Genomic DNA, 144,179 nt, shown 5'->3' on the forward strand with positions numbered 1-144,179 from the left:
GAGATCGGACTGTCTTCTGAGTGGTTTTTCCACCACATTTCTTGGTACCGTGACCCGGATTGCTGCAGCAGGATCCAAACCCATATCTCCGGCTGGGAACCAGACAACTTCTCCTGGTCAAAACTAAGAGGTAAGGGACCTTTATTCTAAATCCCTATATGGCACAACCATAGATGATCCCATTCACTGTGAGTCTACATGTAATTAATTTTATGGTGACAACCATACACTGTACAGAATGTACAGGTGTTGTTGTGTCAAAGATGGTTGCTTTCTGTGACTGTTTCCTTAGATATCATAGCATCACCTTGCTTTGGTCTTTAGCTTCCCATGCGCTACTTACTTGTTGAATATATTGAATAAATAAATTGCTTTGTGAATGGATGGGAGAATAAGGTAACAACATTTGAAAGCCATGCATATGCTTTAGGGTTGATAGACTTTTGAACAGAATACATGCTAGCCTAAACCGTTAGTTCAGTCCAGCTTTCTAAATTACTTGCCGACCACTTTTCTCATTGAGCTGGAACATACTCATGCACATTTGTTTGTTTTTAGCCCAAGTATGTGACTAGTGTGTGGCAAGCGGAGACATGAGCATTCAACCAATTGCCTCCTCGTCGCTCCCCTCTCTCTCTACATGTAAGTGATGTTAACCATGTTGACTTTGTGGATACGGGAGACAAGCTATTGGAGCCTCTGTGCATTCCATCTCCCTCAGGCACTATTCCATGTGTGTCTACCTAGACCCGGAACCACCCTCACACACAAAAGTGTAGCTCATTTCAATACTAATGCAACATTATGGGTATTTGAAAGCGTTAGCTACATTTATTATGAGTCAGCTAACCTCAGAAGCAAGTGGTTAATCCGTTTGGTCCCCACAGAGTCGAGGCACAGAGAGAGGTCACGGAGATAGTGTTTAAATAGACTCGTCTTCGCACCATTATTAAAATAATGTCCACAGGGGCTGTAGGATTGTATGGTTCAGTTTTTTTATTTGAATTTATTTTATTCATTTTTAGCTGCATGTGTAGCAAGGGAGACTAACAAGAATAATGTGGCCTAATATGGTATAACTATGCTACCTTTTCAGATGAGGCAAGGTCTTCTAATGAATTGAAATGTGTTATTTTCAGCATGGGATTCTCTTTTGCATACAAGCTAAATGGCTTGGACTTAAAAGCACAATGGGTAGTTCACTTTACCATTTGGCTGTGCAATGAATATACAATTAATGCAGCATAAAGACGCGTACACGCACACACCAAGCACGCACACAGACACACACACACACACACACACACACACACACACACACACACACACACACATAGTTTACTACAAGCTAGATAACACAACATGTTGGTCACCACTCTACCAACTATGTCAAGTGGTCCCCGAATGGCTCCGTGAAATAAGACAATGAGCCCCACCTAGATACTGCCGACATGGCTTGGACTGAATCAAAACAATTATAAGGTTACCCGTGTCTCATATGATTTACATCACAGTCATTGAAAAGCTGTTTGATTTCAGATTGTTGACATTACTGTTTTGATATGCCATGTAGTCTAGTCTACACCATCATGACACCACAGCTAAAGTAAGTCTGCAGTGCAGAGATGGCATACAGTTGAATGACTGTAGTTATGACAGAAAACTAGGGGCAACTAGTTAACCTTCAACTCAAATCCGTCAGTGTCATAAAATACAATGACAATAACCATATACAACACATACATATCAACTGTCATTATATGTCTATGGTGTCATATCAGTTCAGTCATAACCCAAGATGCTACCCGTCAATAGATAGAACGACTGTCGTATGACAGAACTAGGGACAACTAGTTAAAGTTGATCTTAAATACGTGTCATAAAACACAATGACAATAACCTTATAAGACATAACCACTATCATTCTATCTCTATATGGTGCCATGTCTGTTGAGTCATAATGCAAGACGCTACCTTTCATAGTATGAAATAGTATGAGTATGTCATCTTACATAAGTGGTAATGAATGGACATGACATGTACGACAGCTCTTTGGTCAAGTTAAGGACATGTTTATGTAATTTCTATTTTGCCAGATGGTGACGTGTGAGCCATCACTCAAGAGAACGTGTTTACACTGCTCCAGAGTCCAATGGCGTCGGGCTTTACACCACTCCAGCCAACACTTGGTATTGCGCATGGTGATCTTAGGCTTGTGTGCGGCTGCTCGGCCATGGAAACCAATTTCATGAAGCTCCCGACGAACAGTTCTTGTGCAGACGTTGCTTCCAGAAGCAGTTTGGAACTCGATAGTGAGTGTTACAGCACTCGGCGGTCCCGTTTGTGAGCTTGTGTGGCCTACCACTTTGCGGCTGAGCCTTTGTTGCTCCTAGACGTTTCCACTTCGCATAACAACACTTACAGTTGACCGGGGCAGCTCTCGCAGGGCAGAAATTTGATGAACTGACTTGTTGGAAAGGTGGCATCCTATGACGGTGCCACGTTGAAAGACACTGAGCTCTTCAGTGTGGGCCATTCTACTGCCAATGTTTGTCTATGGAGATTGCATGGCTGTGTGCTCGATTTTATACACCTGTCAATAACGGGTGTGGCTGAAATAGCAGAATCCACTCATTTGAAGGTGTGTCCATATACTTTTGGATAGTGTATATCCATCCATGAGTCATATGTTTCAAAATGATGGGGTATATAATTGAAATGACTGCAAATCTTCACGACTGTGGCTTTAAATCTAAATCTGTTTCAGCCCACCAGCCATAGACCCTGTCAGATATACACCCTCTTATACCCTTTAGAGAGGACAGGGATATAACCAGAGAAATACATGTGATGAGGACACAGCACACATAGGGTGATACTGCATAAAAAGTAGGCTCATGACAGGGCTTCCCCATGCATCAAAGGAATTTGTGGAAACCAGAGCATAGAAAAAGGAGTTAACATAGACTGTATGGCGATTCCACTAAGCATCAACATCAACGCAGCTACTGTAGTATGCCAATTGATGGTACCTTAATGATACCCATAGTGTGCAGTAAGAGAGTGTGTGAAGCAAGACTGACACCTAGAGGCGTTGGGGGATATTTTTAATTTTTAAAAACATTTTAGTCATTTTAGCAGACGCTCTTATCCAGAGCAACTTACAGTTAGTGAGTGCATACATTTTTTCATACTTGCCCCCCGTGGGAAACGAATCCACAACCCTGGTGTTGCAAGCGCCATGCTCTACCAACTGAGCTACACGGGGTTCATAAAGAACTACAATCTCTTTATTCCTGTGTAGAAGAAGGACAGACACGTAAAAATACCATTCCACAAAGCATCTCAGAGTAGGAGTGCTGATCTAGGAACAGGTTTTCCCTCTTATTCATTATGATTAAGGCAAAACTGATCCTAGATCAGCACTCCCACTCTCTGACACTTTATAAATACGGGACAACATAAAAAATGTTGCCTGTTGTCCAGGGTACATATTCATAAAGCATCTCAGAGTAGGAGCGCTGATCTAAGATCAGGTCTTCCCACTTATTCATTATGATTTAAAAGGAAAAACTTATCCTAGATCAGCACTCCTACTCTGAGAGGCTTTATGAATATGGGACAATCTACGATATTACCTATTACCCAGGCATGTTAGCACCGTTTCCGTTGATCACACATGGATGCATCCTAATACGTAGCTTGTTGTCATGGGCTGTTTGTCACAAGTTATGGTCATCATGTTATGGTTAGAGTATATGTGTAGAGGTCGGCTATTGTGAGCAAATGCTTTGACAGAGCTTGAGTCATCTTGATCCAGTATCACTTAATCCATCAGACACCGTGGAGCCCAGATGCCAAGTCAGGCATTGATCAAAGGGGTTGCCAAGACAAACAAACACATCAAAAGAGATGAGTGCATACTCTGACTGCTTATCTATCAATTGCATTCTTCCTTGTACACTATATGACCAAAAGTATGTGGACACCTGCTCGTCGAACATCTCATTCCAAAATCATGGGCATTAATATTGAGTTGTCCCCCCTTTTCTGCTATAACAGCCTCCACTCTTCTAGAAAGGCTTCCCACTAGATGTTGGAACACTGCTGCGGGGACATGCTTCCATTCAGCCACAAGAGCCTTAGTGAGGTCGGGCACTGATGTTGGGTGATTAGGCCTGGCTCGCAGTCGGAGTTCCAATTCATCCCAAAGGTGTTCGATGGGGTTGAGGTCAGGGCTCTGTGCAAGCCAGTCAAGTTCTTCCACACCAATCTCGACAAACCATATGGACCTCGCTTTGTGCACGGGTGCATTGTCATGCTGAAACAGGAAAGGACCTTCCCCAAACTGTTGCCACAAAGTTGGAAGCACAGAATCGTCTAGAATGTCATTGTATGCTCTAGCATTAAGGTTTCCCTTCACTGGAACTAAGGGGCCTAGCCCGAACCATGAAAAACAGCCCTAGACCATTATTCCTCCTCCATCAAACTTTAAAGTTAGCACTATGCATTTGGGCAGGTAGAGTTCTACTGGCATCCGCCAAACCCAGATTTGTCAGTTGGACTGCCAGATGGTGAAGCGTGATTCGTCACTCCAGAGAACGCTATTCCACTGCTTCAGAGTATAATGGTGGCAAGCTTTACACTACTTCAGCCGACGCTTGGCATTGTGCACGGTGATCTTAGGCTTGTGTGCGGCTGCTCGGCCATGGAAACCCATTTCATGAAGCTCCCGACAAACAATTATTGTGCTGACATTGCTTCCAGAGGCAGTTTTGAACTCAGTAGTGTTACAACCGAGGACATACGATTTTTATGCGCTACGCGCTTCAGCACTCGGTGGTCCCGTTCTGTGAGATTGTGTGGCCTACCACTGTTCCTCCTAGACGTTTCCACTTCACAATAACAGCACTTACAGTTGACCAGGGCAGCTCTAGCAGACTTGTTGGAGAGGTGGCATCCTGAAAGTCACTGAGCTCTTCAGTAAGGCCATTCTATTGCCAATGTTTGTCTATGAAGATTGCATGGCTGTGTGCTCGATTTTATACACCTGTCAGCAACGGGTGTCGCAGAAATAGCCAAATCCACTAATTTGAAGGGGTATCCACATACTTTTGTATATATAGTGTATGTTGCTTTGCCCAAATAATAGTAATCAATCATCACTATGAAAGGCATTAGAGTATTGCTATGAACTAATGAGCAATCAGTTGTGATGGGTGTGACCTTTTGTAGGAACAGAAACCATCATCGAACTCTAACATCAAATACTATTGGTACATGTGGCATACCAATCAACTCATCAACCAATTCAGTGGCCTTGTGGTTAGTGTCTGCCCTAACATTGGAAGGTTAGGGTTTTGATCCCCGGTCAAGTTATGCAATGCCTGTCTGCTTGGCACTCAGAATTAGTGTCCTGTCCATAGGCAGGTGGCCATTTATTGAGATGACTCCAGTACGAAGACAGCTCTGCAGAGTGGTCACTAGCTGCCACAGTCATAAAATCTGAATTTAAACCTAACCTTAACCACACTGCTAACCCTAATGCCTAACCCTAACCTTAAATTAAGACCAAAAGGCCCATTTTAGTTTTCATGGATTTTTACGATATAGACAATTTTTACTTGGCAGCTGGCCCATTTATCAGAAACCGCTCACTTCTGCCTCCAGGGCAAGACTCATGACAAATGTCAACCTGCGTCCATAGGGTGTACATGTACTTGTTGACCAAGATGCCTCACACTATAGAAACAGGCTCCGTCAAGGCTTACTTTACTTACATGTGGCATAAGGATCAAAGAGGCAGACGAGCCAGGTGGCCTTTAAAATTGTCATCCTTTATTGTCTCTCTCATCTTCTTTACAATGATGACTGTTCTGGACAATATGCAATGCAACTATTGAGATAGATGTGGAATTAGATACATTACCTAAATGTTTTCTCGTATTTGTCTGGACAAAAACACACATGGAACAGAAACTCTTTATGATATGACCTCCTAATCTCAGTTACATATACACTGTCTTATCAGATCAGCCACACATTTCGATGTATGCACATATTCAAAAGGTTAGCATACAATAAGCACTAACTAATAACTAAAGTATCACTTTGAAAGCAGACATTTCCTGCCCTATCAGTACAGAGAAAAATGGAGAGCTTTAACTACATACTGATGACAGTTTAACCACATACTGTATTACCACAAAATTAATTTTTTATCACTCAACTTAACTTGAATGATGAAGCTTGAGGGGTTTTCTGGAGGTTGCCAACTGCATTCCTATCCACCTCCCAGACACTCCTATGCACCTCCCAGACACTCATATGCACCTCCCAGACACTCATATGCACCTCCCAGACACTCCTATGCACCACCCAGACACTCCTATGCACCTCCAAGACACTCCTATGCACCTCCAAGACACTATCCAAAATGGATGAGGACAGAAGGGCTGTGTCTGTGTGTGTGCATCCTGGTGAAAGGAGAGGATAGGTGAATAGGGCATGCCCTCTTGGTCCTAGAGGGTGTTGAGGGGCTTGTGCATTCCTCAGTGGATCAGGAGCCGCCGTTCCCTGCTTAAAGACAACAGAGAAAAACACAGTTGGTCAGGACAGAGGAGCAAAGCTGAAAATGTAATGTGGAGACCTGCACCACCTATTGAAATGTACCATTTGGTAGGTAAATCAAGTGACAAATGAGGTTCTAAGGTGGTTAGGGTTTTATTTTATTTTATTTATTTCACCTTTATTTAGCCAGGTAAGCCAGTTGAGAACAAGTTCTCATTTACAACTGCGACCTGGCCAAGATAAAGCAAAGCAGTGCGATAAAAACAACACAGAGTTACATATGGGGTAAAAAACATAAAGTCAAAAATACAACAGAAAATCTATATACAGTGTGTGCAAATGTAGCAAGTTATGGAGGTAAGGCAATAAATAGGCTGTAGTGCAAAATAATTACAATAGTATTAACACTGGAATGCTAGATGTGCAAGAGATTATGTGCAAATAGAGATACTGGGGGTGCAAAAGAGCAAAATAAATAACAATATAGGGATGAGGTAGTTGGGTGGGCTAATTTCAGATGGGCTGTGTACAGGTGCAGTGATCGGTAAGGTGCTCTGACAACTGATGCTTAAAGTTAGTGAGGGAGATAAGAGTCTCCAGCTTCAGAGATTTTTGCAATTCGTTCCAGTCATTGGCAGCAGAGAACTGGAAGGAATGGCGGCCAAAGGAGGTGTTGGCTTTGGGAATGACCAGTGAGATATACCTGCTGGAGCGCAGACTACGGGTGGGTGCTGCTATGGTGACCAATGAGCTAAGATAAGGCGGGGATTTGCCTAGCAGTGATTTATAGATGGCCTGGAGCCAGTGGGTTTGACGACGAACATGTAGTGAGGACCAGCCAACATAGGGGTGTTTAACATGTCTTCGTATTAATAAAACAACAATAACTACAACATTTTAATTTTAGTAGCAGAGAAGGAAGAATACTTTTTTTTACACTTGAGTTGTGATATTGCTGTCACCTTTTGACCAGCAGTGTAATGTTGTCAGTCCTATTAACACCGTTATTGCTCCAACCACAGCCAACAACTGGGGAAGATGCTGGAGATGGTAGCCCCTCTTCCCCACTATATAAACATTTTGAATACCAGTATATCATTAGCCTGGTCCCAGAACTGTTAGTGCTATCATGCCAACTTGTCATGTTTGGCTTGGCAATGGAGTTGGCAAGATATACAGTATGTGGCCAGGCTAATATATCACACTTCAGTAGAATTCGTAAGCGTAACTTTATTTGTAAAGTGCTTGCCAAATATTGATCATGGTACCCTACACAATAATATGGCGAAGTTACACATGGCAAGGCGCTATGTGGTGTGCAGTACATTGAGTTTGAGTTTGTTTTGGCCACTATGGACGCAAAGTACACTGTAAGCTACCCATCTACAGGCACATGATAATGTTAGGAAGTCACATTTAGGGTCTGAGTTGGCTTGTTATTGGGAGCATTCTAGTCATCTTTATTGCAGCCGTGCTGTGCATCACAGAATATTGCTTATGGCTCCTGGGTACGCTAAACACTGATGCAGATCTAGCAATCTGTGCAGCGCAAGTGCAATAAAGACAACCTGGAACGTGACCACAGAGTCATGCAACGTGTTTGAGGTGATCAATTTGAGCAAGGCGAGGTGTATAATGGCTAATCTTAATCACATAATGAGTAGTTATTTGGGATGCAAAATAATTTGTAAATCACTTATTCCACGCAGTCCGACTGTAATAAAGACAACCTGGAACATGTCCACAGCCATATTTCCACTGGCAAGTAACAATAATGTTGAGTAGCAGTCAAGGGTTCTCTACCACACTCTAATCTGTGCAGTGCAACTGCAATAAAGACGACCTGGAACATGCCCAGTCATGTTTACACTGGGCAGGTAACAGAGATGTTTAGCAGTTGCGGGGGGTGGTTGAACAGGCTGGCCAGTTGCGGGGGGTGGTTGAACAGGCTGGCCATTCAGTGTCCAGTGGATCCTCCCTTCAGGATACCCCTCCCTGGCCTCACAGTGGTACGTTTCATGAGGAGAGCTTCCTTCACTAATGGGTCACTATAGATGTGTGCTGTAGTTTGCTGGAATGGACACGGGGGGGATGTTTCCAGGTCATTTAGCTCAGTTGGTAGAGCATGGCGCTTGCAACGCCAGGGTTGTGGGTTTGATTCCCACAGGGGGCCAGTATGAAAAATGTATGCACTCACTAACTGTAAGTCGCTCTGGATAAGAGCGTCTGCTAAATGACTAAAATGTAAATGTAAAATTTAGAACTTGTGTTTTGAGTTGTAAATTGGTGGACACGAGTAAAATCTCCTCAAATATGGTACATTTCCTCAAATGTCATACTGTAGAGCCCTCTTTTCATGCAGTGATGAGGGAATGAATTGATGATTGAACATTCAAATGAACAATGACAAATTAAACAAAGCAGAATCTCATTTTAACTAGAGAAATTACTAATTATTATTCAGCCAAAATCTCTCATGTATGACATTTCAAAAAGCTATTGAAAACCACTCAGACAGAAGGGAACGGCACCGGCATCACTCACCGACGATGGTAAGAATCACATTAGCGTAAATGAGTGTAGCGTTGGAAGTCTTGTAGTAATGTGTGTAAGTTCCTTCGTCTGTGACAGAGACATTGGAGATGAGCAGGGAGCAGTTCCCAACCTCTAAGTTCAGGAAGAGCTGAGTTGTGCTCCGATAGCGAGGGTCCGACACAGTGTTGTCATTGCCGTTAACAGTTTTGTCATCGATGTAGTAGTTGACAACTGTGTGGTCGCTCCTCTGCCAGACTAGGGTGGGTTGCTCACTGGGAGTGCAGGAGTAGGGGAGTAGGACCTCTTGTCCAGTAAGAGCAGTCACAGAATCCGTTGAATACCCATTTTACATTTTAGTCATTTAGCAGAAGCTCTTCTCCAGGCACTTTGCATTCGGGCAGGTAGTGTTCTCATGGCATCCGCCAAACCCAGATTCGTCCGTCGGCCTGCCATATGGTGAAGCGTGATTCATCACTCCAGAGAATGCGTTTCCACTGCTCCAGAGTCAAATTGCGTCATGAAGCTCCCTGACGAACAGTTATTGTGTTGAAGTTGCTTCCCAGAGGCAGTTTGGAACTCGGTAGTGAGTGTTGCAACAAGTTCACAGCACTAGCCGGTCCCGTTCTGTGAGCTTGTGTGGCCTACCACCTCGTGGCAGAGCCGTTAGTTGCTCCTAGACGTTTCCACTTCACAATAACAGCCCTTACAGTTGACCGGGGAAGCTCTAGCAGGGCAGACATTTGACGAACTGACTTGTTGGAAAGATGGCATCCTATGACGGTGCCACGTTGAAAGTCACTGAGCTCTTCAGTACAGGCCATTCTACTGCCAATATCTGTCTATGGAGATTGCATGGCTGTGTGCTCAATTTTTTACACCTGTCAGCAACGGGAGTGCCTGAAATAGCCGAAACCACTAATTTGAAGGGGTGTCCACATACTTTTGTATAGTGTATCAGGATTCTTTATGTATTACGATTCGATACTGCGATTTTATTGCGATTCGATATTCCAAACATATTGCTCACTATATTTCTGCTGCAACGGGTCATGGAGATAAAAGTGCTGAAAACACGTTGGCTCACCATTTAAAAAGAAGATGGAGAACAAGATTTAGCTCAGGTACAATCGGCAACAACAGTATTTGGTGGTGTGGCTGTGGTGACGTGACAAAATGGCGAATTGAACACACAGCGGTGCAAGTGACCCTCAAGATAAAAACGTAATTATCAATATCAGTAAGTTAGACTAAATATTAGCACTTCATATACTCGTGGGTAATAACATTCAATCTGGATAATAGCACAAAACAAATCATAAGGCTAGAGGAATTTATCGACAAATATTACAACAACAAGCAACACTCAAACATGACGGAGGATAAACGAGGAGAATCAATCTCCAAGAGAAAACGCAACTCCTTGCGGATACAGATGATTTATGCTTTTCACCACTGGGACTGGTAAGAGTGGAAAGCGATCTGTTGAAGTCGATAAATGACAAACTGGGCATACTAGAGTTGGTCAGTAATGATGTAAAGGAGTTGAAGGCGAGTCTTGAAATGAGTGACGAAAAAGCTGCGATAATGGAGAAAGATACAAAAAAGCTAAAAGGGGACAGTCACTAAGATAGAAACGGACATTAAGGAACTTAAAAAGGAGAACAACTTTCTGAGAGAAGCCTTACTAGACATACAGACTAGATCGATGAGAGAAAATCTAGTACTTACGGGTATCCAAGAAAAAGAAAGAGAGGTTCCAGAAAAAAATTGTGAAGGACAGTGCTTCAAATCCCACTTGAGGTAAAAGACTTGCTGGCACAAAAATAGGCATGAATGATCAGTTCCCGAGGGAGATTGCAGAACGGCGCAAAGTTCTGTACCCAATCTTCAAGGAAAATAGATTAAAAGGGAAGCGTGTTGCTCTCATAGTCGATAAACTGTATATTGACAACCAAATGTTCACAGACACAAAGACTACTCCATGGCTATTCTGAAAGTTCTAATAGAGGAGTCGAATAATGGAACACCCAATATTAGCCATGGTAGGGATTGTAATAATAAAACACATTTATAGTATTTTATAAAGGGATAAGACGGAATTACAAAAGAAACGATAACAAAGCGAAATAATACATCTTCAAATATAACTAATTAGAACACAAATACTCAATCAACATAGTGGAGATAAAAACATAGCAAACAGAAGACATAGAAGGTACAGTATGTGGGTATGTGTGTGTCACGAGTGTCAGTGTAATGCGGTGGATCGAAGTCAGGCGCAGGACACAGAACTCGAAGAAACGTACTTTACTGAGAAAAGTAAAGAATACAACACAGAATACCTCCACACAGGGAGGAACTAACCCGCTCACCAATGACACACGAAATGAAAAACAACCACGCACAAAACACATTGGGAGCCACTGGGTTAAATAGGGAAGGAGTGATCACATAATGGGCAACAGGTGTGTAACAATAGACAACAGGTGCAACATAGAAACATAGAACATAGATCGGCAGCAGCTAGTATTCCGGTGACGACGAACGCCGAAGCCTGCCCGAGCAAGGAGGAGGGGCAGCCTCGGCAGAATCCTTGACAGTGTGGATGTATTGTGATGGAAGGTGTGGTGTGCGTTTTTGTGTTTGGAAAAGTGTGGCGTTGAGTGAGAAAGGACATTTTTGCATATCCCAGAACCAACGTGTGTCTCTGAGCAGGGGTTGTGAGAGAGGGCTTTCAATTTTCTGCAGATGAGGGATATAAATTTTTTAATGAAGTATACATCTAATAAATTTTTTTAATTGTCCTATCATGATAGAACGGTCCCCAAACCCTATATCCTAGACACCCACCTGAGCGACCCATACACCAAAGAGAAGTCCCCATCTGTTTTATGGCCCTGCTGTAAGTTGCCTATATGCAGCCAAAACAGAAAGATAAATGCGATCAGAGACCTACTAGAGCAGCACCGCCCCCTCAAGATTCTGAGCCTGCCTGGCTGGGTTGGTACTACAAAGCCAGAGCCCCCTGATGGGAGAGCATAATATACAAGGAAATTCTCAAAGCTGCTAATGAGAACCTTGACGACTTTGTACCTAGCCGATGGGGATTCCGTTTGGGTACCCCCCACCCAGGTAGTGGCAGTGCTGGCAACACTGGCTGCAGTAACCCATGGGGATGGGGTCACACTCGGACCATCAGAGAGGGGCATATTATTGTGGCCCTGATGGCACAAAATAATCAAAGTTCTGACTGCATGGAGATGCTTGGGAAAAATGGTTACAACGGGGGACCAGAGTGTTTGTGTCTCAGGGGAAGAGGGTGGATCTGATCTTCATCAACTAGGACTTGACATAGGTTATCAAATCTCAAATTGTTGTCAAGTTTTGCTCAATCTTGCATGCTTTCTCAAACAGCTGTAACTGTATATGCATTCGTAAATCAGGTCCTTTCTTGAGTTGGGCTCTGGGATGGATGTAACAACCGTTGAGCATCTGAGCTTATGGTTGATTGTGGAGGAAAGGGGTTGAGTGTGTTAGAGTATGTGCGTGTGTGTGTATCCCACATCTGTTGCAAGGGGGTAAGGATGTTAGGGAGAATATAGGATGAACCACAATAATTGTTTGCTAAAATAATAATTCCTTAACAAAAATATAATGTAATACAATGGCAATCCGGGTTACAGGTAACAATCTTTCGCATGAACTTCCGACATTATTACGCATATTAATTGATAATGATGGAAATTAAGATATGCAAGATATTTGAATAGATAAATATATACAGCAGGGGAAAAAAGTATTTAGTCAGCCACCAATTGTGCAGTTCTCCCACTTTAAAAAGATGAGAGAGGCCTGTAATTTTCATCATAGGTACACGTCAACTATGACAGACAAATTGAGAAAAAAAAATCCTGAAAATCACATTGTAGGATTTTTAATGAATTTATTTGCAAATTATAGTGGAAAATAAGTATTTGGTCAATAACAAAAGTTTCTCAATACTTTGTTATATACCCTTTGTTGGCAATGACACAGGTCAAACGTTTTCTGTAAGTCTTCATTTTGTCTGTCATAGTCGACGTGTACCTATGATGAAAATTACAGGCCTCTCTCATCTTTTTAAGTGGGAGAACTTGCACAATTGGTCGCTGACTAAATACTTTTTTTCCCCACTGTATATATATATATACAGTGAGTGAAAAAAGTATTTGATCCCCTGCTGATTTTGTACGTTTGCCCACTGACAAAGACATGATCAGTCTATCATTTTAATGGTAGGTTTATTTGAACAGTGAGAGACAGAATAACAACAAAAAAATCCAGAATGTGTTATAAATTTATTTGCATTTTAATGAGGGAAATAAGTATTTGACCCCTCTGCAAAACATGACTTAGTGCTTAGTGGCAAAACCCTTGTTGGCAATCACAGAGGTCAGACGTTTCTTGTAGTTGGCCACCAGGTTTGCACACATCTCAGGAGGGATTTTGTTCCACTCTCCAAGTCATTAAGGTTTCGAGGCTGACGTTTGGCAACTCGAACCTTCAGCTCCCTCCACAGATTTCCTATGGGATTAAGGTCTGGAGACTGGCTAGGCCACCCAGGACCTTAATGTGCTTCTTCTTGAGCCACTCCTTTGTTGCCTTGGCCGTGTGTTTTTGGGTCATTGTCATGCTGGAATACCCATCCACGACCCATTTTCAATGCCCTGGCTGAGGGAAGGAGGTTCTCACCCAAGATTTGATGGTACATGGCCCTGTCCATCGTCCCTTTGATGCGGTGAAGTTGTCCTGTCCCCTTAGCAGAAAAACACCCCAAAGCATAATGTTTCCACCTCCATGTTTGGACGGTGGGGATGGTGTTCTTGGGGTCATAGGCAGCATTCCTCCTCCTCCAAACACGGCGAGTTGAGTTGATGCCAAAGAGCTCAATTTTGGTCTCATCTGACTACAACACTTTCACCCAGTTCTCCTCTGAATCATTCAGATGTTCATTGGCAAACTTCAGACGGCCCTGTATATGTGCTTTCTTGAGCTGGGGGACCTTTCGGCCCCTGCAGGATTTCAGTCCTTCACGGCGTAGTGTGTTACTAATTGTTTTCTTGGTGACTATGGTCCCAGCTGCCTTGAGATCATTGACTAGATCCTCCCGTGTAGTTCTGGGCTGATTCCTCACCATTCTCATGATCATTGCAACTCCATGATGTCACGCCCTGGCTCTGGGGACTCTAGTATGTTGAGCCAGGGTGTGAGTTTTCATTTGTTTATGTTCTAGTTGTTGTATATCTATGTTGGCCAGGGTGGCTCCCAATCAGAGACGGCTGTAGCTCGTTGTCTCTGATTGGGAGTCATACTTAGGTAGCCGTTAGGCATTCATTATTTGTGGTTTCTTGTTCCGTGTTGGTTTGTTTATGTAACCAGGGACGTCACGTTTTCGTTTTGTTGTTTTGATCGTGTGATCATTCTAATAAATAAAATGTTCGCATTCAACGCTGCGCCTTGGTCCTCCTCTATGAATGACGATCGTGACACATGAGGTGAGATCTTGCATGGAGCCCCAGGCAGAGGGAGATTGACAGTTCTTTTGTGTTTCTTCCATTTGCGAATAATCTCCAAGCTGCTTGGCGATGGTCTTGTAGCCCATTCCAGCCTTGTGTAGGTCTACAATCTTGTCCCTGACATCCTTGGAGAGCTCTTTGGTCTTGGCCATGGTGGAGAGTTTGGAATCTGATTGATTGATTGCTTCTGTGGACAGGTGTCTTTTATACAGGTAACAAACTGAGATTAGGAGCACTCCCTTTAAGAGTGTGCTCCTAATCTCAGCTCGTTACCTGTATAAAAGACACCTGGGAGCCAGAAATCTTTCTAATTGAGAGGGGGTCAAATTCTTGTCTCCCTCATTAAAATGCAAATCAATTTATAACATTTTTGACATGCGTTTTTCTGGATTATTTTGTTGTTATTCTGTCTCTTACTGTTCAAATAAACCTACCATTAAAATTATAGACTGATCATTTCTTTGTCAGTGGGCAAACGTACAAAATCAGCAGGGGATCAAATACTTTTTTCCCTCACTGGCGGTTGACATGCTTCTGTTTTGTGGGTGGCACTGTGTGCAGTTTTCGAAGGATGGGTCCTGGCCTCTCGGGGGACCTAGGGATCCGGGGGGACGGGGGTAGTATGCCGATCATTGGGATGACAACCCAACTTGGGATGGGGAGGGGCTTTAGCGGGGGGAATAGTGGAGAACAATTGGTGGGTTACTTAGTAGCAATGCAAATATCCTGGTACAGCTACAGTTGAAGTCGGAAGTTTACATACACTTAGGTTGGAGTCATTAAAACTCGTTTTTCAACCACTCCACAAATGTCTTGTTAACAAACTATAGTTTTGGCAAGTCGGTTAGGACATCTACTTTGTGCATGACACAAGTAATTTTTCCAAGAATTGTTTACAGACAGATTATTTCACTTATAATTCACTGTATCACAATTCCAGTGGGTCAGATGTTTACATGCACTAAGTTGACTGTGCCTTTAAACAGCTTGGAAAATTCCAGAAAATTATGTCATGGCTCTAGAAGCTTCTGATAGGCTAATTGACATCATTTGAGTTAATTGGAGGTGTACCTGTGGATGTATTTCAAGGCCTACCTTCAAACTCAGTGCCTCTTTGCTTGACATCATGGGAAAATCAAAAGAAATCAGCCAAGACCTCAGAAAAAAATTGTAGTCCTCCACAAGTCTGGTTCATCCTTGGGAGCAATTTCCAAACGCCTGAAGGTACCACGTTCATCTGTACAAACAATAGTGCGCAAGTATAAACACCATGGGAACACACAGCCGTCATATCGCTCAGGAAGGAGACGCGTTCTGTCTCCTAGAGATGAACGCATACCTTGGTGCGAAAAGTGCAAATCAATCCCAGAACAACAGCAAAGGACCTTGTGAAGATGCTGGAGGAAACTATAGTTTGTTAACAAGACATTTGTGGAGTGGTTGAAAAACGAGTTTTAATGACTCCAACCTAAGTGTATGTAAACTTCCGACTTCAACTGTATATGGAGGCTTAAATATCCTGACCTAGTGAGATATATATGGCGGAGACTCAATCAAGCTAGTCGTCTTTACTTCTTTCTTATGTTATTCTCGTTGGCAACAAAGGTTTAAAAAGTGTTGATAGGGGACAGAATGCGGTTGGATCATCATATAATTAGCATATACATTACTCTTACTGAATTTCCACGTGGGCGAGGATATTGGAAATTTAATCAAAGCCTATTGGATGATAATTTGTTTTTAACCAGGACAGAGGAATTTATAACTGATTTTTTCCGACATAACATAGGTACAGCAAATATTGTATTGGACACTTTTAAATGTGCATTTAGAAGCCATGCAATTCAGTACTCATCTCGAAAACAAAAGCAATTTAGGTCAAAAGAGTCCATACTAACAAAGGAAATAGAAGGTCTAACAGAACAGATAGATAGCAATAAAAACTCTAACATAGAGGCTCAGAATAAATTAGAGAAATGGAGAAACTTATTCAAGAAAGATCAAGTGTAATATATTATAAAAATAAAGTAAACTGGATGGAATATGGGGAAAAATGCACCAAATTTATTTTTTAATCTTCAACATAGAAATGCTACCAAAATGAATTTAATGAAACTGGTTACAAATGACGGAGTCACCCATGATTCACCACATTTGATTTTAAATCCACAACTTCATTCCCTCCACAGCCTCATAGAGGATCTAGATACATTTTCTAACCTCTCTGGATTACAACCAAATTATGATAAATGTACTATATTACGTATTGGATCACAAAAAAATTAAAATGTTACATTACCATGTAGTTTACCAATAAAATGGTCTAATGGTGATGTGGATATACTCGAAATACATATCCCAAATGAAATAAATGATCTCACTCCAATACATTTTAATAGAAAGTTAGCAAAAATAGATAAGATCTTGCTACCATGGAAAGGTAAATGCCTGTCTATTTGTAAATACCTGTAAATACCTGTCTATTATTACATATTACAGCATTAGACCTATGACTAAAAGCTTCAGTCATACAAAAGTTATACTTACATCCCAACTGGTTCTGTAGAAAATTTGTAAGATTGTCTCACCCCATGGTCAAGAATGGCCTTTTTCCCTTTATTCAGATTACAACCTCTCACTTTCAGTTATTTGAAAAGGAAATCGGTTGCAGTTTCAATTGAATCCTCCAGAAACAACAGAACAAATAATGCAACAAATATTGTGGTTAAACTCATATATACTAATTGATGAAAACCATTATTGTTTAAAAAAATTGTTTTTAAAGGTATAATCTTCGTAAATGATATCATAGGTAGGACTGGTGGCGTTATGTAGCACATGCAGCTAACAAAAACATATGGAAATGACTGCTCTACCCAAAATTACAACCAAATAATTGCAGCATTACCGCAAAAATGGAATAGGAAAGTGGAAGGGGGAAGAAGTAAGGAACTTGGCTGCCCTGCATTAAAGAACATAATTGATTAAAGAAAATTGTGATAAATAAAAAAGCATACGTTTCATTTTAGGACCAAAGGATTGACAGCCGTCCCATATAGATAATATTTGGGAATAGGTTTTTGACGTACCGATGGCATAGTGTTTATGAATTTTAAAATGTAAATTATTATACACAATTCTTGCTTCCAATAGAATGTCATTTATATGGGGGATACAATCTTCCCAGCTCTGCAGATTTTGCTGCGAAGAGACAGAATCATTAGCTCATTTGTTTTGGTACTGTCCATTTGTAGCTTGTTTTTGGTCACAGGTCCAGGAATGGCTGAAGGATTGCAATATTTACCTGGAGCTAACCCTGCAGATAGCACTATTGGGTGATCTGAAAAGTCATAGTCAATCGGTCAATAATATAATAATACTTTTAGCAAAAAAAAATATTTTCAATTTACAATCTGTAGAAACAATGAGAATAGAAGGGTTCAGAACGTTTGTGAAACATCACAGTACAGTTGAAAAATATATGGCAAATAGAAATCCAATATGGATGGTGTTAAGAGATAGATGGGAGGTGTTGAATGGAGCTGAAGGATGGTCCTCTGTAGCTCAGCTGGTAGAGCACGGCGCTTGTAACGCCAAGGTAGTGGGTTCGATCCCCGGGACCACCCATACACAAAAATGTATGCACGCATGACTGTAAGTCGCTTTGGATAAAAGCGTCTGCTAAATGGCATATTATTATTATTATTATAACAACTAACAACAACTAATAACAACAAGATAACTAATGTAAAGCATACTGTGTCCATAATAAGTATATAGATTATTGGTTGAGAGCTTTTGTGAAAGAGCGCAGTTAGAAAGACATGGCATATAGAAGCAAACCGGATGGACATCATGAAAATGATCGGAGAGTTTGAGGGTAGAGGAAGTTCAGGCGTAAAAACAAACAAAATAGAATTATTGTAAAATTGACAGTGTCCATAAAATGTATATACCGTATAAGCTGGAAGTAGAGGCCTAAGCGTTGTTGTTCACTAGTTTACTCCAATTAGGGAAGGGGTCATGGGGTTGGAAAGTAATAAAGGAAAATATATATTTTTTAAGGATATGTGTATATATATGTATGTATATGTATGAATGTGTATATGTATCTTTGGAGGGAGCTGAATGTCCGTATTGCCCAGCGACAGCCCCGAAACCTGAAGGATCTGGAGAAGGTCTGTAGGGAGGAGTGGGCCAAAATCCCTGCTGCAGTGTGTGCAAACCTGGTCAAGACCTACAGGAAACATATGATCTCTGTAATTGCAAACAAAGGTTTCTGTACCAAATATTAAGTTCTGCTTTTCTGATGTATCAAATACTTATGTCATGCAATAAAATGCAAATTAATTACTTAAAAATCATACAATGTGATTTTCTGGATTTTTGTTTTAGATTCCGTCTCTCACAGTTGAAGTGTACCTATGATAAAAATTACAGACCTCTACATGCTTTGTAAGTAGGAAAACCTGCAAAATCGGCAGTGTATCAAAGACTTGTTCTCCCCACTGTATATGTATATATATATATATATGCGAGAGAGAAAAAACATATGGGGGATTGGATGTGATGCAGACAATTACATTGATGGAAGTTACAATCTATCTGCAATATTAAAGCTGATCTACCCCCAAACAAAAATAAATAAATTAAAAAAGCAAAAAAGAAACAATAGTATCGCAATTTCCCCCATCACTTCCTCAGATAAGGCTTTTTTGCCTGTCTGTAAGGGTACACTACAGCTTTTTAAGTACCGCCTCAAAACCTCATTGTTAGATAGTGGCTAGTGTCTGTGTTACATAACATGTCAAGAAGACATCTTCATATTTTGGCACCACATATAATGTGCTTTATGCAAACACATGTTTACTAGGTTCATATTTCACACTCTTGTGGCTGTGTCAGGGTTTCCCTTCTTCTTCTCCAGAGTCTGTCTGTGTCTAGTTAATGAAATTCTACCCAGGCCGAACCTTCAACGTTTGATAGACTGTATGCCTACTTTGTATTACCAATGGTATTGTAGCGAATGGTGGGGCAGGGAAGTGAAGCTAGGTTGCTGGTATGAGTAAGGCAAACACCCAACTCATCTTACCAATAGGGTTAACTCACTTTGTGGGAATTGCAACGTAGCTCATTTAGCGAGGATCGTTACACTGCCCCTCTGAATGGGAAGGCCCGTGCTCGACTACTCAGACCCCTCACACGTCCGGGCCTTGAGTTCGATGGCCTCACAACCGCCATCCTACTTCTGACACCAATGTAGTTAGCAGGGGAAGGGAAGCAAACCCGGGTCGCGAACACTTGGTGGGATGACTTGGTGGGAATTGTAATGTGGCTCATATAGCAAAGTATGATTAATTGTATTATGTTAATCTGAATTTGAGACCACATCTAGGATGGCTTCTGGGGTTTATTGAAAGAAAGGTTGGAAAATGTTGGAAAATACATATCTGGAATTATCACCCTATGATCCATCTCAATCACTATTTTCCCCAAAAAAATTAATGTCTGTATGGCAGAATATAGTAACAGACTTATCAGTGGGGCACACAGAGGCCAACATGCCAACTACTGTCCACAGCAAAATAATGGAGATAATGAAGACAATAATTAAAACAAACAAATATAATACCGGTATACATACAAGTTTTTGTATAATGACATTGTTAATGTACTTTTAGCCTGCAATCTGCCAGTATAATGCTTTAACTGGCTATATTGAGCCTGTTTTACAACGCTATACGTCATACATAATCAACTGTTTTAAATGAAACACAATGTGTCAATGTAGAGGTGCAACTTTTTATGACAACATTAATTGAATCAAGAAGTTGTTAAAGATTGACTACATAAATGGTGTTATTATTGATTTAATAATTCATAAATAATTTACCTCCTCATGACATTGAACAGAAGTAAATGCAGAAACATACCTGTTAGTTAACATATTTTGCCCAGAACAAAATGCAGTTCTTATATCAGTGTCTGATGAGGATGAAAGTGAAGGTATTAAAAGTATCCCTCAACTTTTATGCAGACAGTCATCTGACTTACCTGGAAAATAATGGATATCACTGCCCTCGTGTGGTCATAGTGTTCACCCCTCTCATTCGCTGCCGTAGGTACAGACAACTACTCTCCAAGACATGTATTCGTTGCGTGCCATGAGTGACTGACATATTTGTCTACCAATAGTAATACGTCATGGAAATGTTATCGTCCAATCCAGGCAGAGCATGTACCAAAAGAACCGGAATCTACGTAACAAATAGCAGGCAGAACAGTTGCTTTTTCTTGTCATTGCATACACTGAAAAACACAGTAAATGCAACTTGCAAGTGCAGACATCAGGAAGCTGAGCAAAACTAGGTTCGTCTTAAGGTTGGTGTCCTTAAAAAAATTACGTTACATTCGGTTTTGTGGAGACTTCTCTTTGGGACTTCTTGATGATAAAATTAGCTTGCTATACAGTAGCTAGCTACCACGGTCACGTGTCAGTTAACCCATTTCTAGACGCTTTTATTTTTTAATTTTATTTCACCTTTATTTAACCAGGTAAGCCAGTTGAGAACAAGTTCTCATTTACAACTGCGACCTTGCCAAGATAAAGCAAAGCAGTGCGATAAAAAACAACAACACAGAGTTACATATGGGGTAAAACAAAACATAAAGTCAAAAATACAACAGAAAATATATATACAGTGTGTGCAAATGTAGCAAGTTATGGAGGTAAGGCAATAAATAGGCCATAGTGCAAAATAATTACAAGTAGTATTAACACTAGAATGATAGATGTGCAAGAGATAATGTGCAAATAGAGATACTGGGGTGCAAATGAGCAAAATAAATAACAATATGGGGATGAGGTAGTTGGGTGGGCTAATTTCAGATAGGCTGTGTACAGGTGCAGTGATCGATGAGGTGCTCTGACAACTGATGCTTAAAGTTAGTGAGGGACATAAGAGTCTCCAGCTTCAGAGATTTTTGCAATTCGTTCCAGTCATTGGCAGCAGAGAACTGGAAGGAATGGCTGCCAAAGGAGGTGTTGGCTTTGGGGATGACCAGTGAGATATACCTGCTGGGGCGCATACTAAGGATGGGTGTTGCTATGGTGACCAATGAGCTAAGATAAGGCAGGGATTTGCCTAGCAGTGATTTATAGATGGCCTGGAGCCAGTGGGTTTGGCGACGAATATGTAGTGAGGACCAGCCAACAAGAGCGTACAGGTCACAGTGGTGGGTAGTATATGGGGCTTTGGTGACAAAACGGATGGCACTGTGATAGACTACATCCAATTTGCTGAGTAGAGTGTTGGAGGCTATTTTGTAAATGACATCGCCGAAGTCAAGGATCGGTAGGATAGTCAGTTTTACGAGGGCATGTTTGGCAGCATGAGTGAAGGAGGCTTTGTTGCGAAATAGGAAGCCGATTCTAGATTTAACTTGGGATTGGAGATGCTTCATGTGATTCTGGAAGGAGAGTTTACAGTCTAACCAGACACCTAGGTATTTGTAGTTGTCCACATACTCTAGGTCAGACCCGTCAGAGTAGTGATTCTAGTCGGGTGGGCGGGTGCCAGCAGCGTTCGATTGAAGAGCATGCATTTAGTTTTACTAGTGTTTAAGAGCAGTTGGAGGCTACTGAAGGAGTGTTGTATGGCATTGACGCTCGTTTGGAGGTTTGTTAACACAGTGTCCAAAGAAGGGCCAGATGTATACAAAATGGTGTCGTCTGCGTAGAGGTGGATCTGAGAGTCACCAGCAGCAAGAGCGACATCATTGATATACACGGAGAAAAGAGTCAGCCCAAGAATTGAACCCTGTGGTACCCCCATAGAGACTGCCATAGGTCCAGACAACAGGCCCTCCGATTTGACACATTGAACTCTATCTGAGAAGTAGTTGGTGAACCAGGCGAGGCAGTCATTTGAGAAACCAAGGCTATTTAGTCTGCCAATAAGAATGCGGTGGTTGACAGAGTCGAAAGCCTTGGCCAGGTCGATGAAGACTTCTGCACAGTACTGTCTATAATCGATCGTGGTTATAATATCGTTTAGGACCTTGAGCGTGGCTGAGGTGCACCCATGACCAGCTCGGAAACCGGATTGCATAGCGGAGAAGGTACGTTGGGATTCGAAATGGTCGGTGATCTGTTTGTTAACGGCTTCAAAAACGTTCGAAAGGCAGGGCAGGATGGATATAGGTCTGTAACAGTTTGGATCTAGAGTGTCACCCCCTTTGAAGAGGGGGATGACCGCGGCAGCTTTCCAATCTCTGGGGATCTCAGATGTTACGAAAGAGAGGTTGAACAGGCTAGTAATAGAGGTTGCGACAATTTCTAGCCCAGATGATTTGTAGGGGTCCAGATTTTGCAGCTCTTTCAGAACATCAGCTGTCTGAATTTGTGTGAAGGAGAAGCGGTGGGGGCATGGACAAGTTGCAGCGGAGGGTGCAGAGCTGGTGGCCGGGGCAGTGGTAGCCAGGTGGAAAGCATGGCCAGCCGTAGCAAAATGCTTGTTGAAATTCTCGATTATTGTAGATTTATCGGTGGTGATTGTGTTTCCTAGCCTCAGTGCAGTGGACAGCTGGGAGGAGGTGCTCTTATTCTCCATGGACTTTACAGTGTCCCAAAACTTTTGGAGTTAGTGCTACAGGATGCACATTTCTGTTTGAAAAAGCTAGCCTTTGCTTTCCTAACTGCTTGTGTATATTGGTTCCTAACTTCCCTGAAAAGTTGCATATCGCGGGGGCTATTCGATGCTAATGCAGTACGCCACAGGATGTTTTTGTGCTGGTCAAGGACAGTCAAGTCTGAGGAGAACCAGGGGCTATATCTGTTCTTAGTTCTGTATTTTTTGAATGGGGCATGCTTATTTAAGATTGAGAGGAAATTACTTTTAAAGAACAACCAGGCATCCTCTACTGATGGAATGAGATCGATATCCATCCAGGATACCTGGGCCAGGTGAATTAGGAAGGCCTGCTTGCTAAAAATTTTTAGGGAGCGTTTGACAGTGATGAGGGGTGGTCGTTTGACCGCGGACCCGTTACGGACGCAGGCAATAAGGCAGTGATCGCTGAGATCCTGGTTGAAGACAGCGGAGGTGTATTTAGAGGGTAAGTTAGTCAGGATGATATCTATGAGGGTGCCCATGTTTACAGATTTAGGGTTGTACCTGGTAGGTTCGTTGATAGTTTGTGTGAGATTGAGGGCATCTAGTTTGGATTGTAGGATGGCCAGGGTGTTAACTAGCTTTAGCGCCTAATTGACAACATAGTCAAGGGATAGGTTAAATAATTGTTCCATTTTATGACACAAGTATCAAACTTGGTACTCTAACACTAGATACCTTAAGGAACATTAGCTAAAGATTGGAGCCAGTCTGGGAAGCCTGTCATTCAACCAGGGCGGCCATCTTAATAAAATGGCTGCCATCCAGATTTCCTGTTAGAAAATAGGGTAAAATCATTCCAAACAATATAAAAATGACTTTGTAATGTTATTTACCCATTAAATAAACCCGACAGGTAGACAATAATTCTGATCATAAAGTACTCTTAAGACCTTAATAGGGGGTCATATTGAGGGTCATTTGATCATATTCCAGCAGCTATGTAAAAAACAGTGGTGGTCAGTGCTGTTTATGATGGAGGACAATTTATTTATTTATTTTTATGAGCATGGCCTTATTTCTATTACAGCATGTTGGATGACTGTCATTCATATTCCATTCACCCAGTTCAATATAACATTGAAAGGTTTAGGCTACTACATGATACTCAAATTTTCCCTATACCCATCATGAGGTTGCTACAACCTAGCCTATGAATGAAAGTTTACAACGTAGGTGCACACAGGTCGAGATAAAAATTTGAGGTGACAGACAGTTACACATGGACAGACAGTGACACATTCAATACCACCTTGCATACTCTTGCCTGCATCAAGCTTATCTAGGGTGTAATAATTAGTCCAACAGTTGCAAACAATAGTTTCTATTGGACAAATTCAGGTATTTTTATCCCTGTTTTGTTTGCTTCCGTTTAAGAAACGATTTTCAACAGAATCGGCTGAATGAATACACCCCTGATCACGCATAAACAGAGTTCACTTTCAGAGCAGCCACGTTGTATTCATTCTAGCCTCTATGCACTCTCCTCCTCTCACCTTTTCCCTTCGTTTGTGGACTTCAATGAACAACACATCAGCTGTATGTGACCAGGTGATAAAAAGCGTTCCAAACCATGTCATAACTGCTACACACAGCCGACATCGTTGCCCCATCTTAGCTAAAGTAACGTCTAATCAACATAGCTAATATAACTAATGCGTTAGGAAACCGCTACAATCAGTGTAGTACGTTACAGTGTAAGCAGTTAGTCAGGCGGGCCCGGTGGTAATAAATTAATAAAATCAAAAGCTTACCTTGACTTGGAAGAGTTCCAGTGTTGTGTTGGATAGTCATAGCCAGCTAGCTAACATAGCATCCCTCTGTTTGAGCCGGGTGTTTGAGTAACTAAACTAGCCAGCTGCATTTGCTAGCTAAGTAAGTGAAACTGAAAGTTTAAAAAAATGACAATCTCTCTCTCTTGCTTCTCCATCATTTTTGAAGAAATTAATTTGTTGAACACTGTTCAACTGTTTTCTTTCTCTCTCTTTGAATCAACTACTCACCACATTTTATGCACTGCTAGATAGCTGCAGCTTATGCTTTCAGTACTAGAACCAAGAGCCTCCTAGGTTTTGTATTGGAAGTCAATGTACCAAGAGGAGGACGGAAGCTGGCTGTCCTCTGGCTACACCATGGTGCTACCCTACAGAGTACTGTTTTATTTTTTTTAGTCCTTTTTGTAGACGCTCTTATCCAGAGCGACTTACAGTTAGTGAGTGCATACATTATTTTTAATACTAGCCCCCGTGGGAATCGAAACCCACAACCCTGGCGTTGCAAACACCATGCTCTACCAACTGAGCTACATCCCTGCCGGCCATTCCCTCCCCTACCCTGGACGACGGGCCAATTGTGCCCGCCCATGGGTCTCCCCGGTCGCGGCCGGCGGATCATGTTTTTTTTTTTGTTGATGTTTGAAAATACGACCAAAAATGTGCCCCAAATGCTGTCCAAATCACAGATTTTTGGGGGAATATTTTGATCCCTCAATTAAGAGGATACATTTTCAGCATGCTCCTAATGATTTTAAAATATTGTGTGATATCTGTGGATTAGAATGATATATAACAAAACAGTGCTTGTATAATAAGTAATGGTAGCCTTAAAGGCTCTGCATGGTCAATCCGACATCTGCAGTGGCCGTACAGCATTCACTGATAAGCCAAAGGCTGCACCGTTTTCCCACCTGCATCTCCATCCCGAATCTCCCCATCTGTATGCTAGCTATACTACCATTTTATACGAATAGGAGTTAGCGTTTAGCATAACTTTTTCTAAACCTGAAAGGACAACTTCTAAATGCTATGAAGCGAAAACAGCCAAATATATCCAAATAAGATTTTAGTAACCACATTGTGGGCCTGTTACAATACATCAATCATGATGGATTTCACAAATATCCACTTTGTTAGATCAGATTTTTTGAATGTGCGTCAATCCAGCATCCTACTATCCCCCACGGTCTGCATTCCATTGACCTTTTTACCGCATCTATCCCCATTAACTCCCCAATCTCTTTCCAGCAGTTCAAACTCATTTTCGTGTCTTTGAAATCCTACACGAGGTATCATAAAGATGTTTTTTATTTGTGAACTTGTTCTGATAGCCTTTCGTTAAAGTTCTCCATGTTTGTTGTCAAGGAAGTGGGTTTGTGTTTATACAGGATGTACCGCCCCACCTACCGTCAACCAATCATGTCATTGCAGAGCTATACGACGCTATGCGGAGCCCTTCGTTGTTACAAAATTTGGGCGGTGCACATAATCAGCTTACGGAGCTCAATTTGGCCTCCGCAAGCCTCTAGAGGCTCCACAATTGCGTCACACCCTCTGTACGGAGCCTCTGGACCACAAATCCGGATCAAGCATAAATTGGCTTTTAGTATCGTGTTCCATACCTCCCATTCAAAAAGGTAGTGTTCTATTGGAATGGCTTCATGTCCATTTTCAACATTTTAAGTACAGGGAAGTAAGTACAGGGAAGGTTTCTTGTCACATTTGTTGAAATTGACAAAGTACAGAATATCATATTTTATATCATTGTAATTAGTAGACTTTAAGGAACACCCATTTGACCATTTTAAGTGTTTAAATATAAAACACTGAAAATTAGGATGAAAGTATGTTCAAGAATCAGCCATTTGGGTAGATTTTGGGGCACTTTCTCACCACTTTTCTACAAAATATTTTAAAGGATACATATACTGTATGGCATCCTTGGGCCATTTGATGTTGTTCTCCAGACCCCCTCAAACAGTTTAAGCCATCATTGGGCTGTATGGACCAGTTATTTATGGAGATATGGACATGTGAATCCTGTACAATATGACTCTGGAGCTGGTTGGTGGTCATTTTAGAAAACTGAGTATAATCAGGGGCGTAGTGCTACTGGAGCAATGAATCTCACAAGATCACTTAATGAAGGATTAATTAGTACTCTGCATAACAGCCTGAATATAATAGCATACTATAACGTTATGTAAGACCAAAAACACCACGTAATGTCTTGAGATTTGAGGATGATTGTGCTGAATGGTCACGTTTTTCTCATGATGCAGCCAAAACTAAACAGCGCACACCATATGATAAATGTGCTCTGATGGAAATAATAAAGGTAGGCTAATCTGTAGCTTGTTAATATCATCTGCTCTGAAATCCACTCAGAGTATTTACTGTGTGACATTGGGATCAACATTTCTAAATGGTTTGAAACAAAAATAAAAAGGATTTTCATTCAGTTCCACATGTGTACTTGAGGAATGTATGCAAATTGGCCCATAACTCCAACTTTACAACAACATAGGCCTAGGACTACACATCCTTTTATGCAGGGTTCATAAAGTCATTGGCAAGTCAAATTCAAGGACTTTCAGGGACTTTTTCAAGCACTTCATTGTAATTTCCAAGGACCTCAATGTTATACAATTGTATAATTTATATAATTGTACATATAGGGCCTAATATAGAACCCCCCTCCCCAGAAAGCATGCAAAAGTGTTTTTAAAAGAGTAGGCCATTACCACTTGAAGAATAATGCATTTTCTAGGCCTTGCCAATGCATTGATATTCAAATTGTTATTACATTCTAAAATATGTGAGGATAATGTGGACATTGCCTGACTAAATACACTGACCAAAAATAAATACACTAAACACAACATGCAACAATTTCAGTTACAGTTCATATAAGGAAATCAGTAAATTCAAATAAATTCATTAGGCCCTAATCTATGGATTACACATGACTAGTCATCTAGCAGACACTTATCCAGAGCGTACATTTCATACTTTTTATTTCCATCAGTTAAGCATCTGTTGGTCACAGATACTGTACCTTTAAGAAAATGTAGGGGCGTGTATCAGAAAACCAGTCACTATCTGGTAGGGTTGAATGGCGGGAACCTGGTTACCTGGATTTACCACCCAAAACCACTCCCTTTTCCCAGATAAATCACTGCGAGAAACCGGTAAATTATAATAAATTATTTATATAAACAGCATGTTGTGAAATGGAACTGTTAAATTATATGAGATGTCTAAATCTGGCTTCTCTATGTTCATTTGCATGATGAATCATCAACGCTCAGGGTGGGGACAGACAGCCCATTTCAGTATGGAGCGCAGTTCACAATGCATGTAAACCTATCATCTCATCATGGTAACTTTTTTTCTTGTGACAGGTAGGCTTGCATTTGCTGCAGCATAGTCTATGCTACAGTAATATAAAGACCGAATGCGATGGTCTAAGGCACTTCATCGCAGTGCTAGCTGTGCCACTAGAGATCCTGGTTCAAGTCCAGGCTCTGTCGCAGCCGGCCGCGACCTGGAGACCCATGGGGCGGCGCACAATTGGCCCAGCGCCGTTTTGGGTAGGGGAGGGTTTGGCCTGCAGGGATGTTCTTGTCCCATCGCACACTATTGACTCCTGTGGCGGGCCGGGAGCAGTGCACGCTGACTCGGTCGCCAGGTGTACGGTGTTTCCTCCGGCACATTGGTGCGGCTGGCTTCCGGGTTAAGCGGGCAATGTGTCAAGAAGCAGTGCGGCTCGGTTGGGTTGTGTTTCGGAGGACGCACGACTCTCGACCTTCACCTCTCCCGTGTCCTTACGGGAGTTGCAGCGATGGGACAAGACTGTAACTACCAATTGAATACCATGAAATTGGGGAGAAAAAGTGGGGTAAAATACCAACAAAAAAATGACCGAATGTGCATCTAATTTACCCATCTCCATCTGGCTTTCGGGGTCACCTTATTATTTTTTTATTGTACAGATTAGTTTTTTTGTAATTGCAGTTTTAAAACAGCCTATCACTTGAATATCGTTGCTTTAAATCAGTGCACGTGCGAGCACTCTCTCACAGTCTTTCTCTCTCCATCAACTCCATTCAAATTGCATCCAAAATAGATAGTCCTGTTCTAGATTGATATATAGCACTATATATACAGTGCATTCGGAAAGTAATCAGACCCATTCTCTTTTTCCACATTTTGTTACGTTGCAGCCTTATTCTAAAATTAATCAATAATGACAAAGCAAAAACTAGTTTTTAGAAATGTTTGCTAATTTTTAATTTTTAAAAACTGAAATATCACATTTACATACAGTTGAAGTCGGAAGTTTACATACACCTTAGCCAAATACATTTAAACTCAGTTTTTCACAATCCCTGACATTTAATCCTAGTAAGAATTCTCTGTCGTAGGTCAGTTAAGATCCCCACTTTATTTTAAGAATGTGAAATGTCAGAATAATAGTAGAGAGTGATTTATTTAAGCTTTTATTTCTTTCATCACATTCCCAGTGGGTCAGAAGTTTACATACACTCAATTAGTATTTGGTAGCATTGCCTTTAAATTGTTTAACTTGGGTCAAACATTTCGGGGTAGCCTTCACAATCTTCCCACAATAAGTTGGGTGAATTTTGGCCCATTCCTCCTGACAGAGCTGGTGTAACTGAGTCAGGTTTGTAGGCCTCCTTGCTCGCACACGCTTTTTTCAGTTCTGCCCACATATTTTCTATAGGATTGAGGTCAGGGCTTTGTGATGGCCACCCCAATACCTTGACTTTGTTGTCCTTAAGCCATTTTGCCACAGCTTTGAAAGTATGCTTGGGGTCCATTTGGAAGACCCATTTGCGACCAAACTTTAACTTCCTGACTGATGTCTTGAGATGTTGCTTCAATATATCCACATCATTTTCCTTACTCATGATGCCATCTATTTTGTGAAGTGCACCAGTCCCCCACAGCATGATGCTGCCACCCCCGTGCTTCACGGTTGGGATGGTGTTCTTCGGCTTGCAAGAGTCCCCTTTTCCCTCCAAACATAACGATGGTCATTATGGCCAAAAAGTTCTATTTTTGTTTCATCAGACCAGAGTACATTTCTCCAAAATTACGATCTTTGTCCCCATGCAGTTGCAAACCGTAGTCTGGCTCTTTTATGGCGATTTTGGAGCAGTGGCTTCTTCCTTGCTGAGTGGCCTTTCAGGTTATGTCGATATAGGACCTGTTTACTGTGGATATAGATACTTTTGTACCCGTTTCCTCCAGCATCTTCACAAGGTCCTTGCTGTTGTTCTGGGATTGATATGCACTTTTACACCAAAGGTACGTTTCATCTCTAGGAGACAGAACGCGTCTCCTTCCTGAGTGGTATGGCGGCTGCGTGGTCCCATGGTGTTTATACTTGCGTACTATTGTTTGTACAGATGAACGTGGTACCTTCAGGCGTTTGGAAATTGCTCCCAAGGATGAACCATACTTGTGGAGGTCTACACTGTTTTTCTGAGGTCTTGGCTGATTTCTTTTGATTTTCCCATGATGTCAAGCAAAGAGGCACTGAGTTTTGAAGGTAGGCCTTGAAATACATCCACAGGTACACCTCCAGTTGACTCAAATGATGTCAATTAGCCTATCAGAACCTTATAAAGCCATGACATCATTTTCTGGAATTTTCCAAGCTGTTTAAAGGCACAGTCAACTTAGTGTATGTAAACTTCTGACCAACTGGAATTGTGATACAGTGAATTATAAGTGAAATAATCTGTCTGTAAATAATAATAATAATAATATGCCATTTAGCAGACGCTTTAATCCAAAGCGATTTACAGTAAACAATTGTTGGAAAAATTACTTGTGTCACGCACAAAGTAAAAGTCCTATCCGACTTGCCAAAGCTATAGTTTGTTAACAAGAAATTTGTGGAGTGGTTGAAAAATGAGTTTTAATGACTCCAACCTAAGTGTATGTAAACCTCCGACTTCAACTGTAAGTATTCAGACCTTTTGCTCAGTACTTTGTTGAAGCACCTTTGGCAGCGATTACAGCATTGAGTCTTCTTGGGTATGACGCTACAATACCGTGAAATGCTTACTTACAAGCCCTTAACCAACAATGCAGTTTTAAGAAAATAGAGTGAAGAAAATATTTACTAAATAAAGTTTAGAAAATTACACAATAAAATAACAATAACGAGGCTATATACAGGGGGTAGGGGTACCGAGTCAATGTGCGGGGATGCAGGTTAGTTGAGGTAATTGAGATAATTTGTATATGTAGGTAGGGGTAAAGTGACTATGCGTAGATAATAAACAGTGAGTAGCAGCAGTGTAACAACAAACGGGGGAAGGGTGTCAGTGTAAATAGTCCGGTTGGCCATTTGATTAATTGTTCAGCAGTCTTATGGCTTGGGGGTAGAAGTTGTTAAGGAGTCTACATGTTTCAAGCAGACGAACATAGTCCCTGTGCTCAAGAACGCAAAGTAACTCTGCCTAAATGACTACTGCCCGTAGCACTCACGTCTGTAGCCATGAAGTGCTTTGAAAGGCTGGTCATGGCTCATCAACACCATTATCCCAGAAACCCTAGACCCACTCCAATTTGTATACCGCCTCAACAGATCCACAGATGATGCAATCTCTATTGCACTCCACACTGCCCCTTCCCACCTGGACAAGAGAGAACACCTACGTGAGAATGCTATTCATTGACTACAGCACAGCGTTCAACACCATAGTGCCCTCAAAGCTCATCACTAAGCTAAGGGACCCTGGGACTAAACACCTCCCTCTGCAACTGAATCATGGACTTCCTGACGGCCCGCCCCCAGGTGGTAAGGGGTCGGTAACAACACATCTGCCACACTGATCCTCAACACGGGGCCCTCAGGTGCGTGCTCAGTCCCCTCCCTGTACTCACTGTTCACCCATGACTGCATGGCCCAGGCACAACACCATCATTAAGTTTGCCCGACGACACAACAGTGGTAAGCCTGATCACCGACAATGATGAGACAGGGAGGAGGTCAGAGACCTGGCCGTGTGGTGCCAGGATGACAACCTCTCCCTCAATGTGATCAAGACAAAGGAGATGATTGTGGACTACAGGAAAAAAAAAGAGGACTGAGCACGCCCCCATTCTCATCAATGGGGCTGTAGTGGAACAGGTGGAGAGCTTCAAGTTCCTTGGTGTCCACATCACCAACGAACTATCATGGTCCAAACACACCAAGACAGTCGTGAAGAAGGCACGACAAAGCCTATTCCCCTCAGGAGACTGAAAAGATTTGGCATGGGTCCTCAGATCCTCAAAAAGTTATACAGCTGCACCATCGAGAGCATCCTGACTGGTTGCATCACCGCCTGGTATGGCAACTGCTCGGCCTCCGACCTCAAGGCACTACAGAGGGTAGTGCGTACGGCCCAGTACATCACTGGGGCCAAGCTTCCTGCCATCCAGGACCTCTATAACAGGCGGTGTCAGAGGAAGGCCCTAAAAATCTGTCAAAGACTCCAGCCACCCTAGTCATAGACTGTTCTCTCTGCTACCGCACGGCAAGCGGTACCGAGCGCCAAGTGTAGGTCCAAAAGGCTTCTTAACAGCTTCTACCCCCAAGCCATAAGACTCCTGAACAGCTAATCATGGCTACCCGGACTATTTGCACTGCCCCCCACCCCATCCTTTTTACGCTGCTGCTACTCTGTTAAGTATTTATGCATAGTCACTTTAACTCTACCCACATGTACATATTACCTCAACTACCTCAACTAGTCAGGTGCCCCCGCACATTGACTCTGCAACGGTACCCCCTGTATATATAGCCTCCCTACTGTCACTTTATTTTACTGTATATATAGCCTCCCTACTGTCACTTTATTTGACTTCTGCTCTTTTTTTCTCAACACTTTTTTTGTTGTTGTTTTATTCTTACTTTTTTTGTTTAAAATAAATGCACTGTTGGTTAAGGGCTGTAAGTAAGCATTTCACTGTAATGTCTGCACCTGTTGTATTCGGCGCATGTGACCAATAAAATTTGATTTGATTTGATGTTATTTTTATTTTTTACTTATCTATTTTTTTCTTAACTCTATTTTCTTAAAACTGCATTGTTGGTTAAGTGCTTGTAAGTAAGCATTTCACTGTGATTTGATTTGAAGCAGGCTTCCCCAACAAATATTATAATAATTGATCTTTCATCTCTCTGTGTTTCATAAACGTTTTACTTAATTCTTCGTACTGGCCAATGATTATAACAGCGATTCTGATCCAACCATAAATTCATACATTGTGCCCCTGATCTGAGAGAATGGAAGTTTAACATGTAGTATATTAATGTTTACTAGGTGGCCTGGCGCATCGTTGCCCATGAAAGGAAGTTAGGCTAGCGAGCAAGCATTATAGCCAGGTAGCCTAGGACAACAAAAACAAAAACTGTGTACTGTATGACAGAGTCATAGACCGTTTAGGCATCATGAAAGAGGAGGATGGCATTGGCATAGGGTGAGTCAACATGTTTTTTCTACTTGCATGCACACACACGCACACACACACACACACACAAACAAACAAACTTACACACACAGAAATCAGTACCATGGACAGCCACACCATTTTTAGCTTAAGTTGATTGGACAAAATCGTTTTTGGTGTCTTTTAGTTGTCACTATTAGACTAAGCATAGGTGATTAGATGATGTTGAAGTTGAAATGATGATGCGCAGAATATCAGATCTCAACAACGATTGGAGAAGTGTTTAACATCACCAGTAGGCTTAGGCTACCACATCCTTATGATATATATATTTTCATAAGTGCAACGTGAATGCAAGAGACGGGTTGTAATATTGTGACTTTAATTGAATTTGTTGATAAAATGTGGGACATGATTGTTTCGTTGCGGGACAAAGGGTCAAAATGCGTGACTGTCCCGCACAATCCAGGTCATGTGGTCACCCTAACCGCTACTGGCACACACAAGCTTGTTGCTCTGGTCTAACGTTAACCCAACTCTCAAAAGTTCAAAGTCATTTAAAGTTCCTTCATAGAAGCCGCTCCTCCGTAGGTATATTTCGGTGGACCTAATCAGAGATATTAGAGAAAGGAAGAGATAGGAATCCCATTTTGCAATGAATGGAGGAATGTATAACGCCTTACCCAGCAGACTGTCTACCAATTGCGTTCAATTTCATAAGCGCAACGTGATTGCAAGAGACAGGTTTTAATATTGTGACTAAAATAAGGGACAAATTAACATCATGTTGTCATGCGGCGTCACGCAGTTGCTAAGCTAATCGTCACACCATCCCTTCTCAAAGTCGGGGTATGAGTCGAGAAACCTACCTATTTTCCTCGAAAGTACGTAATGTCGCTATTCCAAAGCTATACGATATTACAGAGAACAGGTTAATTATCTCACATCTCTGAAAGGTTTTGTAATGTTGTACTTTTTGTTGACGAAATTCATACTAATGTTGGGTTTTTGAGCTAGCACCCAATTGACTCCCATTCACTCCTTGAAGGAGAGCTCTACTTGTCCTAGAATCTCCCAGAATGCAACGCAGGGCCATCTTCCTCTACCACTCTCTTCACTGCTTCAGCATACAACACTTTCTGTACTACTCTGACCCTGGCAACCTCAACCTGCCTTTCTCTCACCGGACACCTCCGATCTCCAGCCCCATGGGCACCCCCACAGCTAACACGCACAACTTTCTCCACCGATACTACACATTACTTCCTCTCATGCCCTCCTGCACACTTCTCACATCTAGGAATCTCCATCCTACACACTGCTGCAACATGACCATAAGCTTGGCACCTAAAACACTGTAGTATTTTCGGAACAAAATCTCTCACGGGATAACTGACACATCCTAACTTGACCTTGTCAGGCAAAGACTCTGTATCAAAACTCAGCAGGACAATGTCTTCTCCATTTCACCACGCTCTCCACCGGGTCTGCGTCACACCAAACGGCGGGTATCACAGACACCAGGAATCTTCACTTTCAGCTGATCCTCCTCAATACTTAATGCCACCCCCGTTATCATTCCTTTCAACGGCGCCCCGCTCCGGAGAACAAAGCAAGTCACAGTTCTTGTCCGTTGTCACGTGGTCCGGAGCGCCCGCTTCCTCTGGTGTTAGATTAATTTGGATTTTAAGAATAATGACTAAAGAATTTCACCCCAAACACAGTATAAATGTTAGAATTATCATGTAGTGTCAACCCACTAACAGAAGGGGCGTTACTAACCATTCAAGGGGGAAGGCGGGAACTGTTTAAGAAAGGTGGGAGGAGCATAGTGCCTTTGTTTGTCAAGGGGTATAAAAACAGTATGTTTGTGTTTTTGGTGAGAGCTCTCCTTAAATAAAATTTACTGATAATTACTTGTGGATTGTGGACCTTGAATCATTGATGATTAAAACCAGAGCTTTACAACCTCTGGTAATGATTCAAGCTTAGGTCGAATTAGAGATAGAAATTCACGTGACAGATTGGTCCTTCGAGCCGGATTTTAATACATCTTTATCATTCTAGAGACACCGAAATCCGTGCACGGGCGGGTGATAGCATCCGTTACAGAGTCCTGGCCTTCCACGTTAAGGTTAATAAACAGGCCGGTGATTACTCTTTATGAACGATAAAGACGTTAACAAGTTTGAAAAAGCATTTTAATCCAGACTGCAAGGAAAAGGTCAGTGATTTTTATTCATGGATTTTGGTAAAATGAGTTGAACTTAGTTACCAAAGTCAAAGAAGGTAATAATTATTACGACAGGGAGGGTCCGCAATTGATCCTAGAGGTAAATAGCTATTACAAAAAAAAACTAGTCCGAAATGACATGGTAGTGAATTGCAATCACAAATGTAAACTAAGTTAATATTGTCATTGTACGAATTGCAATGTTCAGTATAAACAGGGAAATAATTATCATCGTATGAGAGGGATGTGTCGGGAGTTCATATATGCGACTGGGCATTTGCTAGAACTGTGCAAACAAGTTTGACGGATGATAAGGTCGTATGTGTGTGAGACTTAATCCTCGGAGACGTGATCATTATTTCAGGGGTGGAGGGAAAAAATAAGTCAGCGTGAGGAAAATTGGGTAACTTACTCTTTTTCCTGAAACCGAGTTTTAAATAGAAACTCTGGGTTAGGGGTTAAATAATTTTAAAGGGTTAATTACAAAAGCAAGAGGCGCACTAAGAGATTGGCCCTACGGAAATAATTCGGGAGTGAATTATTTTAAAAAACAAAAAGGGGGGGAGGGATTTCTTATTGTTCCACGATGGGAAAGACATCTTCTAAACAAGTCCGAGAATTAACGGGAGATGAAAGAAATATGTTTTAGGGATCCATTTGGGAGAAGAGGTATGAATTTATTGGCCATCTCGAAGTAAAAAAGTTAGTAGGCAGATGCATATAAAATTAGATGAAAAAACAGCGAGCGGAGGGGCTAGAGACAGCGAGGGTATGGCTTTTTGAAGCGCGAAGGAGAGAGAAAGGGATATACAGAAAAATGAAGTTTCAGGACCTCCCCCACAGCAAAGAGCAGAGAGGTTATATCCAGAGTTGGTAGAGCAAGCTTGGAAAGAAAGCCCAGATGACATGTGTAAAAGAAGATTAGGGGTGATCCCGTCCTTCCCCCACCTATGACGGCCAAGCCGGGAATGTTGGGAAGGGCGGGAAGACGGGGGGCAGAGTAAAGAGGCCAGTGAAGAGAAACAAAGAGGGGGAAGTTTTACAACAGGAGGTAGTCAGGTTAAGAATAGAATTGGCTAAAAACACCACAAAGCGATTATTTGAGAGGTACCTATAAAATCCAATGATGTGGTCCTCTGTAGCTCAGCTGGTAGAGCACGGCGCTTGTAACGCCAAGGTAGTGGGTTCGATCCCCGGGACCACCCATAATAAAAAATTTATGCACGCATGACTGTAAGTCGCTTTGGATGGAAGCGTCTGCTAAATGACATATTATTATGCGTGTGTATGAGCTTTCGCACTCAAACGTAGACGTACGTTATGAGTGGGAAAGTGGAGAATATTTGCGTTTTTGGTCAGTTGGCAGACGCTCTAATCCGGAGCGACTTGAAGAGCCAATAGAGGTTTGCATGGAACTATTCTGTCGTGTTGGGCATTTGAATGGCAGAAGATGAAATATGTGTGTATGAGGAAATTGAACGGCGGGTATAAATGATAACCGGATACTACTTAGTATTTGGTTGGTTAAATGCTAAATAAAAGATTTGAGGCGTGGTTATGGGGTAACTAGGAAGACTAACAGAGTAAGAAAAGGAACAGACGAGAGCAGAGTATTTAATGGCCACTAGGGGAAATAGCTGGGATCGGTAGAACTCCAGGATAGAAGAGGAGAGAGATTTACTAGGGGGTGGATCAAATAATTGATAATGGATCATTTGAATGAGATCACATGTAGCAGATTTAGAGTAATCAATTAAATAATCATTGTATACTCGAGGAATTTTGAGGGATTTTATGAAGGTAGGCATATTTAGGTCATAAGAGGGAGCTACCAAATTAAGTTGAGCCTAACTATCTTTGATTGTTATTTTTCAATTGGGTTTTTCAAATAAAATAAAAACACACCCAACATGATGTTTATAAAGGGTTGTTATGTTGAATTTAGGGAATTTTCAACAGTTCATAGGTGGTGTTTACTATGCTGTGGGATGGAACGGTTTATTGGGTGATATTTGAAACTAAATTCATGGAATAAGCTGCAGTAATCAGAAGAATGTACAATCTAAGGCGAGACAACTATTGCCTAGATCATTGATTTAGCAATAGGGTCAGGTAGATAAGAAAAATAAGAAAACAATTAGATGAAGAATGATGAGCTTTTTGGTAAGGATGGACTTCTGTAAAGCTAAGGTCGTCATTATGTACTGCATACGGGTAAATCAAGTGATCTTATCTATGGGAAGGCAATAGCAGCCCATGGTAAAATCATTTGGAACTCTGAGGAGGAAGAACAGGTTATGTTGTTGCTCTCTTCCCAAACAGTCTTAGCTTTTAATAAATATATCAGGGATGTTACCCAAATGGTAGAGAGTAAATGCGAGGATATGACATTGGTAGTGATTTAAAGATGATGAAGTTTTTGGTGGGCTATTAGAGATAACTGGGTTAATCATGAACATAGAGATTTTTATTCTTTGTTGCTAGACAGAAGACTTAAGTGACTTAAAAAATAGACTTGTCATGTCCAACAATCAGTCTTCAGGTCAAGTCCGGAGAGCCGGGAGTAGAACAGAGGTTGAACTAAACATAAGTGTTTTTACAAGATAAGAGATTGTTTGATTGGATTACTAATTGATTCTGAACTGAATGAAAAGTCGAATTTAGCCGCCATAAAGACAAAGGAAGTGGGAGGAGCAATAAAGAAGCAAAAAGAATATCAAAAATGAAAGGCATGGCAATTGGTTGATAAATAACCTAAGGGAATGTTTAGGAAGGTGGAAAAAAATTGACACATAAGCAGAACTATGTGTCAAGAGGGGGAAGAGGCTAATTGTATTAGATAATATACGAAGGAGAGGACAAAATACTTTAAAAAAAAACATTTTTTAGATAGTCTAAAAAGAGAATGCAGTCAGAAATTGTTACATTAATCTGAACATGTGTGAAGATAGTTTATTAACCACACCCGTATGTCAGAGGTTTTGTGCCCCCACAGGTGAACTAAAGGAGAAGGTGACCCACTATCTAACCAGGTGACTGGTGAGCATCCAGTCACTAGAAGGAAAACTGGAAGCAGGCCTGTTGGGAAGGGCCCTATCAGGTTATGTTGGTAACCACCTTGGCCATTAGAATAGCAGAGAGAGGAACCTGGGTCCATGTTACCCACTGCAAGAAGGTAGGACCACATACAAGCACCGCTTAGCACACGCAGAGTTGACTGAGCAGAACTGCGCCACAGGGTGCGGGGTCATCTCTGTCAACGAAGATCTTCCTACCCAGACCTATCATCACTGTAGTGTGTTCCTAGGGTGTGAGTATGGGGTGGTACCGAGCAGAAGGACTCAAGACAGGAGAGGGTGTTTTTTGGGAATATGGGTGACCCTGAGCTGCATCATAGTCTCGGCAATAGTCGTGGTAGGTTAAAATCCACCACCACCTCGCACCAATTACGCTATGGCCTTACCATTATTAAGAAATAAAGGGAAAGCGACCCGACATACTGACCATCAAGGGCGAGTGATCTACAAAATAGGAGTCAGAGAAGGGTGGGGAGTAAGATTCAAAATTATGATTAGGGATCTTATCAGAGCGGATAAGCAAGCAACATGGGATTATAAGATCCCGTTGTATTTATGTTCAGCCCCCTCAGCGGATTGTTCCTGGGCTCAGGTATTTAGACATACTGGGGGAAGGAGATATGAGACGGGGGGCTGGACGTCCAGATGGAGGATAAGAAGGTATATCGACATCCCCACGGAGATGGTAGTAACAATAGTAAAGGTCACTAAAGAGGACATGAAAAGAACTTACTGGGCTTGCGCGGACGTATACGGACGGGATACTTGTCTAAGATTATATTTGATGGAGTCAAAAGATATAGAGGAGCAGGTACTGGCATTAATCCATTAATGACAATAGACCGAGTAAATCAGTCAAGGGATGACGGAGTCAATTTGACTAACCCGTCCACTATGAAAGATTTTCTCCTCCAGGAATGGAACAATGGGGAAGTGGAGGGGGTCCCTGATGAGAATCTCTGGTCAAAGTGGATGAAATACACCGCTAGGGCCTTGGGGAGACCAATTGTTATGCATGCTCCATTGGGCGACCAATGTTGACCGCCCCCAATGCCAAAGGCAATGTTTCCCTGTGTATTAGACCTGGGGTCCAATCAAAAAGAGCCAAATTGCACAGGGATTGGGCTGGCAAAATTGACATACTCGGCCAGCCCACCTAGATTCACTTTAACTCCTGGCGAATACCAGTGTTACAGACATAGAAATGGCACCCGTAACTTGGGTGATTTTGATGGCTGTAAGGAGATAATTAATGTGACTGATTTAGATAAGGAAGGAAGAAAAAAAATTAGGAACCTAACCATCCCTCTGACTGATGTGTGGTGGGCATGCACAAAAAAAGGGAGTATTCGGCAGACATTACCAGAGGGATGGGTGGGTACTTGTGCACCAGTGTTGTTGGTCCAACCTGTAAGAATTGGTCATCAAAGACCAGTGACAGGAAGAATAATTAGGAGAAAAATAAATAAGTCAGGAAGGAAATAGCCCAATTTGGATAGATGGTATAGGCATCCCCAGGGGTGTTCCAGACAAATACAAAGCTATAAATCAAATATGGGAGAGTTTTACTACAACATTTTTCTGGTGGGGGACAAACAAAAATATGGATTGGATAAATTATATCTATTACAACCAACAACGATTTATTGACAAGACTAGAGATGCAGTAAAGGGGATCTCTGAGCGATTATCCGCCATCCCGCTCATAACTTAGTAGAGGTTGGTTCTAGATCAGGCAGAAAGGGCCGGTGTCTATAGAAAGATAAGCCATTGTTGCATATTTATCCCTAACAACATCACACTGGATGGGACAGTCACCAGAGCTCTTACAGAATTAACTGCACTGAGTGAAGGATGAACTGAACTCAGAAGTTAGTACATTGTGGATAGGGTGGTTTGATGAAATATTTGGTAAATGGAAAACCCTAGCAGCCACCATCTTAGGAGCGATCAGTGTTTGTATGGGTATTCTTGTATTATGTGGTTGTTGTCTTGTTCCCTGTGTCCGAGGATTGGTGAGTCAGGCGTTGGTGAAATGCAGTATCTAAACAATGATGAGAGATGGACTGACTCGGACTCTGACCAGGGGAATGTGAAAAACAATCCTCCAGGCTTGGTGGATGACGAGGATTTGGACCCTGAAAGACCGCAATTGGATGAAATGTTTATTAGTTCTGATGTGATCTCTGAGATTAATCATGCTTGTAAAATACATTTATCCTGAATGTGGGAATATTTAGTCAAAGGGTGGATTGTTAGATTAATTTGGATTTTAAGAATAATGACTAAAGAATTTCACCCCCAAACACAGTATAAATGTTAGAATTATCATGTAGTGTCAACCCACTAACAGAAGGGGCGTTACTAACCATTCAAGGGGGAAGGCGGGAACTGTTTAAGAAAGGTGGGAGGAGCATAGTGCCTTTGTTTGTCAAGGGGTATAAAAACAGTATGTTTGTGTTTTTGGTGAGAGCTCTCCTTAAATAAAATTTACTGATAATTACTTGTGGATTGTGGACCTTGAATCATTGATGATTAAAACCAGAGCTTTACAACCTCTGGTAATGATTCAAGCTTAGGTCGAATTAGAGATAGAAATTCACGTGACATCTGGACGGAAGAAACACAATAAATCATCACGGGTCCACTTTGCGTTACTTTCACCGACTCAACAGTCCCCAACCTCTTCTCCACCCAACTTGACACCACATATGGGTCAGCCAGAATGATCCATTCTCTCCACAAATCTCACTCCCACTGGGCCAGTATCATCCTTTTCATCATTGGGACAAGGCTCGAACTCGGCGATCCTCACCGCAGGTACTTCATCCTCACTCTTGTCAGGTTCCATCTCTGAACTACTGGAGCATGTATCCCTCTTTTTGCACTTGACGCCAACCTTCCTCACCACACCGCTTCCCTCTCGGTGGTCATCACTGCACCTGCCACCACATGTAATTCATCCTCACTATTGTCACGTTCCATTTCCTTCTGTAGCTCTTCCAAACATTCTGTGTGATCCTCCATTCCATATTCACTCAAAACATATTCCACTTTTCTACTTTCTTTCTTGTCCGCCATCTTCTCCTTCATCAGATCTTCCAGAAGTCTTGTGCAATCCCCCACTCCATATTTATTCATAATATGTTCAACTTTCCTTCATTTTTTTGTTGTCTGCCATCTTCCGCTTCCGTTCCGCTTTCCCCCTTTGACTGCCGTATCTCTGGCCTATTTCAGATAATGCATGTCATAACAAGATGCCCAGCGCTTCAAGCCAAACCTTCTCCTCCACCCTTTCTCGCACTCTCCCCACCCGCAAAATTTCAGTCACATTTCGCGCCCTACACTTGTCTGTCCAATGCATGTAAACAACTATAGCTGGAACGCTCCATAGCAAGCTGCTTTATCCACACTGATTGGTGAAGTAATTTAATGTGGTGTTAAATGTATATATATATTTTTAAAAAAGATTTCAGAAGTTTAAAATGTAACAGAAAGGAACGATATAAACCGTTACTTTTTTGGGTTCGAACCGGTTCGGAACCTTATTTTGCTGTTTGGATTGCACCTGTGTTGTCACTGAAAAATACTGTCGGCTGCAAATGTATTAAAAACGGTTAAAACAGTGTACAGTAAGTGTATATTTTGCATTTGTGAAATTATTTTGATGTGATATGAAAGTAAAGGGCTTTATGTTTCTAGAGAATCGATTCACGTTTAGATGGAGTATTTGGCTGTTTTGGCTGCCAGAGACAATTTGCCTTTAAACAGAACATGTACTGTAAGGTCCTTGGACTATAAGGAGGAATGTGAGGCTTCTTTAGTCTATTATTGGGATACTTCAGTATTCCCCAAATGTAGATTCGTATCAAAAGGCTCCATGTGCGATTCTCACAGACCTAGCATAACTACACAACTCATAACAGTGATTCTGATAAGTCTATATTGGTCAAGCATATCAATATGCAATGCAGTCTAAAAAATAAATATGATCATCATACATGTTGTTTTTCAGCAGGTGTGGCTTGTAAAGATGGAGGGAGTGCATCCTCGTGAGGAGAAGCAGACTGAAACTGCTTGCTGTGCATCCCAATGTCCCAAAGATGAAGAGGAGAGGCAGGGACAAGGGGCTATGTTATGGTCTACCCAGGAGGCAGTGGAGAGGCAGACCATGCAGATAGGATTGTCCGCCTGTGGGGCAACGGCCGTAGTGGACGTCCTACAGGCCCTCGGCATCGTCGTGGCACCCGAGAAGGCTGACCGGTGTGTGCGGACGTGCCTGAGGAGGAACGAGGCGCCGCTGCCCGACTACCTGTTCTCCCGGAGCGAGGCCGGTACTGACCGTTGACCACTTACTGTACATTCTATTTAGCTAACAACCGTGCACTGTTTTCACAATAATCACCTGACCACATCCGCAAACTCTAACCTAATAACCACAATTTATGACAAGAGTCCTTGGCTCCAACCCTAATTTGACTTAACACAACAGCCAACCACAACACTCACCCAGCAGTCTACTCTGACCACAACCGACCACCCTTAGAACTTCCTCACTATACCACCATTTCTCTGACTGGACCACAAGCCCTCAACCATAACCACCAAATGCTCTGTCAACTGTGTTTGTGTGTATGTGTGCATGCTTGTGTTTCTGTATTTATTTTCCACTGTTGTATATCTGTGATACACCCTCCTTTCTGTCTCTTCCCCTCTCCCAGGCGCCACACACTCACAGCTGATAGCTGGGGCGGAGCAGGCCAGTGGTGGGCGCGTGCTGGGTTGCCACTTCCCCCTCCACCCTCGCCGGCGGGTGAGGCTGGTACCCTGGCTGGTACGGTGGATCCAGAGAGGGGGCAGTGCCCGTGGCCACCATGAACATGCAACTGGCAGTGCCCGAGGGAGAGGAGGTTCCCGACGCATGGCACCACCAACTCATCTTTGGGGTCGGACCCAACACTGTCTATATGACCAACCCCCTGGATGTGGGTAAGTTGTGTGTGTGTGTGTGAGAGAGAGTATAGTCTGTTTGTGACTTCATGCATTCTATGTCCCAGTGAGTGAGCAGGAGGTGCATCAGCGACTCTGCAGTGAATCTGTGTTGCTGATACGTCGAGAGGATGTGCTGCTGAGATTGACAGCTGACGCCCCTCTGTCTAGCCTATCAGACGACCAGTCTGACCCACGCTGGAAAGCCCTGGATGTGGAGGGTGAGAGAGAGATTTCACCACTCTTTGTTACTCTGGTCATGTTCCCCTGTTCAGATGTTGCATGCATCAACCAATGGTTGTGTGCCACGTCATCGACTGTGTCATCAACTGACAGATTGCTATAACATATGATGTGGTTTGCTGATACGTAAAATAGCTATCCAGGCTTTTTAAGATCTGGCATGCATCAGTAATGCCTCGGCAGAGGAAGGCGCCCTCTGTCTGTCTGTCTCTCTCTCTCTGTCTCTCACTCTTTGTCTCAGAAGAACACATACAAACAATTTATTTCTGCCAAAGCAGGATGTCAATGACGAGTGTGTGTGTGTGTGTGTGTGCGTGCGTATGTGCGCACACCTGTTCGTTTGTGTGGGTGTGGTCCTTTACTCCCTTAGGTCAAGTGAGGCAGATGATTCGTGAGGAAGACCATGATGATGAAGATCAGTTTAGGATGAGCCACGTCGTGATCCTCGCATGCGTACAGTTCAGGTGTGACGTTCTTCGCCCTCAGAGACTCAGACCTAGGGCAGGAGCTTCTCCACACCCCCTGAACTCCCTTTGCTTTGAAATGGCTGGACAGTGGACACATCATTATCAAAGATCTTGCTGTGATTGGACAATACATCTTTGACCTTCCCACTTTTGTTGCATGTATTCGGTGAGGGGAAACATTCAGAACATGGTGATAGAAATTTCATTAATAGGGCTGACATTGTTCCTTATTCTACAGGTAAGAGATGCTTGTCTGTTCTACATAATATATTTATATCAGAACATCCCACAGCGTTGTACCCTGCTGAACTTGTCCCAGGTGTATTCAGTGAGGTGAAACGCTGAAAAACAGCTAGAAACGATAGAATTGATAGAGCTGACTCAATTCCCTATTCAGACACAACTCATAACAGTGATACTGATCGAGTTGAAGTCGGAAGTTTACATACACCTTAGCCAAATACATTTAAACTCAGTTTTTCACAATTCCTGATATTTAATCCTAGTAAAAATTCCCTGTCTTAGGTCAGTTAGGATCACCACTTTATTTTAAGAATGTGAAATGTCAGAATAATAGTAGAGAGAATGATTTATTTCAGCTTTTATTTATTTCATCACATTCCCAGTGGGTCAGAAGTTTACATACACTCAATTAGTATTTGGTAGCATTGCCTTTAAATTGTTTAACTTCGGTCAAACGTTTCAGGTAGTCTTCCACAAGCTTCCCACAATAAGTTGGGTGAATTTTGGCCCATTCCTCCTGACAGAGCTGGTGTAACCGAGTCAGGTTTGTAGGCCTCCTTGCTCGCACACGCTTTTTCAGTTCTGCCCACACATTTTCTATAGGATTGAGGTCAGGGCTTTGTGATGACCACTCCAATACCTTGACTTTGTTGTCCATAAGCCATTTTGCCACAACTATGGAAGAATGCTTGGGGTCATTGTCCATTTGGAAGACCCATTTGCGACCAAGCTTTAACTTCCTGACTGATGTCTTGAGATGTTGCTTCAAAATATCCACATAATTTTCCTTCCTCATGATGCCATCTTTTTTGTGAAGTGCACCAGTCCCTCCTGCAGCAAAGCACCCCCACAGCATGATGCTGCTATCCCCGTGCTTCACGGTTGGGATGGTGTTCTTCGGCTTGCAAGGCCCCCCTTTTTCCTCCAAACATAACGATGGTCATTATGGCCAAACAGTTCTATTTTTGTTTCAGCAGACCAGAGGACATTTCTCCAAAAAGTACGATCTTTGTCCCCATGTGCAGTTGCAAACCGTAGTCTGGCTTTTTTATGGCAGTTTTGGAGCAGTGGCTTCTTCCTCGCTGAGCAGCCTTTCAGGTTATGTCGATATAGGACTCGTTTACTGTGGATATAGATACTTTTGTACCTGTTTCCTCCAGCATCTTCTCAAGGTCCTTTGCTGTTGTTCTGTGATTGATTTGCACTTTTCGCACCAAGGTACGTTCATCTCAGAATGCGACAGAATGCGTTTGAAGGTAGGCCTAGAAATACATCCACAGGTACACCTCCAAATTTGTGGAGGTCTACAATTTTTTTCTGAGGTCTTGGCTGATTTCTTTGATTTTCCCATGATGTCAAGCAAAGAGGCACTGAGTTTGAAGGGTAGGCCTTGAAATACATCCACAGGTACACCTCCAATTGACTCAAATGATGTCAATTAGCCTATCAGAAGCTTCTAAAGCCATGAGATCATTTTCTGGAACTTTCCAAGCTGTTTAAAGGCACAGTCAACTTAGTGCATGTAAACTTCTGACCCACTGGAATTGTGATACAGTGAATTATAAGTGAAATAATCTGTTTGTAAACAATTGTTGGAAAAATTACTTGTGTCATGCACAAAGTAGATGTCCTAACCGACTTGCCAAAACTATAATTTGTTAACAAGAAATTTGTGGAGTGGTTGAAAAACAAGTTTTAATGACTCCAACCTAAGTGTATGTAAACTTCCGACTTCAACTGTATGTCTATCTATAATATTGGACAGTCATATCTGTTGTACACAATACATTTTTATCTGAACGTTCAGTAACGTTACTCCCACCTGAACGAGTCCCTGCTGCTGCACAGGTAGGATATCCGTTCCTGACAGTAATACCTTGTTTGAACATTTTCTGTGTCGTATTCACTGACATCAAACGGAAGAAAATGAACCGAAACAGGGAATGACTCCCTGAACTTACCCAATAAGAAACACTCATTTTCCTTTTCCATTGCATATCGTTTTGCTACAGTTTTACTAATGAATACGACCGTGGTCTTATGTGTGTGACGTTAGAGTAGCCTACTTGATGTATGCCCCTGCACCAGTGGAGGCTACTGAGGGGAGAACGGCTCATAATGGCTGAACGGCCGCGAATGGAATAACATCAAACACATGGAAACCATGTCTTTGATGTATTTGATAGCATTCCGCTCCAGCCATTACCATGAGCCCGTTCTCCCCAAGTAAGGTGCCACCAACCGCCTGTGCCCTGCACATTGAAATGGTGCACGGTTTGAAACCCTGTCCCCTAATGCGCCGTCTCTGGCCTGTCTGTGCAATACCAGATGAGCTAAATCATGTGGCACTGGAATGTAAATGTGATTTTGTGCTCATCTACTCAGATACAGATTAGGAATATGTCTGAGTGTGCTCAATATTTTTGGCTACCACTTATTTGGCCGGTTTCCCAGACACAGATTAAGCCTGGTCCTCGACTAAGAATGATGTTCAATGGATATTCTCCATTGACAGTACCAGTTGAGTCCAGGACTAGGCTTGATCGGTGTCCAGGAAACCAACCAAATATGAAACAATGTTCAAATCAATCAACGTGTATCTGTTGTCGTTCCAGGTTGTGATGTTTGTCATGTTAACTCCCTTTTATTTGTAAGCTATAAAAATAAATAAAGAGAGTCGCACACTCTATATATATAAACTCTCAGTAATTTCTTGGGTACACCAACATTTTGGCATCATTGTGCTTTCGTCGGGGTAATGTCATGAATGCTTGAACCAGGTTATGTAGACAAACAGTGCAATTAGTGTAACCAATGACAATAGTGAGGGGTGTGTCATAATTATTAGGTTGATTAGAATGAATTGAGTGAAACTTAAATATAGTGCATTCGGAAAGTATTCAGACCCCTTCCCTGTTACAGCCTTATTCTAAAATGTATTAAATATTTTTTTCCCTCATCAAGCAACACACAATACCCCATCATGACAAAACTAAAACAGGTTTTTATACATTTTTGCAAATTAATATAAAAAAATATATATATCTCCTTATTTACATAAGTATTCAAACCCTTTGCTATGAGACTCGAAATTGAGCTCAGGTGCATCTTGATTCCATTGATCATCCTTGAGCTGTTTCTACAACTGGATTGGATTCCACCTGTAGTAAATTCAATTGGACATGATTTGGAAAGGCACACATCTGTCTATATAAGGTCTCACAGTTGACAGTGGATGTTGGAGCAAAAACCAAACCATGAGGTCGAAGGAATTGTCCGTAGAGCTCCAAGACATGATTGTATCGAGTCAGATCTGGGGAAGGGTAGCAAAAAAATTCTGCAGCATTGAAGGTCCCCAAGAACACAGTGGCCTCCATCATTCTTAAATGGAAGAAGTTTGGAACCACCCAAGACTCTTCCTAGAGCTGGCAGCCCGGCCAAACTGAGCAATCGGGGGAGAAGGGCCTTGGTCAGGGAGGTGACCAAGAACCCAATGGTCACTGACAGAGCTCCAGAGTTCCTCTGTGGAGATGGGAGAACCTTCCAGAAGGACAACCATCTCTGCAGCACTCTACCAATCAGGCCTTTATGGTAGAGTGGCCAGACGGAAGCCACTCCTCAGTAAAAGGCACATGACAGCCTGCTTGGAGTTTGCCACAAGGCACCTAAAGGACTCTCAGACCATGAGAAACAAGATTCTCTGGTCTGATGAAACCAAGATTGAACTCTTTGGCCTGAATGCCAAGCGTCATGTCTGGAGGAAACCAGATACCATCCCTACGGTTGTGGCAGCATCATGCTGTGAGGATGTTTTTTCAGCGACAGGGACTGGGAGACTAGTCAGGATCGAGGAAGATGAACGGAAACAAAGTACAGAGAGATCCTTGATGAAAACCTGCTCCAAGCGCTCAGGACCTCAGACTGGGCGAAGGTTCACCTTCAAACAGGATAACAACCCTAAGCACACAACCAAGACAACGCAGGAGTGGCTCGGGACAAGTCCTTGAGTGGCCCAGCCAGAGCCGGACCGATCAAACCTAAAAATAGCTGTGCAGCGTGCTCCTCATCCAACCTGACAGAGCTTCAGAGGATCTGCAGAGAAGAATGGAGAAACACCCCAAATACAGGTGTGCCAAGCTTGTAGCGTCATACCCAAGAAGATTCGAGGCTGTATTACGCTGTCAAAGGTGCTTCAACAAAGTACTGAGTAAAGGGTCTGAATACTTATGTAAATTAGATATTTCCGTATTTCTAAAAACCTGTTTTTGCTTAATCATTATGGGGTAATGTGTGTAGATTGATAAGGAAAAAAAACAATTTAATCCATTTTAGAATGAGGCTGTAACGTAACAAAATGTGGAAAAGTCAAAGCGGTCTGAATACTTTCCGAATGCACTGTATATATTTAATTGTTTCCAATTTCATTTATTTTTAGTTACATGTAATCTTTTGGTTCAACCATAATGCATAATAAGCATCAACAGGCGGAACATATTGGGTGTACGCTGATTAGCTGTAGAAATAATACATTCATTTATAAGACAAAATGTATATAACAAATTATAATTCATAAGGGCCTGAGATCAAAGTCAATATTCAGACCACTAGGGGTCAATGTTTTTAGATGATATCCAGTAGGGCCCTCCCTCTGTAGTAGTAGGATCTCGATGTTTCCTCCTCTCCTTGGTAGAGGAACATGCTCAATGCCTGTGTATTTGATGGAAGAGATAGGATGGTTGGCTTCAACAAAGTGAGCTGCTACTGGATAGTCAGTGTTCTTACACCTGATTGAGCTGCGGTGTTCAGCTATGCGCTGTTTTACGTGTCTTTTTGTTTGTCCCTACGTAGGCTTTCTCACATGAACAGGTGAGATAGATTACTCCTTCATTTTTTCAGATGAAGCATAAGTTGGCTTTTTACAATGCTGTGGGCTCCATATAGCGCTGCATTGGCATGATTGGTTGACAGTAGGTGAGGGCCAGAGGTCCTGTATAAACACACATTCACTTCCTTGACAACTTCCTTCATAACAGGTCTTGTGCTGCTCCACTAAGAGCAAGATATATGAATGCCCTGACTTCTGCAGAGGCCGTATCATCGAAAATGCTGCACGGCCAATGCAGAAGTCGGATTGACCACACAGCGCCTTTAAGAGTTGAATACCCCTGCTCTTCAGGTTAAAAATATAGAACAAGATTTGGCCTAAAACACAACTCCCATGATTCTCTGAATGAAAAAAACGACTACAGGCTAAGGAAGTTAACACATGTTTAACAGAAACAAAACTTGATATGCACATGATAAACTCTATTTTAAGACCTTTTACTAGACACTACCTAAATAAATGCCCTATAGAAGTTACATTTATCCATTATTTGACCCGCGTTTAAAAGCTAAACAAACACGGTTGCGTATCATTTTGGGTCCACGTGGTTTGAGAGTTGATATGCTGCATTCAAGTGCTAGTTGGAACTAGGAAAATAGGAAATGTCCGACTTGTTACTGGTTGAACGCGGCACGTGTATAACTACAAGCAGAAGCAGGTCGGAAATTTACGAATTGCTAGTTTCGACTAGCACTTTAACGCTGAAATACTTCCTGTGCAAATAGGGCAGTCTCCCCGAGCTGTGGTCAAGGAAATTACATCTGGACGTGGGCTCTGTCATCAAAAATACTAACCAGGCACTGCAAAAGATACATGTGAGTTTGGCTTTAATAGACTTCAACTAAGTTGTTTTCATGAGAACTTCCATTGTTGCACGTGTGGTCACTGAGTCAGTTTTACCATCGTGATGCGATGCTAACTACAACTTGGAATCATGGGGAAGTTGGCTACCTAGGTAAAATACAAGAACACGGCTAATTTCGAAAGAGGATGATTTTTGTTACTATTTTTGCATCTGGCTGCTAATATATAGATACGTCAATGAACTTAATAATAATATGCCATTTAGCAGACGCTTTTATCCAAAGCGACTTACAGTCATGTGTGCATAAATTTTTACGTATCGGTGGTCCCGGGGATCGAACCCACTCTCTTGGCGTTACAAGCGCCATGCTCTACCAATTGAGCTACAGAGGACCACAATTTGTTAGCAAACGATGACAGTGAGTGTGGCTGAACTCAAAAGCTGTAACTAGTTGGCTACAGTTGTAGCTAGCTAACTATGTAGTTTAACTTTGCTTGTGGAGCCATTTCACCCACATTTGTTACATTGTAACCAGTGGGATCATTATTATTTTGTTGTCTTATCCAGAGCGACTTACACTTAGTGAGTGCATACATTTTTCATACTGCCATCACTGGTCAGCAAACTTAGTAACAAAATTGCTCGTTGCCACCCTGTGTTTTTAGGACTGATTGCATCAATTGTGCTGATAAAAAAGCGATTGCCTGCGGACATATTTGTACATTTGAGCAAATTATCTCTTCAAAAGTTCTGTCCTCTGTAAATTAATAGTCCCATTGCCTCGTGAGTCACATGAGTGAGTGATTCCAATCAAAGGGAACGAGTCGACTAATTGGAAACCACGCGCATCGTGCTACTCACATTATCTATTGCGTTGTATGGAAAATCACATTTGATAGTCTGCTGATGTAACCTAGATACGGTACATACTCCTCAGGAATTGTATCAGTAGGCTTATAGGGCATTCCAGGGGGGGTCATGGCTAGAAAGGATCCAGCTTTTGTCAAATTAACGTAAACATTTGTTTTTAACCAAATTATCCTGACCGGCTACGTTAATTATCCTAGCCTGCTGCTTAAGTTCTCCTAACCTGCCATGAAAAGTAAAATCTGATGTTAATTTGACAACTGATCCCTTCGAACCATGACCATCCAGGGGCGCATTCAACAGGATTGAACATTCAGATAGAAATAGGCAGTGGCGGCTCCTGAAAAAATTCTCAGGAGGGGCAATTTTTCTGATGATTTAGGTGACCTACACACATTTAAAAAAAGATATGTCCAGCAACAACATGAAGACAGGGGCAGCATATAAGTCAATACCAGAAGCATTTATTGACTGATCTCAAAAGTGTTGGCTTACCAGGGTTGGTGGAGCCCTCAGTTTCATCTTTGCCTCGCAGCTAACTCAAACACTCCGCAAAACTTCACACACTGGATTAGCCGGCTGAGGATGTGGCGGTTCTTGCTAATGTCGTAGTAAATATATTTGTTATAGTGAATATGGAATATGATATGTTGAGTAAAATGTTGTGCTAAGATCTATTTAGGTCAGGAGCTGGTTATAAGTTCTGTTCCTATCCAATAACAATGGACAAAAGGGTCCTATCTTGTCAGCCTTGTCAGCAGGTGGCCAAGGACAACACCCACGCCATAGGCCTCTCAGTTCTTCCAACTCACGAGTTCTTGCTCTGAGGACACACACACACACAAACACACACACACACACACACACACATCATCACTGTTAAACACACACACACACACACACATCATCACTGTTAAACACACACACACACACACACATCATCACTGTTAAACACACACACACACACACACACACACAAAAATCCCCTCTCTTAGGCTGAACATTTGAAGACAGAGAACCCGACTCAGAGCCAATGCAACAGTGACAGTAGCCTGCAGGGGACCTCGCCCAACTCATCAGGACCAATCAGAAGATCAGAACTACTAGATTGAACCTACCTTCATTTATTGCATAAAATGTCTGACACACAATGTTTGGGCTCTCTTCAGATAATAATAATAATAATAATAATAATAATAATAATAATATGCCATTTAGCAGACGCTTTTATCCAAAGCGACTTACAGTCATGCGTGCATACATTTTTTGTGTATGGGTGGTCCCGGGATCGAACCCACTACCTTGGCGTGTACAAGCACCATGCTCTACCAGCTGAGCTACAGAAAGTGGATACTCATGGATGCGCATTGCAATTGTAAAATGTCAACACAATTGGAGACACCACGTCATTTTTGGAGACATGTTATTGACAGTAAACTATTGTAGATGCGACTGCTAACTAACTAAAACATTTTAGCTGGCTAGCTAATCATCTTAGCTAAATGTGGGGCAAACAATTCAGTTATTTACCGTTAATTTGAGGGATTGGGGTGAAAGAAATCGAGTTACATGGTGATACTTCTACGATATACTGTATTGACAATATCGCAATATTTTAGCGCTAGTTGGCTGTACCTGCACCAAAACACCATTATTGTTCCTTCATAGCTTGTTCTCAATCTTTTCACATTGGGAGCCAATTTGTTTTCAGCACTTTTATTTCCATGACTGATCAAAACTCGATTCTCATGGCTTTCTGATCCCTCTGCAACAGACATATGGTGCGCAATAAAATCACAGTATCGAATCGCATACGTGATAGAATCATGAGACTCGCGAATGCTGATGCATATATCTTATCGTGAGGTTCCTGGCAATTCCCAGCCCAAGTTCATTTGCCACAACAAATCTCTTCGCTAGCAAACGCGATGTCTTCTCCAAAACGGCAATGTGTCTCCAGCAATGTTTACTTTTTTGACGTTCTATGGCATCTCCACTTTCCAAGCATATATGACCACATGTAATATTTTGGTAAGTGATGCAAATAGTGAACTATGTAGGGCCAGGATGTAAAATATATGTAGCTGCAGCAATTTCTCTTATCTGATATGGTAAGTAATGGGGGGCTTAATTTATAGCTCCCCAAGAGTTTGATGAACGGGTCCGTGAACGCGATTCCAGATATATTTACCTCTGAATAAACTGCCTTTATTACACCATATCCACATCCAGTAAACTTGTGATTATCAACACTAACCTCATCGTTGTGGCGTGGACAGCTAGCCTGTATCCTCGGTCATCCAGTTGAGTGAGTGGCAATGTCTTTTTTCGTTTCGTACCAATTTTTGGAAAATCCTCGGGTGTAGGACTTTCCGACTTTAGTAGAAACCTGTTGAATTATTAAATTTGGTCTGGGAGGTCCTAATTGTTTCGTTGCCAATTTATCTTCATTTGTTCGCCGACAAAAAGGAACTTCTTTCAAACAATCCACTCTTTTCTCAGTTACGTTCATGGTTACGTAACGTATGATGGCAGCGTAAGTGCAAGCCCACAGACACCCATTGAGATTGTATTGAAGGCTCTGAAATTTGAAAAAAATAGATTTTACATGGGAGTCTATGACAGAAGTTCTGGGCGATTTTCAATCTGACTGAAATCGCCCCAAAAGGGGGTGGAGCCATTTGAAGCACGACTTTAGCCTGATTCGACATTTAGTGGCAGTGTGGCACTGTGGCAGATCAGACGTATAGATTACAACACTGATAACTACTGTTGCCGTGATATAATTGATTAGAAAAAAAATCCCTTCCTTTTCCCGTTTGGCAGTGCGTCGCCCATATCGCCCTATTGAACAGGCCGTCCCTGGAAATAGGCGTAGAGTAGATCAAACATGCCTCTATACATTTACGTCATTTAGCAGACGCTCTTATCCAGAGCGACTTACAAATTGGATGTAGAATAAGAAATCACATAGGCTCTATTCATGGCATTTCTATCTGCAACGTTCGATAAAGTTTGGCAACTGGGTAAAATGGGAGATAGGACTGGTTTAAACTCTGACCCCTTGGTTTGTTTGTGTTGTGGGGAGTATTGATTGGGGCAAAGGCATACCCATCACTTCTTCAACCCAAATATAAGCCATCTACAACAGTGATAGCGAACTTTGATGCGGGTGGGGGCCACAAAAAATATGAACTCATAATCAGGGGCACAGTTGCTTGAGGGTCTGCATACCTACATCCCTCCTACCTACCCCCCCAGCCGTTAATTGGACCATGATAACAAGTTGAGATATGTTAGCGGCCAGCTAATTTAGCAATCCCTAATTGACTATCAGTGATTGATGTTAGAAGAAAAACTGCTGATCCATAACCAAATGTTGAAATTGCACCTTGTGTATTCTACTACTCTAACTCGCAACAGTAAGTTGAGACCCCGACATAGTTCCCAATTTTGGAAATTGATCCGAGGCCCTAGGGCTGCCCACTGCCCATCCCTTATGTACAACGTCTTTCTGAGGCAAATTAAACGCATACAGTATTCAAGGGGTTGTACAATTTTAGTCCCCCCAACCTATTTCTACTGTCATTAACACACTGCTACATCATGTGTCGCTTAAAATGTTTTTTACGCAAAGGAAGCATCGTCTTTAATGGGTCCCTACACAGAATGGGCTCTTGGACAATGACAACTAATTGGAGACAGTTTTTTATGGGTGGCAGTGTCCCTACCAATGTGACATATGAATAGGTGATTTAAGTGCTAGGCCCCAGCAAAGGTCACCAATCTTTCACAGCAGCCTGATGATGAGGCCTTGGGAAGGTCCTCATTTTCTGACTCCCTGCACCATAGGTCAATTTTCACATGCAATTAAATGGCTTCCTTTATGGATTATAAATTAAAGTAATTTGAGAAACTGTTTTATTTACTGTCGCGGTTAGTGCCCAGAGACTAACCTGGATTGAATTCAGAAGGGTGCAATGTTCTGAAGGTTGCAGATAGAAATGTATTTTATTGAGCTGACACGTTTCTTTTATTCTACATGACAGAGAAGTATTTCTGTTCTACAGAATATATTTATATCTGAAAGTTCCATGATGTTGTGTCTTACTGAGCACTACCCTGGTTCGGTGATTCGATCATTTGTGTATGTTGTGTGATTGCTTCTTCCTTCTACTTGTAATTCAGTTGCCATGGCAGAGCGGGTGCTGGTGATTGGCAGTGGTGGGCGGGAACACACCCTGGCGTGGAAGCTGGCACAGTCGCCACACATCCAGCAGGTCCTGGTGGCACGAAACGCTGGCACCACCAACTGTGGAAAGATCTCCAACTCTGGTGAGAAGTTGGAGATCGCATTTCATGATCATACAATTCCTGGTCATGTCAGGTGATAAAAAAAAAAAAAAAAACTCTTAGCCACTCCGTTGCATCTGAAATTTGTGTGCGTCTTTCTCCCCCCCCCCTCTGCACAGAGGTGTCTGTGAGTAACCACTCTATTCTGGCTCAGTTCTGTAAGGAGCATAGCGTGGGGCTGGTGGTGGTAGGGCCTGAGGTGCCTCTGGCAGCAGGTGAGTGGCACACATCCTTATCTTCCCCATTTCATATTCAGCCATCTGAAACAGTACAGGTACAATGGAAATGCCAAGTTGGCCAGGCCGTCATTGTAAATAAGAATTTGTTCTTAATTGACTCACCTGGATAAATAAAGGTGTAAAAAATATATATAATTATCACTGCACTGCAAATATAATGCTTTTCCTTTCCTCCCATTTTTCTCTGGTCCCTCCCTCCTCTTTCCCATCCCCATTCATCCGCTCGCTGTCTCCATCTCATCTGCCCCCTCTTAGGCATGGTAGATGACCTGCAAGCGGCGGGGGTCCCGTGTTTCGGCCCCTCAGCGAAGGCTGCCCAGCTGGAGGCCAGTAAGAGTTTCTCCAAGGCCTTTATGGACCGTCACGGCATCCCCACAGCCCGCTGGTGCTCCTTCACCGACCCCCAGGAGGCCTGCAGCTACATCCGCACGTCAGTACCGGGGTGGGGGTGTTGGAGAGATATGAGTTCATTAGGGCACACCATAGGAAAATGATTTGCAACGGAAAACAGTGTTCAGGTAGTCTGTCCCCAGTTTGAGTCTGCTCGCTGTGTGTCATCTCAACAATGTGTCATTTGTGAGATGAATTTCTACCCATCTCCTGAATTGAAATAGAATTGACCCTGCCTTTGCGGCTCTCTGACCTTTAACTACTGACCCCTGTGTTGACACCAGGGCCAGTTTTCCTGCTCTGGTGGTGAAGGCCAGTGGCCTGGCTGCAGGGAAGGGTGTCATTGTTGCCAAGGACCAGGAGGAGGCCTGCCAGGCTGTGCTGGACATAATGAAGGTATAGTTTCAAAGTGACCCAAAGTCAGTTTTGCATTTCCCACCCTAATAGTTCATGCTAGGATTCGGAGAGGGTATGCTGTATCTGTGGGCACTCACAGATAGTGGATCAGAAAGGGTTGCATTGGAATAAGCAATATGGCACATATCTATCTATAGTCTTTCAAAGGGTACCTAGGGCAGTGGTTCCAAACCTTTTTTAAATTTTGCTCTGCCGTGGTCATAATTTTTTTGTTGTTGATCCTATTGAACAATGAACAAGCTTTGTCTGTTTAAATTAATGGAGTGGCTGCAGTTACGGATTTTCTGAAACCCGACTTGCTGTTGCTAAAAATAGGGAGATTTCTGCACATGCGGGATCCACTAGCCTACCTCCTTTCATCTGCTGTTCAGTCACTCTGTGACTCCGCTGCCGCTTGTATGCAAAATAGTTTGAATAAACGTAGTTGTCTGTTGTGACAGTAGCCTAGGCTATTGCAAACATAAGCACGACACAAACGGGTTGTCTAGCTATTTCATGTTGTTTTTTCAGGAGGGGAGTTACATGCAGCTATTTAGGCAATCTATATGTAGCCTACACAGCATATCAAACAAGCAAGACACAGACAGGCATTCAATAGCAATTTAATGTTCTTTTTTTCATCATTGCAAACATTGGCTAAACAGGAGGCAGACTGCTGGCTATATGGCAGCATAACTATAAAGATTACATCACACAACAGTAATTGTTTTTGCTTAATGCAATGTGTGGACTGCATCTTGCTTGTGCTACGGCAATAGGCATTACAGACAGACAGAAGGTTGTATCCTTCATACATACAGAATTTTTGGAATGTTCTTTCAAATTGCAGCTGTTCAAAAATGAGGCAGAGAGAGTCTACATCATCAAATTGGTTGAGGGTTCAGAAGAGGGTGAGTAAAGAGCAAAATGTGAGTGTGTGTAAAATAACACATGGACAGAACATGATTCAGATCCTTAGATTTGAGAAAGACGTTTCCAGAGGGGCGGGGGTCAAAACTGTATTCGTAGCCCCGGCCTTAAATTATACTGAACAAAAATATAAACGCAACATGCAACAATTTCAAAGGTTTTACTGAGTTACAGTTCATATAAGGAAATCTGAAATTCATTAGGTCCTAATCTATAGATCACATGACTGGGCAGGGGTGCAGCCATGGGTGGGCCTTGGAGCCAGGCCCAGCCAATCAGAATGCTTTTCTTTTCCCCCACAAAAGGGCTTTATTACAGACAGAAATACTCCTCAGCACCCACCTCCCCTCAGACGATCCGCAGGTGAAGTAGCCGGATGTGGAGGTCCTGGGCTTGGCGTGGTTACAAGTGGTCTGCACTATTGAGGCCGGTTGGACGATACTGCTAAATTCTCTAAAACGACGTTGGAGGAAGTTTTATGGTAGAGAAATGAACATTCAATTCTCTGGCAACAGCTCTGGTGGACTTTCCTGCAGTCAGCATGCCAATTGCACGGTCCGTCAACTTGAGACGTTTGTGGCATTGTGTTGTGTGACAAAACGGCACATTTTAAAGTGGCCTTTTATTGTCCCCAGCACAAGGTGCATCTGTGTAATGATCATGCTGTTTTAATCAGCTTCTTGATATGCCACACCTGTCAGGTGGATGGATTATAGTGGCAAATGAGAAATGTTCACTAACAGTGATGTAAACAAATTTGTACAAAACATTTTAAAGAAATATGATTTTTGTGCGTCTGGAAAATGTCTCATCAAACATGGGACCAACACTTTACATGTTGCTTTTATATTTTTGCTCAGTGTAACATGGACATGTTACATTGTGCCACACAAGAATATAACATGACATTTGAAATGCTTAATTCTTGTAAAACAATTTTTTTTAGAATGTAGTGTTTATGTAGCTTACTGAGCTACGGCTGCTTCAGACGTCACGTGGCTTAGACTTTGTATTGTTTTCAGTTGCACACTGTAAATGTAGCTTACAGTTCTGAGGACGCACAAAGTTATTGCTTTATTTTCAAGCTATTTTTCTCCCTCGTGGGCTATGGGTTGTGCATTTAGCCCTCCAGTCAGCCCTGACAACGGTATGCTTTTCCCCCCAACTTCAAATAGTGATTAGGCTACAGGCGTGCACCTACGGAGGGTCCACAAGACCTGACACGTATCAATGCATCACCAGAAAACCTTTTTATTTTATTTTTACCAAATCAGTTCTATGATGGCAAACATCAGTCTTGGTTCACCGTTGCTGTTAGCCTACCTTTAGCCAAAAGCTACCCCCTGAAGGAAAAAAAACTGCACACTGTCTGCTATTGTGGCATTTTGCGTCATTATGATTGGTCAAAAGAGTAGAACATTTTTGAAATATATTTTTTGGGGACTATCCGGATATCCCCCCCCCCTCCCCCCCTCAAAAAAATCATGATATTAGAATAGTGAAATAATTTCAAATGCCAATCCCTAGCTACTACCAGTCTCTTTCCGCTTTCTGGTTGGCTTATTTCTCCTCCTCTCTGAGCTCCTGTACTGACAGAATACCACAGTCTATTCTTCTCTTTTGATTGTCACCAAAATGGTATCTGTGGGCTTGGCCTTGAATGTTGCTCTTTTGGGAGAGATGTATCACTTATGCACACTCGCTAGACTAAATACACTACCATTCAACATTTTGGGGGTCACTTGGAAATGTCCTTGTTTTTGAAAGAAAATCAATTTTTTTGTCCATTAAAATAACATCAAATTGATCAGAAATTCAGTGTAGACATTGTTAATGTTGTAAATGGCTATTGTAGCTGGAAACGGCTGATTTTTTATTGAATATCTACATAGGCGTACAGAGGCCCATTATCAGCAACCATCAGTCCTGTGTTCCAATGGGACATTGTGTTTGCTCATCCAAGAAAAAGCCATATCTCAGACTGCCCATCTTAATCTTTTATTTTATTGCCCAGTCTGAGATATGGCTTTTTCTTTGCAACTCTGCCTAGAAGGTCAGCATCCCAGAGTCACCTCTTCACTGTTGATGTTGAGACTGGTGTTTTGCGGGTACTATTTATTGAAGCTGCCAGTTGAGGACCTGTGAGGAGTCTGTTTCTCAGACTAGACACTAATGTATTTGTCCTCTTGCTCAGTTGTGCACCGGGGCCTCCCACTCCTCTTTCTAGTCTGGTTAGAGCCAGTTTGCGCTGTTCTGTGAAGGGAGTAGTACACAGCGTTGTACGAGATCTTCAGTTTCTTGGCAATTTCTCGCATGGAATAGCCTTCATTTCTCAGAACAAGAATAGATTGACGAGTTTCAGAAAGTTATTTGTTTCTGGCCATTTTGAGCCTTTAATCAAACCCACAATTGCTGATGCTCCAGATACTCAACTAGTCTCAAGAAGGCCAGTTTTATTGCTTCTTTAATCAGCACAACAGTTTTCAGCTGTGCTAGCAAGAAAGGGTTTTCTAATGATCAATTAGCCTTTTTAAAATGATAAACTTGGATTAGCAAACACTGTGCCATTGGAACACGGGACTGATGGTTGCTGATAATGGGCCCATGTAGATATTCCATAAAGAAATCTGCCGTTTCCAGCTACAATAGCCAATTACAACATTAACAATGTCTACACTGTATTTGTGATCAATTTGATGTTATTTTAATGGACCTTTTTTTTTTTTTTCCTTTCAAAAACAAGGTAATTTCTAAGTGACCCCAAACTTTTGAACTGTAGTGTAATATACAGACACACACACAGTTGAAGTCGGAAGTTTACATACACCATAGCCAAATACATTTAAACTCAGTTTTTCACAATTCCTGACATTTAATCCTAGTAAAATTCCCTGTCTTAGGTCAGTTAGGATCACCAGAGGTGGGACAAAGTCATTATGCAAGTCACAAGTAAGTCTCAAGTCTTTGCCCTCAGAGTCCCAAAGTCAAGTCGGAGTCAAAGATGAGGCAAGTCCCAAATCCCAGTCAAAATTGAAAGCCATCAAGTCTCAGAAGTCGAGTCCAAAGTCCTACATTTTAGTTTCGAGTCATTTCAAGTCCTCTTAGCAAGCCTTTGCAAGTCAGCTAAGTCCTCGTAGCAAGTCTTCTCGAGTCATAAAGACAAGTCCAAGTCAAGTCCACCCAGTCACATTGATGTGTTAAAGTCCAAGTCGGAGTTTTGCAAGTCTTTGTACATTTTGAGTACTTGAGTCTGAAGTCATCAAATTCATGACTCGAGTCTGACTCGAGTCCAAGTCACATGACTCGATCCACACCTCTGAGGATCACCACTTTATTTTAAGAATGTGAAATGTCAGAATAGTAGTAGAGAGATGATTTATTTCAGCTTTTATTTATTTTATCCAATTCCCAGTGGGTCAGAAGTTGACATACACTCAATTAGTATTTGGTAGCATTGCCTTTAAATTGTTTAACTTGGGTCAAACGTTTCGGGTAGCCTTCCACAAGCTTCCCACAATAAGTTGGATGAATTTTGGCCCATTCCTCCTGACAGAGCTGGTGTAACTGAGTCAGGTTTGTAGGCCTCCTTGCGCGCACATGCTTTTTCAGTTCTGCCCACAAAGTTTCTATAGGAGTGAGGTCAGGGCTTTGTGATTGCCACTCTGTCCTTAAGCCATTTTGCCACAACTTTAGAAGTATGCTTGGGGTCATTGTCCATTTGGAAGACCCATTTGCGACCAAGCTTTAACTTCCTGACTGATGTCTGGAGATGTTGCTTCAATATATCCACATAATTTTCCTTCCTCATGATGCCATCTATTTTGTGAAGTGCACCAGTCCCTCCTGCAGCAAAGCATCCCCACAGCATGATGCTGCCACCCCCGTGCTTCACGGTTGGGATGGTGTTCTTCGGCTTGCAAGCAACCCCCTTTTTCCTCCAAACATAATGATGGTCATTATGGCCAAAAAATTTAGTTTAATCAGACCAGACGACAATTCTCCAAAAAGTACGATATTTTTCCCCATGTGCAGTTGCAGACCCTAGTCTGGCTTTTTAATGGCGGTTTTGGAGCAGTGGCTTCTTCCTTGCTGAGCGGCCTTTCAGGTTATATCGATATAGGACTCATTTTACTGTGGATGTATATACTTTTGTTCCTGTTTCCTCCAGCATCTTCACAAGGTCCTTTGCTGTTGTTCTGGGATTGATTAGCACTTTTCGCACCAAAGTACGTTAATCTCAAGGAGACCAAACGCGTCTCCTTCCTGAGCAGTATGACGGCTGCGCGGTCCCATGGTGTTTATACTTGCGTACTATTGTTTGTACAGATGAATGTGGTACATTCAGGCGTTTGGAAATTGCTCCCAAGGATTAACCAGACTTTTGGAGGTCTACAATTATTTTACTTGGCTGATTTTATTTTGATTTTCCCATGATGTCAAGCAAAGAGGCACTGCATTTGAAGGTAGGCCTTGAAATACATCCACAGGTACACCTCCAATTGACTCAAATTATGTCAATTGGCCTATCAGAAGCTTTTAAAGCCATGACATCATTTTCTGGAATTTTCCAAGCTGTTTAAAGGCACAGTCAACTTAGTGTATGTAAACTTCTGACCCATTGGAATTGTGATACAGTGAAAAAATCTGTCTGTAAACAATTGTTGGAAAAATTACTTGTCATGCACAAAGTAGATGTCCTAACCGACTTGCCAAAACTATAGTTTGTTAACAAGAAATTTGTGGAGTGGTTGAAAAACGAGTTTTAATGACTCCAACCTAAGTGTATGTAAACTTCCGACTTCAACTGTATATACACTCAGCAAAAAAGTTGACGTCCTCTCACTGTCAACTGCGTTTATTTTCAGCAAACTTAACGTGTAAATATTTGTATGAACATAAGAATCAACAACTGAGACACAAACTGAACAAGTTCCACAGACGTGATTAACAGAAATTGAATAATGTGTCCCTGAACAAAGGGGGAGTCAGTATCTGTTGTGGCCACCAGCTGCATGAAGTACTGCAGTGCATAACCTCCTCATGGACTGCACCAGATTTGCCAGTTCTTGCTGTGAGATGTTACCCCACTCTTCCACCAAGGCACCTGCAAGTTCCCGGACATTTCTAGGGGGAATGGCCCTAGCCCTCACCCTCCGATCCAACAGGTCCCAGACGTGCTCAATGGGATTGAAATCCGGGCTCTTCGCTGGCCATGGCAGAACACTGACATTCACGCACAGAACGAGAAGTATGGCTGGTGGCATTGACATGCTGGAGGGTCATGTCATGATGAGCCTGCAGGAAGGGTACCACAAGAGGGAGGAGGATGTCTTCCCTGTAACGCACAGCGTTGAGATTGCCTGCAGTGACGACAAGCTCAGTCCGACGAAGCTGTGACACACCGCCCCAGACCATGACAGACCCTCCACCTCCAAATCGATCCCGCTCCAGAGTACAGGCCTCGGTGTAACGCTCATTCCTTCGACGATAAACGAAGGAACAACAGTTTTCACCCCTGGTGAGACAAAACCGCGACTCGTCAGTGAAGAGCACTTTTTGCCAGTCCTGTCTGGTCCAGCGACGGTGGGTTTGTGCCCATAGGCGACGTTGTTGCCGGTGATGTCTGGTGAGGACCTGCCTTAGAACAGGCCTACAAGCCCTCAGTCCAGCCTCTCTCAGCCTATTGCCGACAGTCTGAGCACTGATGGAGGGATTGTGCGTTCCTGGTGTAACTCGGGCAGTTGTTGTTGTTGCCATCCTGTACCTGTCCCGCATGTGTGATGTTCGGATGTACCGATCCTGTGCAGGTGTTGTTACACGTGGTCTGCCACTGCGAGGACAATCAGCTGCCCGTCCTGTCTCCCTGTGGCGCTGTCTTAGGCGTCTCACAGTACGGACATTGCAATTTATTGCCCTGGCCACATCTGCAGTCCTCATGCCTCCTTGCGCATGCCTAAGGCACGTTCACACAAATGAGCAGGGACCCTGGGCATCTTTCTTTTGGTGTTTTTCAGAGTCAGTAGAAAGGCTTCTTTAGTGTCCTAAGTTTTCATAACTGTGACCTTAATTGCCTACCATCTGTAAGCTGTTAGTATCTTAACGACCATTCCACAGGTGCATATTCATTAATTGTTTATGGTTCATTGAACAAGCATGTGTTTAAACCCTAAACAGTGTTTAAACCCTTTACAAGAAGATCTGTGAAGTTATTTTGATTTTTACGAATTATCTTTGAAAGACAGGGTCCTGAAAAAGGGACGTTTCCTTTTTAGCTGAGTTTATATACACACACTCAATCTCACACACACTACATTGACACTCCCACACAACCAACACATGTTGACACCGCGCACACTTTTACACTCATTTGTTGCTGCTACTCTGTTTTTTTATTTTACTCTTATTTCCTATCCAGATGCCTAGTCACTTTACCCTGACTTCATGTACATATCTACTTCAAATACCTCGTGCCTCTGCACATTTGATCTGATACTGGTTCTCCCGGATGTATATATATATATATATATACATGGGCGGCTTGTTCAATAGGGCGATATGGGCGACGCACTGCCAAACGGGAAAAGGAAGGGATTTTTTTTTCTAATCAATTATATCACGGCAACAGCAGTTATCAGTGTTCACGTCTGATCTGCCAGCCACTAAATGTCAAATCAGGCTAAAGTCGTGCTTCAAATGGCCCGCCCGTTTTTTTGGGCGATTTCAGTCAGGTTGAAAATCGCCCAGAAGTCTCTCATAGCCTGTCATGTAAAATCTATTTTTTCACATTTCAAAGCTTTCAATACATTCTCTATGGGTGTCTGTGGGCATGCACTCGCGCTCGTCATACGTGACGTAGCGTTGAACGTAACTAAGACAATGGCGGCTAGCAGCGTCTATGTTCGACCTGCAGTGTGGCGTTATTTTATGTTTTTAATTTGTAGACTTAGTTTACAAACATTCTGCAAACATTCTGCTTTGGACTGATCTTCGGTTTTGGACTGATCTTGTTGATCGTGTACATACCCGCTACGAACGGACTAAATAATGAAACGCTGCAGGCAGCTGTAATCCCAATACAGCTGGGAGACTTGGCTGGATGACAGAGTCCCGGACAGAGAAGTGGAGCCGGCCGGCTTCACCCTGGTCAGAGCGGACCGCGATCCTGGTAAGAGAGCGACTCTGTACCCCGACATTGAACTGCTTTCTGTGTCATTGAACCTTACTATTGTTGATAAAACAAGTTTACTGGAGAACCGGAGACCAAGTAGAGACTTTTGGACAAGGTGGATAATTGTATAATATAAGGCAGTTTATTCAGAGGTAAAGATATCTGGAATCGCGTGCACGGACCCGTTCGTCAAACTTCGTGGGAGTTTATCAGAAGAGCCCCTAAACATTGTGTGCTGACATTTTATACAATAAAATGAAGTAGGTTGAATCTAGTAGTTCTGATCTTCTGATTGGTCCTGATGAGTTGGGCGAGGTCACCTCCAGGCTAGTGTCACTGTTGCATTGGCTCTGAGTCGGGTTCTCTGTCTTCAGATGTTCAGCCTAAGAGAAGAGGATTTGTGTGTGTGTGTGTGTGTGTTTGTTATCAGTGTGTGTGTGTGTGTGTGTGTGTGTGTGTGTTTGTTATCAGTGATGAGTGTGTGTGTGTGTGTGTTAATCAGTGATGATTTGTGTGTGGGTGTGGGTGTGGGTGTGTGTGTGTGTGTCTCAGGGCAAGAACTCGTGAGTTGGAAGAACTGAGAGACCTATGGCGTGGGTGTTATCCTTAGCCACCTGCTGACAAGGCTGACAAGATAGGACTCTTGTTCATTGTATTGAATACAAAGGCCCAACACAAAATGGGTCATGCACAAGATTTTAGTCAGACCAAGCTATAACATTATATATTTACTACGACAGTACATTCAACCAAAAGCTAATATAACAAAGGCATCAGAGATTATTTATAATCTGTCACAGAAACTGGAATCCATCTCCCCAGATCAGTCAATAAATGCTTCTGGTATTGACTTATATGCTGCCCCTGTCTTCATGTTGTTGCTGGACATATCTTTTTTAAAATGTGTGTAGGTCACCTAAATCATCAGAAAAATTGCCCCTCCTGAGAATTTTTCAGAAGCCGCCACTATATGTGTATATATATATATATATATATATATATATATATATATATATATATATATATATATATATATATATTTGATTTCTCTTGTGTTACCATTTTAATTTTTTACTCTGCATAGTTGGGAAGGGCTCGTTGCAAGCATTTCTACACCAGTTGTATTCGGCGCGTGTGACAAATAACAGTTTGATTTGATCTCTCGTTTTGACTCTACAAATCCAGCTCCCATTTTAAAAGCGAAGGTGTGCGTGCCTGTGTTGTGTGTGTTGCAGGACAAGGCATTCGGCTCTGCCGGGAGACTGTGGTGGTGGAGGAACTTCTGGAGGGAGAGGAAGTGTCTGTGAGTGTCTGGTCCTCTTTCTTTTTCTTACATAGTGGGCAAAAAAATTTGTCACGCAAAATAGCACAGATCTGTGCAAAGAATACATTGGATAATGTGCTTTTCCTATTTACATTTACATTTAAGTCATTTAGCAGACGCTCTTATCCAGAGCGACTTAAAATGTTATGGTTATTTTGCTCACTACCTGACAATTCAATATGCGGTTCCATTATTGGCATTTACTAACTACTTGCTCTTTCTCTTCCTCTCTTCTCCCGTGTAGTGTCTGTGTTTCAGTGATGGCTGCACTGTGTCCCCCATGCCCCCGGCCCAGGACCACAAACGCCTGCAGGACGGGGACCTGGGCCCCAACACGGGCGGCATGGGGGCCTACTGCCCCACCCCGCAGGTACACACGCCCACACACACACTCTTGACAACCACCAACCGTTGTCTCACATTGCTCAGAATGTGTAGGACTTGTATGTAGTCTCTCTCTGTGCACAACCTGCTATTGCTTGTCCACCTGTTTGTCCTCACTGTCTGTGTCCAGGTGTCTCAGGAGCTGTTGCAGAAGATCAGAGAGACTGTCCTCCAGAAGACTGTGGATGGCATGAAGGAGGAGGGTGCCCCCTATGTGGGTAAGTAATGAACTGCATGCAGCACACTGGTTATTGTGTGGAGTGGAAATGAAAGGGGAGCAAATTGGGTCCCTCTTTCTGTCGTTTATTTGTGTCTGACTTGCTCGTTTACCTGTCGTCATCCTTTTTCAGGTGTGCTGTACGCTGGGCTGATGTTGACCAAGCAGGGGCCCAAGGTCCTGGAGTTCAACTGTCGCCGCGACCCAGAGTGTCAGGTTTGTCAACTGTGTGTGTGTGAGCATGTGTTATTGGTATGTCTCTGCTCTATTTTATCATCATAGAGCTTATAAGGCAAGTTTTGCAATTGCACTCCACTAATGGGTAAGGTTAAGATTAATGGAGGATGAACTGGTCCTGGATCTGTGCCTATTAGGACAATTCCGATCTTGCCTGAATCATGTTCAGTTGGGCAAACCTTACCAAAACATTTTGCAGTGTGAAAATGGACATTCCAGTATTATATCCCCACTGAATCAAAAGATTTTCTTCGCACTGAACGTGACCCTGTTCTAGGTGCTGATGCCCTTGCTGAAGAGTGACCTGTACGAGGTGCTCCAGAGCACCCTGCAGGGGAAGTTAGCATCCAGCACCACTGTGTGGCACCAGGACAGCTCTGCAGTCACTGTGGTCATGGCCAGCCCCGGCTACCCGGCTCCTATAAGAAAGGTGTTGCAATCACAGGTAGGTACGCTTCTGTTCACGCTCTACTTGCCTGGGGTGTATTCATTAGTCAAACACCGTAGCTAAATGTTTTGCAACTAAAATAAGTTTCCATTGGACAAATTCGGTAGGTCCCTCCACATTTCATTCCGTTTGCCTCAGTGTTCTTTCGTTTGATTCCTAGTGAATATTCCCATGTTTGGAACAGATCTGCTGTCAGTCGTAACCGACACTGAACAACCGATCTATCAACTAATTACATAACATTAACCAGGTCTCCATCCAACCTTTTTATGTGAGTAAAGTACATGTTGGATAAAAAATGTCATGAGAGGCCTGATGGAAACAACACATTTGTTGGTAAACTTTCCAAATGTGTAGCGTATTTTGTTTTGCCAACAAGGTGGGATATTTTTGTGTCGGTAAAATTAATTATACGAGAAATGGTGGTGGAAACGCTTTTATGCGCAAATATCGATATAATAACCATCATATCGAAGTAAACTTTGTGATATGGTGTGTGTGTGGTCATCCCACTACGACTCGGAAAGCATGCAGTTTTTGTTAGGCCAGTGGATCCCAAACTGGGGTGCGAGAACTCAGTCCGGCTTTAAACTTACTCTTGAAAGTTGTAATAGTAGAATGCACAAGGTGCAATTTGGAAATTGGGTAATGCATCATCAGTTCCTCTTGTCATGTTAGTCATTGTATACCTTAGAGCTATTTATAACTTGTAAGAAATGTACAGATCAACTAGCCCATGTCAGCTAATGTATTTTTATTATGTTTATTTAGCCCAGAGATCTTGTTGTAATGCTGGAAGGGGGGCCCAGTGAAAAAGTTTAGAAACCCCTGTAATGGCTACAGATGAAATAAGTTATGAACTTCACAGGGTGACATGATAATTGATGCTTGGCTGCTGTTTGGCCCAAAAAAAATTTGGGGTCCACAATAATCTCTTGTAGGTTATACTGTATCTGCGGGCCGTTCTATAAAGAGCGCACGTGCCAAGACCAGAGTGGGCACACTCGCGATATAACGCCATTTATTTTGTGACAAAACCATCAATAGAGTTGAAAATGCAATGGAAACCCATTAAACTTGTATGTTTTATTCAGTACATGGGAATATAACCGTATACGTTTTTTTAATGTGCAGTACATCACGCACAGGTCCTCTGTAGCTCAATTGGTAGAGCATGGCGGTTGTAACGCCAGGGTAGTGGGTTTGATCCCGGGTAAACCCATACGTAAAAATGTATGCACACATGACTGTAAGTCGCTTTGGATAAAAGCGTCTGCTAAATGGCTTATTATTATTACCTGCAACAAGTCAATTTGATGGAAATGCATCTCTGGTGGGAAAATGTGCGTTTTGTTTTTATGCAGATTTTAGAATATTCGCATGAAAATCTGCCGCTAATTGGTGGAAACTGATTAAAGTAGGGGGAGAGTAGGGACTCATTTTTATCTCCATCTCATACACTCCCTCCCTCCATCTCTCTCTATCACTCCCTCTAATACGCTCCCTATAATACTCACTCTCGACTCTGACTCTAACAGGTCTGTCTCAGGTGGAGGAGACAGGGGTGCAGGTGTTCCACGCCGGAACGGCGCTGAAGGAAGGGGGCGTGGTCTCCAGCGGGGGCCGTGTCCTCACTGTCACCGCTGTTAGGTCGTCCCTGGAGATGGCCCTGCACGCAGCCAATCGGGGCGTGGCCGCCGTAGGGTTCCCGGGAGCCGTGTACCGACGTGACATCGGCCACCGAGCCATCGCCCACCTCACCCAGCACAGGTGTGTGTGGACGCACTAAACACACACAAACTGAACACTCATTAACACTGAACACACATACACACAGATAAAGGACTTTCGGCATCCTAAACACTCCTCATTCATAATTTCACTGTAATAGTTTGACCATCGTCAGGTTAGAACCCTATATTTTGTTTATTAGAGTACATATTGACAGGAGGGGCTATTGGGTAACCCTAGACAAGGTCTACCTCGGTGTCTGTCGGTTGTTTACATGTAGATTTGGCCTAGAAACAGTGCATTTAGTATGAACCTACTATGAACGCTCAAATTCCAGTAGAGATTGTCTAGTGACATTTCATTCTGTATACTGCTACTGTGTAGAGTTCCAGTCTGACTTTTTGTTTTCATATTTGGAATTTTGTCCTAGTTATTTATGTTGGATTGGCGTAAGCATTGGCTGAAGGTAATCTGCATTAAATTGGAGGTTGGCCTAGCTAGCACGACTCATGATTTGTACCCCTGATAAGAATGGGTCAATGGACTTTGGACAGAGAAACATTTGTAGGTAGTCTACCCAAAGTCATTCTTATACATGACAGTATATATATATCTTTTTTTACATTAGTGTGATATAACTCAATCTGGTAATGGGAGGTAGAAGCTGGATTGAGGGACCACCTGATTTGACATAGACAGCCAATAGCCTGTTGAGTCACACTGACATTGGTAGAGGGCAAATAGCTGTAGCCTGATTGGTTGGTCGTCTCACCATAACCTCTGACCCTTGCTGTGTGTCCCTCCCCCAGCAGAGGCCTAACCTATAAGGACAGCGGAGTGGACATCGCTGCGGGCAACCGGCTGGTGGACATGATCAAGCCGTTGGCCAAGGCCACCTCTCGCTCAGGTAGTCACGTCAACCCCCTCTCATTGCCTTTAATCAGAACGGCTACAGCTGAGCTACTAGCTAGACAGCCTGGAGAGCTGCAGTGCTTTTCCCAAACTCATACCTATCTACTTGTAATGATCTGTGTAAGATTGGATATATGATTAGTTTCCCAAATCTCGCTGAGTACCCTGCCTGTTCGAATTCCACCTTTTGAACTATTCAGGTCAACTAATCATCAAGCCTCTGATTAGTTAAATCAGGTGTGCTGGAATTGAACAAATAAGTGGAATGGCTGGGAAACACTGGTATAAGCATTATGGCAAAAACCTCTACCTAGCCTATTTTTAGAGGGACAAGGTGCTAGGGGTCGGTTTGGGATTGGGCATTTCATTACATGCCCTGCACTAAAGCAGTCTCTCAGTCAACCTATCATGGTTTCACCTTATCCAACTAATTACGAAGGTCCAAGAAGGTAAATGATTTTCCTTCCCTTGTGAAATGAACCGGAGGAAAGAAATTAGGTTATTTGTCTTGTCTACTTTATCTGGGTGTTGGATAATTAAAGTAAGTGATGTATTGTAGTGCCCAGGGCTTTAACAAATACTGTACCTGTAGACACAGTTTTACTCAAATAGAATTTGGAACAGTTTCCTCGATTTTGATCTATAAACACATTGCTGTAGGAAGCATAAATTAGTTGTTTTCTACAATATACATATGGATGGGTGGGCGGATGGATGAATTGATTTAATTAATTATTTTGGTGTTTAAAAGACATACAGGTAGCTGCCAAAATAAAGGAAACACTTGTAAATGAGGGATACAAAGTATATTGAAAGCAGGTGCTTCCATACAGGTGTGGTTGCTGAGTTAATAAACAATCCATCATGCTTATAGTCATGTATAAAAAATGCCTGCTTGCCCATTAATTTGGCTACCATGGGATCTCATTGACTTTAATAGAGGGGTCTCAAAGGAGCATAGGTTGTTTAAAGTGTGTATGTGTCAGTCACCAGATCTCAACACTAATGGGAACACCATCAACAAAACACCAATGATGGAATTTCTTGTGGAAGAATGGTGTCGCATCCCTCCAATAGAGTTCCAGACACTTGTAGAATCTATGCCAAGGTGCATTGAAGCTGTTCTGGTGTCTCGTGGTGGGACAGCACCCTATTAATACACTTTATGTTGGTGTTTCCTTTATTTTTCCAGTTACCTTTACATCAACCAGATGTAAAGGTAACTGGATAGAATATTATTAAAAAATATATACAATGTTTTGTATATTAAACTTTTCCCCCAATGTGTTCTTCATTTTGTAAAAGACCAGTGTTGCTTTTATTCCCTTCCTGTCCACCAGGGTGTAACGCTGAGCTGGGGGGCTTTGCCGGCCTCTTTGACCTCAAAGCTGCAGGCTTCATTGACCCCATCCTGGTGTCTGGGACAGACGGAGTAGGGACCAAGCTCAAGGTAGGCATGACTTCTCAAAACAAAAAAACGGTATATGAGACATTGCAGCCGCATTGCATGTTTTGGTGCATGAATAAAGCTAGGGAGCAATATATTCCAAGTACAGGCTTTTCGTTCTTTTTTTTATCCGTTTTTTTGGCCTAGCACGGTTAGAGAAATGTAGGTTCATGTGCATATGTTTTGGCTGTTTATCAATTACTCTTTCCGTGATTCCACACATAACATCTCCTCGCCTCCTCCTCTGCTGTATTGGCGTACAAGGTCCCTACTCTTAGACCTCCTTCGCCAATGTGTTTTAAGCAGGTGGGGAGAGATTATGCTAGGAATCACAAAGACATTGAGATCCTACAACCTCTTCAAGACTTGACCTCTGCCCTCATCTCTGCCTTCTCTAGATTGCCCAGGCATGCCAGCAGCACAGCACCCTGGGACAGGACCTGGTGGCCATGTGTGTCAACGACGTGCTGGCCCAGGGGCGGAGCCTCTCTTCTTCCTGGACTACTTCTCCTGTGGCCGGCTGGATGTGGGCGTGGCTCCGCCGTGATCGGGGCGTGGCCGAGGCCTGCGGGTTGGCGGGCTGCGCTCTACTGGGTGAGGGGGTGGGGCAGTCGGATGTCAGCCTTAAGATGCAAGGATGGCTGTGTGTGCGCACTATATTTTGTGTGTTCAGGTGGTAAGAAAGTGGAGATGCTGGCTGTATACTGGGGGTGTAGTGAAAACCAACATAGTAGGGTTTTAGCTGCTACACTGGAAACCATCTGTATTCTTGGGCGTGAGCCAGCCATCCATTTCTGGGTTCTACATTGTGTGTGTGTGTGCGCACATTTGCAACTGCATGCATGTGTGTTTGATCATATATTTGTCTTAACAACTGTGTGCGTTTTTCTGTTCGTTCATCCAGGCGGCGAGACTGCGGAGATGCCCGGTGTGTACGGCCCCGGAGAGTACGACTTGGCAGGGTTCTGCGTGGGGGCGGTGGAGAGGGGCGCCCTGCTACCCAGGCTGGGGGACATTTGCGAGGGGGACCTGCTCATCGGGGTTGCCGCCTCGGGGGTGCACAGCAACGGATTCAGCCTGGTCCGGAAGGTCCTTGAGAGGGCAGGAGTCACCTACAGCTCCCCTGCACCTTTCGGGAAACCTGGACAAACCGTGGGTAGGTTAATGAGATCATAGAAGCTCTTACAGAGTAAACTTACATTTATTTGAGAGATCATTTCTGTGGGTTTTTCTGCCCAATCTTTCTTCTCTCATGCTATCTTCCTGCCTGTTACCTGTCTTATCCCAGTCTCTATTGGTCATATTTTGTACTGTTGTTCAATTGTACTATTGTAAGGTTTATCTGGGTCCTTAAAGTGCTTTATGAATCCAATGTATCATAATTAAAGTAATTCCCCCTAGAGGTCTCTTTTCCCCGTCTAAAGTCTTTCCCCATGTTGATTGACAGGCGAGGTTCTCCTGACGCCCACTAAGATCTACAGCCGCCTGCTCCTGCCAATCCTGCGCAGCGGGCGCCATCAAGGCCTACGCCCACATCACTGGGGGGCGGCCTATTGGAGAACATCCCCCAGTACTGCCTCAGGAACTGTCCGTTGACCTGGGTAGAGAGAGAAACACACACTTCTCTTATTGCCCATGTTTTTAAAGTGTAGTGGTAAACAATGTATGAGGATGAAACAGTTGTCCATATCAGATACCTGATGCTGTTTTGAATTGTACTAGCTGTGGTAGGGCTGTCCCCAACCAAAAAGAAATCTTGGTTGACCGAAAGTAGTCTGTTCTTTCGACCAATCGATTGGTCAATTTTTAACTTGTATTTTTCCATATAGACACACCGTATGTGTTTTAATAAAACCAACTATATGCATCGAACTTGTCTGATGCTTAAGGCTTACCATTTTGATGAAATAAGACAAATGCCTCGAAGGCATTTCTTTGTTTTGTTTACCCCATATGTAACTCTGTGTTGTTTTTTTATCGCACTGCTTTGCTTTATCTTGGCCAGGTCGCAGTTGTAAATGAGAACTTGTTCTCAACTGGCTTACCTGGTTAAATAAAAATAAAAAAGGCGCCAGAGATCTAGATAACCTGACCCAACTATTTCCCTCCTGCTGGCTTTTACAGATTCTGCCATTGTACAAATATATAACTATGTATAAAGCCAACAAATAACAACATTGCAGGTAGAAAATATCCTGATTTTAAAAAGACATATCCTATAAATTACATTGGCTACACATGGCCTGTCTGCAACGAACTTGAAACATTGTATCATCTATTAACTTGGGCCTGGCCTGAAGCTTGCCCTAGCAAACCTGCAACATTGTATAAAATATTCTGGGCCCTCAGAGTTTGGGACAGACACAGCTGTAGGCTATTTGCGCAAGGGATAAGAAGCAGTGCTTGACTTGGGCAGGAGCTTACCGGAGCTGAGTACCGGCACCTCTTATAGAATTTTAACTCAAAGTATTGTGGCGCTCCTGCACCTAAATATAAACAGTACCAGCACCCAAAATGAGTATCGGACCTATTTCAGTCCAAGTCACGCAACTAATTAGAAGTAACTAGGTAGTCCTATATTATGACGTTTCCATTGGTTTGGAGCATGACATTTTTCCCTTTCAGGTTGAGTGGTTATTGAAAGGGAGAGAGCTGGAAAGATTTTTGTAATACATTGAGGAACTATTGTAATTCTCAATGGATGTGAAAACCGACTTTGTTTGCTTGCTGTTTGACGTGAAGAAAACATTACTTTGAGAAGCTCCACAGGTCATTAGTGGTGGTGCGTTAAGCCAATCAGAAATACTAGCAGATCCCCAAATGCGCACATTTGTATGCCTACATTTGCGCACAGGCCAGGTAGCCTATAGGCCTTACTCAACATTGATAGGAGTGCTCCAAACAAAAGAATAATAATATGCCATTTAGCAGACGCTTTATCCAAAGCGACTTACAGTCATGCGTGCATACATTTTTTTTTGTGTGTATGGGTGGTCCCGGGGATCGAACCCACTACCCTGGCGTCGTGCTCTACCAGCTGAGCTACAGAGGACCACAGACAATGACTAAAACTCGTAAATGGAAACCAAAACATGTTTCTCACAAGTGTAGCATAGGTTGTGCACTCTGCAATCAATGTGTCCACTCCGACAATGAGAACGGGAAGACTGGAATAATAATATTGAATGCATTAAAATAAATTACCGTAACCAAAGTAACAAACATTTGTAGATTAGGAGTTAACGGTAAATGTACAACTGGTGATTTATGTAATGGGGAATTGATATACACTAACAATCAAACGCAAACAATTAACACAATGACGTTATGAAACAATGAATGTGCACAAGTTGGCGGGAGAGAGTGCATTCTGGAGAGGGAAGTACATTGTGCATCTGGGCGCATGGTCATTGGCCATGCAGCATTTACAGTGATATGGCCTCAGCGATATGGCCTCAGCAGAAGTCAGGGCATTCATGCTTCGCTGAGCAGTGCAGAGTTGTTGTCAAGGAAGTGAGTTTGCATTTATACAGGAAGTACCCCCTATGGTCAACCAATCACGTCAATGCGGAGCTATACAGAGGCCTCCACATTGTTATAAATGTTTGGAGGCGCATGGCGATGCGGTACGAAGCTCGATTTGGCCTATGCATGCATCTGGAGGTTCCGCAATTGCGTCACACCCTCCATATGGAGCCTCCAACCATGTTTTCAGATCAAGCATAAATTGGCTTTTAGTTTAGGCCTCCGCAATGGATTAGTTCACTGAGATGGGCGTGTGTATATGTTTGTTTGTTACTGCTCGACTAAAACAATCTCGGTCGACCAACAGCCTATCGACCAGTCGACTAATTGGGGTCAGCTCTAAACTGTGGTTAGTATTTACTTCATATTGAATGTGTGTGTGAGCTGCTCTGTGTGCACTGTATGTCCCACCCAGACGCATCCCGTTGGATCATCCCCCCTGTGTTCTCATGGCTCCAGAAGGAGGGGGGCTTGTGCGAAGAGGAAATGGGGCGCACCTTCAACTGTGGCCTTGGAGCCGTGCTGGTGGTGGCCTTTCCGGACGCCCAGAGGGTCCTGAGGCAGCTCAAGCCCATGAGGATGCCTGGATCGTTGGCTCGCTGGCCCACAAGCAGCCTGGTGAGCGACGACCTAAAGCATGAGTAGTGAAACTCTCATTCCAATGCTTCAGGAATTATGGGTTCTGTACACTCACAGACCGATAAGGAAACTAACTGTATGTTGTATAGAATCGATCTTGTTAATGAGGAAATGCCCTTCAGATGTTTACATTAAATGTAATTTTTGTATTGATGGGTTCAAACACGCATGAGCTCACACACAGGTAAGACTCACACAGTGCTTGGTGGTATTCATCTTTGTCATTTTACTGAATTTTGTGTGTGTGTGCCTGTTTGTGAAGGGGCCAAGCCTGTGGTGATCAGGAACCTGGAGCAGAGCCTGCGTGTAGGCCCCTCTCCCTGCGTAGTAGACCTGGGGCCCCTGCAGAACGGAGCGTCTCAAGGGGACAGCAGCAGCACCGTCCCCCGCAAGAGGACCAGGGTAGGCGTCCTCATCTCAGGCACAGGTTAGTGGCGTGTGTATGGCGTGTGCCACTGTATCTGAAATTGAAAACACTGCCAAGTGCCAACAGATAGTAATTTATTACAAGCAAATGTCACGTTCAAGTGATGCGCGTGCATGCTCTCATCAAAAATCCCTGTAGCAGAATTAGCTATACACTGATGTCGAGACCAGCGTTGCCAGGTCAAGCAAACATTTCTAGCCCCAATGACCTCTCAAAACCCACCCACAAGTCCTGAAAACTAGCCCCCCCCCCCCCAAAAAAAAAAATTCTGCATCAAGAGAACAGTTGCCACATTTATCCATTAAACCCTTTTTCCATAGCGTTATTGAGCAAATTAAGAAGGAATATCGGCGTAATTTGTAACGGCATATTCTAAGAAGCTAAATTTGTTTTTCCATCAAAATAATAATTGTGACCTTAAGAATGTTGTAAGAGAAAAGATAATTCGCCCTTATTAAACTCGCCAGATCATTTTCCATCAATGGATGTCGATTTAACTTGTTTTGACTGCTATGATTAAGCAATAAGGCCCAAGGATGTGTGGTATATGGCCAATATACCACGACTAAGGGCTGTTCTTAGGACACAGCCCTTAGCCGTGATATGTTGGCCATCTACCACTAACCCCTGAGGTGCCTTCTTGCTATTGTTGTGAATTATTATTAATGAACTGTAGAGTTTAATGGACTATGAGGTAGAACTGGGTTAATCAAGAGCATAGAGTGCAGTGCCTTCAAAGGTATTTACACCCCTTGACATTTTCCAGCCTGAATTTTAAATTGATTAAATGCAGATTTTGTGTCATTGGCTAAACACAATACCCCATAATATCAAAGTGAAATTATATATTTTTTTACAAATTAATAAAAAATAAAAAGCTGAAATGTTTTGAGTTTAAGTGTTAAGCTGCTTTTCTAATGGCGAACCTAAATAAGCAATAGTAGTGTTAACATTATTTTTGAATGAATACCTTATCTCTATACCCCTCAGTCGAGCAGTGAATTTCAAACACAGATTCAACCACAAAGACCAGGGAGGTTTTCCAATGCCTTTCAAAGAAGGGTATCTATTGATCAGACATTGAATCTCTGAGCATGGTGAAGTTATTGATTACACTTTGGATGGTGTATCAATACACCCAGTCACTACAAAGATACAGGCGTCCTTCCTGACTCTGTTGACGGAGAGGAAGGAAACCGCTCAGAGATTCCACCATAAGGCCAATGGTGACTTTAAAACAGAGTTTAATGGCTGTGATGGGAGAACTAAGGATGGGTCAACAGCATTGTAGTTACTCTACAATACTAACCTAATTGACAGTGAAAATAATGAAACCTGTACAGAAAAAAATATTCCAAAACGTGCATCCTATTTTCAACAAGGCACTAAAGTAATACTGCAAGAAATGTGGCAAAGCAATTCACTTTTTGTCCTGAATATAAAGTGCTATGTTTGGGACAAATCCAATTCAACACAGTGAGTACCACTCTCCATATTTTCAAGCATAGTGGTGGTTGCGTCATGTTATGGGTATGCTTGTAATTGTTAAGGACTTGAAGTCCTTAAAAATAATAATGGGCAAATATTGCACAATCCAGGTGTGGAAAGCTCTTTAGACTTACCCAGAAAGACTCACCACTGTAATCGCTGCCAAAGGTGCTTCTACGAAAGTATTGATTTAGGGGTGTGAATACTTATGTAAATGAGATTTCATTTTCAATAAATTTGCTAACATTTCTAAACATGTTTTCATTTTGTCATTATGGGGTATTGTGTGTGTGTGTGTGTGTGTGTGTAAATGGATGGGGTGGGGGGGATCTATTTAATCCATTGTGAATTCAGGCTGTAACACAACAAATGTGGAATAAGTCAAGGGGTATGAATACTTTCTGAAGGCACTGTATATTCTTATTTGTGATATTTTACCTTGCCTCGCTGGCTATCCTCCGACATATGCGATGTTGTAGACGATAACCATCTGATAACGTGTTTAACTTGCATGCGCTGCATCTGAATATAATGTAAACAAGCCCCTTTCTGATTCGAAACTGCACGCACAACTTTTTGACGTGGCCAGGAAATATGTCTATAGGAGCACCCTTATTGGTGCATGCCATAGTTTACACAATCTCCATTAAATCACTGTAGTCCAGGGGTCTCCAACCTTTTCTAGCATGAGAGCTACTTTAAAAGATCGAACATGTCGTGAGCAACTATTATTTATTTTTTTGGGGGTGGCTATCAAATGGGCACATTCTCTTCTCTTCCCGGGTTCTTGGTGTACAAGAGAAAGTAGTGCACTGTTTTCTGTCAATGTACCTGGTAAAATAATGGTTAATAAACAACTCTAAGGGGGGCCCAATACAATCTGATGTTTTCTATTTTCCCAAATTATGTTCTCACTTTTATTAATCACTTAAAATTACAATTGTTAATGGAGAAACAACGAAATTGGATGTTCTGAGTCATGTCGATATTTAAATCAAATCAGAATATATCTTTAATTTAATTCCACATCTGGGCCTTTTTTAATTGCGCATCTAGCAAGTGAGGAATGTGCCTTCTAATGTGCCAGTCTAGCGATGGTTCTGTACTGCTGCTGCTCATGTCATGGCAAAGTTTACAAATAATATATACAAATGATATACTTACTCATGATATACTTCTGCCAGGTAAGCCTACTTTGCTGTTAACATTTGAATTGAGAAGGTTTTGGAGAAAGTATTTCTGTCAACCCACAAGACTAAACTGGCTACTACACACGGAGCGATAAACAAACGAGCGCACCACACAGACCTACGGCAATATTGCTGGAAATTAATTGGCAGATATTGTTAGGTTTGGCTTTTTAAGCCAATCGTGGCTAACTAGGGGTGGGATAATGTCAATGTTGCGTTCATTAAATGGTAGCTGTGAGCTGGCGGTGTCTGATACTTGTGAGATTTGTTTGACAGTTTGCAGTGGAACACGTGAAAATTGCATCTACTTTCAGAATTGTTTGGCGAGCTACTCATAGGTGGGCTGCAAGCTACTAGTAGCTTTCGATCTACCTGTTTGAGACCCCTGCTGTAGGCCATTGTTAAAGGGATACTTCACCCAAATTTCAACATTAGGTAGATGGTTCCTTACTGTGAAAGATGTCTAAGTAGAGCCTGTATATGTGTAGAATTGCAGTTAAGTGGATGCTAGTGCCCCATAGCTAATTGCAGTTCTCCAGTTATAAATGTAATCTGTATACCAGTGTGCAGTGTATTGTGTGTGTCAGGCACCAACCTGCAGGCGCTGATGGAGCAGGCCAAGAGAACGTCCAGCTCAGCAGAGATCGTGGTGGTGATCTCCAATAGGCCGGGGTTCTGGGCCTCAAAAGGGCCTCTCTGGCCGGCATTCAGACACGGGTAGTTGACCATAAACTGTACGGTAGCCGGGCAGAGTTTGACGGCACCATTGACCGCGTGCTGGAGGAATTCGATGTGGAGGTGGTGTGTCTCGCCGGCTTCATGAGGATCCTGACAGGGTCCTTCGTCAGGAAATGGAACGGTAGGACCACCCAGCTTTGTGTGTATTTTTGTGATGTCTATGTATCACACAGAAAACGGTGATTTGATCCAAAAAAGCATTTCTTAACTTCACTTGCTCTCCCTTGAAGTTACATGGGGTAAAGAATGCTTTTTGAAATGATCAAATCCCTCAGTCGAGCACCCGATTCTTTTCCTTTTTTTGATCAAGCTGGGCTGAAGCGTGTTTGGGTACGCTTTCATTCTATTAACAATGCTTTGATATTATGTTTGTGCGAGTGTGTGCACATGTGAGAATTAATGTATTTTGTGTGTTGTAGGAAAACTGCTGAACATCCATCCGTCCCTGCTGCCCGCATTCAAGGGGGTGAATGCCCAGAAGCAGGCTCTACAGGCGGGGGCACGGGTCACTGGCTGCACCGTCCACTTTGTGGCTGTAAGTACTGTACTGAGAACAGGTCCTGCCTCTGCTCACCAATACTAACAATAACCGGATGTTGGTATAGAAATGAGCTCAGATCAGAAATTAGCCCCCGTGGGCCTCCTGTAGCTCAGTCGGTAGAGCATGGAGCTTGCAACGCCAGGGTTGTGGGTTCGATTCCCACGGGGGGCCAGTATGAAATGTATGCACTCACTAACTGTAAGTCGCTCTGGATAAGAGCGTCTGCTAAATGACTAAAAAATGTAACGAAATCTGATCTTAAAGCCAAACTTATCCTGTGTTTCCTGCTCATTTGAAAATGGATGCACATTTAGTTTGTTATCCATATCTTGATTTCGAAAGGGCTTTATCCAGAAACAACCCCTCACCCCTAGGGCTAGGCACATGTTGATCCAAACGGATTTCTCTGATACATTAGGTGGAATTATAGCCATATTGCTTAGACCTATCCAATCCTTTCAGATACATAAGTGCCTAGGGTTAGAGGCTATGGGTTGTTCCTGGACAGGACCGTAGACTTAGATAGACGACTCATCTTTTGTGTCTGTGAGTGCACAGACGGTGCCATTGAGGCCATCTCCATTTTGAAGTAGTCAGTTATTCTACTACTATGAGTTGGTAACAAACTGAAAGGGTGCATACTGCCACCTGGAGTGTGTTTTAAACAGGTATAAAGCCAATGTTGACGATTTACTGCCACCTGCAGTTATGGAATGTTTTCTCACGATTATAATTCATTGGCTGATCCCTCGTTATGACCTGGATGAAATTATGTGATCCTTCCTTAATCCATATGAAGTCCCACCCAGTTGACTACTTAAAAATGGCGATGCCCATGCTAAAACAGGCTTTTGGGCACGGAGTCGTCTATGGACAGGACCTAAATATTTCCCTGCCTTAACTTTTGTCCACAGGAAGAGGTTGATGCCGGGGCCATCATTGCGCAGGAGGCGGTGCCTGTGTTGATGAATGACACTGAGGAGAGCCTATCAAATCGCATCCGGGAGGCAGAGCACCGGGCCTTCCCTGCCGCCCTGGAACTGGTGGCCGGGGGCGGTGTGAGGTTGGGGGATGACGGACGCATCGTCTGGAACCCCAACACGCAGGGCTAAACCTCACCACAGTACCACCACACCTGCCCAAACACACCCTGGCCCCCACCCCCAAAATACCCTACCTCAAAATACATTGGCCCCCACATAAATGCAGTGGCTCTACTGACCTGCGTAGTAAATGTCTCCCATAGCCTTTTGCTGAAAAGTCAACCTCTTATTGTTATAATAGATATTTGGTCAAACAACTAGGCTATAATGGAATTCTTCAAAGACCATACCTCCCTCCCTCGTCTCTGTAGCCACACTGTTTTCTTCCAGATACATTCCTTGTGCCATTGCTACAATGTCAAAATAACTAAGTAATTCCCGTTGCGCATAATGTTACAGTAGTACTTAAACTATGAATTTAGGTATATCCTCGAGACATTGCATGATGAGTCAATCAATAATGTTTTTGCTATGCCAGCTGGGAAAGTCATTATAGTTGTAGTATGAAGTGGGTTCTCTGCATATACTTTAACACTAAGTGACGATGCCGAAACTGTGCTATTTCTGCCTGTCCTTGCATTAAACTTGCAATGTTGAACAACTTTATTTTGTAGTTTATCGGCAAACCAGCAAGACTTCGTCAGACTTAACATACTTTATTAAAGTTATTGAAATGTAATGAAAGCGCTTATGACAATCTTCCCGGCAAACCAAAATCGGTTCTGTGAATGTTCTCAAAACATTTCATTAGGTTGTGGGACAGGTGTACAAACATACCAAGAGTTCCAACATAAAATATTTCAATTGTACTGATAATCATTAAATGTTCGTATTTAGGGTGCACACAACATTCCCTTGATGTTGCAACTGAAAACACTGAATTAACAAATTACCTCTCTCTCTAGTTCCGCTTTACTTTATCTGCACTCTCCTCCCCCACATTTGGTGTAGGCATGGGTTAGAGGGATTTTCCACCATCTTTCTTATACTAGTCATTTACTTTCAAATGTATAAAGTGAAGCGCATACTTCAGGAGAAAGGACCCAGACCTGGGCCACATTCAAATTCTTTGAAAGTGCATCCATTGACATAATCGGCGATTTACAAATGACTGGACAGGTGAAAGCCATGTGGTGGAACACTTGTGTTCACCTGTCCAATCAGTTATTACGTTAAGGCATACCCTGGATTAATCAAGTAGTCTTTCCTCGATTCTTCTCATCTCCTCACAATGGATCCAAGCTCCGTCCAATGCGTTTTTAGGAGTGGAGGTCAGAAGACAAGAAATCGGAATAATTGAGAATGAGCCCTGGAAATTTTGCTCAGTTGAGGTTTCATTATTCTATGAGGGGATTTGATTATGCCCCGGGTGCACCTGGTTAGCGTTGATTGCATTAAATTTGGAACCGGGCGGGCGTGAGCCAGGTGCTTCATTCTGGCCAATGGCGAAATCACCTCAAAACATAGGTGACGTACACTATACATACCAAAATATGTGGACACCCCTTGAAATTAGTGGATTCGGTTATTTCAGCCACACCCGTTGCTGACAGGTGTATAAAACTGAGCAGACAGCCATGCAATCCCCATAGACAAACATTGGCAGTAGAATGGCCTTACTGAAGAGCTCAGTGACTTTCAACGTGGCACCGTCATAGGATGGCACCTCTCCAAGTCAGTTCGTCAAATTTCTGCCCTGCTATAGCTGCCCCGGTTAACTGTAAGTGCTGATATTGTGAAGTGGAAACATCTAGGAGCGTGTAAAAATTGTCTGTCCTCTGTTGCAACACTCAAACTGCCTCTGCAATGTCAGCACAATAACTACTAGTTTGGAGCTTCATGAAACAGGTTTCCATGGCCGCACACAAGCTTAAGATCACAATACCAAGTGTCGGCTGGAGTGGTGTAAAGCTCGCCACCATTGGACTCTGGAGCAGTGGAAACGTGTTCTCTGGAATGATGAATCACGCTTCACCATCTGGCAGTCTGACGGACAAATCTGGGTTTGGCGGATGCCAGGAGAATGCTACCTGCCCGAATGCTAGTGCCAACTAAAATTTGGTGGAGGAGGAATAGTCTTGGGCTGTTTATCCTGGTTCGGGCTGTCCCTTAGTTTCAGTGAAGGGAAATCTTAACGCTACAGCATACAATGGCATTGTAGATGATTCTGTGCTTCCAACTTTGTGGCAACAGTCTGGGGAAGACCCTTTCCTGTTTCAGCATGACAATGCCCCCATGCACAAAGCGAGGTCCATACAGAAATGGTTTGTCGAGATCGGTGTGGAAGAACTTGACTGGCGTGCACAGAGCCCTGACCTCATCGAACACCTTTGGGATGAATTGGAACGCCGACTGCGAGCCAGGCCTAATTGCCCAACATCAGTGCCCAACCTCACTAATGCTCTTGTGGCTGAATGGAAGCAAGGATTCTGCGTGTTCACATGCAAAAGTGATTGCTTTTGATAAATGCTTTATCCACCTTCCTAATGAAAACTAGTTTAAAAAAATCGTTACGCAGGTTGCTGTCAGAGCAGCTTACCGATCACTGCACCTGTACACAGCCCATCTGCAATTAGCCCACCCAACTACCTCATCCCCATATTGATTTTATTTATTTTGCTCATTTGCACCCCAGTATCTCTATTTGCACATTATCTTCTGAACATCTATCACTCCAGTGTTAATACTAAATTGTAATTATTTTTGCACTATGGCCTATTTATTGCCTTACCTCCATAACTTACTACATTTGCACACACTGTATATAGATTTTCTATTGTGTTATTGACTGTACGTTTTGTTTATTCCATATATAACTCTGTAGTGGTGTTTTGATCGCACTGCTTTGCTTTATCTTGGCCAGATCGCAGTTGTAAATGACGAGATGGGTCCCATTATGCCTGGTGAAAACCAAACACTGCATTCCACAGTAAGAACATCATACCAAAGGTCAAGCATGGTGGTGTGATGGTTTGGGGATGCTTTGCTGCCTCAGGACCTGGACGACTTGCCTTAATCGAAGGAACCATGAATTCTGCTCTGTATCAGAGAATTCTACAGGAGAATGTCAGACCATCTGTCTGTGAGCTGAAGCTGAAGCGCAGCTGGGTCATGCAGCAAGACAATGATCCAAAACACACAAGCAACAAATTGGAAGTTTTGGAATGGCCTAGTCAAAGTCCAGACCTAATCCCAATTGAGATGTTGCAGGACTTGAGACGAGCAGTTCATGCTTGAAAACCCACACGTCACTGAGTTAAAGCAGTTCTGCATGGAAGAGTGGGCCAAAATTCCTCCACTGCGACGTGAGAGGCTGATAAAGAACTACAGGATGCATTTGGTTGGAGTCATTGCAGCTAAAGGTGGCACAACCAGTTATTGAGTGTAAGGGGGCAATTACTTTTTCACACAGGGGAATTGGGTGTTGCATAACTTTGTTTATGAAATAAATATGTAATTGTTGTGTTATTTGTTCACTTATGTTCCCTTTATCTAATATTAGGTTTTGGTTGACGATCTGATAACATTCAGTATCACAAATATGCGAAAGTAGAGAAAATTAGAAAGGGGGCAAATACTTTTTCATAGCACTGTAATTTACAAAAGAAGCATTTGTGTTTAGTGAGTCCACCAGATCAGAGGCAGTAGGGATGACCAGGGATATGCTCTTGATAAGTGTACGAGTACATTTGGGTGTCAGGTAAAATGTATGGAGTAAAAAGTACATTTTCTTTAGGAATGTAATGAAGTCAAAGTTGCCAAAAATATAAATAGTAAAGTACAGATACCCCAAAAAACTACTTAAAGTACTACTTAAGGTATTTTTTACTTAAGTACTTTACATCACTGGTAGTCAGCATGTCAGTTCAACCTGGTACTGTACATGTACAACATGTCTTCAATACTGACACAGACTGGATCCTCTCCCAATACAAACAGGTTCAAGGAAACTTGAACACTCCTTAGCATGGACAACCTGTGAGCCTTTGTACTGTATAGTGCATTGGGTAAAGGTCTCGAGACATGGTCACTTATTTGACCAATGCTGCTATGAACCCACGATGGTTTTCACTCAATTTACGGTCCTGTCCTTGGGAGGGATCAGTTTACCACTCCTGGTTGTTGAGATTAAGCTGAACCCGCTGTGGTCGGAGCAGCAGGTTCATGGTCTCGTCTGTGGTTCAGCTGTGGTCGAGGGACAGGGAGGGTCACATTGTTCTGTGGAAGCGCAGCACAGAGAGGCTCTCTGGCCCAGTTCGTCTGGACAGACAGGGCACCCCCTGCAGGCCAGACTTCCTCAGCAAAGTGGTGATCTCCTCTGGTGGAAGAAACAGGTTACAGTAAGGTAGTGTTCATTAGGTATCAGATGGAAGGAAACGAACTGAAACAGGGATAAATTGTCTAGATTTGTCCAATAAGAAACACTTTGTTTTGTTGCAGAGACCAGTGTTGTGGTATTCAATGGTAATTACATTTTAATGATCCCACCTACATACTGCAGTCATAGTGTCACTCACTCATTCTGCACAAATGACAGAAACATATTCCAAGGAGTGGTATTCTAACCATGGACCTAAACAAGCTATGCAGGGTAGACCGCTTTTCTCACAAAGGTAGTAAAAAATTAATCAATGCCAAATAACATCAGGCCGTATGTAACGTATCCATTGTAGCATGTATCAATGTAGACTGAGATATACATCCCAAACCAAGAAGTCAAAACCGAGAGAGGAAGTGGGAGGCTCACCTGGGTTGTTCTCTGCCACAGTGACCAGGTAAAACAACCCCTGATTAGACAGTAGCTTTGGAAGCAGGGGGAAGAACCTGTCCATCACCTCTCGGCCCCACCTCCCACCAGCCCAGGCTGCCTCGATGCCCTGGCTACCCACCTGACACACACACACACACAGATGTTGCAGTATACAAACACGCATACTGTAAACACAATTCCGTCACTATCGTAGTCTGGTTTTCTACCTCTTCTGATGGTGTGACGACATAAGGAGGGTTGAATAAAAGAACGTCCACTTTTCCACACAACCTTGGCAAGAGAGAGTCCACCTAAAACGGAGAAGGACAGATGTGAAGTTGGGGTAAACAAATGAAGAGGAAGTGTGTTTATCTTTCTCACCAGGCCTGTGTGTGCCGGTGTTTGGAGGATATATTGGCACGGTTTGCCCAACATCTGTGCCAATATATCCTCCAAACACTGGCTTCTCTGGCATTTTCACTTAAATGGAAAATGGTTTGGAATAAAAAGGGGTGTCTCCATAATGACGAGTTAAATAGCCTAACTACAACTGGTAAAAATGTGTCATGCCGAGCGCTGCTCTGGCTCCTCTCACTCACGTGACCAATAGTGGACTATGCTGCCTGCTGCAGTACTCTCTCAAAACACACACACACCCCTCCTGCCCTCCCCATGACTCACTCACTCAGCAACAGCCTGCCTCACTGCCTGATAGTCAGCAGCAGGTCCAGGGCCTAAAATTAACGTTTTGGTCCACCAGCATCTGTGGCAGGTAGATTTAAAACCAGCCACTCAGATTTTTTTAACAGCCAAAATTATTGTTTTTCTCTGAAAGATTACACCAACAAAACAAAAAACAGATGAGCATGCTTTGTAATGTTTCTAAAACAAATGTTTTACTAGTAAGAAGTAATGTGGTATATTGTTTAATTTAATGATTTTTTGTGACCTGAGTCTTTTAACCAAAATATATCACAGATGAGACAAAAGTTCACCTGCCCCTTTAAGGGCTATGAGGTTACCGTGGTAATGTGACTAGAGTCACGTTGTGCCTGTGAGATTGAGTCTGATTTGTAGCAGCATTGTCTTCCCTTCCCTAGCAGTTTAAACTCAAACATTGAAAAACAAACTAGCTTGTGAACAAAACAATGTAAATAGCCAAGAAACAAGGACAAAGTCTCTCTTACTTTCGTTTCAAGTAAATTAGACCGACTTTTATGCCTGTGGGCAAAGCTTCTAAAAATTAATCTTCCACTCAGCTCTTCACATGCACACAGTCCCCAGCCAGGCAGTGTTCCAGCGCGAGGTGGGATAGGCTATAGGATTCGTAGTTCCTTGACTTTGTGCGATTAATTTACAAGCTATGAAGCCAAACGGCAGAAATACTTTGAAAACAGCTACTGCAGCATTTTACTATAAATGTGATCATCCTTGACTATTTTTATTCACAAATGCGAGTGAAATGCTCACACTGTGGAGCTCTGACCACCCGCCAACGTGGCTGGTGAAATAGACCCGCCAATGCCCAAATCTATCCGCATTTGGCAGACCTGTGTTCATTTTAGGCCCTGAGCAGGTCAAGGTCAAATACATTTGCCATGGCGTCCGCGGTGCAACTTTCAACTAGCCCAAAAACCCGCGAACAATACATTTTCACCCGTGACATCGTTTTCAAAGTAGCCCAATTTCGCTTGAAAACTACGAACATGGCAACCCTGACTCAGGAGGAACTGAAAAGCATTCGATTTTGAGATGGGGTGAAATCCAAAGTTGTGGTATATATTCATTGGCTATATCATAGCTGGTTTTTAAAGATAAATATTGATACATTACTAGCTCAAACACCTTGAATCTGCAAAAATGAAAAATGTATTAGTGGATGATGGTGATTTCAGATCAAAAGTGAGGGGACAAAAAGCAAACATTGCCCCCCTTATCTGATAGTTGGGTGGTAGATGCCCAGTTTCCCTTATGGCTCTGTCGTAGCCGGCCGCGACCAGGAGACCCATGGGGCGGCGCACAATTGGCCCAGCGTCGTCCAGGGTAGGGGAGGGAATGGCCGGCAGGGATGTAGCTCAGTTGGTAGAGCATGGCGTTTGCAACGCCAGGTTGTGGGTTCGATTACCACGGGGGGCCAGTATGAAAAAATCTAATAATAATTAATGTATGCACTCACTAACTGTAAGTCGCTCTGGATAAGAGCGTCTGCTAAATGACTAAAATGTAAATCAGAGAGAGAGGAAGAGAGAGTCCCAACTCTGTGGAAAATCTGTCTCCCTCCAGCAGGTAGCGTTGTTTCGCCCACCAAGCAAGGAGTTTTTGTATGGAGGTCAATGAGTGTCTAATTTGGTCAGCAACATTTTTATAGATTATCTGCTATGTGAGATTTATTTGATCGAATAGAAATTTCGTAATGCTTAAGTTATGAGTGTATTGAGATAAGTAGGACACGTGACATCCCGGCAACTTTGAGAAAGATAACTTTATATCGGAGTTGTCTCAAGATGGCTATGCATATTCATGGCATGAGGCTAGTAGCACAGCATCTCTCTCCATTGAATACAGGTTGTTGACGTCAACAACCATCGAATATTCAAAAAAGGATTAGAATAATGAGATGTATCCACCAATCCAAAGAAAGGATAGGCGGGAGCTAGACAGCCCGCCGTGCCGCTTTGTGGACAACGACTCACATTGTTAGGGGCGGATGGCATCGAACTGAATCGCATTAATTTGTTCCTCTAATCAAACTGAATCGTTTCAAACCAAAACGTATCGTTCCTGTATCGTATCTGAGCCCATGTATCTAGATACGTATTTAATCGTTTTGAAAGGGAAAGATGCACATCCCTAGTGTGTGTGTGTCTCACCAAGTCCGTGATGATGGGCTGCAGATTAACGCCGTTACAGCGAGACGTCTCCAGAGTGCACTGGGCTGCTTCGGGGTTCACGTCGGTACAGCTGGGGAGGACACACACACACACACACACACACACAAGTCAAACGTCAAACACACACCAGTCAAACACACATACAAGTCACAAGCCCTCTAGACAAAGGTATCTTTTACAAAATGTCCTAAACAGATATAGGCATGTTACTAACGCACATGCTAACAAACAAACCAACAAACAGTCAGTCAGTCAGAGTCCCTCGCTCACTCACTGTCACACACACCTACTCACAGGTATAGAGCTGTAGGTCCGATCACGGATGCCAGGAAGGCGGACACCACCCCAGAGCCACTGCCCACCTCTAGACACACAGAGGGGCTGGAGGAGAGGGTCAAAGGTCAGTAACTGTATTGTTGACCAGTAACAGGTATTAGGGTGGTGTTCATTAGGGCACGCAACAGAAAACATTTGAAACCGTTTTGCAACGGAAAGCGAAAATTCTTATTGGACAAATCCAGGGAGTCCCTCCCTTTTCAATCTGTTTTCTTCCGTTTGGTGCCTAATGAACACAACCAAGGGTCATTTTCACTAGATACCAAACAGATCGAAACAGGGAAGGGCTACCTGAACTGGTCCAATAAGAAACTCATTTTTGTTGCAAAGCATTTACTGTTGCAAAATGTTTTGCTACGGTGTGCACTAATGAATACAACACAGGTATCGTCACAATCCGCTCACCTAATTTTCTTCAGTCTGTCAGCATCCTGCTCAAGGGCATCGATCAAGAGGAAGGAGTCCTCAGCTGGCTCGTACACGTCAGTGAAAGGCCCGCGGCCCGCGTGGGAGTACAAGGGGGTGGGATAGGACATCTGGCCCACTGGTTTACACACAATGTCAGGCAGGGGACAGTGATGTGCTCCACGTCATGAGGCCATCCTTGATGGTCCACTCATTTGGCCCGACTAGATGCTGTACAGAGATGGACACACACAGAACTCTTAGGTAAATGTCTGTCATCCTAAGGTTGACACAAAGTGCTGGAACTCTGAGACAGGATAGATTTCAGACAACTGGTAGAGGTCAAGGGGTTATTGGATGGTCATAGGAAGTAATTTCAGCCAAGAAATAACAACTGCACTAAATGAACCAAAACAGCGCCTTGGGTGGCCATAATTCTGAGACCACTGACCATAGGCATAAATGTTTTTTAGGGAGCGCAACCAATGACTGAGTTCAATAGAAGTTCTTAACATTTCATGAAGCTGTTAAAACTTAATGACAGTATTTTCACATATTTTCGACATTTTAACAAGCAGTGTTTTAACTGCACCAAACGCCTCCAGCCATGTAAAAGTGTGGAAAAACAAAAGGATTAGGCTAAGAAGAGTATTTTCTGGGTGCCATTTACAATGTCTGATGACCATTATACACTCATAAACAACTAACTTTCACTTTAATAAACTGCTAGGCACGATGCTGTGGTGCATAGACATATTTAAGTAGCTGTGGGTCATAAACCTACACTGAACAAAAATATTACAGTTCATTTGAGGAAATCAGTCAATTTAAATAAATTCATTAGGCCCTAATCTATGGATTTCACATGACTGGGAATTAGGGCTGGGCGATATGGCCAAAATATCATATCACAATATATTTTTTTAATTAGACACTATTTGATGTTTTTGAATAATAAAAGTTCAACATTTGCTTTATGAGTAGTGCGTGACCCTAGGGTGGCAACACATACATTCTAAGTGATTTCAATGGGTCTTTCTCCATTCTGATTGTTTTATCCTGTTCAATTCAACCACATAATATTCAACATTTTCATCCATTTCTGCATTTCCTGCACTCATTTGAGATCATTTCCACACTGCCATGTAGGGCACGATATGGGCAAACAATCTATGCCTTATTTTTAACCAAATGTTGCAATTGCGATTTTACTTGCGATTTAGAGCAAAACACTTGGGCGAACTGTTGGAATCATGGAAAAATAATGATTATTCTAATTCTATAGTTAGAATATAATAGCGAGCACTTTGAATGCAGTGTTTGAAATGACAACAAATGAAAATGCCAGGGAGGAGTTATTGTGACAGGGTAGCAACCAAGTGTTGACAAGTGATTATTAGGGGACCCTATGTTTTCTCTTAGCTACTTCATGTAGCTAACATATTCCTCTTTGATTTAAAAGATACTGTTGCACAAAAAACATACAGATATTACTGGTATTATCAGGCTGTATAGCTAGTTCGTTTGCTCTGACTCAGTACATGTATTAGCTAGCGATTAGCATTAGTGGCTAACAAGATTTAGGTCCAACTTACTAAGAAATGACAAACTAGCTGTTTTGCAGATGTAAGAAACACAAACTAATAGTCTAATTATAGAACGCTAGTGGATTTATATTAAGAAGCAAGTGAAAACAGCATCGTTGTCATCAACATTGTTGCATGTGCTGAATTGACCATTAGGAATCTAAACGCGAGTGTCTCGTGCCTTAAGTGACAGCGGGCGGGGCTAGGTCTGTGTGGAAAGCGGCATGGAGAGAGATGACTCAAGTAGCGAAGTAAACTATAAAAATGGACATTACACACGGGATATCACATTTAACAAACCAAACATTCAAATAACGTTGTAGAAGGTAAAGTAAAAACCCAAACCGGTCCGTGCATCAATACTGGTATATTGTAAAATACGGTATACCGCCCAGCCCTACTGGGAATGCAGATATGCATCTGTTGGTCACAGATACCTTTAAAAAAAAAGAAGAAAAAAAAGAAGATAGGGACATGGATCAGAAAACCAGTCAGTATCTGGTGTGACCACCATTTGCCTAAAGCAGCGCGACACATCTCCTTCACATAGAGTTGATCAGGCTGCTGATTGTGGCCTGTGGAATGTTGTCACTCTTCAATGGCTGTGTGAAGTTGGTGGATATTGGCGGGAACTGGAACACGCTGTCATAACCGTCGATCCAGAGCATCCTAAACATGCTCAATGGGTGACATGTCTGGTGAGTATGCAGGCCGGTGAGTATGCAGGCCATGGAAGAACTGGGACATTTTCAGCTTCCAGGAATTGTGTACAGATCCTTACAACATGGGGCCTTGCATTATCATGCCGAAACATGAGGCGGATGAATGGCACGACAATGGGCCTCAAGATCTCGTCATGGTATCTCTGTGCATTCAAATGAAATAAAATGCAATTGTGTTTGTTGTCCGTAGTTTATGCCTGCCCATACCATAACCCCACCGCCACCATGGGGCACTCTGTTCACAACGTTGACATCAGCAAACCGCTCGCCTACACGACACGCTGTCTACCATCTGCCCGGTACAGTTGAAACCAGGATTAATCCGTGAAGAGCACACTTATCCAGCGTGCCAGTGGCCATCGAAGGTGAGCATTTGCCCACTGAAGTCAGTTACAACGCCGAACTGCAGTCAGGTCAAGACCCTGGTGAGGACGACGAGCACCCAGATTAGCTTTTTGTGCGTATGGAACATTTCTGGGATCTTTTATTTCAGCTCATGAAACATGGGACCAACACTTTAGATGTTGCATTTACATTTTTGTTTAGTATATTTAAGTAGTGATTGAGGAGGGGGCAATTCCACTGTAACTGAATTATGCTGAGACTTTAAAATGTATTACAAACATTGGTTTGAAAGTTTAAGAAACCATACAACTATGCACAATGACTACATTGAATAATTTACACTGTAAAAAAAACTAAACAATCATTTACTGCAAAAACTGTGCAAATGCAAAGTTTGGTAACAGAATTACAGTAAAATCTCCCTCAGTTTTATTGTGTTATGAAACGTTATCTGCACAGTTCAAATGTGCATAGAGTTGTCTGGTTTGTTAAACTTTGATTTCAATGTTTTTTGTTTGGTATAATTTTAAAGTGAGAAATCTGAGTCTCAGGAATTCCGTTGCCATGGAATTGCTCGAGGAAAGGTCAGAGTAGGGTTTGAACCGGGGACCTTGTGCACTACTACAGTGAGGAAAAAAAGTATTTGATCCCCTGCTGATTTTGTACGTTTGCCCACTGACAAAGACATGATCAGTCTATAATTTTAATGGTAGGTTTATTTTAACAGTGAGAGACAGAATAACAACAATAAAATCCAGAAAAACGCATGTCAAAAATGTTATAAATTGATTTGCATTTTAGTGAGGGAAATAAGTATTTGACCCCTCTGCAAAACATGACTTAGTACTTGGTGCCAAAACCCTTGTTGGCAATCACAGAGGTCAGACGTTTCTTGTAGTTGGCCACCAGGTTTGCGCACATCTCAGGAGGGATTTTGTCCCACTCCTCTTTGCAGATCTTCTCCAAGTCATTAAGGTTTCGAGCCTGACATTTGGCAACTCGAACCTTCAGCTCCCTCCACAGATTTTCTATGGGATTAAGGTCTGGAGACTGGCTAGGCCACTCCAGGACATTAATGTGCCTCTTCTTGAGCCACTCCTTTGTTGCCTTGGCCGTGTGTTTTGGGTCATTGTCATGCTGGACTACCCATCCACGACCCATTTTCAATGCCCTGGCTGAGGGAAGGAGGTTCTCACCCAAGATTTGACGGTATATGGCCCTGTCCATCGTCCCTTTGATGCGGTGAAGTTGTCCTGTCCCCTTAGCAGAAAAACACCCCCAAAGCATAATGTTTCCACCTCCATGTTTGACGGTGGCGATGGTGTTCTTGGGGTCATAGGCAGCATTCCTCCTCCTCCAAACACGGCGAGTTCAGTTGATGCCAAAGAGCTCCATTTTGGTCTCATCTGACCACCACTTTCACCCAGTTCTCCTCTGAATCATTCAGATGTTCATTGGCAAACTTCAGATGGGCCTGTATATGTGCTTTCTTGAACAGGGGGACCTTGCGGGCGCTGCAGGATTTCAGTCCTTCACGGCGTAGTGTGTTACCAATTATTTTCTTGGTGACTATGGTCCCAGCTGCCTTGAGATCATTGACAAGATCCTCCCATGTAGTTCTGGGATGATTCCTCACCATTCTCATGATCATTGCAACTCCACGAGGTGAGATCTTGCATGGAGCCCCAGGCCGAGGGAGATTGACAGTTATTTTGTGTTTCTTCCATTTGCGAATAATCCCGCCAACTGTTGTCACCTACTCACCAAGCTGCTTGGCGATGGTCTTGTAGCCCATTCCAGCCTTGTGTAGGTCTACAATCTTGTCCCTGACATCCTTGGAGAGCTCTTTGGTCTTGGCCATGGTGGAGAGTTTGGAATCTGATTGATTGCTTCTGTGGACAGGTGTCTTTTATACAGGTAACAAACTGAGATTAGGAGCACTCCCTTTAAAATTGTGCTCCTAATCTCAGCTCGTTACCTGTATAAAAAGACACCTGGGAGCCAGAAATCTTTCTGATTGAGAGGGGGTCAAATACTTATTTCCCTCATTAAAATGCAAATCAATTTATAACATTTTTGACATGCGTTTTTCTGGATTTTTTTGTTGTTATTCTGTCTCTCACTGTTCAAATAAACCTACCATTAAAATTATAGACTGATAATTTCTTTGTCAGTGGGCAACGTACAAAATCAGCAGGGGATCAAATACTTTTTTCCCTCACTGTACCTGTACCATAAAAGCCTGGACTTCTGTGCAGAGGCAGTAACTCACTCATATACAGGGAGGCTTCACTATCCCCTTTCTCTGGAAGGTCCCTGCACATAAAACAGGGGAACACATCCAACAGTGGCCTGAGAGACTATCCCACAGCAGCCACCAATGTAGCGATTAAAAGGGAACTTTACCCTTTCTAAACGTTTTTTAAAATTGCGTTGTTAGAAGGAGCGCAAAGGCGAATTGGGTTATTGCACAGGCACACTTCACAGAGTAGGTGTTCCCTAACAGAAATATGCAGATGCAGGCTAAAACACGCCAATAGGAGCCTATCCTAGCCTGACTCTGCCCACCTCCTTGCTTGTTCGAACCACTGACTCATTTGTTCCCATTAGAAATGACAGGCTGTGATCTAGCTTGGTTTAGTTATAAAAAAATATTTGTCTATACCGGTGTTATTGGTGCGTTCAAGACAACTGGGAACTCTGAAAAATACGAGATTAATCATGACTCATTGATCTTCAGGTCAGAAAGTCAGAGCTCTGGAAAGAGGCCCGAGTTCCCGACTTGGCCAAAGACTCCAAATATACAGGTGCAGCTCAATAAATTAGAATATTGTGGAAAAGTTAAGTAATTTCAATAATTCAATTGACATAGTGAAACTCATATCATGGATTAATTACACAAAAAGTGAAATAGTTCAAGCCTGTATTTGTTTTAATCTTGATGATTAAGGCTTACAGCTCATGAAAACCCCAAATTCAGTATCTCAGAAAATTAGAATATTGTGAAAAAGTTCAATATTGTAGACTCAAGGAGTCACACTCTAATCAGCTACTAACTCAAAACACCTGCAAAGTTTCCTGAGCCTTTAAATCAGGGGTGTCAAAGTCAAATGGACGGAGGGCCAAATAAAAAATTTAGCTACAAGCCGAGGGCCGGACTGTTCGAATGTTCATTGAACATTTTTTAAATGACGCATATAGTCTAGTGAACCTAATTGAACCTACTGAAAACCTAACAAATATATTCCAATATGATCAGATAAATAAAGCAATATTTTCTTATGGCTCTGTCAGTAATCTTTAATTTTCAACAGACACAAAAGACAAATTTCCTTTATATAAAAATCCCCATAACATGAACATTAAATGAAAGAAACCGGTATTCAAGGCACCATCAGTAGCCTATATTTTCTATTTTAGCAAAAGTGGGCTAAATTTACTTAAAAGAAAAAAACAATAATAGCAATTTTCTATCATCCACTCAACTGAAATATTTTTAAAATATAATTGGATTGAAATACAATAAAATAAAGTGCAAAAATCTATTAATCAAAAACAACACTTTGTTTAAGGAGAAGTAACATGCAGTGAAAACAAATATTAAACTTTAACTTTTAAACTTGAACTGAGTAAAAACTCTAAATATGTGACTGCACAGTAATGTTCACTTGTTTGAGGTTGAGGGTGATACTTGGTGGTGTCCCATCTTTTCCACAAGTTCATCAATGTTCGGGGTAAGGCTCTGAGCTGAGGAAATCCTCAGAATTGAGTGGAGGTGTTCAGCAGTAAGTCGACTTCTGTGTGATGTTTTGTTCAGGTTCATCAAAGAAAACAGTTGTTCACACAGGTATGTGCTGCCAAACATAGACAACGTTTGAGCAGCCTGGATGCGCAGCTGGGGCATTGTGTCGGGAGGAAACGGGCGAACTCCGCAGCACCCACTGCCGCATATTTTGCCCTCAGTGCATCATTGCATTGGAGGTCAATCAACTCCATTTGGAGGTTTGGTGGTGAGCTTTCCACGTCAACAGCAAATGGGTTACCGAGCAGTTCCAACCTGCTTTTTTGTGCTTCAAAGTCAGCAAATCAGGCGTCGAAAGTCAGCGGCAAGCATACCTATTTTATCAGCCAACTGTGCGCTCGGGAACGCACTGGTAGAGAGCTTCTCTTTCATGGTCTGGCAGCTGGGAAAGTGGCTCAAATTTTCTTTCCGCATCTGCGTCTCCCACAGAGTCAGTTTGGTTTTAAATGCCTTCACTGTACTGTACATATCAGAGATGACATGATCCCGACCCTGCAGCTGCAAGTTCATTGCATTCAGATGACTCGTAATGTCACACAGAAAAGCCATTTCACACAGAAACATTTCGTCTCGGAGTTGTGTTGTGTCTTTCCCTTTGCTGTCCAAGAACAGACAAATCTCCTCACGAAGCTCGAAACATCTTTGAAGCACCTTTCCCTGGCTTAGCCATCGCACCTCTGTGTGATAAGGCAAATCACCATGCTCCGTTTCTAACTCCGTCAGAAATGCCTTGAACTGGCGGTGATTCAAACCTTTGGCTCTGATAAAGTTAACTGTGCGCGTGATGATGCTCATTACATGCTCCATTTTCAAGGCTTTACCGCACAACGCTTCCTGGTGTATGATACAATGATAAGCTGTCAGCTCACCTGTCGCGTTTTCCTCTTGCATCTTTTCCCGTATCTTCGCCACCAGTCCGCTCCTGTGTCCACACATCGCAGGTGCTCCGTCGGTTGTCAAACCCACGAAGTTTTTCCCAAGGCAGCTCCATCTCATTTACACATCTTGACACCTCTTCATACAAATCATGCCCCGTAGTTGTGCCATGCATAGGACGTAAAGCCAAAAACTCCTCTGTCACGCTTAGGCTGGAGTCCACTCCGCGGATGAAAATTGACAACTGGGCAATGTCAGAAATGTCGGTGCTCTCATCCACAGCCAAGGAATATGCAATGAAATCTTTTCCCTTTTTCACAAGCTGCTCTTTTAGATTGATGGACAACTGGTCTACTCTCTCGGCAATGGTGTTTCTGCTCAGACTCACATTTAAAAAGAGTTGCCTTTTTCTGGGCAAACTTCGTCACAAACTTTAATCATGCAGTTTTTGATGAAATCCCCCTCCGTAAATGGCCGGGCTGATTTAGCGATCTCTTCTGCCAAAATAAAACTGGCCTTGACAGCAGCCTGGCCTTGTGATTTGGCTTTTGAACAGAGCCTGTCGAGATTTGAGGCCTCGTTTTAATTCCTCTGCCTTTTGTAGCCTTTGTTCCATGTCCATATTCTTGTTTTTGTCCGCGTGTTTCGTTTCATAATGTCGTCTCAGATTATACTCTTTCAGTACCGCCACACTTTCTCACACAGAAGACACACAGGTTTTCCAGCTACCTCCGTGAACATATACTCCGACTCCCACCTTGTTTGAAACCCCCGGTTCTCAGTGTCCACCTTCCGTTTGCCATTTTTGATGGGTATCTGAAAGTTAATTTTACTGTGATGCTGACGACTGCTGTGCCAATAAATATTGAAATGAAGCAGCCTACTGCTCGGTGCGTCACCGTTGCATTGTGGGAAATGTAGTATTGGTGCGTGTAAAAGATCTGCGGGCTGCCGGCTTGCTGCGGTCTGCGGGCCGGTTCTAATAATAAATCAAGATCATCCCAGGGGCCGTAAAAAACCTTCTCGCGGGCCGGATGTGGCCCGCGGGCCTTGACTCTGACATATGTGCTTTAAATGGTCTCTCAGTCCAGTTCAGTAGGCTTCACAATCATGGGGAAGACTGCTGACTTGACAGTTGTGCAGAAGACAGTCATCAACACCCTCCACAAGGATGGAAAGCCTCAAAAGATCATTGCTAAAGAAGCTGGCTGTTCACAGAGTGCTGTATCCAAGCGTATTCATGGAAAGTCGAGTGGAAGGAAGAAGTGTGGTAGGAAAAGGTGCACAAGCAACAGGGATAACCGGAGCCTTGAGAGGATTGTCAAGCAAAGGCCATTCAAAAATGTGGGGGAGCTTCACAAGGAGTGGACTGAGGCAGGAGTCAGTGCATCAAGAGCCACCACGCACAGACGTATCCAGGAAATGGGCTACAACTGTCGCATTCCTCGTGTCAAGCCACTCCTGAACCAGAGGCAACGTCAGAAGTGTCTTACCTGGGCTAAGGAGAAAAATAACTGGTCTGTCGCTCAGTGGTCCAAAGTCCTCTTTTCAGATGAAAGTCAATTTTGCATTTAATTTGGCAATCAAGGTCCCAGAGTCTGGAGGAAGAGTGGAGGCACAGAATCCAAGTTGCTTGAAGTCCAGTGTGAAGTTTCCACAGTCAGTGATGATTTGGGGAGCCATGTCATCTTCTGGTGTTGGTCCACTGTGTTTCATCAAGTCCAAAGTCAACTCAGCCGTCTACCAGGAAATGTTAGAGCACTTCATGCTTCCTTCTGCTGACAAGCTTTATGGAGATGTGATTTCATTTTCCAGCAGGACTTGGCACCTGCCCACACTGCCAAAGGTACCAATACCTGGTTCAATGACCATGGGATTACTGTGCTTGATTGGCCAGCAATCTCGCCTGATCTGAACCCCATAGAGAATTTATGGGGTATTGTCAAGAGGAAGATGAGATATGAGACCCAACAATGCAAACGAGCTGAAGGCCGCTATCGAAGCAACCTGGGCTTCCATAACACCTCAGCAGTGCCACAGGCTGATCGACTCCATGCCACGCCGCATAGATGCAGTGATTCATGCAAAAGGCGCCCCAACCAAGTACTGACTGCATGTACAAGAACATACTTTTCAGAAGGCCGACATGTCTGTATTCAATGTCCTTTTTTCACTGGTCTTATGTCATATTCTAATTTTCTGAGATACTGAATTTGGGGTTTTCATGAGCTGTAAGCCATAATCATTTAAACAAATACAGGCTTGAACTATTTCACTTTTTCTGTAATTAATCCACGATATGAGTTTCACTTTGTCAATTGAATTATTGAAATTACTTAACTTTTCCACAATATTTCCCAGTCGGATCTCGTTTTTTCCGAGTTCCCAGTTGTCTTGAACGCTCGGAGGTCGGAGATTTCTGAGTTGTTCTGAACGCGGTATTAGTCGGTGTAGACTGATTTGATGAGGAGAGCTGAATGACCCCGCGTTAGCGTTCTAGCTAACGTTAGCTAGGCTTACGAGAATGCGTTTATAAGACGTTGCACTATGTAATGCATTTACATGCCAAATTCAACGACACTGGCTGACAATGTTAGAGCAATTGTTCATTGTTAGATTATATAGCTACAAGTTACATTTACCTGAAGTTTTTGGTATGATACGTTTGTTTGAAGCTGAGGAAGAGGAGCACGTGAAGCAAGCTAGATGTTTCTTCCTGTTGTGTTGCAGTGCATTGTGGGAATTGTAGTCCTGAGTAGCAGACGGGTTGCAATAATCATGATGGGAATTATTATTTTTTAAAGTGGAAGATTAGAATAAAAGAGTAGAAAAAAAAAGTTACTAGAGGGAAATGAGTCAACTAACAGTACAGATTTTTTAAAATCAACATCAGCAGCTATACACTACCAGTCAAAAGTTTGGACACACCTACTCATTCAAGGGATTTTCTTTATTTGTACAATTTTCTACATTGTATAATAATAGTGTAGACATCAAAACTATGAAATAACACGTATGGAATCAAGTAGTAACCAAAAAAGTGTTAAACAAATCAAAATATATTTGAGATTCTTCAAATAGCCACCCCTTACCTTGATGACAGCTTTGCATACGCTTGGCATTCTCTCAACCAACTTCATGAGGTAGTCACCTGGAATGCATTTCAATTAATAGGTGTGCCTTCTTAAAAGTTAATTTGTGGAATTTCCTTCCTTCTTAATGCATTTGAGCCAATCAGTTGTGTTGTGATAAGGTACGGGGGTTATACAGAAGATAGCCCTATAAGACCAATTCCATATTATGGCAAGAACAGCTCAAATAAGCAAAGAGAAACGACAATCCATCATTACTTTAAGACATGAAGTTCACTCAACATATCAATAACTTTTAAAGTTTCTTCAAGTGCAGTCGCAAAAGCCGTCAAGCGCTATGATGAAACTGGCTCTCATGAGGACTGCCACAGGAATGGAAGACCCAGAGTTACCTCTGCTGTAGAGGATAAGTTCATTAGAGTTACCAGCCTCAGAAATTGCAGCCTAAATCAATGCTTCACAGAGTTCAAGTCACAGACACATCTCAACATCAACTGTTCAGAGGGGACTGTGTAAATCAGGCCTTCATGGTCGAATTGCTGCAAAGAAACCACTACTAAAGGACACCAATAAGAAGAAGAGACCTGCTTGGGCCAAGAAACACGAGCAATGGACATTAGACCGGTAGAAATGTGTCCTTTGGTCTGGAATCCAAATTGGAGATTTTTGGTTCCAACCGCCGTGTCTTTGTGAGATGCGTTGTGGGTGAACGGATGATCTCTGCATGTGTAGTTCCCACCGTAAAGCATGGAGGAGGAGGTGTGATGGTGTGGGGGTGCTTTGCTGGTGACACTGTCTGTGATTTATTTAGAATACAAGGCACACTTAACCAGCATGGCTACCACAGCATTCTGCAGCGATACGCCATCCCATCTGGTTTGGGCTTAGTGGGACTATCATTTGTTTTTCAACAGGACAATGACCCAACACACCTCCAGGCTGTGTAAGGACTATTTTACCAAGAAGGAGAGTGATGGAGTGCTGCATCAGATGACCTGGCTCTCCACAATCCCCCAACCTCAACCCAATTGAGATTATTTGGGATGAGTCGGACGGCAGAGTGAAGGAAAGGCAGCCAACAAGTGCTCAGCATATGTGGGAACTCCTTCAAGACTGTTGGAAAAGCATTCCAGGTGAAACTGGTTGAGAGAATGCCAAAAGTGTGCAAAGCTGTCATCAAGGCAAAGGGTGGCTATTTGAAGAATCTGAAATATAAAATATATTTTGATTTGTTTAACACTTTTTGTTTCTACATGGTTCCATATGTGTTATTTCATAGTTTTGATGTCTTCAGTATTATTCTACAATGTAGAAAATAGTACAAATAAAGAAAAATCCTTGAATGAGTCGGTGTGTCCTAACTTTTGACTGGTACTGTACACGCAGCAGTCTGCGTGTATATCTCAAGTCTGCGTGTCATATGGCCATTATAGTTTATGTGGGTTGGTTAACAACCAAAGAGACTGGTGATATTATTGCTCCCAGAGTGTTGGGCTTACACGCCATAACCAGACATGAAGGCACCAGGCGGGTGGTGGGTTCGTCCTTGTTGACACTGTGTCCTGCTGGTGATATTCCTAAATTGCATACCAAATGACACCCTATTCTACTCATAGGCCCTGCTCAAAAGTAGTCACTAAAGGGAATAGGGTGACATTTGGGACACAGACCTAGGCTGTTGCATGCTTCAGTGAACTATTCTGAAAAGAGACTACCCTTTCTATATTAATTAAATAGGCCTGTCCCAGTAAGCAAAATGACATTGAAAATATATATTTTAGACGTCTTTTCCAAACGTTGATGTCAGGTGCATTTTAGGTGCTGAATGAAAGGTAAAAGATGTATTTTACAGATGTTGAAAATATGTATTTTCAGGATGTTGAAAACAGGTGCCTTTTAGTTGCTGAACGAAATGTGAAAATACGTATTTTCCAGATGTCTAAAAGAGGTATTTTCCAGAAGTTGAAAATATGTAATTTACAGATGTTAAAAAAATACATCTATGGCCAAATTTGAACTGCAAATAAGTTCTCAATTAAGTAGATATTATGTCACAATGATAATTTTACAAGCCTCTTTATATTGGAAAGAGGGAACTGAATATTGCAACAGAATATTTATTGTTGATCCCATCTGTCACATGCACCTATGTTAGCCTTTTCAAAAGCTTTGAAACAGGCAGCAATGATGTTCAAAGTAGCCCAACTGATAGCATAAACCAACAGACCACTTCAACTACAATATAACTCAGTAACGGTTACAGATTTTTATTTTCTTGCTATGACTGTGATATGTTGTTGTTTATCTACCTTAGTTGAATGCACTGACTGTAAGTCACTCTGGATAAGAGCGTCTGCTGAATGACCAAAATATTAATGTAAAAACCAAACACTTGCAAAGCATGCTGGTTATTATTCTAATAATCCCGCCCCCAAACAAGTACAAATTTGGTCGGTGCAGACGAGATCCAAATCTGAACGAATCACAGACATCTAGGCAATGTTTCACAGGTTTTAACATCACATTACGGCACAGTTTAGTACAGTAGAGCACAGTAGAGTATGGTACGGTAAAGGACAGTACAGTTTTATTCAGTAGAGTGTAGTAGAGTTTTATTCAGTAGAGTAGAGTGCAGTAAAGTTTAATTCAGTAGAGCACAGTACAGTTTAGTTCAGTAGAGTAGGGTACATTAGAGTAAAGTAGGGTAACTTTACTTTACTGTACTCTACTGTGCTCTACTGTACTGTACTGTGCTGTGCTTTACTCTACTGTACTGTGCTGTCCAAACTTGTGAAACATAGATGTCCATGATTGGTTCAGATTTGTTCCAGTCCGGACCAAATCTGAACCAATTATAGACGTCTATGTTTGGCCAAATCAAGGCCGGCCGGACCAGACCAAATCTAAACCAAACATAGATGTCTATGTTTGGGCCAAATAAAGGCTGGTGAACCAAATCTGAACCAAACATAGACGTCTATGATTGGTTCAGATTTGGTCCGGACTCGACCAAAAATCAACGTCCTTGGATGTTGAAATCAAGGCCGGGCCGGACTGCACCAAAAAAAGAAAAGAAAAAGACAGCAGGTCCAGAGAGGACCAAAAACAGACGTTGCTTTAGGTAAATGCTTAGTGGGATTAGTGCTGGTACTGGGAGTTAAGTGTGGCTTGCTGATGCTGAGGCTTTTCAACCGTAACGCTCTGGACCAGAGCTAGGATACAGAGCTAGTATACTCTATGCCATATTGCCTCAGTTAGAACACTAAATGTGCTGTTTAACTCGTTAACGATCTCCTTCGCTCTGGATTACAGACACGACCGGGAACCATAAAAACAGGGCAATAAAAACATGTAATTTTTGCAAGCGGCGATTGAAAAGGCAAACTTGTTTTTAGTGTATAAATTCCTGGATCTCAAAGAGAGCCATGGATTAATAGGGGCCTACACACCAAATGGAGGCTACGCGTTGCAGGTGGGGCATAGATGGGCCGAACACCAATAACTGACTGCAGGCCTATGGGCTGCTCAGATGTGGCCACGAAGGCGCTAGTGTTATGATTGGGTGTCTCTATAGCTCCTTTCCTTACATTTCTGTGTACTATGAGCTGTTGTATGAAAAATGATGATGTGCTGGCTTGAGTTAAGCCCACCTGGTCGTGTCACTGATCCTACTCAACCTACGCTCATGGCCCTCCCTCTCTGTGACCTCTGACCTCCTGGGACCTGCCTGTAACTCTTACCTGGATCTGAGTAACCCTCCCGTTGCTGCCTCCCCCTACCTTCAGCCAGGATGTCACCCTCTACAGGGCAAATCCTAACTTTCACGAAAGCTACATTTCCACTTAGTCAAAGAATTCTAACTTCCAATAAGCTGCATTTTTACTTAGTCATGTATTGATGTCAATGGGAGACTTAAGTCAAAATGCGAAGTTAGGATTGATTGATTGAATTGATTGAATTGATTTGATTTGACAATTTGTAAAATAAGGGCGCTCCAGCCGGTGACGCCTCCACATACAATTTAAGAAAATCATCAAGGATAACACAATAAAGCTTAACAGCTTATTTCCATTGTGGTCCTTTTGAAGAGGGAAGGGGGGAACAGGGAATGCAACAAGGTTAAGCGGTAATTGTAATGGCAACATACAATGACACACAAAAAGTGTTGTCTGTAAGCATTTGCCCTAATATGAAGACTCTATATTTTCATCTGCCATGCCTTCATGGGCAACTATAAATATGGAGTGAAGGTCTGATGATGGTGTTTATTGACTTTACTCAAAAGCTTTATTTTAGCATCCGTGGCCACTGGAGGGCAGCATGGATCTTTACAATGAACAAACACACCGTCCCAGAAATTGATTGTGTGTGTGTGTGTGTGTGCACGTGTGTGTACACTATGTGTATGTGTTTTCCTGACACAGGTCTCTCTTGAATGACAAGTAAAAACATTATTCGGATTACTTTCTTTCGCTCTCCTCTGTTTTGGAAGGTTTGGAAGAGGACAAGTAGTGCTTACCCCTAATCATTTGACTGCATTTTTATTCATTTTCTTTCAAAAACATTATTTTGTATGGTCTGGAATGGCCTTGATTTCAAAATCCATGGACGTAGACTTTTGGTCCGGTCCGAACAAAATCTGAACCAATCATCCACTGACGTCCGGTCCGAACCGACCTATATTTGGTCCAAACATAGATGTTCAGATTTGGTCCGGACAGGCCTTGATTTAGCTTAAACATAGATGTCTATAATTTGGTTCGGACCAAATCTGAACCAATTATAGACGTCTATAGCTGTGTCTACACTTGACACTTACATGTGACTTCTATCAGAATACGAAGATTGCTTTGAAAGACAGGTCTAGATGCACGAAAGTCGCAATGTGTTCAGATCTGGCTAGCCACTTCAGGAGGTGGTCAGGGATACATTGTGTGTGGATTTCTCCTCAGTCTGGATGCAATCAGGCTACCAGCAAAGCGCATACATTGGGTGATCATCAGCACTCTGCCTACAAGTCTCCAGAAAACATGTTTTTTGTACAGTAAAGAAAAGTAGAGTATAGTACAGTACAATACAGTACAATACAGCACACTAGAGTACAGTAAAGTAAAGAAATGTAAAGTATAGTGTACTTAACTAAACTGTACTGTACTCTACTCTATTTAATTAAACTATGCTGTACTCTATTGTGCTATAATCTAATGTACACTACTGAATTAAACTCTTCCGTACTTTTACTCTACTGTACTGTACTTTACTGTACTCCACTCTACTGAATAAAACTCTACTGTCCTGTACCGTACCATATTGTATTGTTCTGTACTCTTCTGTGGTCTACTGTGCTTTACTGTACTAAACTGTGCTGTACTGCACTGTGATGTTCAAACTTGTGAAACATAGCCTAGACGTCTATGATTCGTTCAGATTTGGATCTGGTCTGCACCGACCAAATTTGCATTTGTTTAGGGGCAGAGCTCATTAGAATAATACCCAGCATGCTTTGCAAGTGTTTGTTTTTAACCTTACTGGGTATTATCCGTTGCGAATCCAGTGTTAGAAAGGTTAGTTAGGCCTCTTCATAACAACGTTGAAACTAGCTGCTTGACAGAAACCATAGCTATTTGTAGGATTCATCCCACTTTATCTCAGGATAACACTAAAATTTGACCTCATGGCTCTCTACCAACCCTCCTGTACCATCACAAGGTGAACGTGAGTGGGGGCAGACATCTCGGAATGCTCCCCCAACTCGGAGCGACAGTTAGTGTTTGCTCATCATTCCTGAAGATCTAATTCTCTCTGGGTATTAATACTGGCTTCTTTGGGTGTAATTTGATAATCACTGAATACCCCAGTACAAACTCTGTACAGGTGCATGCCAAGTAAAATCAAGAGACGAGTGAAAGGGGAGCTTACATGGTATAGCACAAAAAACAACCATATGGTCTTTATCTTTTACTCCATACATTTCCTGTTAGACTATATCTAAGTATAGCCTGGTATGGATGAGGCTATAGCATAAGGGTGGAATTTAGATTTTTTGTACCGATGCCAATGTTTTTTTAAACTGACATAGCATAGGAGATACCTTATCAGTGACAATAGAAGGCCTGTCTGAGATTTGGAGATGAGGACTGACATTTCCCATACTGTCCCTTTATGCCTGTGTGCATTGGGTGTCTATGACAACACATCACAAACTCCCTCTCTACGGTGGATGGGTCAGCTGTGAGGGTCTCAGTTAGTTAGAAGATGTATAAGTAATACATGCTTATTATTGCATCAAATATCACCCATCATCACATGCATTGGCTATGTTGAAAATAATATGTTGTGTTATTTCTGTGTCATGATTTGGCCAAACTAATGTAATCCATGCTTCGTCATGCCAGCAAAGCTAGTGAAATTGAATTGACTTTAAAGCCAACAGAACTGGAGCTGCCTATGCAGTACTCCCTCTAGCACTAAAGCTAATGGGTACAAAACCAATTCTGTATGCTCAGTTCTTTGAGACTTTGACTCTCCCCCAGCTCTCCCTCAGAAGTCTGACTGACAACTTTATGAGCGAGGATTAGCCCGGCTGAGGCAACTGGCAGTATTGTTCTCCTTCATCCCTCAGCCAACGCGTCAAGAGGCTATCGCTAACTTTGTTGTTGGCTAATACAGTGCAGCATGGTCTGACTGACTGTGCATACTGTTCAGTGACCCACTTTTCAACATCTTCTCACGTGACTCCAGTTGTATTTTATGGGGCGACTAGCGTTAACCAACCAGTATTAAAACATTTCAAAGTATTTTTTTTCTTCAGTGAAACACCACAGTTGCTAATGGCCGTTTGCTAACTGAGGAGGATGTAGTGCAACATTTGGTACAGAGGAGTAAATGCTAGTTTTATATTGAAGGTTTATTGGATAAAAAAAAAACATGTATATTTTTCTGCATATCTTTGGATACCTCTTGAGCTGTCTGCTTCTTATTTTTAAATGTATGAACTTTTCACGCCTGAGTTTCAAATATCTCTAACGGTCGCCCCAGCATGAGTTTTCTTTAATGCGTGTGATGTCATAATGCACTCACTGTTCCAAAATGTGATTGTTACGCAACAGTACAGTTAACCCACGCTGCCCTGAAACCAAGGCACGCTGCCTGCTAATTATCTATAGGCTACATTTCAAATGGTCATTTTCAAATTATTTTCTAAATAGTTTTATCTTCTAACAACAGTTTGAATTGAGGTGTGTAAATCACATAGAAGAAGCCCAATTCACTGTTGCGGACAATTTACGTTTGAGGCATTACTGAGCCTGACAAACGTCTCTTCAACAAGAGCCCAAACACTTCCCCAGGTTTTCCCCAGATCAAGTATGTACATTTGCGCATCTCCAGTCAGAACAGAACTTGCATAGATTATAATGGACACATATGATGTGTGTAAAATACTTTTTTGAATGTTGTACTGATTATGATGCGCTAATGCTAAGCTAATTGCCAGCTATATGTGGTGCCGTGTTTGTTGACATCATACAATGCATTCTGGTTGTCACGTAAATGTCTGTCAGACCAAAGATGTTATAAAAAAACGAGTTGAAGGGATGGTTCACTCGTCTTTCAAGTAAACTTACGGAAGTGAATGATGGAAGTGAATGATGGTAGATGACACACCCCCGTCAACTTGAATACTGCAAACAGACAACTCCACTTGTAAACTCTTAAATTTGGTTGATGTGAAAAAACAAACATGGCGGCAAGCACAAACTAGCACCCAGGATAACATTACTCACAAATGCCAGGTTATTTACAGACAGCAAAGAGATACAAATCAAAGGCACAATATCCTGCAACACCACAAATGTAATTTATTTGATCAAGTGTCCATGTGGATTGGTGTATGTGGGAAAGACCCGAAGAGCGCTTAAAACAAGAATCACGGAACACAGGAGTTGCATTATAAATAATTATATCAAAAGTAGCATTTCTCCTTTGCCAAGATAATCCATCCACCTGACAGGTGTGGCATATCAAGAAGCTGATTAAACAGCATGATAATTAAACAGGCGCACCTTGTGCTGGGGACAATAAAAGGCCAATCTATAATTTGCAGTTTTGTCACACAACACAATGCCACAGATGTCTCAAGTTTTGAGGGAACGTGCAATTGGCATGCTGACTGCAGAAATGTCCACCAGAGCTGTTGCCAAAGAATGTAATGTTAATTTATCTGCCATAAACCGCTTCCAACATCTTTTTAGAGAATTTGGCAGTATGTCCAACAGGCCTCACAACCGCAATAAAACCCCATTCTGATTGGCTTGGCCTGGCTCCGAAGTGGGTGGGCCTATGCCCTCCCAGGCCCACCCATGGCTGCTCCCCTGCCCAGTCATGTGAAATCCATAGATTAGGGCCGAATGAATTTATTTCAATTGACTGCTTTCCTTATATGAACTGTAACTCAGTAAAACCGTTGAAATTCATGCATGTTGCGTTTATAGTTTTGTTCAGTATATATCCTTTTGACTGGAATTGCGGTATAGTGTCATGGTCATGCGTAAAAGAGAGCAGATAAAGTTAAGGATTTATCCTGGAACAGAAGCGAGAAGAACCCTCTTCTTCATACCCTCACCCACTTCAACTTGCACCCGTCAAAACAGTGAAGAGAGTGAGTGAGTGAGGGAAAGAGAGAGATAGAGAGAGAGAAAGATGGTGAGCTACTGTAGGTGATCAAACAGGCTTACGCGGAACCTGCATTTAGATTGATCACCCCTTTGGAAGCGTAGCTCTTACTAGCATAAAGGGTTGCATTTCTTCCATGCACGAGGCCAGGTCAAGGTGTGTGTGTCTGTGTGTGCGTGTGCGTGTGGGAATCACGTGAGCCAGCACAGGACTCACTGGAGAGTGAACAGCTGCAGCTAGTTAAAGTCAGTCTGGCATTATACTGCAGATAGGAGAGAGGAGGAGAAAAATAGGAGGAGAAAGAGAGAGAGCGATGTGGGGGGGCTATCATGAACAGAGAATGTGGCCTACATTCACCAGAGGACCAATAAAAACAGTAACTGAGTTGTTTTGCTCCTAACTGCCCCCAAGTGGTGCTCAGGCTATCACTGTCAAAGGTGGGAGAGTAAGCTGACACTGTGTATCATTGGGGAGTTTTGGGAGTTATTAGCCAACCAGTGGGAGTATGTGGAACAAACATCAGGTTTTTTCTGCATTATCACCTCACACCTCCAGTCCTCGTTTAGGGCCCGATCACAAATCTCTACAGCGTCAGACACACAAATGCACACAAATGCACACACACACACACACACACACACACACACACACACACACACACACACACACACACACACACACACACACACACACACACACACACAAACACTATAGAGAATACAGACACAGAAACTGATACAAGGACCTAGATGTTATGGAACTACACGGTATAGTGGTGCATGTTATGAACAATAACTCACTGCTAATTTATGTGGACACACAGGAAAATGGGTAGGGCATGGAGACACCCAATTCAAACAATTGTCCCACTTTACAGTAAGAAAAAAACATAAATAAAGCAGTCCTATAGTGATATTTCTTACGTGTGTCTGAGAAAAGGTTTCCATTTGTGGTGAGGAGAGGATGAGGGGATGCTTGCATGGAGGGACTAGCCCAAGTGTGTGTGTGTGTGTGTGTGTGTGTGTGTGTGTGTGTGTGTGTGTGTGTGTGTGTGTGTGTGTGTGTGTGTGTGTGTCTGTGTGTCTGTGTGCATGTGGCTGAAGCTGGGGGGATCCCTGTGAAAATGTTTTGGACCTGAGGCATACAGTATACTGTAGCTATCGATATCTTGGGTCAGGGGTTCACAGTGGCTTTCCCCAATCCCCTGGCCTTCGTCTAACCTCATAATACAATCCACCACCACCTCAGGGTTGTCCCAGACACAGTCACATACACCACCAGGGCTCAGTCATGGCTCAGCACAACACCACACCCACACACAGCACTGTGTGGTGGGGGTTAGCCACAACTGGGATCAGTCTCCACTGGGAATGAAGGGTCTGCTCTTTGCCCTAGTGGAGTGTGTGTGTGTGTGTATGTGTATGTGTGTGTGTGCGTGTGTGTGATATTCAGTATACTTCATTGACCTGGTTGTGTCTAGTAGCATGGTAGTACACCCTATGTGTACTGTAAAGGCTACCATGAACACACATGATCAGGCAAAGTTGAGGAATGGACACACAGATACAGTTGTACTACTTATTAGGGTCACAAACAGTCAAAGCTTTGGCTTAGTATATGATGTGCTGTCCCATGATGTGGTCTAGCTGCTGTACTGAACACAGCAGGTCAGACCATCCTGTTCTGTTCTTTCTACCACCCCCTCTTCTCCTCCCTTTTCTCCTCCCTCTTCTCCTTTTCTCCTCCCTCTTCTCCTCCTCTCTATCCTCTCTATCATCCCGTCTTCTTCTCCCCCTTGCAAAGCACAGCTCAAGAGTAATTTGTCATATGCTTCATATACACTTAATCCACATTTAAAAATGTCAAAAATAACCCCCCCCTCCTCGCTTTCACTCCCTTTCTCATTCGCTCTCCTTCTCTGACTCATTTATTTTTTCCATCTGAAATCCCAGCCCCACAATGATTACAATGATCACTAGTGTTGATCACTAGTGTTGTTTCTCATCCCCTCTGCTACCGACTGTAGGTGACAAGCCTAAATGTAGGGTGTCCAATCAAAAATTTGTCCAATGGGTAAAATAATAATCCAAGAAACCCAACGTCATATCTCTTTCATAATCCATTCAAAAGTTATTGGAGTTTTTATCCTTGTAGGATGGCCAGAATGAGTGTGAATAATCAATGGAGACCAGAGAAAAACCGTTTTGGAAATTGCATTGCATCAGCTACAGTGGGGAAAAAAACTATTTTGTCAGCCACCAATTGTGCAAGTTCTCCCACTTAAAAAGATGAGAGAGGCCTGTAATTTTCATCATAGGTACACGTCAACTATGACAAACCAAATGAGGAAAAAAAATCCAGAAAATCACATTGTAGGATTTTTTATGATTTTTTTGCAAATTATGGTGGAAAATAAGTATTTGGTCAATAACAAAAGTTTCTCAATACTTTGTTATATACCCTTTGTTGGCAATGACACAGGTCAAAGTTTTCTGTAAGTCTTCACCAGGTTTTCACACACTGTTGCTGCTATTTTGGCCCATTCCTCCATGCAGATCTCCTCTAGAGCAGTGAAGTTTTGGGGCTGTCGCTGGGCAACACGGACTGTCAACTCCCTCCAAAGATTTTCTATGGGGTTGAGATCTGGAGACTGGCTAGGCCACTCCAGGACCTTGAAATGCTTCTTACGAAGCCACTCCTTCGTTGCCCGAGCGGTGTGTTTGGGATCATTGTCATGCTGAAAGACCCAGCCACGTTTCATCTTCAATGCCCTTGCTGATGGAAGGAGGTTTTCACTCAAAATCTCACGATACATGGCCCCATTCATTCTTTCCTTTACACGGATCAGTCGTCCTGGTCCCTTTGCAGAAAAACAGCCCCAAAGCATGATGTTTCCACCCCCATGCTTCACAGTAGGTATGGTGTTCTTTGGATGCAACTCAGCATTCTTTGTCCTCCAAACACGACAAGTTTAGTTTTTCACCAAAAAGTTCTATTTTGGTTTCATCTGACCATATGACATTCTCCCAATCCTCTTCTGGATCATCCAAATGCACTCTAGCAAACTTCAGATGGCCTGGACATGTACTGGCTTAAGCAGGAGGACACGTCTGGCACTGCAGGATTTGAGTCCCTGGCGGCGTAGTGTGTTACTGATGGTAGGCTTTGTTACTTTGGTCCCAGCTCTCTGCAGGTCATTCACTAGGTCCCCCCGTGTGGTTCTGGGATTTTTGCTCACTGTTCTTGTGATCATTTTGACCCCATGGGGTGAGATCTTGCGTGGAGCCCCAGATCGAGGGAGATTATCAGTGGCCTTGTATGTCTTCCATTTCCTAATAATTGCTCCCACAGTTGATTTCTTCAAACCAAGCTGCTTACCTATTGCAGATTCAGTCTTCCCAGCCTGGTGCAGGTCTACAATTTTGTTTCTGGTGTCCTTTGACAGCTCTTTGGTCTTGGCCATAGTGGAGTTTGGAGTGTGACTGTTTGAGGTTGTGGACAGGTGTCTTTTATACTGATAACAAGTTCAAACAGGTGCCATTAATACAGGTAACGAGTGGAGGACAGAGGAGCCTCTTAAAGAAGAAGTTACAGATCTGTGAGAGCCAGAAATCTTGCTTGTTTGTAGGTGTCCAAATACTTATTTTCCACCATAATTTGCAAATAAATTCATTAAAAAATCCTACAATGTGATTTTCTGGATTTTTTTCTCAATTTGTCTGTCATAGTTGACGTGTACCTATGATGAAAATTACAGGCCTCTCTCATCTTTTTAAGTGGGAGAACTTGCACAATTGGTGGCTGGCTAAATACTTTTTTCCCCCACTGTAGGTTGTATTCTGTGCAAGAATTAAAGAGTGACTGCCCCTAAAAACCAACTAATCCCTTTAAAAACGGCTTATGTGGCATTGATATGAGTCCGAAACATTTATTCTAGTGTCAAAATTGACAAAGTGTAAATCTGATAATTTTGGTGTAAAGTCAGTTTTGTCTAAAATGGAGTTTGGAACCTCAGCTCGTCACAACAAGTAAATCAAGGTTGGGTTTGGATTACAATTATGTCAAGAAATCATGCCCCCTTTTGCCAAGCTCCACGTGCAAATCGCCCCTTCGCCCACTTTGCTTCCATTCACTGAATGGGGAGCCGTTGTTTCATCGTCCCCAACCCATTCATAGGATCACGGACGTTTGAAACTGAAAAGCCCTACCGAAGGACTCTATCATGCGGAATAAGTGGTTGGAGTTTGTTGGTCCCCAGTGGTGGTGAGTATAACGCTAGCCAGACCATAGACTGCTGGTTATGTATCTGGTTATGTATATGTTGATAATCATTACCACTATTTGTATTTGTATTGTTATGGATCCTGGGGTCCAGCAACATTAAGGCAGTTATACCATTTGTAAAACATTACAATACATTCACAACAGATTTCACAACACATTATGTGTGTGCCCTCAGGCCACTACTCTACTACCACATATCACCAACACAAAATCCATGTGTACGTGTGTGTTATGTATGTTATTGTGTGTGTGTATACATGTGTCTGTGCCTGTGTTTGTGTCTCTTCACAGTGTATTTTTTTAATCTGATTCTACTGCTTGCATCAGTTACTTCATGTGGAATAGAGTTCCATGTAGCCATGGCTCTATGTAGTACTGTGCGCCTCCCATAGTCAGTTCTGGACTTGGGGACTGTGAAGAGACCTCTGGGGGCATGTCTTGTGGGGTATGCATGGGTGCATTCAACATGTCAATACCTCTCACAAATACAAGTAGTGATGAAGTCAATCTCTCCTCCACTTTGACATCCATATTATTAATGTTAGCTCTCTGTGTACATCCAAGGGCTAGCAGTGCTGCCCTTGTTCTGAGCCAATTGCAATTTTCCTAAGTCCCTCTTTGTGGCACCAGGCCACACACCTGAACAGTAGTCCAGGTGCGACAAAACTAGGGCCTGTAGGACCTGCCTTGTTGATAGTGCTGTTAAGAAGGCAGAGTAGCGCTTTATTATGGACAGACTTCTCCCCATCTTAGCTACTGTTGTATCAATATGTTTTGACCATGACAGTTTACAATCCAGGTTTACTCCAAGTAGTTTAGTCACCTCAACTTGCTCAATTTCCACATTATTCATTACAAGATTTAGTTGAGGTTTAGTGATTGGTATTTGATCCCCTGCTGATTTTGTACGTTTGCCCACTGACAAAGAAATGATCAGTCTATCATTTTAATGGTAGGTTTGTTTGAACAGTGAGAGACAGAATAACAACAAAAAAATCTAGAAAAACGCATGTCAAAAATGTTATAAATTGATTTGCATTTTAATGAGGGAAATAAGTATTTGACCCCCTCTCAATCAGAAAGATTTCTGGCTCCCAGGTGTCTTTTATACAGGTAACGAGCTGAGATTAGGAGCACACTCTGAAAGGGAGTGCTCCTAATCTCAGCTTGTTACCTGTATAAAAGACACCTGTCCACAGAAGCAATCAATCAATCAGATTCCAAACTCTCCACCATGGCCAAGAACAAAGAGCTCTCCAAGGATGTCAGGGACAAGATTGTAGACCTACACAAGGCAGGAATGGGCTACAAGACCATCGCCAAGCAGCTTGGTGAGAAGGTGACAACAGTTGGTGCGATTATTCGCAAATGGAAGAAACACAAAAGAACTGTCAATCTCCCTCGGCCTGGGCCTCCATGCAAGATCTCACCTCATGGAGTTGCAATGATCATGAGAACGGTGAGGAATCAGCCCATAACTACACAGGAGGATCTTGTCAATGATCTCAAGGCAGCTGGGACCATAGTCACCAAGAAAACAATTGGTAACACACAAAGCCGTGAAGGACTGAAATCCTGCAGCGTCCGCAAGGTCCCCCTGCTCAAGAAAGCACATATTCGTGCCCGTCTGAAGTTTGCCAATGAACATCTGAATGATTCAGAGGGGAACTGGGTGAAAGTATTGTGGTCAGATGAGACCAAAATCGAGCTCTTTGGCATCAACTCAACTCGCCATGTTTGGAGGAGGAGGAATGCTGCCTATGACCCCAAGAACACCATTCCCACCGTCAAACATGGAGGTGGAAACATTATGCTTTGGGGGTGTTTTTCTGCTAAGGGGACAGGACAACTTCACTGCATCAAAGGGACAATGGACGGGGCCATGTACCGTCAAATCTTCCCTCAGCCAGGGCATTGAAAATGGGTCATGGATGGGTATTCCAGCATGACAATGACCCAAAACACACAGCCAAGGCAACAAAGGAGTGGCTCAAGAAGAAGCACATTAAGGTCCTGGAGTGGCCTAGCCAGTCTCCAGACCTTAATCTCATAGAAAATCTGTGGATGGAGCTGAAGGTTCGAGTTGCCAAACGTCAGCCTCGAAACCTTAATGACTTGGAGAAGATCTGCAAAGATGAGTGGGACAAAATCCCTCCTGAGATGTGTGCAAACCTGGTGGCCAACTACAAGAAACGTCTGACCTCTGTGATTGCCACCAAGTACTAAGTCATGTTTTGCAGAGGGGTCAAATACTTATTTCCCTCATTCAAATGCAAATCAATTTCTAACATTTTTTACATGCGTTTTTCTGGATTTTGTTGTTGTTATTCTGTCTCTCACTGTTCAAATAAACCTACCATTAAAAATTATAGACTGATCATGTCTTTGTCAGTGGGCAAACGTACAAAATCAGCAGGGGATCAAATACTTTTTCCCCTCACTGTATAAAAAGGACATGCCATCATGAGGCCTCCGATAGTGACCGTAGTTACTGCCCAGATGACACAGATGGCTTCATCAACATTGACAGGTAATGTGTGTTATGAGAAATGTGAAAAGTTGTATTCAGAAATACACGGCTTGATAAACTAGTAGGCTAATTCCCCAGCCAAGCAGATACAACTAGTAGAGTCATTTTCGTTTTGAAGTGCATTAGAAAAAAGCTTTGTCCTTATATTTAGAGCTAAATGCAATTTACCTCTTCGCTGTCTATTATATAACCCTGTCACATGGACCTCCCAGTCAACACCACCTCATAAGATTGCCTGCTGCAGTTGTTCGAGAGATGTCCAGTTTGCAGCCGAACATGCAGCATAAAGAAGACCAGCAAGGGGGCCCTCATCAGCATCATGCAGACATGCCCTCGCTGTGAGCATTTCTATGAAAGGAACAGTCAGCCACATGTTGGCAAGTATCCTGCCAGCAACCTTCACCTGTCAGCGGCAACAGCTTTCACAGGCTCATCATTTGTACAAATACAGAAGGTAACCCACTTCATTACTTTGATACATTTGATAACCCAATTGCGAAACATAACTTTGATGCATATAATGTCCAGGGCATAACCTAGCCTGCTGGAACCAGCCTGGTCGCTGTGTTCATCATTCTATTTCACTTCACATTTTATGATATCTAAGGTGAAATAGAAAGTTGAACGCACCGATTAGATTAGTTCCACCAGTTTAATCATAACCAGTGCTCTGTTTGTTCGTGTGTGTGTGTGTTCGTGTGTGACCGACCAATGTCTTTGAGGAGGGGCCAGGAGCTGATCTACTGCTGCTATGCCCATCAATGGGGCTCTGGCAAAGACCTCACCTCCAGTTTCATCTCTTGCATGCTCACCAACAGTCGTCGATGGGTAGAACAGAATTAGATAGGTTTAGTCTGACTTCTTCAAACTTCAACATAGTATACAGTGCATTTGGAAAGTATTCAGACCCCCTGTTTTCCAAGTTAGCCCCATTACCAACAGACAAAATGCAGATAGGCACAGTATCTGTATCGGCTGGGAATGACAATGAAAGATGAAAGGTGCACATTGTTATATCAGCAGAAGACTGCATCTATGGTATTATGTTTATTCTACATGGACCTGTTACTACATTTGAAAGTTATCAAAACACTTATTTTAGAATATCTACATAAATTCAGCAATTGCATTCTTCTCATATTAGTCTGCAGGCTACTGACCTACTCAAAGCTTCCTCCGGCATCTCACCATACATATTCCTGTAGTTATTGAACTCAACCTACAGGAGGTTTGTTTGTTGTGATTGAGTGGGGGAAAACAGCTGTGGGCAAGGTTCTGACAGATGGGTGTGTCTTGGTGGTGGCAAGGACACACCCAAGAAACACCCACATCAAACCACACCCCCAAGCCAACTCACGTTTGGCTTCTGTCACGGCCGCAAGCATTTCGTTTTTTTACATTTAAGTCATTTAGCAGACACTCTTATCCAGAGCGACTTACAGTTAGCGGCCTTCTTCCATTACACACAGGTGTTCAGAGCATGCTAGATAGCTAATTAGCACAGGTGGTCCTTCTGACTTCTGTAAACATGCGCCATAACATGGAGATACGGTATGGACGTGTGGGAACAATAACCCTAACCCTATAAAGGTGTGTATCAACTTAACCTTTGGTGTTTTGAAAATTATTTCTCACTGATATAAAAGATTAGGTCCTTATGCTTCCAAAACCTTCCACAAGCGATGCGTATTAATGTTCCGACCTAGCGTCGGGGATCTTAACAAAACTCCCAAGTACAGAAGACGCCTTTGTCCAATGACTCTTATGTGTAATGTAATAGAACTGAGAGTCATGATCAAGGGCTAGTGGACACCTTACTAAATGGGGCAGGAAATGGGACAGGAACCCTGAAGCCGCAGTGTGATATTAGGGAGGAAACTTAAACATGTGATGTGGGTGACCCTTATTAAGTACAGTCAAGGTTACTAGGTATATGTATATGTCACCGATGTGACAAAAGCCCTTAATTACTGTGCATGCTTTTGCCCTAATTTAGTGTTCCTAATTGATTTATTCATGGAGCAATGTGATTGGCTTCCTATGTGATTGGCTCTGTTTATAACCCTTGTCCCCTTTGTTTGAGGTGTGGGCGCCCAGCGTAAGGCGACGTGAGAGGGAATTGACGTTGGGTGAAGTGACTTTGGGTGAAGTGATGGTGAAGTGACTTGGGTAAAGTGAAGTTGGGTGAAGCTATGGCAAAGCACGTTTGGAAACCACGGTTTTTGCTAAGAGAAGTATTACCTTGATGACAATATTGAAATGCTTTCCCTCAACCTGCACTTAACCTGTCAGAGCAAAAACCAAGCCATGAGGTCGAAGGAATTGTCTGTAGAGCTCAGAGACAGGATTGTGTCGAGGCCCAGATCTGGTGAAGGTTACCAAAAAATGTCTGCAGCATTGAAGGTCCCCAAGAACACAGTGGCCTCCATCATTCTTAAATGGAAGAGGATTGGAACCACCAAGACTCTTCCTAGAGCAATCGGGAGAGAGGGGCCTTGGTCAGGGAGGTTACGAAGACAGGATGGTAACTCTGACAGAGCTCTAGAGTTCCTCTGTGGAGATGGGAGAACCTTCCAGAAGGACAACCATCTCTGTAGCACTCCACCAATCATGCCTTTATGGTAGAGTGGCCAGACGGAAACCACTCCTCAGTAAAAGGCACATGACAGCCCGCTTGGAGTTTGCCAAAAGGCACCTAAAGGACTCTGACCATGAGAAACAAGATTCTCTGGTCTGATGAAACCAAGATTGAACTCTTTGGCCTGAATGTCAAGCATCACGTCTGGAGGAAACCTGGCACCATCCCTACGGTGAAACATGGTGGTGGCAGCATCATGCTGTGGGGATGTTTTTCAGTGGCAGGGACTGCGAGACTAGTCAGGATCGAGTCAAAGATGAACAGAGCATAGTACAGAGAGATCCTTAATGAAAACCTGCTCCAGAGCGCTCAGGACCTCAGACTGGGGCGAAGTTCCAACAGCACAACGACCTTAAGCACACAGCCAAGTCAACACAGGAATGGCTTCAGGACAAGTCTCTGAATGTCCTTCAGTGGCCCAGCCAGAGCCCGGACTTGAACCCGATCTAACATCTCTGGAGAGACCTGAAAATAGCTGTGCAGCAACACTCCCCATCCAACCTGACAGAGCTTGAGAGGATCTGCAGAGAATAATGGGAGAAACTCCCCAAATACAGGTGTGCCAAGCTTGTAGCGTCATACCCAAGAAGACTCAAGGCTGTAATCGCTGCCAAAGGTGCTTCAACAAAGTACTGAGTAAAGGGTCTGAATACTTATGTAAATGTGATATTTCATTTTTTCATTTTTAATAAATTAGTAAAAATGTCCTAAAACCTGTTTTGCTTGGTCATTATGGGGTATTGTGTGTAGATCGATGAGGATTTTTTTAAATGATTTCATCAATTTTAGAATAAGGCTGTAACGTAAGAAAATGTTGAAAAAGTAAAGGGGTCTAAATACTTTCGAATGCACTGTATATAGAGATACTTTTTCTGTTTTCCACCAGGTCCTCCAACGAGGGGAGGGGGTGGTATAAAAAAATGATGAAAGTAATGTTATTTGATCGACTAATCTGTCTGCTAGTTTCATAGCAGATCTATCCCCAAACAAAAAAACTAAAAAGGTTACTAGGTCAGTAGTAAGTCTTTGCAATCAACGCGGAACAATGAAGGTGGAATAACATTGCTGTGGAGAGATTCTGAGCACAAACTGAGGGAAATGATCTCAGAGAAACTGAAGATGGACCACAGAAAGATTAAGGTGGAGCGTGCCACAGGACTGGAAAACCCACCTCGGCCCAGGTGACAGGCCCAGGCCTATAGTGGTCAAGTTCTGACGTTAAGGACAAGGTAGCTGTTCTGGAAAGTGCCAAGAACTTGAGAGGAACTTACTGTAGAGCTTCCTCAATGAGGACTATCCTGAATATGTGCGCCAGAAGAGGAAAGAACTTATCCCAGCCATGAAAGTTGCCAGAGCGCGTGGGGACATTCCTTACATCTGCTATGACAGGTTCATTGCTCACCCTCCGTCCCAAAAGCCTGGAGGGATGAGAGAGCCAAGTTTATGGGTTCCTAGCTTCAACCCCACAGCACACAGACACACACTTACACACACAAACGGATTAATGGACTGCTGAATGTTTTTTTTAATTGTTCTTTTCCATATTGTGTCTATCTCTGATAAGCTACCCAGGAAAGGGCTGAAAATAGCCCATATTAATATGTAGTCTTAGAAATAAGGTTAATGAAATCAATAACTTGCTAACATCAGATAACATTCATATATTAGCCATTTCTGAGACTCACTTAGGGCGATTCCTTTGATGATACAGCAGTAGCAATATAAAGATATAACATCTATAGAAGAGACAGGTGCTTATGTGGGAGGTGTTGCTGTATATATTCAGAGCCATATCCCTAGATCTCATGTCAAGTGTTATTGAAGTGTTGTGGTTGCAGCTACACCTGCCTCATCTAAAGCCTATTATTTTGGGGTGTTGCTACAGGCCACCAAGTGCTAACAGTCAGTATCTAAATAATGTGTGTGAAATGCTTGATAGTGTATGTGATGTAAATAGAGAGGTCTACTTTCTTTGTGACCAGAATATTGACTGGTTTTCATCAAGCGGTCCGCTCAAGAGGAAGCTTCTCACTGTAACCAGTGCCTGTAATCTGGTTCAGGTTATTAATCAACCTACCAGGGTGTTTACAAACACTACAGGAACAAGCTCATCCACATGTATTGATCACATTTTTTAGTAATACTGTAGAACTTTGTTCTAAAGCTGTATCCGTACCCATTGGATGCAGTGATCACAATATAGTGGCTTTATCCAGGAAAGCCAAAGTTCCAAAAGCTGGGCCTAAAATAGTGTATAAGAGATCATAAAAAATATTTTGCTGTGATTTATGTGGAGGATGTTAAAATATTTGTTGGTCTGATGTGATTAGTAAGGAGCATCCAGACACTGCACATTATTAATTTATGAATATGCTTCTTCCAATTATTGATAAACATGCACATGTTAAGAGACTGACTATTAGAACTGTTAAGGCTCCATGGATTGATGAGGAATTTAAAAACTGTGTGGTTGAAAGAGATGGGGCAAAAGGAGGGCTAATAAGTCTGGCTGCACATCTGACTGGCTGATTTACTGCAAATTGAGAAATTATGTGACTAAACTCAACAAAAAGAATAACTGTATTATGAAGCCAATATCATTAATATAAAGAATGATGGGGGAAAAAAAAACATTTGGAGTACTTTAAATTAAATTATGTGCAGAAACACTAATTCAACTCCATTTTCATCAAATCAGATGGCTTCTTCATCACAAAACCATTTGATGTTGCCAATTATTTTAATGATTACTTCATTGGCAAAGTGGGCAAACTTAGGCAGGAAATGCCCAAAACGAACAGTGCATTATCGTATCATGCATAGAAAAACGAATAAAAGAGAGAAAGAAAAGCATTGTAAGTTTGAATTTTGTAAAGTTAGTGTGGGAGAGGTGGAAAAATTATTGTTGTCAATCAATAATGACAAACCTCCTGGCATTGACAACTTAGATCAGGGTTCTTCAATTCCGGTCCTGGAGGGCCGAAACACCTCTGTTTTTCATCCTCTCCTTCTAATCAGGGGCTAATTCAGACCTGGGACACCAGGTGAGTGCAATTAACTACCAGGTAGAAATAAAAAACAGAAGTGTTTCGGCCCTCCAGGACCGGAATTGAAGAACCCTGACTTAGATGGATAGCTACTGTGGATGGCAGCTGACTCTATAGCCACTCCTATCTGTCATATCTTTAATCTGAGCCTAGAGGAAAGTGTTTGTCCTCAGGCCTTGAGGGAAGCCAAAGTCATTCCACTACCTGTCACGCGACGTGTATGCGGTCAGCGAAGTCAAACGCAGGACACAGAGCGGCTGGCAACGTACTTTTACTGAACACAGTAAATATAGTACAAAAACAACAAACCTCCAAACAGGGAGGAAAACACAATAACCCGTACACCAAAGCAACTGCCGGAATGACAAAGAACAATCACACACAATAACCAATGAGAGACAGGGGGTAATATAGGGAATACAATACAACATAATGGGAAACAGGTGTAAACAATAAAGACCAAGCAAGACAAACACCGAAACATCGATCGGCAGTAGCTAGTACTCCGGGGACGACGAACGCCGAAGCCTGCTCGAGCAAGGAGGAGGAGCAGCCTCGGCTGAATCCGTGACAGTACCCCCTTGACGGGCCAGCCGTGCGCCGACCCGACCTGGGACGGCCAGGAGGACGCGGAGCAGGCGAGTCGGATGACTCCAGTGGAAATCCCTCAACAGGGAGGGATCTAGAATGTCCCTCCTAGGGACCCAGCACAGTTCCTCCGGACCGTACCCCTCCCACTCCACGAGATACTGCAGCCCCCCATCCGACGCCTCGAATCCAAGATGGAACGGACTGAGTACGCCGGAGCCCCCTCGATGTCTAGTGGGGGCGGAGGAGCCTCTCGTACCTCATTATTCTGGAGTGGACCAGCTACCACCGGCCTGAGGAGAGACACATGGAACGAGGGGCTAATGCGGTAATTAATGGGCAGTTGTAACCTATAACATACCTCGGTTCAATCTCCTCAGGACTTTAAATGGCCCCACAAACCGCCCGACCCAGCTTCCGGCAGGGCAGCGAAGGGGCAGGTTTCGGTCGAGAGCCAGACCCGATCTCCCGGTGCATACAAAGCCTTTTTTATTTTATTTTTATTTCACCTTTATTTAACCAGGTAAGCCAGTTGAGAACAGGTTCTCATTTACAACTGCGACCTGGCCAAGATAAAGCCAGGTCGCAGTTCACTGCGGTGGCGATCGGCGCTCGCCTTTTGCCGCCTGATAGCCCGCTGCAGATGGACATGCGCAGCGTTCCATGTTTCTTCAGAGCGCCGAAACCACTCATCCACCGCAGGGGCTTCGATCTGGCTCTGATGCCAGGGTGCCAGGACCGGTTGATAACCCAGCACACACTGAAAAGGCGTAAGATTAGTGGAGGAGTGGCGGAGTGAGTTTTGGGCTATCTCTGCCCAGGGGATATACCCCGACCACTCCTCCTGCCGGTCCTGGCAATAGGACCTCAGAAACCTACCCACATCCTGGTTTACTCTCTCCACCTGCCCATTACTCTCAGGATGAAAACCTGAGGTAAGGCTAATCGAGACCCCAGACGGTCCATAAACGTCCTCCAGACTCTAGAGGTGAACTGGGGACCCCGATCAGACACTATATCCTCAGGCACCCGTAGTGCCGGAAGACGTGAGTAAACAGGGCGTCGTCAGTTTGTAGGGCTGTAGGGAGACCTGGCATAGGAATGAGACGGCAGGCCTTGAAAACCGATCCACAACGACCAAGATCGTAGTGTTCCCCTGGGAGGGGGAAGGTCCGTGACAAAATCCACCGATAGGTGAGACCACGGCCGTTGTGGAACGGGTAGGGGGTTGTAACTTCCCTCTGGGCAGGTGTCTAGGCGCCTTACACTGGGCGCACACCGAGCAGGAGGAAACGTAAACCCTCACGTCCCTAGCTAAAGTGGGCCACCAGTACTTCCCACTAAGGCAGTGCACTGTCTGACCAATACCAGGATGACCAGAGGAGGGTGATGTGTGAGCCCAATATATCAGTCGATCACGAACCTCGAGCGGCACGTACTTCCGTCCCTCTGGACACTGTGGGGAGTAGGGTGGCACGAACGCCCGCTCGATGTCCGCATCGACCTCCCACACCACCGGTGCCACCAGACAAGACTCCGAAAGTATGGGAGTGGGCTCAATGGACCTCTCCTCTGTGTCATATCGTCGGGACAGTGCGTCTGCCTCAGCGTTCTGTGACCCTGGTCTATAGGTGAGCTTAAATACAAATCGGGTAAGAAACATGGCCCACCTAGCCTGGCGAGGGTTCAGTCTCCTCGCTGCCCGGATGTACTCCAGGTTACGATGGTCAGTCAGAATGAGAAAAGGGTGTTTAGCCCCCTCAAGCCAATGCCTCCACACCTTCAGGGCTTGAACCACTGCTAGCATCTCCCTGTCCCCCACGTCATAATTGCGCTCCGCCGGACTGAGCTTCTTAGAATAGAAAGCACAGGGGCAGAGTTTTGGTGGCGTACCCGAGCGCTGAGACAGTATAGCACAGATCCCGCCTCGGACGCATCCACCTCAACTTGGAAGCCAAATAGGGATCCGGATGTGCCAGCACCGGAGCTGAGGTGAACAGCTCCTTCAGATGTCTAAACGCCCTGTCCGCCTCAGCCGACCACTGCAGACGCACCGGGCCCCCTTTAGTAGGGGAGGTGATGGGAGCTGCTACCTGTCCAAAGCCCCGGATAAACCTCCGGTAGTAATTGGCAAAACCCAAGAACCGCTGCACCTCCTTCACCGTGGTGGGAGTCCATGCCAATTACGCACGGCTGAAACGCGGTCAATCTCCATCTCCACCCCTGACCGCGGACAACCGATGTCCCAAGAAGGAGATGGACTCCTGGAAGAACAGACATTTCTCCTGCCGCATACAGGTCATGCTCCAACAGTCTACCAAGCACCCAACGCACCAGGGACACATGCTCGGCTCGTGTAGCGGAGTATATTAGAATGTCATCAATATACACCACTACACCCTGTCCATGCAAATCCCGGAAAATCTCGTCCACAAAACGATTGGAAGACTGAAGGAGCATTCATTAAAACCGTATGGCATGACGAGGTACTCATAGTAACCCGAGGTGGTACTGAATGCTGTCTTCCACTCATCTCCTCCCTAATGCGCACCAGGTTGTACGCGCTCCTGAGATCCAATTTTGTGAAGAATCGCGCCCGTGTAATGACTCAGGTCATACTAGCAATCAGAGGGAGAGGATAGCTGTATTTGATTGTAATCTGATTGAGACCACGGTAATCAATACACGGGCGTAAACCCCCATCCTTCTTCTTCACAAAAAGAAAACTTCGAGGACGCGGGGAAGTGGACGATCATATGTATCCCTGTCTCAGAGATTCGGTGACGTATGTCTCCATAGCCGCCGTCTCCTCCTGAGACAGAGGATACACATGACTACGAGGAAGCGCAGCGCCTACCTGGAGGTCTATCGCACAATCCCCTGTCGATGAGGTGGTAATTGAGTCGCCTTCTTTTACAGAAGGCGGGTGCCAAATCGGCATAGTCAGGAGGAATGTGCATGGTGGGAACTTGGTTCGGGCTTTCCCACCCGCCGTTGCCCCCTACGGAAACACCCACACCGCCCGACACACTGATCAGACCATCCCTTGAGAGCCCTCTGTTGCTATGAAATGTTGGCGGTCATGAGATTTTAACCAGGGAAGCCCCAACACAACATACATATATATATATAACCATATAATCTCCTCATGGCCCTCCTGCGTCTTCATCTTAAGTGGCGCTGTGACCTCCCTAATCAATCCCGACCCCCAAAGGGCGGCTATCTAGGGCATGGATGGGGAAGGGCACATCAACTGGTACAATAGGAATCCCTAACTTATACGTGAACCGCGATCGATAAAATTCCCAGCTGCGCTTGAATCTACTAGCGCCTTATGCTGGGAGTGAGGAGAAACCTCGGGAAACACAACTATACACATATGCGCAACAGAGAGCTCTGGGTGAGTTGGGTGCCACTCACCTGGAATGACTCATCAGTGCGCTGCCTACTGCCTCAATTTCCTAGGGAGGAGACCCTCCCGAGCACTGACCCGCAGTGTGTCCTCTGCGGCCACAGTTGGTGCAGGGGGACGCCCTCTCTCCTGGTCTCTCTCCTGGTCTGCCTAGCACCAGCACCCCCGAGCTCCATAGGGCTCCGCTCCGAAGTGCTGGGGGATGGAATGGGACGGCCCGACTCCGGACGTCCGCGGGTAGCCAACAGGGTATCTAGGCGAATCGACATGTCCACCAGCTGATCGGCTTAGGTTGGTGTCCCTGCAGGCCACCCCGACGCACGTCCTCCCTCAGGCTACACCTGTAGTGGTCGATGAGGGCCCTCTCATTCCATCCCGCGTTGGCAGCCAGAGTCCGGAAGTCCAGTGCGAACTCCTGCGCGCTCCTCTTCCCCTATCTGAGGTGGAACAGACGCTCACCCGCTGCCTTCCCCTCTGGGGGATGATTGAACACCGCCCTGAAGCGGCGGGTGAACTCCGCATAGTTGACTGTAGCGGCGTCTATTCCCCCCCACTCGGCGTTGGCCCACTCCAGCGCCTTGCCGGACAGACAGGAGATGAGGGCGGACACGCTCTCGTATCCCGAGGGCACCGGGTGGATGTTTGCCAGGTAGAGTTCCACTTGGAGCAGGAAACCCTGACACCCGGCCGCTGTGCCATCATAAGTCCTCGGGAGCGAGAGCCGAATCCCACTGGACCCCGGAGGTGAAGCGATGGGTATAGCTGATGGAGGTGGTATCGTCGGAGGAGGTGTGGGCAAGCCTCCTCTTTCCCATCGCTCCATGGTGTTCACCACCCGTTCCATGGCGGTGCCGAGAGCCTGGATCTTGGCCGCTTGTTGTGCTTTCACGCGCTCCTCCATTGATCCAGCTGGCACCGCCGCTCCTGCTGACTCCATGTCTAGGTGTGTGATTCTGTCACCACGACGTGTATGCGGTCAGCGAAGTCAAACGCAGGACACAGAGCGGCTGGCAACGTACTTTTACTGAACACAGTAAATATAGTACAAAAACAACAAACCTCAATCAGGGAGGAAAACACAATAACCCGTACACCAAAGCAACTGCCGGAATGACAAAGAACAATCACACACAAACCAATGAGAGACAGGGTGTAATATAGGGAATACAATACAACATAATGGGAAACAGGTGTAAACAATAAAGACCAAACAAGACAAACACCGAAACATCGATCGGCAGTAGCTAGTACTCCGGGGACGACGAACGCCGAAGCCTGCCCGAGCAAGGAGGAGGAGCAGCCTCGGCTGAATCCATGACACTACCCAAGACCACTGGTTCAAACAGCCAGCATATCAGCTTGCTGCCAGCTCTTAGCAATCTGTTGGAAAAAATTATGTTTGACAAAATACAATGCTATTTCTCTGCACATAAATTAACAACAGACTTTCAGCATGCTTATAGAGAAGGGAACTCAACATGTACTGCACTGACACAAATGACTGATGATTGGTTGAAAGAAGTTGATAATAAGAAGATGGTGGGAGCTGTACTGTTAGCTTTCAGTACAGCTTTAGATATTATTGACCATAACCTGTTGTTGAGAAAACTTACACTACCGTTCAAAAGTTTGGGGCACTTACAGTGAGGGAAAAAAGTTTTTGATCCCCTGCTGATTTTGCACGTTTGCCCACTGACAAAGAAATGATCAGTCTATAATTTTAATGGTAGGTTTATTTGAACAGTGAGAGACAGAATAACAACAAAACAATCCAGAAAAAACGCATGTCAAAAATGTTATAAATTGATTTGCATTTTAATGAGGGAAATAAGTATTTGACCCTCTGCAAAACATGACTTAGAACTTGGTTGCAAAACCCTTGTTGGCAATCACAGAGGTCAGACGTTTCTTGTAGTTGGCCACCAGGTTTGCACACATCTCAGGAGGGATTTTGTCCCACTCCTCTTTGCAGATCTTCTCCAATCATTAAGGTTTCGAGGCTGACGTTTGGCAACTCAAACCTTCAGCTCCCCTCCACAGATTTTCTATGGGATTAAGGTCTGGAGACTGGCTAGGCCACTCCAGGACCGTAATGTGCTTCTTCTTGAGCCACTCCTTTGTTGCCTTGGCCATGTGTTTTGGGTCATTGTCATGCTGGAATACCCATCCACGACCCATTTTCAATGCCCTGGCTGAGGGAAGGAGGTTCACACCCAAGATTTGACAGTACATGGCCCGTCCATCGTCCCTTTGATGTGGTGAAGTTGTCCTGTCCCCTTAGCAGAAAAAACACCCCCAAAGCATAATGTTTCCCACCTCCATGTTTGACGGTGGGGATGGTGTTCTTGGGGTCAGAGGCAGCATTCCTCCTCCCTCCAAACACGGCGAGTTGAGTTGATGCCAAAGAGCTCGATTTTGGTCTCATCCGACCACAACACTTTCACCCAGTTCTCCTCTGAATCATTCAGATGTTCATTGGCAAACTTCAGACGGGCATGTATATGTGCTTTCTTGAGCAGGGGGACCTTGCGGGCGCTGCAGGATTTCAGTCCTTCACGGCTTTGTGTGTTACCAATTGTTTTCTTGGTGACTATGGTCCCAGCTGCCTTGAGATCATTGACAAGATCCTCCTGTGTAGTTCTGGGCTGATTCCTCACCGTTCTCATGATCATTGCAACTCCACGAGGTGAGATCTTGCATGGAGCGTCAGACCGAGGGAGATTGACAGTTCTTTTGTGTTTCTTCCATTCGCACCAACTGTTGTCACCTTCTCACCAAGCTGCTTGGCGATGGTCTTGTAGCCCATTCCTGCCTTGTGTAGGTCTACAATCTTGTCCCTGACATCCTTGGAGTGCTCTTTGGTCTTGGCCATGGTGGAGAGTTTGGAATCTGATTGATTGACCATCACTTGGAAGAACAGCGCCGGAAGAAGATGGCTGCCGTTTTACAGCCCTCTAACCAATTGTACTATTATGTGTGTTTTTCCGCGTTATTTGTAATTTATTTTGTACATAATGTTTCTGCCATCGTCTCTTATAACCAAGAGAGCTTCTGGATATCAGGACAGCGATTACTCACCTCGCGTTGGACGAACACTTTTTCTTCAACGAGGCGTTCGCGAAAGATATTCTACAGACTCCCGACAACGCCCAGATCCCCGTCATTCGCGTGAGGAAGAGACGGAGATATCGTGGCGCAGATCCGGGTGCCTTGTAAGGATACGACGGCGAACGAGTAAACTGCCTCTCCCATCAATCCTATTAGCCAACGTTCAAGCTTTGGAGAATAAAATGGACGATTTAAGATTACGGTTATCCTACCAACGGGACATTAAAAACTGTAATATCTTATGTTTCACGGAGTCGTGGCTGAACGGACGACAATGATATCATTCAGCTAGCAGGCTATACGCTACATCGGCAGGACAGAACGGCAGACTCGGGTAAGACGAGGGGTGGCGGTCTCTGTATATTTGTAAACAACAGCTGGTGCACAAAATCAAATACTAAGAAGTCTCAGGTTTTGCTCGCCTGAGGTAGAGTATCTTATGATAAGCTGTAGACCACACTATTTACCAGAGAGTTTTCATCTATATTTTTCATAGCTGTCTATTTACCACCACAAACCAATGCTGGCATTAAGATTGCACTGAATGAGTTGTACAAGGCCATTAATCAACAGGAAAACGCTCATCCAGATGCAGCGCTCCTAGTAGCAGGGGACTTTAATGCAGGGAAACTTAAATCCGTTCTACCTAATTTCTACCAGCATGTTAAATGTGCAACCAGAGGGAAAAAACTCTAGACCACCTTTACTCCACACACAGAGACGCATACAAAGCTCTCCCTCGCCCTCCATTTGGCAAATCTGACCATAACTCTATCCTCCTGATTCCTGCTTATAAGCAAAAACTGAAGCAGGAAGCACCAGTGATCAAGCTAATAAAAAGTGGTCAGATGACGCAGATGCTAAGCTACAGGACTGTTTTGCTAGCACAGACTGGAACATGTTCGGGATTCTTCAGACAGCATTGAGGAGTACACCACATCAGTCACTGGCTTCATCAATAAGTGCATCGATGATGTCGTCCCCACAGTGACCGTACGTACATACCCCAACCAGAAGCCATGGATTACAGGAAACATCCGCACTGAGCTAAAGGGTAGAGCTGCCGCTTTCAAGGAACGGGACTCTAACCCGGACGCTTATAAGAAATCCCGCTATGACCTCCGACGAACCATCAAACAGGCTGTTACGGATACAGGTATCCTGTGTCCTGTGTTTTTCTCTCCTTCTGCCCTAATCACAGGTGTCCTGTATGTTCCTGATTGGTGGTCGTTGAGGTGTCTGCTGATTGGACCAATCAGTGAACATTCCTGTGAATTGCACCACCTGTTACTCGTTTGTTCAATCACACATCCCATTTTATAAAAACCAGACTTGTGTTTGTTGGAAGAGAGAGAGATTTTTTCCATATGTGAGTATGGACACTGTTGTGTCATGTGTGTTGTGTACTCACTAAGTTGTTGGTTACCCTGTTGGTAACTTTATTAGAAACTATTTCTTTACCTGAGTGTGGATACTGTTGTGTCCTGTGTGGTGTGTACTTATTTAATTGCTGATTACCCTGTTTGGTAGCTTTGTGTGTTTCTGGGAAAAGGGGAGTTTAAGCTAGTTGCCCTTGGGCGTACATTACCCGTAGGAAGAAATCTGTCTAAAAACACTAGTTAGACCTGAGCGGACCACCCACTGTACTTTTGTATGACTAGCAGTAGCCTAGCGGTTCTTCAGGCAGGCTAGATCAGTTTAGGGGGTTTTACACTATTGTTTCATTTCTTGGGTCCTGCTCAGCCCTTTTTCCCAAACCCTTACCGTGTGTTCTGAAATAAACCATTTGTGTTTGACGGTAGTTCATGGTAGTTGTGTCCTATTTGTTCTCACTGTTCCATGCCACACTCCTAATTTGCATAATTTATGTTACGGGTCTCATGTCCATCCACCCTAGACGTTTAGAGCCACGGGGTTCGTAACATAAAGTGGGGGCTCGTCTGGGATCTATCCCATGCTACTCATGCAAATTAGTAAGTGTCTGGTTCAGTGTTGAGCTTGGCAGCTGTCCTACCTGTTTTTTTTGTGGGTTCAGTAGTCGACGGCTCGTGTTGCTAGTAGGATGGCTACTTTTGATTTGGAAGCATTTTTGGAAAACCCTACGTGGGAGATTTTTGAGAATTGTCGTAGAGTGGATCTACAGGCTTTGGCTGACCACTTTTCTGTACCCATACCGAGGGGTTTGGTGAAAGCAGAAGTTAGGGAAGTAGTGTTAGCGATATTGTTGAACGAGCGGGTGCTTGAGTTACCGCCGCCTGAGTCTGCTGCTCCTGTAGGGGATGTGGTTGCTGATCCTGTAAGCCCATCGGTGTCTGAGGACGAGGCTAAGGCTCCAGCCACATTGCCCCGTTATGACCCACTCTCCCCACTGACTGACAGTGATGCCAGGATCGATGTCCGCTCGACACAGCTCCAAATGGAGGCGGAAGAGCGGGCACAGATCAGGCAAGACAAACTGGAGACGCGTAGGCTTGATCAAGAACTGGAGACGCGTAGGCTTGATCAAGAACTGGAGACGCGTAAGATGGAACTGGAGCTGCGTAAAATGGAACTGGAGGCAGAAACAGCGAGGTTAGTCGCTGCTCATACTATGCCTGCTAGTGAGCCATCCTCACCAGCTGTGTCGCTGCTACGTTTGATATTAGTAGGCAGATCACCTTGGTACCTGTGTTCAGGGAGTCAGAGGTTGATTCCTATTTCAGTGTGTTTGAGCGTATAGCGGTAGCATTGAAATGGCCTGACGAGGTATGGTGCCTATTACTTCAGTGTAAGCTAACAGGTAAAGCCCAAGAGGTTCTGGCAGCGCTACCTCTTGAAGACAGTTTGAATTATGAAGTGGTCAAAGCTACTGTTCTTCGTGCCTATGAGCTTGTTCCTGAGGCATATCGACAGAGATTTAGGTCTCATAAAAAGTCTCCTACTCAGACTTATGTGGAGTTTGCTAGAGACAAAGGAAATCTGTTTGACAAATGGCACAGTGCTAGTAAGGTAACTGATTTTACCTCTCTACGGGAGTTAATCTTGTTAGAAGAGTTTAAAAATTGCTTACCGGACGCATTGTAGTTTATCTGAACGAACAGAAAGTATCCTCACTGTCGGAAGCGTCTGTATTGGCAGACGAGTTTGTGTTGACGATAAGAGCGTGTTTTCGGCTCGCATCGGAGAGCAGGGCTGCGGAGTTGCTAACTTTTAGTCCTAGTCGACCAGCAGTACATCCAGCACGCCCAAAAGATGTGCGTCACTGTTTCTATTGTCATAAGGTGGGACATATGGTTAATGATTGCTTTCTGCTGAAACGCAAACAGGGGATGCCTCCAGCACGCCAGGCCGCCAACGGGTGTTGGGCTGATTCGTACGGTTGTAAGGCCGAATCAAGACAGAGGCCTCATAGTGAATGTGGTTTGAAAGTCCCTGTCCCCAGATCACAGTTATGAACCGTTCATTTTTGAGGGGTTTGTTTCTATATCAGATGACGAAGCGTCTCAGCGTCAGTTAGAATCCTCAGAGATACTGGTGCGGCGCAGTCGTTCATACTAGCTGATGTGTTGCCCTTGTCTAATAATACATATTGTGGTTCCAGTGTGTTAGTACAAGGAATTGAAATGGGATTTGTCCCAGTGCCATTGCACTTTATGACACTACACTCTGAGTTAGTCAGTGGATTGTTCAGAGTGGCGTACGTCCTATGTTGCCAGTAAAGGTGTGACATTTATAATGGGCAACGATATTGCCGGAGGAAAGGTGATACCCGTATTGAGGTATTGGATAAAAGTGACCAGTCTCTCTCGAGGAGCTGGCACAGGGTTATCCAGATGTGTTCCCCGCTTGTGCTGTCACACGTGCTCAAGCACGACAAGTGGGTGAAGTGATAGATTTGTCGAACACGATTCTATTCAGAGAGTGTGACCCAGAGGATAGTTCGGGTGCTACCTCTGGTAAGCTGGTGCAGTCTGACCAACAGCCCAGAGAAAGGAAGAAGGATGTGGAACTTGTTGCTGAGGCCATACAGTTACCAGTTACTCGTGAGCAGCTGATCGCTAACCAACAGGTTGACATTAGCCTGGCTAAATGTTTTTCTAGTGTTGTCTCAGAGGAGGAGCTAAAGAAGAAAAACATGGCATACTTCCTTGATGGTAATCTCCTCATGCGTAAATGGACATCCCATGTTGACGCTGGCGGAGATTGGAATGCTGTTTACCAAATAGTGATTCCTACAGCCTTTCGACCAAATGTTTTATCCCTCAGCTCATGATCACCAGTGGTCCGGACATCTGGAGTCACCAAGACTTATGATCGAGTTTTGCGACATTTCTTTTGGCCTGGTTTAAACAAGATGTGGCTCAGTTCTGTCGGACTTGCCACACCTGTCAAGTAACTGGGAAACCGAACCAGGTTATTTCCCCGCGCCTCTTTGTCCCATACCGGCCATAGGTGAACCCTTCGAACATGTGATGGTTGATTGTGTTGGACCATTACCAAAAACAAATCTGGTAACCAGTTTATGTTGACAATTATGTGTGTGGCCACCAGGTACCCAGAGGCCATTCCTCTGCGAAGGATTACTGCTCGTTGGTGAGTAAAGCGTTGATCAAATTCTTCTCAACTTTTGGATTACCTAAGGTGATACAAACTGATCAGGTGCGAATTTCCTTTCTAAACTTTTCAAACAAGTGTTAAAATCCTTGTCAGTTATACACCGTGTGTCAAGCGCATATCACCCAGAGTCTCAGGGTGCGCTTTGAACGTTGGCATCAGACCCTGAAGTCTATGCTCCGTAAATATTGCTTGGAATCTGAGAAAGATTGGGATGAGGGAGTTCCTCTAGTGTTGTTTGCTGTCCGTGAGACAGTACAGGAATCCCTAGGGTTCAGCCCAGCTGAACTGGTGTTTGGACACACCATGAGAGGACCTATGAAAGTCCTTAAGGATCAGTTTTTGTCACAAGAGTTGTGTGTGAAAGAAAATGTGTTGGACTACGTTAGTCGCTTTCGTGAGCGCCTACATGCTGCCTGTGCTCTAGCAAAGGAAGCGCTGTCTTCCTCACAGAAACCGGATGAAACGACACTATGACACACAGGCTGTTTCTCGTTCACTGCAGCCAGGTGACCGAGTTATTGTGTTGTTGCCTGTGCCAGGAGCGTCATTGTCAGCACGTTTCTCTGGTCCTTATGTCATTGAAAAGAAACTAAGTGAAACTGACTACGTGATACAGACTCCTGATAGAAAACGTCAATCTCGTGTGTAATGATCTAGGTTTTTTTTTTTGTTATCCCGGCAGGATGATTTGTGAATTTGGGTGTTGTGATAGTACGTGTGTCGCAAACCATTGTGGTTTTGCTCTTTTAAGGGTGGGGAGTGTTACGGATACAGGTATCCTGTGTCCTGTGTTTTTCTCTCCTTCTGCCCTAATCACAGGTGTCCTGTATGTTCCTGATTGGTGGTCGTTGAGGTGTCTGCTGATTGGACCAATCAGTGAACATTCCTGTGAATTGCACCACCTGTTACTCGTTTGTTCAATCACACATCCCATTTTATAAAAACCAGACTTGTGTTTGTTGGAAGAGAGAGATTTTTTCCATATGTGAGTATGGACACTGTTGTGTCATGTGTGTTGTGTACTCACTAAGTTGTTGAAGTTACCCTGTTGGTAACTTTATTAGAAACTATTTCTTTACCTGAGTGTGGATACTGTTGTGTCCTGTGTGGTGTGTACTTATTTAATTGCTGATTACCCTGTTTGGTAGCTTTGTGTGTTTCTGGGAAAAGGAGTTTAAGCTAGTTGCCTTGTGGCGTACATTACCCGTAGGAAGAAATCTGTCTAAAAACACTAGTTAGACCTGAGCGGACCACCCACTGTACTTTTGTATGACTAGCAGTAGCCTAGCGGTTCTTCAGGCAGGCTAGATCAGTTTAGGGGGTTTTACACTATTGTTTCAGTTCTTGGGTCCTGCTCAGCCCTTTTTCCCAAACCCTTACCGTGTGTTCTGAAATAAACCATTTGTGTTTGACGGTAGTTCATGGTAGTTGTGTCCTATTTGTTCTCACTGTTCCATGCCACACTCCTAATTTGCATAATTTATGTTACGGGTCTCATGTCCATCCACCCTAGACGTTTAGAGCCACGGGGTTCGTAACACAGGCAAAGAGTCAATACAGGTCTAAGATTGAATCATACTACACTGGCTCTGACGCTCGTCGGATGTGGCAGGGCTTGAAAACTATTACAGACTACAAAGGGAAGCACAGCCGCGAGCTGCCCAGTGACACAAGCCTACCAGGCAAAGCTAAACCACTTCTATGCTCGCTTCGAGGCAAGCAACACTGAAGCATGCATGAGAGCACCAGCTGTTCCCGGACGACTATGTGATCACGCTCTCCGTAGCCGATGTGAGTAAGACTTTTAAGCAGGTCAACATTCACAAGGCCGCAGGGCCAGACGGATTACCAGGACGTGTACTCCGAGCATGTGCTGACCAACTGGCAAGTGTCTTCACTGACATTTTCAACATGTCCCTGACTGAGTCTGTAATACCAACATGTTTCAAGCAGACCACCATAGTCCCCGTGCCCAAGAACTCTAAGATAACCTGCCTAAATGACTACCGACCCGTGGCACTGACGTCTGTAGCCATGAAGTGCTTTGAAAGACTGGTCATGGCTCACATCAACAGCATAATCCCAGAAACCCTAGACCCACTCCAATTTGCATACCGCCTCAACAGATCCACAGATGATGCAATCTCTATCGCACTCCCACACTGCCCTTTCCCACCTGGACAAGAGGAACACCTCACGTGAGAATGCTATTCATTGACTACAGCTCAGCATTCAACACCATAGTGCCCTCAAAGCTCATCACTAAGCTAAGGATCCTGGGACTAAACACCTCCCTCTGCAACTGGATCCTGGACTTCCTGGACGGGCCGCCCCAAAGGTGGTAAGGGGTAGGTAACAACACATCTGCCACACTGATCCTCAACACGGGGGCCCCTCAGGGTGCGTGCTCAGTCCCCCTCCTGTACTCTCTGTTCACCCATGACTGCATGGCCAGGCACGACTCCAACACCATCATTAAGTTTGCCGACTGACACAACAGTGGTAGGCCTGATCACCGACAACGATGAGACAGCCTATAGGGAGGAGGTCAGAGATCTGGCCGTGTGGTGCCAGGACAACAACCTCTCCCCTCAACGTGACCAAGACAAAGGAGATGATTGTGGACTACAGGAAAAAAAAGAGGACTGAGCACGCCCCCATTCTCATCGACGGGGCTGTAGTGGAACAGGTTGAGAGCTTCAAGTTCCTTGGTGTCCACATCACCAACGAACTATCATGGTCCAAACACACCAAGACAGTCGTGAAGAGGGCACGACAAAGCCTATTCCCCCTCAGGAGACTAAAAAGATTTGGCATGGGTCCTCAGATCCTCAAAAATTCTACAGCTGCACCACTCGAGCATCCTGACTGGTTGCATCACCGCCTGGTATGGCAACTGCTTGGCCTCTGACCGCAAGGCACTACAGAGGGTAGTGCATACGGCCCAGTACATCACTGGGGCAAAGCTCCCTGCCATCCAGGACCTCTATACCAGGCGGTGTCAGGAAGGCCCTCAAATTGTCAAAGACTCCAGTCACCCTAGTCATAGACTGTTCTCTCTGCTACCGCACGGCAAAGCGGTACCGAGTGCCAAGTCTAGGTCCAAAAGACTTCTCAACAGCTTCTACCCCCAAGCCATAAGACTCTGAACAGCTAATCATGGCTACCCGGACTATTTGCACTGCCCCACCCCCATACTTTTCTACGCTGCTGCTACTCTGTTAAGTATTTATGCATAGTCACTTTAACTCTACCCACATGTACATATTCCTCAACTACCTCAACTAGTCGGTGCCCCCCGCACATTTATGCAACGGTACCCTGTATATATGCCTCCCTACTGTCACTTTATTCTATTGTATATATAGCCTCCCCTACTGTCACTTTATTTTTACTTCTGCTCTTTTTTCTCAACACTTTTTTGTTGTTGTTTTATTCTTACTTTTTTTTTGTTTAAAATAAATGCACTGTTGGTTAAGGGCTGTAAGTAAGCATTTCACTGTAATGTCTGCACCTGTTGTATTTAGCAGACATGACCATAAAATTTGATTTGATTTGATTTGATTGATTGCTTCTGTGGACAGGTGTCTTTATACATTTAACAAGCCGAGATTAGGAGCAATGCCTTTGCGTGTGCTCCTAATCTCAGCTCGCTGTATAAAGACACCTGGGAGCAGAAATCTTTCAGACTGAGAGGAGGTCAAATACTTATTTCCCCATTAAAATGCAAATCAATTTATAACATTTTTGACATGCTTTTTCTGGATTTTTTGTTTTGTTATTCTGTCTCTCACTGTTCAAATAAACCTACCATTAAAATTATAGACTGATCATTTCTTTGTCAGTGGGCAAACGTACAAAATCAGCAGGGGATCAAATACTTTTTTCCCTCACTGTAGAAATGTTCTTGTTTTCGAAAGAAAAGCAATTTATTTGTCCATTAAAATAACATAAAATTGATCAGAACTACGGTGTAGATATTGTTAATGTTGTAAATGGCTATTGTAGCTGTAAACGGCCGATTTTGTAATGGAATATCTACATAGGCGTACAGAGGTCAATTATCAGCAACCATCAGTCCTGTGTTCCAATGGCACGTTGTGTTTTCTAATCCAAGTTTATCATTTTAAAAGGCTAATTGTTCATTAGAAAACTATTTTTGCAATTATGTTAGCACAGCTGAAAACTGTTGTGCTGATTAAAGAAGCATTAAAAACTGGCCTTCTTGAGACTAGTTGAGTATCTGGAGGATCAGCAAGTTGTGGGTTCGATTACAGGCTCAAAATGGCCAGAAACAAATAACTTTCTTCTGAAACTCGTCAGTCTATTCTTGTTCTGAGAAATGAAGGCTACTCCATCATGAAATTTCCAAGAAAACTGAAGATCTTGTACAATGCTGTGTACTACTCCCTTTACAGAACAGCGCAAACTGGCTCTAACCAGACTAGAAAGAGGAGTGGGAGGCCCCGGTGCACAACTGAGCAAGAGGACAAATACATTAGTGTCTAGTCTGAGAAACAGACGCCTCACAGGTCCTCAACTGGCAGCTTCATTAAATAGTACCGCCAGAAACACCAGTCTCAACGTCAACAGTGAAGAGGTGACTCCGGGATGCTGACCTTCTAGGCAGAGTTGCAAAGAAAAAGCCATATCTCAGACTGGCCAATAAAAAAGAAAAAGATTAAGATGGGCAAAAGAACACGAACACTGGACAGAGGAAGGTTGGAAAAAAGTGTTATGGACAGACAAATCGAAGTTTGAGGTGTTCGGATCACAAAGAAGTACATTTGTGAGACGCAGACCAAATGAAAAGATGCTGGAGGAGTGCTTGATGCCATCTGTCAAGCATGGTGGAGGCAATGTGACGGTCTGGGGGTGCTTGGTGGTGGTAAAGTGGAGATTTGTACAGGGTAAAAGGGATCTTGAAGAAGGAAGGCTATCACTCCATTTTGCAATGCCATGCCATACCCTGTTGACGGCGCTGATTGGAGCCAATTTCCTCCTACAACAGGACAATGACCCAAAGCACAGCTCCAAACTATGCAAAAACTATTTAGGGAAGAAGTAATCAGCTTGTTTTCTGTCTGTAATGGAGTGGCCAGCACAGTCACCGGATCTCAACCCTATTGAGCTGTTGTGGGGAGCAGCTTGACCATATGGTACGTAAGAAGTGCCCATCAAGCCAATCTAACTTGGGAGGTGCTTCAGGATGCATTGGGTGAAATCTCTTCAGATTACCCTCAACAAATTGACAACTAGAATGCCAAAAGTCTGCAAGGCTGTAATTGCTGCAAATGGAGGATTCTTTGTGAAAGCAAATTTGAAGGACACAATTATTATTTCAATTAAAAATCGTTATTTCTAACCTTGTCAATGACTACATTTCCTATTCATTTTGCTATATTTCCTATTCAAACTCATTTCATGTATGTTTTCATGGAAAACAAGGACATTTCTGTGTTATGGCTTTTCAACCTCTGCCATACCATGGATTCAGAGCTATTTATCTAATAGAACTCAGAGGGTTTTCTTTAATGGAAGATTCTCTAATGCAGGGCAGCTCTCTAGGCCCCTCCTATCTCTTTTATATTTTTTACCAATGACCTGCCACTGGCATTAAACAAAGCATGTGTGTCCATGTTATGTGATGATTCAACCATACTCATCAGCAACCACAGCTAATGAGGTCACTGAAACCCTTAACAAATAGTTGGAGCCCGTGTAGCTCAGTTGGTAGAGCATGGCACTTGCAAAAAGCCATGGGTTGTCGGGTTCAATTCCCATGGGGAGCCAGTATGAAAAAAAATTATGCACTCACTAACTGTAAGTTGCTCTGGATAAGAGCGCCTGCTAAATGACAAAAATTGTGTTGCAGCCAGTAATAAACTGGTCCTGGACATCTCTAAAACTAAGAGCATTGTATTTGGTACAAATATTTCCCTAAGTTCTAGACCTCAGCTGAATCTGGTAATGAATGGTGTGGCTGTTGAAGATACTAAGTTACTTGGTGTTACCTCAGATTGTAAACTGCCATTGTCAAAACATATAGATGTAATGATGGGGAGAGGTCTGTCCAAGATAAATAAATACTTTTTGACACCACACCCCACAAAGGAAGTCCTGCAGGCTCTAGTTTTATCTTATATGTATTATTGTCCAGTCATATGGTCCAAGTGCTGCAAAGAAGGAACTAGTTAAACTGGCAGCTGGCCCAGAACAGAGCAGCATGTTTTGCTCTTCATTGTAATCAGAGGGCTAATATCAATACTATGACTGCCAGTCTCCTCTTGTCTAAGAGTTGAGGAAATACTTATTTTTATAAGAAACACTAACGTGTTGGAAATTCCTAATTTTTTGCACTTACCCTACAACAGGGGTCTTTTCACAGTCCCAAAGTCCAGAACAAATTCAAGGAAACATACAGTATTATACAGAGCCATGATTGCATGGAACTCCCTTCTATCTCATCTAGTACAAGTAACCAACAAACCTGCGTTTGAAAAAACAAGCTACTTGTTGAGTGCTATGTATTGACAGCTGTATGTAGCAACTGATAGATGCACACACACATACACACTACATGTTAATGTTTTTTAAATGTACAGTATCAGTCAAAAAGTTTGGACACACCTACTCATTCAAAGGGTTTTTCTTAATTTGTACTATTTTCTACATTGTAGAATAATAGTGAAGACATCAAAATGATGAAATAACACATAGTGGAATCATGTAGTAACCAAAAATGTGTACAACAAATCAAAATGTGTTTCATATTTCGAGATTCTTCGAAGTAGCCACCCTTTGCCTTGATGACAGCTTTGCACACTCTTGGCGTTTCTCTCAACCAGCTTCATGAGGTAGTCAAATGGAATGCATTTCATTAACAGGTGTGCCTTGTTAAAAGTTAATTTGTGGAATTTATTTCCTTCTTAATGTGTTTGAGCCAATCAGTTGTGTTGTGACAATGGTGTGTGTGTGTGTGTGTGTAAGTCCATATTATGGCAAGAACAGCTCAAATAAACAAAGAGAAACAACAGTCTCATCATTACATTAAGACATGAATGTCAAGCCAATCCAGAACAGTTCAAGAACTTCAAGTGCAGTCTAAAAAACATCTATGATGAAACTGGCTCTCACGAGGACCTCATGAGGACAAGCCTCAGAAATTGCAGCCCAAATAAATGCTTCACAGAGTTCAAATAACAAATCTCAAGATCAACTGTTCAGATGAGACTCCGTGAATCAGACACTCCCACATTTTTAGTCATTTAGCAGACGTCTTATCCAGAGCGACTTACAGTTGTTCCAACCCATACCGTTCTGTGAGACGCAGAGTAGGTGAACGGATGATCTCCCGCATGTGTGGTTCCCACACGTGAAGCGATGGAGGAGGGTTTGTGATGGTGTGGGGGTGCTTTGCTGGTGACACTGTCTCTGTGATTTATTTAGAATTCAAGGCACACTTAACCGGCATGGCTACCAAAGCATTCTGCAGCGATACGCCATCCCATCTGGTTTGCGCTTAGTGGGACTATCACACCTCCAGACTGTGTAAGGGCTATTTGACCAAGAAGGAGAGTGATGGAGTGCTGCATCAGATGACCTGGCCTCCAGAATCACCCGACCGCAACCAAATTGAAATGGTTTGGGATGAGTTGGACCGCAGAGTGAAGGAACAGCAGCCAACAAGTGCTCAGCATATGTGGGAACTCCTTCAAGACTGTTGGAAAAGCATTCATCATGAAGCTGGTTGAGAGAATGACAAGAGTGTGCAAAGCTGTTCTCATCAAGGCAAAGGGTGGCTGCTTTGAAGAATCTAAAATAGAAAATATATTTTGATTTGTTGAACACTTTGTTGGTTGCTAATGATTCTACATATGTGTTATTTCATAGTTTTGATGTCTTCACTATTATTCTACAATGTAGAAAATAGTAAAAATAAAGAAAAACCCTTGAATGAGTAGGTGTGTCAAACTTTGACTGGTACTGTAGTAAATTGTATAGTCTTGTCTGTAAAGTATTTTTCGTTATGTGTCGAACCTAGTAAGACTAGCTTGTTGCCATTGGCACTGGCTGCAGAATCCTGACTAGAACCAAGAAATTTGATCATATTACTCCAGTGCTAGCTTCCCTACACTGGCTTCCTGTCCAAGAGCATGGCAAGGGCTGATTTCAAGGTTTTACTGTTAACCTATAAAGCGTTACATGGGCTTGCTCTACCTATCTTTCCGAGTTGGTCCTGCCGTACACATACCAATACGTACGCTACGGTCACAAGACGCAGGCCTCCTAATTGTCCCTAGAATTTCCTAAGCAAACAGCAGGGAGGCAAGGCTTTCTCCTATAGATCTCCATTTTTATGGAACAGTCTGCCTACCATGTGAGAGACGCAGACTCGGTCTCAACCTTTAAGTCTTTACTGAAGACACTTATCTCTTCAGTAGGCTCATAGGATTTTGAGTGTAGTTGGCCAGGAGTGTGAAGGTGAACGGAAAGGCTCTGAGCAAACGAACAGCCCTTCGTTCTGCGGGGTCTCCACTGGGGTTTTGGGCTCTAACTGGGGTTACAGGGGCTGAGTACTGGGCTTGCTGGTGCTTTTCATGCCGCTCTAGGAGGGGGGATTGAGGGGTTGGAGTTATGACGTGATCTTCCTTGTCGGGTTGGCGCCGGTTTGTGCTGTGGTGGAGACGGGGATACGGCCTGTCTAGGATTGTGATTGGTGGTTGGAGGATATCCCCAGTGGTGGGGGCGTGATGGCAGAGTGGGTGGGGGTTATAATCCTTCTGTTTGGCCCTGTCGGGGGCTTCTGGGATGGGGCCGCAGTGTTGAGCTCCTGTCTAGCCTCCATATTTATGGCAGTAGTTTGTGTGTGGGGGCTGGGGTTAGTTGGTTATACCTGGAGTACTTCTCCTGTTTATCCAGTGTCTGTGTGAATTTAAGTATGCTCTCTCTAATTTCTCCGTCTTCTCTCTGGAGAACCGAGCCCAAGGAAAACGAGGATAGGGCATGCTGACACCTTGGCCAGTCCGCCTGGCCTTGCTGCTATTCAGTTTCAACTGTTCTGCCCATAAGGGCGAAACCCCTACCTGTCCCAGACTCTGCTGGTGTCAATCTAATGATCGGGGAAACAGAAAAAGCCAACCCGAGATTTATTCCTGATTAAGATTTGACCATGCTTTGTACTTTATGAACATTTTTGAACATCTTGGTATGGTTCTGTTGTAATACCGCACAGCCAGAAGAGGACTGGCTACCCCTCAAGCTGGTTCCTCTTAGTTTCTTCCTAGGGTTTTGGCCTTTAGGGAGTTTTTTAGCCACCGTGTTTGCTAGCACCTGCATTACTAGCTGTTTGGGGTTTTTGGCTGGGTTTGGTATAGCACTTCGAGATATTAGCTGATATGAGTATATAAAATAAAATTGATTGATTGATTGGTGTGATAATGGGGATCCTAATAAAATCAACAAATAAACCGAAACGAATGTGTGCTCAACAGTATAGGTTATTTTGACAAGAGCCACCCCGGAGTGATTTCGGATCTTGTCGGGAAACACACGAATTATCTTTAATACACCTAGCTGAGCTGCTCCATCGAAAGCTAGCAATTCGATGTCGCATGTGGGATATTTCAACCTGAGTGAATTTAACCAACCCAACTCCGGCAAATGCATGGTCCATTTGAGGCCTGTATTCAATATAACTAGTAGGCTACTGTTTGAGACACAAATTCTAAGAAGGATCTGGTTGAGTAAAAATCTCAATCATTGCAAAGGTCTTTCCGTTTGGCAGTTGGCACATTTTAGTGACAACAATATAAAGTGTTACAGTGTGATCAAAGTCAAACGCTAAATTAAAGGATACCAGAAAACGGAATAGGAAATTGCAAGGTCGTTATAGGAATTTCAGATATTGCTGAAGAAACAGGAATTAGAAGTGAAGGAGTTATTCTAATCATGGGTCATCGTTGGAGAGTCATAAACATGTTTCATATGTTATTTTAGTAGTAGAAGTCATCTGTGGTTACTCCAATTAAAAGCTGAGTTGTGACTTGTGAGTGTAATTTAGAATGAGGAGAGGAATAGGGGAGGAAACGTTACCTAAAACACACAATTAGATATTCCTTCTCTGATGGGAGCCAGCAGCAATGATAATATTTTATTGGCACAGCTGTTGTACACTACCACACACTGGATACACACATATGCGCACCACGTGCGTACAAGCACACAAAGATGTGCGCTACAGATACGCACACATGCACACACACACACACACAATCCACCACCACTCCCCCACACACACCAATGGGCTAACATGTGGGCGGCAGGTAGCCATGAGGTTAGAAGCTAGTTGGGCCCAGTAACCAAAAAGGTTGCTGGTTTTGAATACACGGCGCCGACAAGGTGAAAAATCTTTTGCCGTGCCCTTGAGCATGGCACTTAACTCTAATTGCTCCAGGGGGTGCTGTACAATGGCAACCCTGCGTGACTCCACTCTCTGTAGGTGTCTCAGGGAGAGTTGGGATATGCAAGAAAAACATTTCCATTACATACTTGTGTGTAAAATGACATATATAAGCACCCCCAAAATTATTATTATTATAACATATTATGCATAAAACTTAATAGCCAAAGGACAGGACAAATAAAACAGTTTAAGAACACATAAATCTCTACTATAATGGTCTCCATCGACAACATCAATTAGCGATGACAACATGTAAATAGTGAAGATTTATAGGGTGTCAGCAGGGGGTGATTTGTTGACCACTCTCGCATGACGAGTAACCTTGCTTAAGACCTGAAGAGTTACATTGGCTCCTGAACAATGCCCAAGGCCCTATGCCTTGACTTAACAGGCTAATCATACACTCTTCTGGAATGCATTAGACCCTGGTTTGAACCCAGATGCTCACACTTGCAGTTCAGTGTCTCAATCTAAATGTCAGCGCGATTGACTGTCCACATGCCAGACTCAAGACTCGCCAGCATTAATCAGGTTTTGATTGTATAATCTAGTGGACTCATGTAGATCTCTCTCATAACCTTGTGAGTATACCAAACATTAGGAACACCTTCCTAATATTGAGTTACACCCCACCCCCCCTCCTTTTGCCCTCAGAACAGCCTTAATTCGTCGGGCCATGGACTCTACAAGGTGTCGAAAGCGACACAGGTATGCTGGCCCATGTTGATGCCAATGCTTCCCACAGTTGTGTCAAGTTGGCTGGACGTCCTTTAGGTTGTGGACCATTCTTGATACACACGGGAAACTGTTAAGCATGAAAAACCCAGCAGCGTTGCAGTTCTTAACACAAACCGGTGTGCCTGGCACCTATTACC

The 144,179-nt window shown here is 43.3% G+C and overlaps 2 protein-coding genes and 1 pseudogene across 2 annotated transcripts; 2 read left to right on the top strand and 1 right to left on the bottom strand.

Annotated features, from left to right (window-relative positions):
* Positions 1-20,980: 20,980 nt before the first annotated feature.
* On the top strand, positions 20,981-44,833 carry LOC121535945. The gene is made up of 6 exons (XM_045214241.1): positions 20,981-21,041; positions 42,911-43,226; positions 43,614-43,802; positions 43,950-44,102; positions 44,495-44,588; positions 44,830-44,833. The coding sequence occupies exons 2-6, from the start codon at positions 42,926-42,928 to the stop codon at positions 44,831-44,833; spliced, it is 741 nt and encodes a 246-aa protein (XP_045070176.1). The 5' UTR covers positions 20,981-21,041; positions 42,911-42,925.
* Positions 44,834-50,435: 5,602 nt separating this feature from the next.
* LOC123484190 lies at positions 50,436-81,760 on the top strand (annotated as a pseudogene).
* Positions 81,761-84,959: 3,199 nt separating this feature from the next.
* On the bottom strand, positions 84,960-99,605 carry LOC121535943 (methyltransferase N6AMT1). Its single transcript, XM_041843161.2, has 7 exons — positions 99,514-99,605; positions 89,541-89,771; positions 89,094-89,180; positions 88,779-88,869; positions 86,136-86,219; positions 85,906-86,047; positions 84,960-85,476 (listed from the first exon to the last, which is right to left on the bottom strand). The coding sequence occupies exons 2-7, from the start codon at positions 89,669-89,671 to the stop codon at positions 85,367-85,369; spliced, it is 645 nt and encodes a 214-aa protein (XP_041699095.1). The 5' UTR covers positions 89,672-89,771; positions 99,514-99,605; the 3' UTR covers positions 84,960-85,366.
* Between the last annotated feature and the right edge of the window lie 44,574 nt (positions 99,606-144,179).

This window comes from Coregonus clupeaformis, unplaced genomic scaffold (genome assembly GCF_020615455.1).
Source record: "Coregonus clupeaformis isolate EN_2021a unplaced genomic scaffold, ASM2061545v1 scaf0221, whole genome shotgun sequence".
NCBI classification, from domain to species: domain Eukaryota; kingdom Metazoa; phylum Chordata; class Actinopteri; order Salmoniformes; family Salmonidae; genus Coregonus; species Coregonus clupeaformis.

Excerpts from the sequence above, each read along its gene's own strand:
- LOC121535945 (XM_045214241.1), top strand. The coding sequence starts at position 42,926 with ATGGAGGGAGTGCATCCTCGTGAGGAGAAGCAGACTGAAACTGCTTGC. Across the intron at positions 43,227-43,613 it reads GTTCTCCCGGAGCGAGGCCG|GCGCCACACACTCACAGCTG; the intron begins GTACTGACCGTT and ends CCCCTCTCCCAG. Across the intron at positions 44,103-44,494 it reads GAAAGCCCTGGATGTGGAGG|GTCAAGTGAGGCAGATGATT; the intron begins GTGAGAGAGAGA and ends TTACTCCCTTAG.
- LOC121535943 (XM_041843161.2), bottom strand. The coding sequence starts at position 89,671 with ATGTCCTATCCCACCCCCTTGTACTCCCACGCGGGCCGCGGGCCTTTC. Across the intron at positions 86,220-88,778 it reads AGCCCATCATCACGGACTTG|GTGGACTCTCTCTTGCCAAG; the intron begins GTGAGACACACA and ends TCTCCGTTTTAG. Across the intron at positions 86,048-86,135 it reads TCGTCACACCATCAGAAGAG|GTGGGTAGCCAGGGCATCGA; the intron begins GTAGAAAACCAG and ends TGTGTGTGTCAG.